This window comes from Archocentrus centrarchus, unplaced genomic scaffold (assembly GCF_007364275.1).
Source record: "Archocentrus centrarchus isolate MPI-CPG fArcCen1 unplaced genomic scaffold, fArcCen1 scaffold_26_ctg1, whole genome shotgun sequence".
In the NCBI taxonomy this organism is placed as follows: domain Eukaryota; kingdom Metazoa; phylum Chordata; class Actinopteri; order Cichliformes; family Cichlidae; genus Archocentrus; species Archocentrus centrarchus.
The window spans coordinates 2,610,900-2,755,078 of record NW_022060256.1 but is presented as its reverse complement, the minus strand read 5'-3'; the positions used below and the strand labels follow the sequence as shown (position 1 = coordinate 2,755,078).

Sequence of the window (144,179 nt, the reverse complement as noted above, 5' to 3'; positions counted from 1 at the left end):
CTGTGTTTCAAGATAATTTAACATATTTTATAAAAGATGTTTGACCATCACTTGCTTTCTTATTCTGTTATACAGTGGCGGTTCCTAATATGGGCGACATGGGCAGCCGCCCAAGGCGGCTTTTCATCTAGGGCGGCTTGACCACCCCCCTCCCCCCAACTCATTGCGATCGCCACATCAGTGCCTACCGCACTACTCCACTTGTGGGGTAATGGGCGTCCTCTGCCTGCTGTGTGGTGCATGTAGCTTTCTGCCATGGGGTCCAGCGAGGATGCTCGCCCAGGGCCTAGGACCGCCACTGCTATTATACATTCAGGTATTTGGGGAAAATACTGAAAAATTTACAGATCACTCTCATTTCTATGGTACCAAATGCTGCCACTTTATAAAAGTTACTTCTGTCTCAGAGACACCCAAGGTGTCCTTTGGCCTGGGTGCTGTGATGTCACAGTTGTGGCTATATGGAAATGATCTTCTTCCCAACCTGTCACATACAGACTGTCTCCTCAAGCACTTTTAGCATTCATGGGTAATTAAAAAAAAACCCTCAACATTACCTCTTTGGCAACTGCTACGTTGGTTTTATGGATGTGACCGTATTTCAACAAAAGCAGAGTACCAAGTTATTATGTAGCTAACAAGGTTAGCAAGCTGCATCCACTTTATCATGGGAGTCTATAAAGAGTGACTCCCTTTTGGAGACAGCCATGAAGTGGCGAGGAAGAGGAATAGCAGCTATAGCTGTTCTCACACTGAAAGATAAAGTAGACTGAGATTCCCAGTAACCCTTTTGCAGGTTCCCCAGCATATTAAAAAATAACTTTTAGTTCAGGCATGAGCTTTTCACCAAAGTTCAGTCCTCTCTCCTCACAAAGCATGAACATTCACAGCACTAAGCTTATCTGAACCAAGACATCTGATGTGAGTTTATCCTCTTACCTTCAGTGTCTTGCACTTCAAGCATGCAATAGGCTGTCACTCTGTGTGCAGCTAAAACCCTTCACTGATGCTCTTTACTGATAGCATCCTCTCTGCTGATCCTGCCTTACCCCGCAGTTGCTGCCCTTTTCACAGCTTGTTCACCGGCTGGCCCTCGCCACCCAAATGATCGCATCTTACCCATCAGAGAAGAGTGAAAGGCTTGGATATTGGAGAGGGATTAACCTTTCATTAATGGACCCTGCATCAGATGTCTTTACATACAACACACACACTGTGAAACACACACAGCTATAACTCAAGCTGCCTGAGTGGTGTCAAGATTAAAGAGCAATTACATGCTACTCCAGAAATGATAGATTGGAACTGGAGTCAATGTGATGGTGACCTACTTTGTAGAAAGAAGGAGAAGAGGGCGAGAAGAAGAGGGGAAAGGGAGAAGGGGAGCGCAGAAAAAAAAAAAAACAGAAAGGTATATATATTTTTTTAATTTGTCTTGTGGTCACAGAGGATAAACATACATGTATGAAATATACTATGTAAGGATAAGAAAAGAGGAAAAGAGAATAAAGAAAGTATAAAGATATTTGATGGAAGCATGCACTGTGCTTTTTGTCTCTATGTTTATTAAGCAGAAAGTTTAAAAGTTTTCACAGAAGTTGAAGCATCTCACTTCATCTTTGCATCAGTGTTTTGACACTCCAGGTAAACTGATATCTTATTGCAGGCATTTTCAATGCCGGTATGTGCAGCTGGAGCACTTTGAAATGGGTTGCAGGTTTTGTCAGAACATGGGATACTTGATTAGAGATTCAGGATTACACAACCACTGTCCATGGATGAAACAGAGAACATCTGTGAATACATCAGGAAGATGGTCCCCCAGGGTGAACTGCTTCAAGAGTGCGAAGACAAGATGATGATGAGGAAGAGAAAATATCATGAATGACTAAGCCCCTCCATGGGATCTACTGATGACTAGGGTTTAATCCCGGGACCCGGGATTCCCGGGAAATGCGATCAGAATCATTTCCGTTTCCCGGGAAAAATTAAGACGGGAAACCGGGAAAAAAGTCGCATTATATAGCCTATAAAATGTGCCTGCCCTGAACAATAAAGAAATATCTGTTTAACTTCGAGTGTTTCTTTTCCTCGTTTGCAGCCGCTTACTAACAATCATGACTTAGGATACGGGCCTAATGTGTGAAGAAATTATCATGAAATAGATTGCTTTAACATATTTTGCTTTTAAAATGGAGTTGAGTAAAATGTATACTTTTTTAGGCTATAAGGATTGGCCAGTTTTTCAAAAGACGATTCACAACGAACCTACTTTAACTCTTAGACACGGCGTTATAAATTTGCTGTTGCCAGAATGGCAATGACCAAGTCGTAGTGCATTACTCAAGGCCCTGTGTTATGTCATATTATAGTGTAGTACGGTAGTTAACTTTTCAATGACTATTACAGCGTTCCACTGGTGGAATGGTGTGCACAACAGCGCAAGTGGCTGAGCCTTTATCAATGCTGTGTGGCGATGAACCGTATTGTTTTGCACCAGCAATTGTAAAATAGCTTGGTATAATTCCATGTACAATGCAGGAATATTCGAATTATATTTGTTAAGGGAGTGTTGAGGAACGATACAACACCACATAGCTCGAGCACTCGAATGCCGAGATGTAGGTTTAATTGCATTAATCAAGTCAATGTTGCCCCCTACTGGGCATAACAGGACATAGCTGGAAAGCTACCTCTACAATATCAAAATAGGTTAAGCCCGACACAGGCTACAGAAGGCCTAATTAATTAAAATTAAAATTAAAATTAAAAAAAAAAAAAAAAAACTTTTCCCGGGATTTGATTCATGTCATTTTCGGGAAAAATATTAAACCCGACTGATGACAGGTCCCTTGGGACAGTCCAGCTTATAGTAGCAGGACGTTAGATGCAAGGTGGGACAGCAAACGACAGGCACAACCATATGGTCACTATAGAGGAACATCATGAGCTGGAAATCAGTTAGTGCAGGTAGGACTGTTCAAACAGACAAGCAGCTGCTGTCTAACCAACCAGATGTCAGGGGTGAGTGGTGTGGCTCTGTGTCTCCTTTTTCTCTCTCCGTAGGCTGGACAGCTGGGTCCTCTTTTGCTGGGCGGAGCTGGGGGCTGTGTCCTGTAGGCTGCCGCACCGGATGCTCATCTATCGGTGATTACATCTATTATAAGGACCAGCTCGAGCCTCCAGTCTTCGCCGGAGTGTTTGCTAACCAACCTGATGTCTGATGGCGCCTCCATGATTTTCCCAGCCTCCCAGCCCTCCCGGACCTGTTTGTACCACAACGCTCACCTCTTCCTCCTTGGGACTGTGTCTGCCGATCAATCTGAGTAAGCTAATTCCACTCCTCTCCCATCCCACTTCATTTTTTAGCCTGTTAACTAGCAGCACCAAAATCACCTGAAAAAACGACATAACGCCCTCTGGTTATTATTTGCTCTGGAAAACCCATTTCATAGCCTATCAACTGGCCACATCCTGTGTGGGAATGGGAGGGTCTAGCCTGCCATATAAAATGAACTACAAATGTCCCACAGACGGGACATGGCCAGTTAAGGAGTTAAGGTTCCCATCCCTCTGTTGAGCTGGCTAAAGCTTTATTTCCCTCTCCCTAGACATACTCACCTGTGGTCCTTCGTTCATGAAAGCTGCCTGAGAAATATTCAGCACTTGTCCCTGTAAAGATGCCATCATTTTCAGCAATTGTGTTGAGTGGTTTATTTACAAAATGTTCACAAGTGATTTATGTGACACCTGGTTACCGAGTCTGCTTTTGGGCTCCAACCTGGCTGTGACAAAACACTCCGGCCATTAAAATGGACCCAGCAGACCCAGTACAAGCAGCGCTAGCTAAACAGGGCGCTAGGTTGAGTGAACATGAGCAGGGATTAAAGTTAGGAGCACAGCTTGAAATAAAGCAGTGTTATGAAGAGTCGCTCAGAATGCTTCGTGTTATAGAAGGGAAGTTGTCACCTGTTTCCCCACCCAGTCTGTCTAACCCCACCGCTTCTGTTAACGAGCGAACTAGCGGGGGTCTTCTGGCCAGTGGGAGGCATGAAAATCCCCTCACCAACCCCTGAGTCATTTTAAGGCGACACAGCCTGTGTAAAGGGTTTTCTTTTGCAGTGTTCACTTGCTATCGCTTGTTCTCCAAGTGTGTTCCCCTGTGATGTTTTGAAGCTTTCCTTTTTTTTAAGTTTATTAAGAGGTAAGGCTTTGGCTTGGGCAGAGGCATTTTTTGTTCATAATGATATTTAATACCTATCCCTATGAGTATTTTTTGAGGGAATTTCGTGTGACCTTTGCCCATCCTGCTTCTGAGGGAGATGCAGCCCGGAGGCTGTTAGGGCTCAGGCAGGGAACTAGGAGTGTAGCAGATTTCCAAATCGAGTTTTGTAAGATCGCTGCCGAAACCGTGTGGCCCTCTAACACTTTGCAGGGAGTTTTTTTATCAGGCCTTGAACGACAAAATGAAAGACCAGCTAGCCTCATCATGATGAGCGGTCTTTTTTTGAAGCCTCAGTTTCTTTAGCCTTGCGAATTGATAATCGGCTTCGAGAGCACACAGGCAGTAAAAACTCCACTTCCCAGCAGCCAGTGGGGAGCATTGGCACAGTCGCTCCCTCCCCACCCTTGTTAACATTTCCAGGCTCACTCCGCCGCCTTTTCCAAATGAACTAGGACATGAGCCCATGCAGCTAGGCCATGCCAGACTAAGCATCAGCGACGTTTCTCTGCACGGTTATGCCTATATTGTGGGCAGGGAGGACATTTTGTGGCTAACTGCCCATTTCAGCCAAAAGGGAGAGCCCACTGGTTTTACCTGTCACTATCTGTATGAAACAAGACACATTCACATCCCAGACCTTAATACACTGCACGAAAAGAAGCATATTCGTCCCCGTATAGTGACGCGGTGTCACGGCTCCGCTGTGTAGCGGGCAGGAAGGGGACCCCAAGGCAGATGAGGTAGGTGGAAAAAACAGACTTTATTTGACGTAGTGCAAAAGGAACCAGGAACAAGACCAGCACAGAAAACCAGGACAACAAGGGAAACACTGAGAAACACGGGAGGGACACAGCACGGGAACACTTGACGCAGAAACATCAACGACGCGACAAAGAACGAATGGAAACTGAGGGTTTAAATACACAAGGGGTGAAGCTGGATCTGGTGTACCACGGCTGCTGATGAAATTCCATCACTATCAGTGAACTGTTTTGGCTAGGAGCCGGTATCTGGCTCCACAATGCCCCCACCCTCTCGTCTCCGTCTGCATCCCCTCCTGACCTGACCTCACCTACCGCTGCTATTCTGGCTTTAAATGTGCAAATATGCTTTGCTAAGGTGGTTTTTTTGGACCCTGGTATGGTGCTCTTTTCGAGCACCATACCAGATGACTTTTTTTTTTAACCTAACTACCCCATGATGTGTGTTGTTTTCTTTTTCGGGGAACTGTAAAGGCTGCGCTGCATAACCTCAGAACACCTGTCCCCCCCGTGTTGTGTTTGTGTTTGTTGTATTGTTGGATGGGTGCTTTGTTAATTGCAATTTCCAATGTGTGAACCTGTTCACCCACATGGCAATAAAACCTTCATTCATTCATAAAACCTTCATTCATCAGGGCAAGAGGAAACAGCAGGGAACATCAGGTGAGGCAAATGAAACTAACACAGGGGAAGCAAACTAAACAAAAAGCACAGGGAAAACCAGACTGTCAAATAAAACAGGAAGTGACTAACCAAGGTACATGCAGACTTAACATGGGGAACCGGCATACAGACACAAGACCATAGATACGGGGGGAGACAGGGACAAAGGGAACAAGAATCAAAACATACTGGGGACAAAAACTCAGGAAATATGAAACACAAAACACAAAATGCTGGGCAAACGGCCCAGACCGTGACATGTGGGCGCCGCTAGTAAACGACAGCTTTCGTCAGCATACGGGATGCGCATTTTTGTTTGCCTGAGACGGATATGGTCGTTTACGTACCACCAGAAGCAGTGGGGGGTAAAGGTACGGGGAGCCGGCAGGCGTTGACTACTTTGCCTGGAGTGGTGGCCTAGGGGAGAAGAAGAGGGTTCGTCACTGAGAGGACCCTGGTTCAAATCCTCGGGCTGGCATCACTGTGGGTCCCTGAGCAAGCCCACCCCCCCAGGTTGCTCCCCGGGCGCCCTTTGGCTGCCCCCTGCTCCATGCTGTGCTGTGTGTACTACATACTCCATGTGTGTGATGGGTTAAATGCAGAGAATGAATTTCACTGCATGTAAATGTATGTGACAAATAAAGCTCTTTCTTCTTCTTTACATATGAATAGCAGCGCTGCAAGCTGAAGCAGCAGCAACAGACCCACGTGGCTTCTCTGTCATTGGATGAAAAAAATGCCATCACAATTCAGCACTCACATGTGATTGGCTGGTAGATCTGTTCCCCATTGACCTTTATAAAGACAGGCCTGGGTAAGCCCCTCCCTAATAAATAATAACCCAGTAATAAAAATTATTTTTTATTATTATTTCTGTGATATACCTTGTATGTTATGTTGTATTCATGGTATTCATGCCATGCTAATAACGTCAACTAAAAGGAATTCAATTAAGAGAAACAAATTGTGAGGCACAAGGTTGAAGGTTTTGCTGATATCTCTTATGTACATCCATCCATCCATCCATCCATCCATCCATTTTCTTCCGCTTATCCGGGGCCGGGTCGCGGGGGCAGAAGCCTAAGCAGAGAAGCCCAAGCTTCCCTCTCCCCAGCCACCTCCTCCAGCTCATCCGGAGGGACCCCAAGGCGTTCCCAGGCCAGCCGAGATACACAATCTCTCCAGCGTGTCCTGGGTCTACCACGGGGCCTCCTCCCGGTGGGACATGCCCGGAACACCTCACCCAGGAGGCGGCAGGAGGCATCCTAATCAGATGCCCGAGCCACCTCAACTGGCTCCTTTCAATGTGGAGGAGCAGCGGCTCTACTCTGAGCCCCTCCCGGATGGCCGCACTCCTCACCTTATCTCTAAGGGAGAGGCCAGCCACCCTTCGAAGGAAACTCATTTCTGCCGCTTGTATTCACGATCTTATTCTTTCGGTCACTACCCAAAGCTCGTGACCATAGGTGAGGGTAGGAACGTAGATCGACCGGTAAATCGAGAGCTTCGCTTTTACGCTAAGCTCCCTCTTCACCACAACGGACCGGTGCAGCGTCCGCATCACTGCAGAAGCAGCCCCGATCCGCCTGTCGATCTCCCGTTCCCTTCGCCCATCACTCGTGAACAAGACCCCGAGATACTTAAACTCCTCCACTTGAGGCAAGAACTCGTTCCTGAGCCGGAAGATGGCACTCCACCCTTTTCCGGCTGAGGACCATGGGCCTCAGACTTAAGAGGTGCTGATTCCCATGCCAGCCGCTTCACACTCGCTGCGAACCGTTCCACTGCGAGCTGGAGGCCCCCCCCTGATGAAGCCAACAGAACCGCATCATCTGCAAAAAGCAGAGATGAGACTCTGAGGCCACCAAGGAAGAAGCCTTCCGCCACCTGGCTACGCCTAGAAATTCTGTCCATAAAAATTATGAACAGAATCGGTGACAAAGGGCAGCCCTGACGGAGTCCAACACCCACAGAACAAATCCGACTTATTACCGGCTATACGACCAAGCTCTCACTGTGGTTTACAAGGACTGAATGGCCCGCAACAATGGGCCAGACACCCCATACTCCCGCGAACCTCCCAAAGAACACCCCGAGGAACACGGTCGAATGCCTTCTCCAAGTCCACAAAGCACATGTAGACTGGTTGGGCAAAACTCCCACGCACACTCGAATATCCTTGAGAGGATAAAGAGCTGGTCCAGCGTTCCACGACCAGGACGAAAACCCGCATTGTTCCTCCTGAATCCGAGGTTCGACTAACGGACGCACCCTCCCTTTCCAGCACACTGGCATAGACCTTACCGGGGAGGCTGAGGAGTGTGATCCCCCGAAAGTTGGAGCACACCCTCCGGTCTCCCTTCTTAAAGATGGGGACCACCACCCCGGTCTGCCAGCCAATGGCACTGCCCCAGATCTCCACGCGATGTTGCAGAGGCGTGTCAACCAAGACAGCCCTACAACATCCAGAGCCTTCAGGAACTCAGGGCGAATCTCGTCCACCCCAGGGGCTCTGCCACCAAGGAGTTGTTTAACTACCTCAGTGACCTCACCCCCAGTGATGGTCAAGTCATCCCCCTCATCCCCAGACTCTGCTTCCACTACAGAAAGGCGTGTCAGTGGGATTCAGAAGGTCCTCGAAGTATTCCTTCCACCGTCCGACTATAGCCTCAGTTGAAGTCAGCAGCACCCCCCCCCGCACTATAAACAGTGTGAGTGAAGCACTGCTTTCCCCTCCTGAGTCGCCTGACGGTTTGCCCAGAATCGCTTCGATGCCGTCCGAAAGTCTTTTTCCATAGCCCACAACCAACTCCTCCCACACCCCTAGTTTTTGCTTTGGCCACTACCCGAGCTGCATTCCGCTTGGCCTGTCGATACCTGTCAGCTGCCTCCGGAGTCCCACAGGCTAACCAAGCCCGATAGGACTCTTTCTTCAGCTTGATGGCTCCCTTCACCTCCGGTGACCACCATCTGGTTCGGGGGTTACCACCACGACAGGCACCACCCACCTGGCAGCCACAGCTCTGAGCAGCAGCCGCAACAATGGAGGTGCGGAACATGGGGCCATTCGGACTCAATGTCCTCAGCCTCCCTCGGAATGCTGTCGAAGTTCTGCCGGAGGTGGGAGTTGAAGATCTCCCGGACTGGGGCTTCTGCCAGGCGTTCCCAGCCTCACAATACGTTTAGGTGTGCCATCCATGTACACCTAAACACCTTATGTAGATCCATGTATAGCAAATTAAAAGTTTATATGTTATATGTTTTTCTTCTTACATCTGCCTTGGTAGTCTTTAATTGTCATTAATGCATGTGAACATTCACTGAACGTTTATGGCAGCGGTTCATGGATGTTGTCTGAATGTTCAATGCTAGCTGGGAAGCCACTGCACAGAAGAGGATGATGGTGTGGCAGACTTTTTGTTACAGTGAATTAGACTGAAAACCGAGTATGCTTTTCAATTAAAATAATGCTTGTAGTGTCACCAAAATCAAGTTATAGCCTTTGTTTATCTCCCTCAGTCCACTAAAGTTTAGGGTTCACAAAAAACTCCATGACAAAGGCTCACAAGACAGAAGCTCACAGACAGAAGCTCACAGACAGAAGCTCACAGACAGAAGCTCACAGCCTTATTGGTAAAAGGAACAAAAGCTGAAAACGTCCAAAAGTATATTTCCAACTAGATAATACTAATTTATAAAATAGAATGATTTCTTGTGAGTTTAGTCTTGTTTGAAATGTTTCGCTGTATAATATTGATGTGTAGTCAGATTGTAATGGAAAAAGGCTTAAAAGATGATAATGTAAATTTGATTATATATATCTCAAATAAAAATATGTTGGTTACAACTGTTGGGAGGGGTAGACCACTGGGTGAGTACTGGTGACCACTGGTGAGTACTTGATTTGCATTTGTATGACTCACAGAAACCTCCTTTACATATGAAAGCCTGCCCTAAGACCTGAGGAGAGGGGGGCGCTGAGGGAGCACTGACACAGAGAGTCCACGGCAGTTTTCCCTACAGTTTATTGTTCTGGGCCAAAGCCTCCTGCTGAGAGCCCTAAAGCTCAAGGCGCGCGGCAATATTCCATACAAGAAACTGTCAAAAAACCCACTTTTCATGCAGTGATAGATTCCAGTGCCGAGCAGAATTTGTTAGACAAAGGATCTGCTGAACAGCTAGGGGAAGCTTGGGGGAGATCGATACCCCCCTTTCCACTCAGGTATCGGTCTCGGCCTTAAATGGCGAACCACTTGCCACATAACCCATCAGACTGAGCCCCTGCTTCTGGTTAGTTTCTGGTAATCACCAGGAATATGTCAGGTCTTTTTGTTTTTGACACTTCAAGCACCCCCAATAATTTTAAGGTCATACTTGGCTGCGCACCCATAACCCACACATTGATTGGGCTGAGGGGACGGGTAGTGAGCTGGAGCCTCTTCTGTTTAGCAAATTACATGCGCTCCAGTGTTCTGCGGGGCGGTCCTCCGAACCCCCTTCTAGAATAGAAGTCCCGGATTTGTCCTCCATCCCATCAAGTATCATGACCTACAGTTGGGTGGTTCAGTAAGGAAAAGGCTCTGTCCCTTCTGCAGCACAGACCCTATGACTGCACCATTGACCTGAACTATTTTTCACACAAGATGGCGGCGCGCATAGTCGCAGCGGCTCAGTGCTCTCCTTTTCGGTGCTCTGTGAAATTGTGTATGTGGTTATGTGTGCTTCAACTGTGGCTCAACACATCACCATTATTGTCGGGCGGACATTAATAACATACAGACGGCACGAACTCCTACATATAGGAGCACAAAGTGAGCAGGCAGTTATGGCTGAACTTCCTCCACTCTCACAACATCCCGGTGGACATCGCCAGACCACCTGGCTCTTGTGGTTCATCATCCCTGTGAGGGGGGGTCGCAGACGGAGACGCGCAGAGAAAGGAGGCAGAAAAGAGGCGGCAGAGCTGGCGTTTTGGAGAGGCTACTAAACGGCCTCAGAGACCTCCGTTACCCAGTGTTTTCCTCGCCAATGTAGATCACTACCCCGAGATAAAATGGATGAGTTGAGACTGCTGTGGCTACACAACAGGACCGGTGAAGGACTGCTGCTTTTGCTCTTCACTGAGACCTGGCTTCATTCATCCATTCCTGATGCAGCCATCGAGCTAGCCGGCAGGACAACGCACCGGCATGACAGAATGCGGACCTCCGGTAAGGAGCAGAGGAGGGGTGTGTGCTTGTATGTAAACAACAGCTGGTGTACAGACAGTATGACTGTGAACACCACTGCTCTCCGGACCTGGAGTACATGACTGTTTAAATGCAGGCCCATCTATCTGCCCCCGTGAGTTTACAGCTGTTTTGATCACTGTTGTTTATCTTCCCCTGATGCAATGCTAACTCGGCTGTTAGTCTCTTACATGACACGGTTTGCAGTCAACAGAGCAGATATCCTGAGGCTGTACACATCATTGCAGGAGACTTTAACCATGTCGATTTAAAGACTGTTCTACCCAAGTTCCATCAGCATGTTAAAATGCCCTACAAGAGGGAACAGCACACTGGATAAAGTCTACTCTAACATCAAGCTGGTTTCAGGGCTGTGCCACTGCCACATCTGGGCCAGTCAGACCATCTGTCCCTGCTTATGATTCCAGCATACACCCCCCTCAGCAAAACTGCTCTTTCTACATCTAAGACTGTTCAGACCTGGCCTGAAGGTGCCTCTCAACAGCTGCAGGACTGCTTTGAAACAACTGACTGGGACGTATTCAAGCACCAGGCCCTGGAGCAGTATACCGCGGCTGTTCTGGACTACATCAAGTTCCTGCACCGACACTGTAACTGTGGACAAGAATATCCGGGTTTTTCCAAATAGAAAGCCATGGATGAATGGAAAGGTGCAGAGCTTACTCAGAGAGAGGAACATCGCCTTCAGAGCTGGTGATGGGGCGCTTACAGCGCTGCCAGAGCCAACCTGAAGAGGGGCATCAGGGAGGCCAAGGCTGTGTATAAGAGGACGATTGAGGACTGTTTCCAGAGCCACGACTTCAGGCAGGTGTGGCAAGGGGTTCGGCATATTTTGAACTACAAACCCAGCCTGTTAGTTGATCAGCGTAACATCAATCTGGCAGAGGAGCTTGAACAGCTTCTTTGCACGCTTGAGGTACAGCAACCAGAGACAGCCATCCAACATCCCTCAGCAGGGCAGCAGCAGCATCCTCAGGCTGCAAGAGCAAGAGGTGAGGCGTATGCTGGAAAACTGTGAACCCCAGGAAAGCTGTGGGGGCCCGATGGTGTCTCTGGACGGATACTGAAGGTCTGTGCGGCTCAGCTGGCTGGTATTTTTACCAGCATTTTAACCAGTCCCTGAGCCAGGCTGCTGGTCCCTTCCTGCCTGAAGTCCTCCATTATCGTCCCCCATCCCCAAGAAGAACACTATCAGAGGTTTGAATGACTACATGGCCAGTAGCACTCACACCAATTGTTATGAAGTGCTTTGAAAAGCTTGTCCGGGCTCACGTCATCTCCAGTCTCTCCCCCAGCCTAGACCCCCACCAGTTTGCCTACAGAGCCAACCGGTCCACAGAGGACGCCATTGCCCACGGCCCTCTCCACTCTGCCTTCTCTCACCTGGAGCAGGGGGGGAACTACGCTCGGCTGCTCTTTGTGGACTTCAGCTCGGCGTTTAACACCATCCTTCCTGGCAGACTGGTGACTAAAACTGTCAGATCTGGGGATACCACGCTCCACCTGTCTTTGATCAAGGACTTCCTGACAGACCGTTCCCAGAGGGTAAGAGTAGGTCCCCAACCTCTCTTCAGCCATCAGCCTCAGCACCGGCTCTCCACAGGGCTGTGTGCTGAGTCCCCTACTCTTCACCCTCTACACACATGACTGCACCTCATACATGCCAGTAACTGCATCATTAAGTTGCGGATGACACCACTGTGGTGGGGCTCATATCAGGCGGGGATGAGTCAGCATACCGGGACGAGGTGCAGCGGCTGTCAAGGGTGGTGCAGTGAGAATAACTTGATCCTGAACACCACTAAGACAAAGGAGATGGTAGTAGACTTTAGGAGAACAAACACATGTCATTCAAACCTCTGTTCATCGAGGGGATGAAGTGGAGCTGGTTTCAGATTTTAGGTTCCTGGGAGTACATCTGCAGGAATGATTTGACCTGGAGTATCAATACGACCAGCATTGTCAGGAAGGCCCAACAGAGACTAGCATTTCCTGAGGGTTCTTAGGAGCAACCATCTGACCCAGAATCTGCTGGTGTCCTTCTACCGTTGCTGTGTAGAGAGCATCCTGACCCTACTGTCTGTGCGTGTGGTTCAACAGCTGCACAGCAGCAGACAGGAAAACACTCCAGCGAATCATCAACCACGGCTCAAAAGATCATAGGCTGTCCCCTGCCCTCCCTCCAGGAACTGTTCAATGCCCGCTGCCAGAGGAGGGCACAGAACATCCTCCAGGACCCCTCACACCCTGGACACTCCTTGTTTCAGCTACTGCCATCAGGCAGACGTTTCAGGACAATGAAGGCCAGAACAAACAGACTGAGGAACAGCTTTTGTGCCAGGGCTATCATTGAACTGAACTCTGTGTGGTTTGGACAGTGATGTGGGGTGGTAGTGCTGACTGTGTGCGTGCGTTGGTGTGTATTGGGGCTAGATTCGTCTGTTAATTTACTATTGTGCACTGTATTTTAGTAATCATTTTATCACTCATATTTTTTTTTTTTTTAATTATTTTATTATTTAATTATTTATTGTCTGAGGCACCTAGAAAGGAATGCATTTTAAATTTCGTTGTGCAACTTCCTGTGTACAATGACATAAAGATTCTGATTCTGATTCTGCTTCCCTTTTACCATCTAGTCGACTTTACAATGTGTCTGGGCCTGAGAAGGAGGCCATAGAGATGTACAACAGGGAGTCCTTAGCTGCAGGGATAATTCGTCCCTCTTTCTCTCCAGTGGGGGCGGGTTTCTTTTTTTGTGTCTAAGAAAGATGGTGACCATAGGCCCTGCATAGATTTTAGAGGGTTAAACCAGATTACAGTGAAGAACAAGTACGCCCTGCCTCTCATTGGTTCAGTATTTGAGCCCTTACAGAAAGCCTCTGTTTTCACAAAATAGATTTGCATAACGCCTACCACCATGAGTGGAAGACGGCTATCATTTGGTCATTTCGAGTATTTGGTCATGCCTTCTGGTCTGACAAACGCTCCACCTGTGTTCCAAGCATTAGTGAACGATGTCTCGAGAGACTTTTGAACATCTTTGTGTTTGTCTACTTAGATGACATCCGAATTTTTTTCTAAGTCCCTATCAGACTCAGTGTTCATGTACGCTGTGTACTGCAAAGGCTGCTGAAGAACCACCTCTTCATCAAAGCTGAGAAATGTGAGTTTCTTTCTTCCTCTGTGACCTTCCTGGGATACATCATAAAAGGAGGCCAGGTGAAGACGGATTCAGTGAAGGTTAAGGTGGTTCTTGACTGGGAGACGTCCACCTCCAGAAAACGGCTCCAGCAGTCCTTGGGCTTCGCCAACTTTTATCGCCGTTTCATTCATAACTACAGCCAGGTAGCAGCACCTCACACTCATCCACCTCTGTTAAAAGACCTTTTATCTGGACCTCTGAGGCAGAGGCCACATTCAGACACCTTAAGAAACTGTGTTCCACGGCACCCAGTCTGGTCCACTCTGACACTGCTCGACAATTTATTGTTGAAGTGGATGTCTCAGAATCTGGGGTAGGGGCAGTACTGTCACAAAGATCTGAACATGATAACAAACTGAGGCCATGTGCATTCTATTCCAGGCAGTTCATGCCAGCCGAACGAAACTATGATGTAGGAGATCGTGAACTTCTGGGAATAAAATCAGCCTTAGAGGAATGGCGGCATCTGTTGGAATGGGCTACAAAACCTTTTGTTATTCTGACTGACCATAAAAACCTGACCTATTTGCAACAGGCTAAGAGACTAAATTCCAGACAAGCCCGATGGTCCTTGTTTTTTAGTCGTTTTGATTTTCCTCTTGCCTATTGACCAGGGTCCAAGAATGTTAAGGCTGACGCCTTGTCACATCAGTTTTCCACGACACAGACTCTGCTGAGCCAGAGCGCCTTCTTCCCCAGACCTGCAGAACTGGTGCGATCACCTGGGAATTGGAAGAGGCATTCTGGTTCTTACACTGAACCAGACCCTGGCACAGGACCCACTCACCTACGGCTCGTGCCCACTCCAGCTCGCGCTGCTGTCCTCCATTGGGCGCACACTGCCAGGTTTTCTTGTCACCTGGGGGGTGAGTAGAACACAAAACTTTCTCAGATGTTACTTTTGGTGGCCCATCTTAGACCAGGATGTAAGAGAATATATTGCAGCATGTTCAGTATGCGCCCGAAAAAAAACAGGGAATCAGACCCCCCCCCGGGTTTTTTGCAGCCTCTCACAGTTCCTCACAGGCCCTGGATCACACATTGCACTGGACTTCGTAACAGGCCTACCCCTCTCTAATGGCAAGACTGTGATTCTGACTATAGGCCTTTACACAACGGATGCGTAAATTCTGTGCGAAAGTTTTGTGTGTTAAAAATATTTTTTGGACTCACCTGTGTCATGATAACGTTCAAGCCGGACCCAAAGAGCGGACTCCAACTACTTTTAACAACTTTGTAATGTTTATTTTGAAAACAACGACCAGCAACAAAACACACAGAATCCTGTCAAGCAGACTGGCCAGCGACTAAGGAGCGTACTGCAGCTCTGCCAAGAAAAGAAAGAATATTAGTGCTAAGACGTAATAAACGTGGGGCATACTTGTAGCGCCTATCACAAATACTGCAACCTCTTACTTGCTAGAGTGTAGGGCTAGGAGCACAAGGAACCGTCAGCAGACCGAAAAGACGTAGGAAGAAGGCAGGCAGAGGACCGACGAGTAATGAGCCTTTTTCCGTTTACGCTGCTGGAGGAGAGCAGGCAGGCAGAAGTCCGACGAGTGACGAATCCCTCTCCGAAGACAAACCCCTCTCAGGCTGAGGTCGCAGAAGGAGACAAAACAAACTGGCAAGGAATCACCGCCCTCCTCGCCCCTTAACTGCTGGCCACTCCACCAGCTGATTAGAAACAGGTGCCAACAACGCCAGGCTCCACCCTGTAAGGGAATGAACACATAACCCTCGCTCCACCCCATTGTACTGGGGAAGAGAAAAAAAAAAGAAACAAACCCCACAAACCCTCAGGCCATGACAACCTGTTCTTAATGCAGCCATTCACAACAACCGCGTCATTTCACAGGACCAATTTGTGGCATTTTTTTTTCGGCTCAAGTTCTGACTTTCGCAAGTGAACAAACAGATTTGACCAATCAGAGCACTGCATTTAGCAACATGTGAGGTCATAGCTCAAAATGCGCACTGATGTACTGAATATACACTGATGTGGGAACAATAAAATCATACTATTTTACCTCAGACACACAGCTATAACGCTGCTCCGGGTCAGTTGGCTCTCTGAAATTATTCTCTGCCGCCTTGCATGTTATCCCAACTCTGCCAATAATAGCTCAAACTGCCCCCTGATATTCTGAAACATGAAAGTGGCCATGATGCAGCTTCAACTTCGGGATCAAACCATAAAACTCTCCCTGCTGCCACTTTCTTATGAGTTGGATGAACCCAGAATCTCTGTTTCTTCCTTCTGTTGTTTAGAAACATCACAACCTCATTACATAATCATTTGATGCTGACTTTATTTCCTTCACAGTGTGTTTTATGAGGACGATTTATTCACAAAAACGCAATGTGTCTGGTATGTATGTAGGTTACACGACAAATTCGTATCTGACAGATTCGGAATTTCATGTCAGTGTGAAACGGCCTCATAGTAGACCGCTTCTCTAAAGCCGCTCATTTTGTTGCCCTGAAAAAGTTACCCATAGCCGCCGAAACCACTGACCTCTTAATAGAACATGTTTTCTTTCTTCATGGCATCCCCACAGAAATAGTGTCTGACCGAGGTCCACAGTTTGTCTCCCGAGTCTGGAGAGCTTTTTGTTCAGGATTAGGGGCTAAAGTCTGTATGAGTTTTGGATTTCACCCCCAAACAAATGGCCAAATGGAGAGACTTGATCAGGAGCTAGAAGCCACTCTCTGCTGTGCCGTCTCAAGCAATCCCTCATCCTGGAGTTTGCATTTACCCTGGATTGAACACGCACACAACTGTCATACTTCATCAGCTACTAACCTTTCACCCTTCGAGGTTTCCCTAGGCTACCACCCTCCGTTGTTTCCAGAGCTGGACAGGAACTTGGAGGTTCCCTCAGTCCTGCATCATCTTCAGCAGTCAGCAGGTTTGGGCACATGCCAGGCAGGCTCTCTTGCACAACCTGGAGCGGACTCATCAATACGAGGAACTGCGAAGAACCCCTGCTCCCCACTACACCCAAGGACAAAGAGTTTGGCTCTCTGTCAAGGACATTCCCCTGAGATCACTGTCTCGGAAGCTGGCGCCTTGGTTCATCGGTCCATATGAGATCAGCCCTGTGACAGTCCAGTTGAAGCTACCTGCACCTTTTAGAATTCATTCTGTCTTTCATGTCTCTCAGGTGAAGCCAGTTTGTGCTAGCCTGCTATGACCTCTGGACGTTCCCCCACCTCCCACCCGGCTGGTGGATGGCGGTCCGGTGTATTCATTATGCCAGCTGATGGATGCTCGCCGTGGGGGTTGGCAGTACTTGGTGGATTTGGGTTCCAACCTCAGTGATTCCCCTGGCTGTGACACCAGATACAGTGATGGTTGACAACAAGCAGAAGAAGTCAATGTATCAATCCCAGCTGGCAGTAACAACAGCAAAAAGCAGAGTGGGAAGTTATGTAAAATGTGTAAATGTGTCATGGACAGTGGAAGCTGACCATGTGGAGCGTGGCGGTAAGGACCCAAATGCAGGATGAGTGGAAGTAAACAGGGTTTCAACAGAAAGTGAGTCGTTTGTTGTACTTAAGGCAAAGAATACAAAAGGAAATGCAGAAACCAAGTAGAACTAGGAACTACCATAAGTAATGTTGGGAAACTCTGAGGGCTATAAACTATAGAAACAAAACACTAGGCAACACGGGAGCATGAAAGCAGATACATGAACACAGGTAAATATACTAACAGGAAAAAATATAAGGAAACAATATATATACATATGACAAAACAGGAATCTCATGAAATATAAAGAAAACCTTGAGTCCAAAACTCAAAACACTGAGTACCAAACCTAGGATCATGACATAATGTAACAGGCGCTGAAGGAACTGTCATGGTGAGCTTGGTGGCAGGAAAGGTTGGACCTGGTATGCAGGTGTTGGGACTTGTTTTTACTCAAATAATAATTCAGCAGCTGGCTCAAAACACTAAAGGGCAGAGGGGAATTAAAAACTATTATTTGACTTAAATAATGATTGAACTAAATAACTATGCAGTGTCTGAAGCAGTGGGCTAAAGAATTCAAATAAAGAGACAGAGACACGGAGAGCAGAGAAAATGTAAAATCAGAGGTCAGAGTGTTCTCACTCAGCTATAAAAAGATGCATTAATCTCAGTGTTCAGCCAAGCCATCACGGCTCAAATATGTCCTGTACAAGAACCTTGGTAAATTCAGACTTCAGTGATGCACTAATCTTATTGCCCAGCTGTCGTGGCTGGGAAAATATGCTTGGTACGTAAAATCCCTGATCAAATCGCTAAAACACTACACGTATTAAAGTGAGAGGTGAACAGTAAACGTCACCCCCTCCCACTGCTTCAGGAAAATGCAAAATAGCCACGTTCCGAGAGCATGGTCTGCTGTGTAGGTGTTTTCCTTCCTGTTTAGGGTTTCTGGGCTGCCGATTGGATGTGCCAAGAGGCTGGGACCAGCCTGTGCACCCACGAAGGGGCGGGCTAAAAGGTTAAACCACAGCCCACCCCCACCTGTTTTGTGCTGCCGATTGGACAAGCCGTGCCAAGGGGCTGGGACCAGCTCAGGGCACCAGCAAGGGAAGGCAAGGGTCTAAACCAAAGCCCGCCCCCACCTTTTTGAACCAATAGGGTTGTGAGTAGTAGTGAAATAAATGTTAGGTTAGCTTAGAGGAAGTCGTCTTCTCAGTAAGGTTGGTTGCAGGTAACTGCTTGCAGACTGCGATTTTCTGAGCTGAGAGAATCCATGTACATGTGGTTTTTCTGATTCTTCAATATATATATAAAATCTCTTGCATGAAATCTAAAGTGTTTATGACTCATTCCTTCACAAGCAAAAAACACACACTAACACAGGACTCTTGAGGCAGGACTGAACTTAATGTGATTTATTTGGAAAATGACAGGAAATAATAACAATAAAAACAGGGGCTGGATGGGTGCCAGAACTAAACAAGACCTAAGGAGCAGGGTGACAAACAGTGGAGTAACATAGACTACGACATGACAAGGGACTGGGGAAAACACAGACAATATATACACAAACTAACAAGGGAACAGGCAACAGGTGGGAAGCACTGGGGCAGGGAATCACAAAAAAGACCAGGAAGTAAAACTAAGAACAGCATAATCGACAAGGACTGACAAAGTAAAACAGGAAACACATAAGCACAGGGACAGAGACGTAGACTCATCACAACATTGGGAAGAAAACACACGGGACAAGAGGAATGAAACATAGGGACCAAACAGACACTGGAGCACAGAGACACAGGGATGTCAAGAAATACAAAGGGAAACAGGAGTAATATATAAATAACTATAACTAAAAACAGGACTAGAAACTATAATGAACAAAGAATCAAAACCAAATGCAAACTGGGAAACAGTTTATGGCCCAAGACCATGACAGGAACAACTGAAACAGAAGTGGAAGTCCACAGTGGTGCAAGTGACAACAGAAGCATCAGAGGGTTTGCTTATAACATATATCTGACAAAAATTTATTGAAAATATGTTTTGCTGAACCTTTTGTTCTCTTCCTTTCCAACACATCACAGACCGAATTAAATCCACCCTACACAGATCATGAAATGGTCTCTGTGGGATTCTGAAAATTTGATCTCATTACATTTATTTTCTTTCCATATTAATTACTTCCATTGCATCAAGGGAGGAAGAAAGAAACAGCCAATGGCTGTGGTGTGTGATTGCAAAGACGCCTGTGTAATAGGGTTTGAGGTAAATGCTCATTGCCTCCTCTGAGTCCTTGTATCTGAAATTCCCTGCAGGACTCAGGTCCAGTTTTATGCTTTAATTCTTTTTGGGTTGTTTGTAGCCTATCGTGTCTGGCAGTTTTTGCAATCAGAATCATGATCCAAATGCACTGTTGTACCAAACATATTGCTTTTACAAGAAGAGCTCTATAAGTTCTCTATAGGCTACTCTTGTTAATGTTTGTCTTTTTCTTTTATTTATTTATTCATTTTGATCATTGTTCATAGAATATGACAGCCAGGTCTGACAGGCAGGAAGGAAAGAGTAAGAGAAGATGAGAGAAAAGAGGAGAGAAAACAGAAGTAATATGGGGACAGAGCTAGATACACAAACATAAACATATTCACACATATACACATACACATACAATCTTGCTGTGTGATGCTGTAATGTATGTGTGTGCGTGTCTTTAATTCTTTAATTTTGCAGAAAACACAACGAAACTGTGGTATAAGCAGGCATATATATGAAGAAAACTGACCTCAAAGAGATGCTTATTTTTTTAATTGTCAAATACAAAATGAATGAACAATAGGCTATAGTATGCAAACCAACTAACAGACCAGAAGAAGGAAGGAAGCAGGTGGATAACAAGGAACAGTTGGTCTGTCAACCCAAGATGAGACACTCGCTGTCGTTATTGGATCTCCATAAGCACCTCATTGAATAAAAAATCAGGTTGTAAATGAAAACATCTAGCAATGACTCAAGCCTTTTCTTAATGTACGTACAGTAGAATTCACCTTAGTGGGATTCAAATGTCCCATGGAATTTTATCCGACTTGTAAAAAAATCCATCTTAAGTGTAAGTCGGATAAAATCCAATTCTTCCAAATATCCGACAGTTTGGGGTCTAATATTTAATTTTGCTGCTTCTACTTCATCCCTGGATTTGCTTCCGCAAATTTTATAATTCTTATTTTTGCTCGTAAGTGCGAGTTTGTAGCTTACGCTTGCCTCCTGTGCTTGTCATGATTGTCTCCGGTGAAATTAACTGATTAGCCCAATGCAGCCAATCCAGACATCATGTGACTGTATAAGCACTCAAGCAATCTCTGGGCATTGTTAGTGTGTGTATTTGTGCATGAGTGAGCTAAACTCATTCGACTTATGCGATCACACTTAATTGGAAATGCATTACAATGGGAGTCGATTTTTTCATCCGAGGTAGGCAAAATCCAACTTGTATGCTCTGATTTAGGTGATGATTTTTATTGGAATTAATTTTAGGAACAATCTGAACCTGCAGAAGCCATCCAGCTAGAGCGAAAATCCAATTTGTGTGACTTCAACTTAGGTGATTTCTACTGTAGTTTAAGTTCTGAAAACTTAGGGAAGATCACTGTTGTGAATAAGATGTTTAAAACACTTTTTTTCCCTTTTGGTCTTCTGTTTTGCTTAGCCTTTGGTACTGAAAAGGTTGCTTTAAGGATATGTTATGTGAAAAGGCCAGCATGCACACCTGCTTACCATTAACTCATCACCTTTTGAGAATAAAAGGCCAGCTGAAACCTTCACTTCTTGCTAGATTGTTGTTGCCTTTGTGGTGGAAACCAGGCTCAACTCCAGTGAGTATCTTACCTTGCTGTCTTCCAGCTGACTTCTGGGGCCTATTCCAGGAAGCATTTTCAACAAACTCTGAGTTTAAAAACATACTCTGAGTTGATCAACTCTGAGTTTCCTGTTCCAGAACAGCTGATCAGAGTTAGTTCAATCAACTCTGAGTATGATCATCCTGATTTAGTGTGTGCGTGAGTAAGGAAAGAAAGCCATCATCATCATCATCATCATCATCTGATACCAGGATTCACCATGGCAATGGGCGGAGCCTCCATTTTAATCCGGTGGATGGAGGATCGCACGTGTCAGTGTGGAGCATGACGAGTCACACAGCCTGACCCACTCTGTCAGCATTATAGGCAGAATAAAAATTTGTTATAAAATATATAATTTCTTTTATAATCTCTGCTGTCATGATTTACACAACTTGAATCTCCATCAGATGAAGCTGAATCCTAATTTCACATTTAATTTATAAAATCTAATTATTCAGCTGCAGCCTAACAGACAAACTGCAGGAGACAGAAAGTGAAGATAAAACTGTGGAGAAACAGCTCAGACTGAGTTTACTGACCAACAGTTCAGTTTATGGCCATTTACTTGTTTAAATAATTATTCAGTAAAAATGGAATCTATTGATGGAATAGAAACCTCACTTTATTTATTCTTTTAATGGAGAATTTCATTATTTCTGCCATTACTGGATAAAAAAGAGATTTAGATAAAAACTACTTTAATGTTTCCAGTTTAACCTTTTTTAATCTGATATGAGATCAGCTTCACTGATAGATGATGGCTCTCTGACAGCCAAGGCAGAGATGTTTCACTGAGTTACTGTTAAAGGTCAGGGGTCAGTCACAGTTTCATGTTCTCAGAAATGTCTCAACTTTAAGTTTTAAAGATTTCAGTACATTTTGGGAGGATGAGACATTTTAATTAAAGAATGCCGATTGTGTCTGGAAAATGAATCCATTATGAACGGATCCAGACTGGATGAGCTGGGAAATGACTGGAGCCTGAACTGGATCTGGACCTTATCCGGTCTGAACCCATGATCCTGATCCATTTGGATCCTCCTGCTGTGCAGGTGGACTCGGACACGGTTTGCTGATCCGTTACAGCAGAACTTTCCAAATGTTGATTTCAGTCACTTTAAATACATTTATTTCAGTTTTGAAATCTTAAAATCATTTCAGCCTCATCTTCACTCAAACATTCCCATCATCTCCAGGATCAGACATTTTTCCATCAGTGAGCTTTTCCAACATGACCAATGATCGATCATTGATCATTGATCAGTGTGTTCTGTGTCTAAAGCTTCATCCACATCAATGTGATGGAACCTGAACAAATCTGTGATGTGAGAAGACTCTTAAGGAGTAAGAACCTGTACGTTGGTGTTGGCTCTCACTGCGGTATTGTATCACTTCCTGTTTCGGAGCACAGTGTATTGCTGTCTGTTATATCTGTATAACTGGATTTATGTGGATAATAACAGATTTTAGTGTAATCTTCACCTACTTTAAATAGCATACTCTTTGCTGAATCACCTGTATTCACATTATTCCCTTTATTTGTTTTTAGAAATTCGCTAGCTTAGCTCAGCTAGTAGCTTAGCCCTTAGCCGACTCACTACCAGCATGGCTTCTTCTCCTGTCTCTCCTGCACTTTCCTGCTCTGGGTGTCACATGTTTAGTTACTCCTCGGCCTCCTTTAGCAGTAACGGTACTTGTAATAAATGTAGTCTGTTTGTAGCTCTGGAGGCCAGGCTTTCTGAATTGGAGACTCGGCTCCGCACCCTGGAAAATCCTGTATCTAGCCAGGCCCCTGTAGCAGGTGCGGACCATGGTACCTTAGCCGCCGTTAGCCCTCCCCCCAGCAGATCCCGAGCAGCAGGGAAAACAGGCCGGCTGGGTGACTGTGAGGAGGAAGCGTAGTCCTAAGCAGAAGCCCCGGGTACACCACCAACCTGTTCACGTCTCTAACCAGTTTTCTCCACTCGGCGACACACCCGCCGAGGAACAAACTCTGGTTATTGGCGACTTTGTTTTGAGAAACGTGAAGCTAGAGACACTGGCGACCATAGTCAAATGTCTTCCAGGGGCCAGAGCAGGCGACATTCATGGAAATTTGAAACTGCTGGCTAAGGCTAATCGTAGATTTGGTAAGATCGTTATTCACGGCGGCAGCAGTGGTGGACAAAGTACTCAACTCTCATACTTAAGTAAAAGTACTGATACTCGTAGTCAAATCTTACTCAACTACAAGTAAAAGTTGCTCAGTCAAAAGTTTACTCAAGTTAAAGTACTGAAGTACTTACTTTTGAAAATACTCAAGTATTCAAAAGTACATGCATTTAAAAATACTCAAGTATCCAAAAGTACAAATCGTATTTTCTAATATCAGTACATTGGGGTATTGTTTTCAGTGCATTTACAAAACCTTGTAACTTGCTGAAACCACCTGATGGTGTATTGACATGTAGAACCACTCTGCAACAAAAAGTCTGCACCATCTGTAAAACTTTAGCATGAAAATGCAATTAAAAATAAAAAAGACAACTCTTGTCATTTTTTTTTTATTTTGCCCCCCCCCCCCCCAAAAAAAACAAACAAACAAACAAACAAACAAACAAATGAAACAAAAAACAAAACAGGAGACTTTTCTCCCCACAAACAGTAACACTGGTAATTAAGAACTACCATAGAAGCATAGAAGCTTACAAAACAGTGAAAGCTCCACACAGATTAATCTAGATTAATACCTGAATCAACAACTTTTCCAGCAAGACAAACTCAATAAAATTAATCCAATTAAAGGACAACAATATTTTATTTCTCACTAAAACAACATCTAACCAGTTTTTATAAGATGAATGTAGTTCATTTCTGTAGATATCAGCCTGGTCAAACTATTCAAATTTGAAGAAGTCCTTATTCAACTTCAGTAGAAGCTGGTTTTCAAAGTTGTGTGAATCTATTCTTCCCCTTCTTGGGCTGAAGATCAATCCAGCTACACTGAAAAGCCTTTCACAGGCAGCAGAGGCTGGTAGGGCAGTGTTTAACTTGAGTGACAGGCTGGATACAGCTGGGTAAGATGTTAAAATGGTCATACCTTCAGCTGTACATGCCAGGCATGTGTCAAGCTGTTTGGTTGTTTCCTGGGTGTGTACATGTCTCAAGCTGAAGAAAAAGTCCTCTTCATCAGAAGCGCTTGAGGAGTCAGTTTGCCACAGAGGAGGCTTGCCGTGTTCAGGGAGATGCTTCTTGATGTAACTGAGACCTAAATCAAACAGTCTATCATCAGGCTATACATTATACCATTTTTTCAAAAATCATTGCATTGTCTGCCTGTTAGTTTATAAAAGTCTTAATAACCTTATTTGTCAAATTAACTTTTAAAAGGAAAGAACCAGCTAGATTCCTCAAGTCTTCTGAGTCTAAATAAGATTTTTAATTGATTTAACAAAAAATAAAATAAATAAAGTCAAAATAGGAACATGACTGAAAAATATTTAATGCTAGATGTTTTCTTACCTAATTTGAGGACCCCTCCATCAGCAGTCCAGGATTTCTTGAATTTTGGATGTAGAATGGCTGCAGCAACCAGCTCTGGGTCAGACATCATTTCCCCAAACCGTTTCTTCAAACCTTCTTGCAGGGCATCAATCAGTGGCTTACAGAATTTCAGCAACGCTCTGGTTTTGTCAAGCTTGGAGATGAGGGCGTTGATTGTAGGGAGCAGCCATCCCATCTGAATATTGGATTCTTCCTGAAGTATGTTTATTGCCTTTGCAACTGGACCCATGGTGTTGGCATATTCACCCAAAAAGGCGATGTCAGCTGGACTGTACCTAATGCACACAAAAACAAATATGTTTAAGTGAATGTAATACATACTGTAAATTGCTTTGGATAAAAGGTGCTATAGAAGAAAATTTACCATTTAAAAAAAGTAACCATTACTTTTCTGCAAGGCTTCTGACAAATTCCAAGATTTACTAGGAATAATTTCTATAGGTTTAGTATAGGGTAATCATCAAGTATTAAGTATTAGTGTGGGTACTGAAACACCCAAACAAATATTCACTACTTACATTGGAACATCAAGGGCAGCACAGACAGCTCTCACAGCTCCCTCTCCTTGTACTTTGAGGATTCTCAGGATCCGCTCTACAGCCAAGTAAAAGGAGTTCCACCTTGTTGCATTAGGTTGTATCAGCTGAAGTTTGCAGTGTTCTTCAACGACCCCTGCAGCAGTAGTAGACCTTGCAGTCTTGTTCCAGAAAGCCTGACATTTGGAGAAGGCAGGCCTTGACAATTTCTTGTAGACCTCTACCTTGTTTGCATTATTTGCATCCACCGTAGAAACCAGATTCAACAAATGGCAAGCACACCGATGATGCTTTGGAAGTTGGTATTGGAGACCATCATCTTCAGTTATAATGCTGCCAATGTCAATGAATTCCACCTCCTCATCCTGATCATCATGTGTTGGATCTTCATCAATTACCTCCTCAGTGTTAACATTGTTGTTTTCATCTTCTCCAAACACTCTGAATGCTTTAATGAAGTTTGAACCATTATCAGTTGTGGTTCTGATGATCTTCTCACTGATTTCATATTCTGAGTGTATGTCATTCATAGCACTTGCCAAGACATCAAATGTGAGAGTGCCCTTTAACTGCCTGCATGCAAGACCAACAGAATGCCTCTCAAAGCTGCTTGGATCCAGCCAATGCGCAGTAACGCCAATGAAACTCCTCCTCTTTGCAGTCCAGCAATCAGTTGTTGTAGCTATGTATGGCACCTTCCTCATTGCTTCCTTCACCTGCTCCTTCATCGCTAATGTGGCTTTATCAAGCTTGCGCCGCACAGAAGTTCGAGATATGATGGAGCAGTTTGGCTGCAGATCTTGGACAAGGCTCTGAAATGCTGGCTGCTCAACAAGAGAGAATGGCTGGAGACCATGAACTATAAAGTTGAGTACTGCCTTGTCAACACTCTTCTGAGAGACTTGCTTTGTTTCTTCTAGCTTCTTCTGTTTGAGATTCGTGGAAGACGTCTCACCCTCAGATTTTCTCTTGCAGGCTGCTGTAGTCAGTTCACTATATTTCTCAAGCTGTCTTGTATGCTTCCTCTATCAAATATAGAACTTCAGTTAAAAATAGCTATCTCAAATTGTCGTCAAAAGGATAACACACATTGATAGTGAAAACTCAGTCAATATACTCACCCCTGTGCAGATGTGTGGATGAAGTTCTTCAGTTCACGAAACACTGCAGTCTCAGCAGAATACAACCTTGCAGCCAAAGCCAGTTTTCTGCTGAGACTCCAGGAGATATTCACCTATCCACAGATCAGCAAAGGGTGAGTTTTTCACAATACAGTATGGTGAACTATACTTCTATGAGGTTTATTTCTATATGCACACATTTCTTTCAGGAATTTTCTTTCCACTTCATTGTGCCTAATCACCAAATATAGAACATTAGTAGTGGGGTATAAGATTAGCATCATGTATATTTCTTTAATCGCCAAAGAAACATCTAATGCAGGGCTCTTCAACTCCAGGCCTCGAGAAATCAGATGGCTGAATTACCTCCTCAGTATGCAGTCAAGTTCTCCAGAGTCCTGCTAATGACTTCTATATTTGACTCAGGTGTGTTGAAGCAGAGACACATCTAAAACCTGCAGGACACCGGCTCTCGAGGCCTGGAGTTACCCACCCCTGCATTGAGTAGTCTCCTTCTCATTTGCCAGCGCAGGTGTTCTGACGATCTGTGCTACCTCATCAGATTTTCCTACCGTAGTGCATCTAGATAGCTATGTCTAACTCTTGGTGCTACCTTTCGAAAACTGCTTCCGACATGTTTACATACAGAACACCGGCCGCTCAGTTACCAGTGCCAGCCTCTTAATCAGATCAGTAGCTGGCTTCAGAATGGATATAGCCTTCTGCGACAAGAAAGTAGCCACCACTGGGTGTGCAATATTTGTAATTTTGGCGCTGAAACCGCACCATAGTTTCCCTCTCACTTGTCGCCAAGCTTACCACATTAATGGTCGGCTTTATTTCAATCATCGGTCATGGCATTAAACTGCAACCACGTAAATCTCAGTCAACGTCATTTGAAGTTTTTATCTAAATTTTTAAAAAAAAGTTTGCTTACATACCTCAATGTGCTTTCTCAGGTTGGATGGCGAGTTCTTAAATGCAGAAATATAGTTTGTTTGCGGTAAACACAGCAGACATTTAAACTGATACGAAGAATTTTTTAGTCCTGAAATCTCAAACATTAAGCTGAGATATGGCCATGGATGCGACAGTTTCTCCGCTTGACTTTCTCCAACTGTCTCCATTGCTGATTTCTGTTTGAATGAAAGCGGGAGCTCAGCTCAAGTCAACGATGGCGTAATTCCAAATCCCAGGTGGGAGCGGAGACTGTGATTGGTTTCCCTTCTTGTGAAGATCATAGCGTGTGGCCAATTGCATTTCAGTAAAGAAAAATAGCAACAGCGGACTACAAAGCTATGCTGAGCCAAAAGGAACGAGTAACGACAACCTTTTTAGAAATGTAGTGGAGTCGAAAGTACAATATTTGTCTTTGAAATGTAGTGGAGTGGAAGTCATAAGTTCACCAAAAAACAAATACTCAAGTAAAGTAAAAATACTCAAAAAATGTACTTAAGTACAGTACTCAAGTAAATTTACTCCGCTACTGTCCACCACTGGTCGGCAGTAATGACACCCGGTTACGCCAATCGGAGGTCACTAAAATTAATATTGACTCCGTGTGTAACTTTGCAAAAACAATGTCGGACTCTGTAGTTTTCTCTGGGCCCCTCCCCAATCAGACCAGGAGCATGTGGCTAAAAATGTCGCTCCTGCAGTGGTTTGAATCATATTTATCTCATAGATTCCAATTTGTTCATGTAAATGGGGAGTCTTCTTCAGACAGTAAGGTTAATTATGGATTTCCACAGGGTTCTGTGCTAGTACCAATTGTATTTACATTATACATGCTTCCCTTAGGCAGTATTATTAGAAAGCATTGCATCAATTTTCATTGTTATGCAGATGATACTCAGCTTTACCTATCAATGAAGCCAGATGACACACATCAATTAATTAAACTGCAGGAATGTCTTAAAGACATTAAGGCCTGGATGACCTCTAATTTCCTGCTTCTAAATTCAGATAAAACTGAAATTCTTGTACTCGGCCCCACAAATCTTAGAAACATGGTGTCTAACCAGATACTTACTCTGGATGGCACTACTATAGCCTCCAGTAACACTGTGAGAAATCTTGGAGTCATTTTTGACCAGGATATGTCCTTCAATGCACATATTAAACAAATATGTAGGACCGCTTTTTTGCATTTGCGCAATATTTCTAAAATTAGAAACATCCTTTCTCAGAGTGATGCTGAAAAGCTAGACTATTGTAATTCATTATTATCAGGCTGTCCTAAAAGCTCCCTGAAAAGCCTTCAGCTGATCCAAAATGCTGCAGCTAGAGTACTGACAGGGACTAGAAAGAGAGAGCATATTTCTCCCATATTGGCTTCTCTTCATTGGCTCCCTGTTAAATCTAGAATAGAATTTAAAATTCTTCTCCTCACCTACAAGGTCTTGAATAATCAGGCACCATCTTATCTTAAAGACCTCATAGTACCATATCACCCCAATAGAGCACTTCGCTCTCAGACTGCTGGCTTCCTTGTGGTTCCTAGGATACTTAAGAGTAGAATGGGAGGCAGAGCCTTCAGCTTTCAGGCCCCTCTTCTGTGGAACCAGCTCCCAGCTTGGATTCAGGAGACAGACACCCTCTCTATTTTTAAGATTAGGCTTAAAACTTTTCTTTATGATAAAGCTTATAGTTAGGGCTGGATCAGGTGACCCTGAACCATCCCTTAGTTATGCTGCTATAGGCCTAGTCTGCTGGGGGGTTCACATAATGCACCGTTTCTTCTCATTCACCTTATTTACTTTGTTTATACTCCACTCTGCATTTAATCATTAATTGATATTATTCTCTGCCTCTCTTCCACAGCATGTCTTTTCTCTCCCCTCAGCCCAACCGGTCGCGGCAGATGACTGCCCCTCCCTGAGCCTGGTTCTGATGGAGGTTTCTTCCTGTTAAAAGGGAGTTTTTCCTTTCCACTGTCACCAAGTGCTGCTCATAGGGGGTCGTTTTGACTGTTGGGTTTTCTCTGTATTATTGTAGGGTCTTTACCCACAATACAAAGCGCCTTGAGGCGACTGTTTGTTTTTATTTGGCGCTATATAAATAAAATTGAATTGAATTGAATAAAATAGGAAGAATTAACCCAAAGCTTACTTGCCTACCCACTGTCCACTGTTGTCATCTTCAGGAACCTTTGCCTCCCTCCCCCACCTGCAAACGCACACAGTAACACAGAATCAAGGTAGGCATCAATTCAGAACAAGTAATCCTGATGTTGTCTTGGAAGCCTGTAACTAACAAGTAAAAATTATTTATTTTTCAATTTTTTAGGATAGCCTGGCCTCAACATGTGTGCCTATACATGATCTTAGGGAGTTATAAACTCATAGAGTATAAGCGTCATGGAAGAAAATACTGTTAAATCCCACGATGAGACCCAATATTTCCAAGATATGCTGCAAAATATTCAGTTTTGCTCTATCATAATAGTAAAAAAATCCTCCCAAAAATTCCTAGATCCAGATCGAGCCATAAACTGGTCCAAACCCTACTTTTAGGAATATTTTTATTCAAATCAGTCCACAGCTTCTTCAGCAATCCTGCATTAAAAAGGCAAACTGAACTAATCATATAACCGCCTTGGTGGAGGTAATAAGACCGTCCCTTCATCAGTAATTGGGCCACTGCCCAATCTCACCAGTACCACTGCCACACTGCTGTCATAGATTCATCTATAACTAAAAAGACTGTGACTGCAGTGATTAATGTAAGGATAGTAATGACAAAGGCGTGTTTGACAAGCTCAAGTGCCATCTGAAGTCCAGCCTAATATGTGAGCTGTGCCCATTCTTCCATGAAGCTAGATGTAGGTCAGAGTGATGAGTTCATTTTCTCTGCAGCTCGCTCAGCTCTGATCAAAAGAGCACGCCTTTCTCATCTCAACACCAAATAATCTCTCACAGCATCGGCCTCAAACTGAGCCATGTTGACACTACACAAGCCAGGTGTAATGGAATTGACCTCCATCGCCAATCCGCTGCCATTTCACAGATAGACACATCAATAACATCCGCGGCACTGGGCCAGTGCTGCATGAACTGTAAACTCAGCAGACTGTAAATAAAGGTTGGACTTATGCAGCACCACCTCTCTTTCAAGACGACTTCAGAGCTGATTTAAAAAAAAAAAAAAAAAAAAAAAAAAAAGGACTTTCTAAGTCTCTACATCAGAGATAAAATGTAGATTTTTTTGTAACATTTGTTTATTTGTACTTCTTCATTTTATGGCAGTAATGTATACCTCAATGTTAAGGGTAGAGCATTGCTTCCTGATTGACTTAAAGAAATACTTTAATATTTTGGAAAAATGATCAATACTACTCTCTATTGTTTGCCTTGGAAATAAAACTGATAAGCAATCATTATTGGTTCTGGGACAAAGTCTTTTTTTCTGTTTCTCACTTCCAGAGTCTCTGATTAATGGCAGGGATTAATCATCACACCTTGACAGCTCTGACACTTCATATTAGAAAGTAACATGACAAAAGACTCCCGCACTGACACCACCGTGCTGCACCAACACATGACTAGAACATGAATGAGGAGATTAATGACTGGACGGAAATACAGAGCTGCAATTTAGACTGAAGTGAGTCAAAGAAGTCATTAACCCCTTAACTGGCAGCAAAAAAATCACCTGACAAAAACTACATAACACCTTCTGGTTATTATTGGCTCTGAAAAACCCATTTCATAGCCTGTAGTGACAATCCAACCACCAAAAGGCCACTTGAGGGAACTAGAAGCCATTTCCAACGCGGTGAGGTGAAAAGACTGAGGTCTGCGATGTCTTCTACTTTCTATACTTTATTTATCATTTAAAGCTTTAAAAACAGCTACAAAACTGGAGTGCATAATGACAATATCAAAAGGTAAGCCGCAAAAACAGTGCAAAAAGGGATTAAAACAGGGCATAACCCTCAGACCCAACCACACACGGTTGAAAAACTGTGTGGCTTCCTCCTGACCCTAATTCCCTTCACCTGTGCCCCTAAAGACTTCCTTATATAGAGCACACATGAAATCTAAACACTATACCCCCTAGTGCCCAAATGACACCACTACATACCAAATTGGCTACAACATAGCCTATTAACTGACCGCGTCTGGTCCGCCCGCCGGCTGAATGAAGTGCATTTTATATGGCAGGCTAGACCCTCCCATTTTGATTGACACCTCATTCGGCCAATCATGTAACTGGCTGCACCAAATCACCTGACAAAGCTACGTGACACCATCTGAGTATCACTGGCTCTAGCAAACCCATTTCTTAACATGATTGGCCGAATGAGGTGTCAGTCAAAATGGGAGGGTCTAGCCTGCCATATAAAAGGGACTACAAACGGCCTGTCAGCGGGCCCTGGCCAGTTAAGGGGCTACAGAAGAAATGATCTAATTATATTAGTCACCTCTGCGTAATACAGTGAACTTTTAAACTTCCCTTGCCTACATACTGAGACACAATGAGCATAAAATGGTCTTTTGTGTTTGCTTCACACTCACTACTTTTAACTACACAGATGCAGACTAGAACATCCTTGAGTGACCATTAGCTGCAAAGTGATGGGCAATGAGCTGGACGGGGCTTTAGGCTTCAGAGTGCTGATGGTGATGCTATATTTCTCCTTGGACTGAAGAATGTTGCATGTGGAGTGTACATGCAATTAGACTTTTCACAGACTTCTCTAAACATATGAGAACAGAGCCCGACTGATATAGTATTTTTAAGGCTGAAACTGATACCAATATGTGATGATTTAAAAATCAGATATATTGCCTGATATTTCTTTCTTTCAAACACCTGAAACACAAACAGATTTCTCTAACATCTGTTAGAGTATAATAGTATAAGAGTTATTATATTAGACTTAGTCCTAAGATAATATGGCAAAACAGTTTAAAAGTAATCTTGTTTTCACTGTTACAGTGAGTTGACACTTTGCTCAGAAACTGTTGCAGGTGTGACATAATGCTTCTGCACACTATAGTATGCAACATAGTGTGCAAACTAGTTTGCACTGCTGCTGACTTGTGACATAACAAACAGAACAATATAGAACTGAATCAAATAGACCCCCCCCCCCCCACACACACACACACACACACACACACACTGACTCCAGCTGTTAAAAAGCTGTTGTCTGTTCTCAACCTGTAAATAATCTGCTTCAAAATTTCTCTGGTCACATTTATAAACTGGTCACTGATCTCTGGGTCCTACTTTTGAGTCCAAAAACATTAATATTATGACAATTATACAGTACACTTTAAATGTTTAAACCAAAACCTAAAGCTTTGCAATAAATTAAACATATTGCTACATCAAAGTCCTGAGAGGGCTCATGTTTTGAGTTTTAATCCATTTAAATAAAGTTATTTTTACAACAACAAGCATGTGTCGCATTGTAAAGCCATAATTATTTCCATTTGTTGTGCAGGTGTTACTCATTTCTTGAGTAACACCTCAGTTCATCATCACTTCAGACACTAATGGTGCTGATAGTGAAAGTACCCTGAGGAATACTGTATATCTATAGCACTATGTGTCACTGCTCATCTCGTCACCTGCTGTAAAACTGCTGAACATCACCTGAGGCCTGCTTACTCCTCAAGTGACCTTTTTTTTTGTGATTGCAACCAGTCTTATTGGGACTCAGTCACTGTTTTGTCCAGCATTTTGGACAAAACAGTTCGTTTGTTGTGACAAATGGTGGAGTGCTAAGTTATTAGCTAACATTAGCATTTTGGACAGCAAGGTTCATCTACAAACTATATGGGTGCAAACCCAATTAAACTGTGCTAAGTAAAAGTATTTTTAAGTATTCTAAAAGAAAGAAAACAGAAAAATGGTATTTTAACTTTGGGTCTTTGAGGACACTAAGCTGTCACCCAAAGACCTGCAGTTTTTGGGAATGCTGATGCATTTTCTCAGTTTTGGCTTTCTTCATCTGCCTGTAGAGATGTCTTAGAGGCTCAAAACCGACTTAAGTTTTGTCATAAATTTGTAGCTGTGTTTCAGGTAAGTTTCTACAGGGTACTGAATTCATAACAGGGCCATTACCCATTGCAAAAGGGTCTCAAAGTGAGTCATTTAGTGCCCTTCTGGAATACTCAGCAATTCGAATGAATGAATGAAGGTTTTATTGCCATGTGGGTGAACAAGTTCACACATTGGAAATTGCAGTTAACAGAGCACCCATCCAAGAATATAACAAACACAAACACGGGGGGACAGGTGTCCTGAGGTCATGCAGCTGACTTGCAGCGCTACCTTTAGCAGGAGGTACAGAAAGAGATACACTGGGATAGTTAGGTTCAAAAAAATCATCTCGTACTATATTCATTAAAAACACCGTACGAGGTTCCAAAAAACACCTCAGCAAAAGCATATTTGCACATTTAAAGCCAGGATAGCAATATGGTGGGTAAGGTCAGGTCAGGAGGGGATGCAGACGGAGACGAGAGGGTGGGGGCATTGTGGAGCCCAGATGCCAGCTCCTAGCCAAAACAGTTCGCTGATAGTGATGGAAATTCATCAGCGGCCGTGGTACACCAGATCCAGCTTCACAAATCACAGAGGGGGCAGAGGGGAGAGTGACCGTCACACATAGCCCTGGAGAGATATGATTACCAGCCCAAGGCCGGCTAGGGAGCCGAATTCCTGATAATGCAGATGTTGTTTTGGAACAGGCTGCTTGTTTTTTTTCCCAACAGCCTTCAGTCTCACTGGGGAACCCATTCAGTAAATCCAATATTCCAAATTCATTAGTTACCGTCCTCGCCGTGCAGAACCGAACCTTATCTCCAGATCGAACCCCTCTCGCCTGCGAGCACGTTCTACTCACCAACTCTACGGCTCAGGTCCAACGGGCTTTGAGTCTGAGTTTGTACGGCTCTGGACAGCCCGTCCACCTGGGTCTGCAGCCTCTGCAGATGTCGAACTGCCGCCCAGATTTTCTTGATTTCCCGGTAAATCAGGTATCCTCCGAGCCCAAACAGAAAAGATACCGCTACCAAATGGCCAAATATGTAGGCGTCTTCCATGTCTTCAATCTCGAGGGCCGAGAAGCACACAGGTCTCCACGAGCTCCAAGAATCGATGATGTATCCAACCAGGTCTGTTCCACTCGGACACGCAGGCTCCCCTTTCTCCGATCTCATAGTGGAAAAAATTCGATCAAAGGTGGTGAAGGCCCAGTTTGCCAGATCATGTTGCTCTCAATCTTATTCTTATTCGGACAGTGTGTAAGAGACGCTCTCACAGCAAGCAGCAAGCGGAGAGATGGAGAGGACAGGGAGAGAGGTAGAATGCGACCGTCTCTGTCAAGAGCAGGAAGAGAAAGAAATAGGCCAAGAGGCTCAGTGGTAGCCTCTTGGAATCTCTTTTAAAATCTGCATAAATGTGTTTTCTTTAACAGGTAATTGCACTACGTTTGCATGAGTCACCAGATAGCTTACTCTGTGCTCATGTTCCACAAGTATAAATATATGTAAAATTCTTGCGCCATCTCTCTTTCCTTTATATTTTGTTAAGAAAAGTGAAGATAGGCACAGCAATTTATTGAAATATGTGCAAACATAAATGGAAATACAATAACAGAGTTTGTACAAACTTGAAAAATCAATATTTGACATGACCACATTTATTTTTCAGCACAGCTGAAACTCTTTCACAAGTTTTCTTTTTTTGGCCACAGTGGCTTTGTTGACAGTGGCGGAGAGCACAGGCCAGGACTCAAGCCTGCGTCGACAGCTTTTGCCTCACAGCATGTATGTGGTTGCCTGCTCTACCACTGAGCCACCCCAGCGCCCCTTCTCTCACAAGCTTTCTTGTCATTGCTTTACAATTTATGCCCTCAGGAAAAGTTTTCCTGGCTTCTTGAAGGACAACGCTCTTTCCTGGATGTTGGCTGCTGTAGGTGTTGGATGTTTTGTTCTGTTCTCTGTCAGGATTATCCCACACTGCTTAAATAATGTTGAGGTCCAGGCTCCAGGGAGGCCAATCCATGACTGATGGTGTTCCACTGTGTGTTTTTCTCTCCAGGTATGCTTTTACTGTGCTGGCAGTGTGTTTTTGGAATCACTGTCATGCTGAAACATAAAGCTGTTGCCAATCAGATGCTATCCAGATGGTATTGCATGGTGGCTCAAAATTTGACTGTACTTTTCTGTGTTCATAATTCCCACACCACTGGATTAAATGTAGTCCAAAGCTATGACAGAGCCACCACTGTGTTTTACAGATGGCTGTAGACACTGTTGTACCTCTCCCACCTTCTCTGTACATAGTGACAATGATTTGAACCAAAAATCTCAAATTTGGATTCATCACTCCAGCAGACCTGCTGCCAATGATTTTCAGCCCAGAACAATAACTCAGTTGTAACATGGCATACCTTGGCCTCCCCCTTCTTAAATAGTGAATGGACTAGTTTTTATATAGCGCTTTTCGCTGAGCACTCAAAGCACTTTACACATCTTTAGGCACTTCTTTGCCAAGATGTCCATTATGTGTCAATGTAACACTTAAGTTAGGTGCCTTTTTTATGCTTGGATGAGTCATAGATCAGGTTTAAGTGGTTCAACAAACAAATAAAAAAACATTCAGTTCCTCTTGGCCTATTTTTGCTTTCTGGGGTTATATTATTTGATATTTGCATGTGAATTGATTTATCAGATTTGTGGAGAAACCTGCCCAGGGTGCCTCTTGCCCTGTGGATCCTGGAACAGGATGAATTCATGGACTTGTTTTATACCACACCCTCTTAGTAAACTGTTACTGTGGATCAAGTAAACTTTTACTCAGAACTGACAATTTCAACTGTATCCACATCCATGCTGACATGGCCTAAGTCATGTTTTTGTTTTTGTTTTTTTAGAGAAATGTAATAAAGTGTGGTCATAACAGGGTCTTTGAAAGAAGGTGTGTCCGTCAGCAGGCTTCTTTGATCTGACAGGGTTTATTAAATGGAGGTGATGAGCTGCAAACCCAGACAGCAGGGGCTGCGATGGCAGCCACCAGTCCTGTCAAAGCTGATTAAGCTATACAAGTTTCATGTCTGGTTGACTTATAAGAGATGAGACAGCGAATAGTCTGAGGACAACAATATTCCAGACTCAGTAATATCTCAATAGTGGCATGTGAATGCTCAGATGGGGATGACAAGATGGGGAGAGGAAAGAAGGGAAAGGGGTTCTGGAGGATGAGACAAAGAGAGGTGCCTCTCTTGGAAAATGACTTTGGATGAGTGTCAAAAACTGAGGGGAGGGTAGCAGGTCTGGAGATTCCTGGGATTTGATGGTTCATTTTGTGTCACGGTCCTGGGCCAGTGGCCCAGTATTTTGAGTTTCCTTTTGTATAGTTCTGCTTTGTTGTATTCTTCGGGTTGTGTTTTCTTAATTTTTCTCACTGTTTAGGTTTTCAGTTGGTTATTGCTTTGTGTTCTGTTTTCCTTGGCCCCGGTCTTCCTGTGTCTCTGTGCTCCTGTGTTTGTTTCCTCTCGTGACCTTGTCTTCCCTGTGTCTTGACCCTTTTTGTGTTTAGTCTTCTTTCAGGTGGCTCCTTGTGTAGTGTTTAGGTTCCCTCTGTGTTTTCTAGTCCTCATATTCTGTTAAGTCTGCATGTGCATCGTGGTGAGTCACTTCCTGTTTTATTTTGACAGTCTCGTGTTCCCTGCTTTGTGTTTAGTTTTGCTTCTTCTGTGTTATTAGTTTCATTTGTTTCACCTGTTGTTCCCAGTTGTTTCCACTCTCCCTGATTTCCTTGTGTGTATTTAAGCCCTCAGTTATTCTCTGTTCTTCATTTGTGGTGGTGTCAGTGTTTCCCCTAGCTGTGTGTATTCAGTTTAATGTTTTGTTTTCTTCTTTCTGCCAGGCTTCGTGTTTGATTTTTATCATGGTTGAGATTTCGGGGTTTTGTGCTTTTATTTGTTTGTTTTTTTGCATTATTTAAGTCACCCGCAAACAGCCCCAACTGTGACATTTTGTTTATTTTGTTTTAGACTCTTTTTAGTCATTAGGTTGTGTGTGTTTCAAGATGGCGCCGGTATCCTTGGCTTGCCGTCTGTCGCTACCTACCCTGCTTGCGCTGGTGCTGCTATCGATGCTTATTACCCAAAATATCTACGTCGATACCTTACTAGTTTATGATCATCAGACGCTTCTGGATTTCCGGCTTCTAGCAGAAGTGAAGTCTTTTTATGATGACCACAAAATCTTACCTCCGTTCCTGTCAGAGATCCCGGACTACCTTTGCCAAGCGCGGACTCTGCTTCCCTGTAGGAGGCGCCGCCGCTCCCGCAGGAGACGCAGCAGTAGACTGGTATGGCTAAAGGCATCCTTAACACATCTTGCGGGGCCCGTTGGAGGAACTGTATCTCGTCCCACGTATGGAGTGACTTATGGTCGTTTTCCTCTCTGCTGCTCACGGGATCCTCCTTACACCTGGTTGGTACCTGTTGCTGGCCCAGAGGGTCTGTTCCAGCTTTCGTGGCCTTGTCGCCTCCTCTCTCTTCGTTCCAGGCAGACTGGAGTAAATCAGGGGAACCTACGGACTCTTCGTCGGGACGTCTGCAGTGTCGGCGCCCCGGCTCCAGCGGCTCCTACCAGGTTTGGTCTGGTGAATGCTAGATCCCTCTCGAACAAAACTTTTATTCTTAAGGACTTCTTTACTTCCAAGGTACTGGACTTCCTCTGTATGACTGAGACCTGGGTGAACGCTGGTGAGTCCAGCATTTTTTCTGAGCTTTTACCGCCTGGCTGTGGCTATTTTAACTCTCCACGGACATCAAGCCGTGGAGGAGGAATAGCGGCTCTCTTTCAGAATATGTATAAATGTAAGCCACTGTCTCCTTCATCTTTGTATTCCAGCTTTGAACTGAGTTTATTTGAGCTGGGTCGCTCTCATCCGGTACTGTGCGTTGTCATCTACAGGCCACTCAAATACAACAAGGATTTTATAAATGATTTTTCTGAATTGCTGTCTGAATTTATGCCTAAATATGACCAAGCCCTTTTTATAGGGGATTTTAATATACATGTGTGCTGTCCCAACAAGCCGATGGTTAAGGACTTTTTAAATTTAGTGGACTCTTTTAGCTTTATCCAGTGGGTGTCAGGCCCCCCACAAGCACGTGGACACACACTGGACCTTGTTTTATCGTATGGTTTATTGATTTCTAACCTGTCAATTTGTGATGCAGTGTTTTCAGACCATAAGCCTGTGTTATTTGACCTTGCTTTGCCCTGTAACAGTGTTAAACCTCACGCTCCCGCGTTTTTAACTCGTCCACTGCAGCACATTTTTCCGCTCTCTTTAATTTAAACTCTGACATTCCTGAGTCTCCTAATACAGAGCTGCTCACCTCCTGCTTTTACTCCACCTGCCAGTCTTTTTTGGATATGGTGGCTCCAGTAAAATCCAGGCGGCCTAGGACTAAATTTGAGCCCTGGCTGAATGACTCTACTCGTGCTGTCAGATGTGAATGCCGAAAGGCTGAATGGAAGTGGAAAAAGGACAAGCTGCAGGTGTCTTTTGAAATATTAAAGGACTGTTGGCGTTGCTATCAGGCAACTGTGAAAGAGGCCAAACGAGTGTACCTGTCGAGTATTATTGTGGGAAATAGTCACAAGCCTCATGTACTGTTTGAGGGGCATTCAAAACAGTATTTATAGTATCAATCTACTGGCATCGAGCCATCAACTGAGGCTTGTGAGAAATTTCGTGATTTCTTTGTGGCAAAAGTAGAAAATGTTAGGGCTCTCATATCACCTCCTTTTTCTGACCCCTCAGTCTCTGTTCCCTGCTCTGCTGCTGCTTTTCACCAGTTTGTGCAGATCAATTGATATTAATCTCTGGCTCTCTTCCACAGCATGTCTTTCTCTCCCCTCAGCCCAACCAGTCGCGGCAGATGACTGCCCCTCCCTGAGCCTGGTTCTGCTGGAGGTTTCTTCCTGTTAAAGGGAGTTTTTCCTTTCCACTGTCGCCAAGTGCTGCTCATAGGGGGTCGTTTTGACTGTTGGGTTTTCTCTGTATTATTGTAGGGTCTTTACCCGAAATACAAAGCGCCTTGAAGCGACTGTTTGTTGTGATTTGGCACTGTATAAATAAACGTTTTCTGTTGGCCTAAACAATTTTAGATCATCCTGTGCCTCAGGGCTCCATACTTGGACCACTACTGTTCTCTCTGTATTTGCTCCCCCTTGGTTCCATCCTTAGGAAGCATAAAATTGCTTTCCACTGCTATGCAGATGACACCCAGATTTACATGCCCCTAAAACAAAGTGATGCGAACGCCGTCCATACTCTAACGAAATGTCTCAATGACATCAAAGCTTGGATGGCTTCAAATTTTCTGAATTTTAATGATAAAAAGACAGAGGTCATCGTTTTTGGTCCGGGCATCATGGGGAGGGTCACTCCTGTGGATCTGGGTTCTCTATCTCAATATGCTAAGCCCACGGTCACAAATCTGGGTGTCCAAATGGATGAAAACCTTAAGTTGGAGGGTCAGATTAATGCTGTAGTTAAATCTAGTTTCTTTCATTTGAGACAGCTTGCCAAGATAAAAAATATCTTGTCGAAAGATCACTTTAATACAGTGATCCACGCCTTTGTTACAACCAGGTTGGATTACTGTAATTCTTTGTAATTTGGTGTTAATCAATCCTCACTGTCTCGTCTTCAACTTGTACAAAATGCTGCTGCACGGCTATTGACTGGAACACGTAAGAAGGAACACATCACTCCGGTTTTATCTTCTCTGCACTGGCTTCCTGTTTATTTTAGAGTTCATTTTAAAATTCTTTTATTTGTTTTTAAGTCCTTAAATGGCCTTGCACCACCCTACCTCGCAGACTTGCTGCATCTACACTCCCCTTTCCGACTGCTCAGATCTGCTGACCAACTGCTTTTGGTCATACCGAGGACTAAGCGTAGGCTCAGGGGGGACAGAGCATTTGCCGTGGCAGCTCCCAGGTTGTGGAACACTCTGCCTATGCACATCAAACAGGCCTCTTCACTAGCTATTTTTAAATCTTCTCTTAAGACCCACCTTTTTCACCAGGCGTTCAAACAAGCTTGAGATGTTTGTATCGCAGTGTATTTATTCCTTATATATTTATTTATTTTTTAGTCTAATTTTATCCTGACTTTTGATTGTGTATTTTTATTTTATTGTTGCTCTTTTATTTTTATCTGTTACTGATGCTCTTATTTATTGTTATATTTTATTGATGCTCTTATTTTTGGGTGTTGACTTTTATGTTTGTCTTTTGTTGTTTTATTCTTCCTTGTTCAGCACTTTGGTCAGTGCTTGCTGTTTTAAAGTGCTCTATAAATAAATTGGCTTGGCTTGTCGGGTGAATTACAGATCTGGGCCCTATTCCAGGAAGCAGGTTTAACAAACTCTGAGTTTAAAAACATACCCTGAGTTGATCAACTCTGAGATCGGCAACTCTGAGTTTCCCATTCCAGAACAGTATGATCACCCTGAGTTAGAATAGAATAGAATAGAATGCCTTTATTGTCATTATACAGGATGTACAATGAGATTGGAGGGCCACTCCTGTTCAGTGCCATGTAACAGAAAATCAAACTCTCTCAAATGAAAATAAAAATATTATAATCTAGTATAATCAATATGATCAAGAGATATACAGAAAATAAGCAATGTGTAAAATATACAAAAAATAGAATGTATAAAAATATATACATACATACCTACATTGGTGCATCTGTACATTGTAAAAAAGTAAATGCGTGTATACATATAATAATGAAGATGATGAATATTGCACTTGGTGAATGAATATTGCACTAGTGAATGAATACTGGATATTACACAATATAGGAGTGATAGATATTGTTCAGTATGAATAATATAATATTGCACAGAGATGTGGGTGTTGCACAGTTACAGTGGGTGAGTGTGTGAGTTCAGGGTGGTGATTGCTCTGGCGAAGAAACTGTTCTTGAGTCTGTTTGTTCTGGCTTTGATGCACCTGTAGCGCCTGCCAGAGGGCAGCAGGTCAAACAGGTCAAAGCCAGGGTGTGAGCTGTCCTTGATGATGTTCCTGGAGTTAGCACGTGAGTAAGGAAAGAAACTGACTGACCTGTGTGTTAGAGAGTGAGACAGCATCAGACCCCAGGGGGAGCTGACCGCAGGTCAGTTTATTTAATAAAAACTGCTTTTGTTGCAGTTTATGGTTATTTGTTTAAATAATTATACAATAAAAAAGGAATCTATTGATGGAATAGCAACTTCACTTTATTCATTCTTTTAATAGAGAATTCAGGTGGACACGGATTGCGGATCCGTTATAGATCCTAGGATCACCGATTTAGGTGATTTTCAATGGAAAATATGTTGAGATTCATATTCTGAATTACAGACATCTTCAATCAAACATTCACATCTTCTGATCCAGACATTTTTCCATCCACAGTGTGTTCTGTGTCAGCAGCTTCATCCAGATCAGTGTGATGTAACAGTGATGCTACAGTAACTACAGTAAATGTTTCAGAGGAACTGACTGACAGTCTGACAGCTGCAGCTGCCTCATTATAAATCCATGACATCGTCGCTGTCTCTGTCCTCACAGCCTGTTGAAGAGTGAATGACTGAAAAAGCTTCATGTTACGTACAAAAATAACAAACGTCTAACTGGGATTTCAGTGCTTGTAGAAACATAAAGGTCTGCAGATGAATTCGCTCCTCTGACGCTCTGACAGCCACTTTATGCAGGAGGAAATGAATGGGTGTGTCGACAGGTGGTTCAGGTGCAGCAGGAGGGGAGGAGTCAGAGAGACACTCAGAGGTTGTTGGATAAAACCTGCCAGGTTAGGGCCACAGAGTCTGTTACCATAGTAACTGACTCAGAGTTGGAGTTAGCTCTTTCTGAAAACCCTAATTTCCCTCATTTTAGGGTTAACTCACCCAGAGTTATTAGCAAAACCTGCTGCCTGGAATAGGCCCCTGTTGTGGTGGTGTTGGAAATTGTGATCTGGTTTTGTGATCTGTGATATTTATTCAAAGTGTGCCTATTATATTTATACATTGGTTAGAAATAGCAGTTTGGTGGTCTATGATTATTTGCGAACTTTATTTTAGCAGTTTATTTCTTTTATTTATTTTCAGCTAATATATTTTTATTTTAATCTCTTGTTTGGGGATCTATGAGATTTTGGTTGGTGTCTGATGTTTTTGATTTGATCATTTGTTTAAAATTACTTTGTATTGGGTGTAGTTAAATGGTCCCTACCATCTATGGTATTTTGGTCATTAAGTTTTAAGCCATGATGTTGCCAACATGTATCTTCACTTTTGTGGATATTTAAAGTGCTTGAAGTTGATTGTCTCAACAGCTATTAATATAGTTGTTGAAACAACTAAAATATAATTGGAATCAAGCATTTGGTTTAAAAGTTACACAAATAAACACACCTCCAACTTTCACTTCTTGGTGGCATGATAAGAGCAAACATGAATGGGCAAAGTGCTATCTATCCCTGTGAGCACATGCTGCTGTCCAGGAGCAAAACACTCAGAAGGGTTTGTACACTAAATGTGTGTTGGCAGGATTTAGACATAGCAGCGACACAGACTAGACAGTGGTTGTGTACTTATCCTTTCATCACAGACTTCAGGCTGCTACATAAGATGATCAATGAGTGAAGCATTCCAAAAGTCAATACTGTAGGTAGCTGAAGGGAAAACAAGCAGAATCAGTAACATTTCATCAATGAGACTACATGATGAATTCTTTCTGTGCTCATCAGTGATTCACTGATTTCACAAAGTCACTTCTTTCTGAGCAGCAGTGTCCTAAAAATGCCCCAGCATAGCAAAAGAAGCTTAGCAGGGTTAAGAGGCTGTACAGCATGTTTACCTCCAGTTTTATATGGCAGCTAGCATGCAAAATAATCTCCAACTGCAGTTTTTGCAACAGACAAGTGCTTTCTAAGTGTTCAGTAGCAAAGTTAAAATAACACTTATATTTGATCATCTGAGAAGGCATAACAAAAATAAAATTGCGATGCTCCTAATTTGTCATGTTTCAGTTTATAAAGATGTGTGGCAACTCAAATGTTCCACCACATGTTAGTAAAATAAGTTGACTTAATCTATAGTCTGGAGTAATGAGTTAAGCCATAAAATCCACAGTTACATAACCGTCTGGTTCCCAATAAAGGTCCTTTTTCTATGTTACTCTTAAAACATTGCTCTGTGACTTACATGTTCCATTTTCATCGGTCCAAAATATTAATATGCAAGCACTGCAGGGCGGAAGTTTCCAACCTGTGGATCAGCAACCTCAAAGCAATCACCTGATAATTAAAGGCATTAGAAAGTAGAAAATGACACTAAAAAATACCACATGGGCTACAACACACAGCAGCAGAGTCCTGGTCAGCTCCCTTTGTTAATATTTTACTGACAATATGTTCCATAAAATAAGATCATTCACAGGAAATTATTGGAAGATATAAAATAAAATAAATTATCAGCACCTAGTACATGTATACACATGTGGGTCCTGAGTGTTGGTTGGTTAATGTTGGGTTGCCTGAGTAAGCGGTGATTTGACTTGCGTGTCTTCTGATTTGCTCACAACCACATCACTATGTGGTCACTGGCAGCTCTCAGTTGCTAAGCTACATTTGAATGCAGACTATCCCCTCTTTCATTAAATGTTTCTTTTAGAAAGAGTAAAAGGGGGCTTTTATGTCAGCCACTCGCTTCATCCTTCACTTCCTTTGTGCTGTCTCGATTGGTTTGCTTGATTGTAACGTGACTAACCAGGGACAAGATAAAAGCCGCAATGAACAGCCTGCAAGGACAGATGATCTATTCATAAAAACATGTAGAATACTGGCTCTACATGCCAGAATAGTTGAGGTATACATTGTATAGGATGAAAATTTCTATCCATGAACCCAGATGAGACACACCAATTAGTTAACCTGCAGGAATGTCTTAAAGACATTAAGGCCTGGATGACCTCTAACTTCCTGCTTCTAAATTCAGATAAAACTTGTTCTTGTTCTCGGCCCCACAAATCTTAGAAACATGGTGTCAAACCAGATACTTACTCTGGATGGCATTACTTTGGCCTCCAGTAACACTGTGAGAAATCTTGGAGTCATTTTTGAACAGGATATGTCCTTCAATGCACATATTAAACAAATATGTAGGACCGCTTTTTTTTTTTTTTGCATTTGTGCAATATTTCTAAAATTAGAAACATCCTTTCTCAGAGTGATGCTGAAAAACTAATTCGTCAGTCAGAATCAAACAGTATGAAATATGAAAAATTAAATTCCACTTCATTCATATGCTGACCTTTGACCTTTAACATGTGACCTGTTCATGTGTGATTGGAAAGCTGAGTGTTTCAATAAAATAACTTTGTTGACATTTTTTCATGTTTAATTCCTACAAAGCAGAAATCATCAGATCGGTACTCAGCAGTCAATCGATTCTCCTCATTGATCTGCAGTTTGAAGTGTTTTTGTTTCCTTCATATTGATTGTAATTCCTCCAGGTAACGACAGACACAAGTGGCTCTCTCTACTGATGCAGTTTATTGAATCGGTTTGATCAGGATTCATAAACACACCGTGAAAACTAAAAACACAGACAAGACAATGATTAGCTTGGTTAAAATAAAGACAATTGGCGAATAAACTACTTCCAAAACATAAAACGAACAAAATACCTCGTTGGCTGAGTACCACATGAGGAATTAAGCTTTCTTCTTGGTTTGCTTCTTCTTTCCTTAAACTTCTGCGTCTATAGCCTTTCTTTCTGCTTTCTGAAATCGCCTTTTCCTTGTTTCCCTTCCGGGATCTCTTCTTCTACTTATCTATACTTCTAACGTCACAGCACCCCCTAGTGGCGCTACACCTAATTAACATAGAAATACACAAATGTAGAAATAGAAATGTGACAGTTACATTGATCACAGCTGTATATCCATCAATCAGCAGCTTTGATAAATGTATAAAAATAAAAATGGGAGCTGTGGGGATTTTCAGCTCTCAGCAGCATCTGTAGGTGTTTAATGGACTCTAACCCTCATGCCTTTTATTTTGAAGGATTCACTGACATTTCAGCAGAGAAGGTTGAGCAGCTGTCAGCTGATATAAAGTCACTGAAGCACACATGTTCCTGGACTCTGCTGAGATTAGAGTCTGAGTCGCACATTCTTAAAGTTTTTTAGATTTTAATGTGAGTTTGAAATGAAAATAATTCACTTCTGCTTCTCTTTTAATTTTGAAATATTTTGTTGTTTCATCACTGCAGGCAGTAAAGTGTTAGTGTTTCACCTGGAGGACAGGTGATGCTCATTACCAGCCTCAGGTGGGGTCAGTCATTGATTCAGTATCTGGTCTGAGCTTAGGTGACTCTTCTGTAGCTCACCTTTATCACACAAACAGGTGAGCCACACCTGGGATTTCTTTTATTATCCAGCTTCACCGACAGCCAACAAACACGCTGAGGGTCATGTGATGGTGCTCATCAGCTCTGTAAGTCAGCACAGGTACCTTCACCTGGGTGTTAAAGGTGGTGAAGGAGAAGCTTGGAGGACACACGCTGCTAATGATGCAATGCTGGGTCGTCTTTATGTGAGTCTAAAACTAAAATGTCCTGAAGATGGACTACAAACAGATCACCTGAGCTATTTCATCAGCCTGTGTTTAAATAAACAGAAACAAACAGCCTGCAAAGGTGAAATGTTTGTTGCATCAGTTTCTGCTGCACAGCTGATCCTAGTGATGGGCAAAGTGAGGCTTTGTGAAACACTGAAGCAAGTATTTCTGCCAGAAATGTATGGGGGCTTCGAAACAATCTGAAACCATCTCCACAGTGACACCTGCTGGCCAATTTGATTATTGTCACATGTTACACTGTTCTATGAAACAAGAAGAAGAAGAAGAAACAGCCTTTATTGTCCCACAGAGGGGAAATTTGGGTGTAACAGCAGCCGCAGTTATTATAAATATAAATAAAGATATAATAATTCACACTATTAAGAAAAGAATATATATAAAATCAACAAACAATATTAACCTTTATACTACTAATAATAACACTATATACAATGTACATGTACAATGACACAGACAAGTCCAAACAAAGCTAATGATTATACCTGACTATCAGTAAATATGATCAACACATGTTCTGGAGAAATAAGGAGAGTGTTAAAGACAGCAAACTGTGATTACTGTGCACAGAGAGCTTCAACAAACACTATTTTCTCTCTGTTAACATTCGTGAGGCTGTTTTAGTTGCTTAGTAATTCAGTGGAACACACAATAAACCAATTTATACAATAAAATATGCTGAGAAAAGATGCTGTGTTTATTGTGATAACCACACAACTGTCTTTGAGCTCTGTCTGGTTTGTTTCTTGCCAGCCTTGGAAAAAATGAATAAAAGTCTGGATGTTTTTGGTTGACTTTTAATCTTTTTGGGAGTTTGTGTCTTCAGGTTTGTTCTACACATTGTCAAAAAAAGCTAGAAGCTGGTATGGCATTTGGCTTTACTTTCTATTCATTGAAAAATAAATGCTTAAGAAAAACACTAAATCTTTTCCTTCTTTAAAATAAAGGCTAAAATTAAGTTTTCCTGGGCTCATTGTGACCAGTCGCAACAATCAGTCTCATATCTTCACACTGACCAACACCTTTATAAATCCGAGTAAACATGGCATCTTCCACGGCATCTGAACCATGAAGAAGCTTCCTTTATGTTATTTGCGACCTATAGTGATGTGGATGTCACATCTTGTGACGTGACCGTGATGTTTTACTCAGTCTGAGGCTTTGAACCTGCAGCGTTTTTCATGCTGTTTGAGATCTTTACACCAGAAGCCTCAGTGAGGATCAAGAAGGAAAAAAAAAAACTCATTTGTCATGAGAATTGTTAAGAAATAGTTCGCCTGGGCATGGTTTCTCTCTCTCTCTCTCTCTCTCTCTCTATATATATATATATATATATATATATATATATATTTTTTATTTTTTTTTAAATGTATTTATTTACAGTAGGAAACTGCTGTGCAGTTTGTGGATCACACAGGTTGCACCATAATGGACCTCGCGAACACGGACTCATACAGTGGCACTCGCCTGGTGCTGGGGGGACCAGCGTTTTTTAACGGTCCCTGGCGACGCCACGCACCTCCTTCACATAAACCACAGGCACTTCGCAATGGTGGAATATTTTACATGTAATACATCCATTCTATGATCCTACTACTACTGCTAATCATAATAGTAATGATAACACAAACTTCTCCTTTCTCATCATCATGTGTTTTTCAGTAATGATATAAAATTTGGAGCTTCAATTCCAAGGAGTTCTGTGTTCCATTTATTTGTTTTTATTATTGTGCTTTTGTACAACCAAGTGACAGACAATTAAAGAGGATAAAATATCAAATATTGCATAGATCTTTTATTATCATTTTATTATTGTTATATTAGCTGCAGAAGTCAGTAGAAATGGCAAATTCTAAAACTTGGAACAATATGAGAACACATTGTTGAAAAAACCTGACACCCAAAAAGAGACTTATTGGTAGTAAAAAGGGTGAGCTGGCAGGAAGGCTGATGACACTTATGGGACAAATAGAGAGAAAGAGACCTTTGATCTTTAACCTGCCCCTTGATACAGCTGTTAGAAAAGATAAGTAAGTAATAAGTTAATCAAAAAGAGTACCCAGTGACATCCTGAACAAGAATATTGGGGAGTTTGTAATTTGGAAAGTAATAACTTCAAAATACTGCAGTCAAAAAACTTGAAAATGCTCTCAGAGGCACCTGAGAACATGTTTAATGAGGATATGGTGGTGCTTACAGAAAACAATTTGATTTCAATTTTTTACATATTTTTGAATATCTGCTTAAACATTGGTGTATGAGGGTAATCTTGTGATTTCAGAGTGTCATAATTTCACATTCCTACAGCTGTATGACTTAAAAATGGACTCAGATGTAGTGGAGGACATATTTAATGAGTATATGGTGGTGTTTGCAGAAAACAATTTGATTTGAATTTTTTTTATGTATTTTTGAATATCTACTGATGCAGCAGTGATTGCGTCCATATTTCTATTTCTACGCTGCAAAATTTTAAAATGTCTACAGCTATTTCACTTGAGATTGACTAAGGATGTACTTGAGGATTGGGTGAACAGGAATTTTAAGTTAATTGTTGATAACAGTTTGATTAGATCTTTTTCACAAAGTTACAACCATGTACCTATGTTACTGAATCTAGGTATCATAATGCATTTGACTTATCTGATAACTATCTAATAGTAGCTAAATGTTGCATTAACCATTTGGAACTTGCCTTTTCACAAATAAAGTATGAGTATGAACATGGTGCTATATGCTTGTAACAACCTGATTATGATATTCTTGGAGATCTGCAAATATGCCTGTATAGGGTTGTTTATGTTGTGTATCACTTTAGTTTGTATAGAATATGCAAACTATTACAAAATTGCACTAAATTATATTATTCAAGTCTGTTAAAGTATAGATAGCTAAATTTACGAGGTGCACCTAAAGGCCCCACGGGTTGAACAGCATGTACTGATGTAAATGCGCAAATTTTTTTCAAGAGCGGATGGCGTGACTCCGGTAATATTTTGGCTCCGGCTGCTCGCTCACCTGCCACTCCGCTCACTGGCTCCCCCCTTCTTCAGCAGTCGATGCAGCCATGGAGGAAGAGGAGTCCCCAGCGGCAGCAGTGTGACTCATCCCCGGAGCCGTGCGGTATAAGGCCATGGATTTCCACACCACGGGTTTCCATGCCAGCCACGAAGGAAGAAGACTTCCCGGAGGAAGCAAACAGACATTTCCCCCGAGCCCACGCCCGGGTTGACTCCGGAGGAATCGTTTTTCCGGTTCCTGATACACAGGGGCCTCTGGCCTCCTAGCGCTTCCGCTTCGCCGCTGCCACGGCCTGCTTCTGAGTGAGGGAGGCCAACCTCCCGGCAGCAAGAATCAAGAATGCCTTTATTAGTCCCACAAATGGGGAAATTGCAGTTAACAGAACATCCATCCAAAACAAAAACATAACACAGACAGGGGGGGACAGATGTCTGAGGTCATGCAACCGTTTCACAACGGCGCTACCTTTAGCAGAGAGACAGAAAGAGATACACTGGGATAGTTAGGTTCAAAAAAATCATCTCATACTGTGTTCATAAAGAACACCTTACGAGGTTCCAAAAAACACCTCAGCAAAAAGCATATTGCACATATAAAGCCGGGATAGCAGTATGGTGGGTAGGGTCAGGGTCAGGAGGGGACGCAGACGGAGACGAGAGGGTGGGGGCATTGTGGAGCCCAGATGCCAGCTCCCAGGCAAACAGTTTGCTGATAGTGATGGAAGTTCATCAGCAGCCTTGGTACACCAGATCCAGCTTCACAAATCACAGAGAGGGCTGAGGGGGATAGCGGCCTTCACACATAGTTCTGGGGAGATATGATTGCCAGCCAAGGCCGGCTAGGGAGCCGAATTCTGATAATGCAGGTGTTGTTTTGGAACAGGCTGCTTGTTTTTTCAACAGCCTTCAGTCTCACTGGGAAACCATTCAATAAATCCAATAATCCAAATTCATTAGTTACCGTCCTCACTGAGCAGAACCGTACCTTATCTCCAGATCGAACCCCTCTCACCTGCTACTCCCCAAGTCTACGGCTCAGGTTCATCAGGCTTTGAGTCTGAGTCTGTACCATTCTGGTCAGCCCATCCACCTGGGTCGGCAGCCTCTGCAGATGTCGAACTGCCGTCCAGGTTTTCTTGATTTCACGGTAAATCAGGTATCCTCCAAGCCCAAACAGAAAAGATACCGCTACCAGATAGCCAAATATGTAAGCGTCTTCCACGTCTTCCACCTCTAGGGCCGAGAAGCACACAGGTCTCCACGAGCTCCAAGAGTCGATGACGTATCCAACCGGGTCTGTTCCACTCGGACACGCAGGCTCCCCTTTCCCAGATCTCATAGTGGAAAAAATTCGATCCATGGTCTTGAAGGCCCAGTTTGCCAAAATCCATATTGCTCTCAATCTTATTCTTATTCGAACAGTGTGCAAGAGACGCTCTCACAGCAAGCAGCAAGCAGGAAAGATAGGGAGGGCAGGGAGAGAGATAGAATGCGACCGTCCCCGTCAGAGGCTGGAGCAAGAAAAACCGGAGAGAATCTCCTCAGGAGCCGAGCGGTATAACGCCACGGATTCCATTATCGCTTCACACACAATCCACCGCTTCTGTGAGTAAAACTGGCTTTCATGTTTCTGTCTACTTCCGGCGCCGCGCGAGCAGGCAGCCAGTTTCAGCAGCTCCGCACTAATTCCGTGTTTTTTTGTCATTTTGTTTAGTATTAGATGTGTTTTTGTGTTTCTGTATCTTCTGCTCTTTTTCCTCATGATGGAGCAGACTTTTTTCTGGAAAACTTTGTTTTTATTTACCCTTTTTATGGTGTTTATGTTTGGAGACTGCGAGAGTGGCCACGCTCCTATTGTTTACTCTCGGGACCAGCTGATCTCCATCGGGCGCTCCGCTGTGCCTACTCCTGCTGAACGACTCGATATTCCCCGCGAACTGAGAAGGAAGAGACGTGGGAGACGTGCGGGCATAGGTCGTCGTTGCCAGGGGAGAAGGTACAGACCCGTCATCCCGTCCATCATCATGGGAAACGTGAGATCTCTTCCCAACAAAGTGGACGAGCTAACGGCGCTAACGCGACATCAAAGGAGCTACCGGGAGAGCAGCCTCATGTGCCTGACGGAGACGTGGCTAACCGAGCTAACCCCGGACTCACACATAAACATGGACGGCTTTCATTTGATCCGTGCCGACAGAACCAAGGAGAGTGGTAAGAAGAGGGGCGGGGGTCTGGCTGTGTTTGTAAACGATAGATGGTGCAACTCCAGACATCTAACCATCAAAGAGACGCTCTGCAGTAAGGACATTGAACTGCTCGCTGTTGGTATGAGACCGCACTATCTTCCTCGGGAGTTTTCACATGTTATTGTGATAACTGTGTATGTGCCGCCCTCTGCTAACGCTGCTGCAGCATGCGATGTCCTCCATGCTACTACCAGCAGACTCCAAACACAGCACCCACAGGCCCTCTTTCTGATCTCAGGGGACTTTAACCACGTCTCCCTGTCCTCCACTCTCCCCACCTTCACCCAGTATGTCACCTGCCACACCAGGAATACCAACACACTGGATCTACTGTATGCCAACATCAAGGAGGCATACAGCTCATCACCTCTGCCTCCCCTGGGGGGCTCAGATCACAACCTGGTTCATCTCCAGCCTGTGTACAAACCCTTGGTACACAGAGAACCAGTTGTGACACACACAGTGAAGAAATGGTCTGAGGAGACTGAAGAAGCTCTGAGAGACTGCTTTAGCTCCACTGTGTGGGAAGAGCTTTGTGCCCCTCATGGGGAGGACATCGACAGCATCACGGACTGCATCACTGATTACATCAATTTCTGCGTGGAAAACACTGTGCCCACCAGGAGGGTACGGTGTTTTTCAAACAACAAACCCTGGATCAACTCTGAAATAAAGGCTCTCCTGAAGGAGAAGAAGAGAGCCTTTAGATCAGGAAATAAGGAGGAGCTGAGAGCCGTGCAGAAGGATCTGAGAAGGAAAATCAGGGATGGAAAAAACATCTACAGGAAGAAGATGGAGGACCAGCTACAGCAGAGCAACATCAGTGGGGTTTGGAGGAGTTTGAACTCAATTTCAGGCCACAAACCAAGCCCTAGGGTTGTGGGAGACTTAGAGTGGGTTAACAACCTGAACCAGTTCTTTAACAGGTTTGACCAGCAACCCACCCCTCCCCCAGCCCAGTCCCCCCTGCTGTCAGCCCCACCATCTTTAATGACTGCCAACCTTTCTTCTTCTTGGGACCTCACACCTCTCAGCTCTCAGCCATCACCCACCCCCTTCACTTCTGAGGACTCCATCTCACAACCCCCATCCCCCACCTCCATCTTGTCCCTCTCAACTCATCATGTGAGGAAGGAGCTACGTAAGATCAAGGTGCGAAAGGCTGCTGGTCCAGACGGCATCAGCTCCAGGCTCCTGAGGTGCTGCGCAGATCAGCTGTGTGGCATCATGGGATACATGTTCAACCTGAGCTTGAAGCTGGGGAAAGTACCACAACTGTGGAAGACCTCCTGTGTGGTACCGGTACCAAAGACCAAACATCCAAAGGATCTTAGCAGCTACAGGCCGGTAGCCCTGACATCGCATCTAATGAAGACCCTCGAGAGGCTGGTCCTCAACCATCTACGCCTCATGGTGTCGTCTTCGTTGGACCCGCTGCAGTTCGCCTACCGGCCTGGCATCGGGGTGGATGACGCCATCATCTACCTCCTGCACCGAGCTCTGACCCACCTGGAGAAGCCTGGAAGCACTGTGAGGATCATGTTCTTTGATTTCTCCAGTGCTTTTAACACCATCCAGCCAGGACTTCTGAGAGACAAGCTGGAACTGGCAGGAGTGGACCACCACATCTCCGAGTGGATACTGGACTACCTCACTGACCGCCCACAGTACGTGAGGACACAGGGCTGTGTCTCTGACAGGCTGGTCTGCAGTACGGGGGCCCCACAGGGAACTGTGCTGGCACCGTTCCTCTTCACCCTCTACACTGCAGACTTCTCCATAAACTCCCCACGCTGCCATCTGCAGAAGTTCTCTGACGACTCTGCCATAGTTGGCCTCATCACAGGTGAGGATGACTCAGAGTACAGACAGTGGACTCAGGACTTTGTGGACTGGTGCCAGCGGAACCACCTCCTGATCAACGCCGCTAAAACCAAGGAGCTGGTGGTGGATTTCCGCAGGCGCAGACCCACCACACGGACACCGGTGAACATCCAGGGAGTGGACATTGAGATAGTGGACTCTTATAAGTACCTGGGTGTTCACCTAAACAATAAACTGGACTGGACTCATAACACTGATGCGCTCTACAGGAAGGGTCAGAGCAGACTCTACCTGCTGAGAAGGCTGAGGTCTTTTGGAGTGCAGGGGACACTCCTGAAGACCTTCTATGACTCTGTGGTGGCATCAGCCATCTTCTATGCAGCAGTATGTTGGAGCAGCAGCTTGTCTACAGCTGAGAGGAAGAGGATAGACAAGCTCATCAGGAAAGCCAGCTCTGTCCTAGGATGTCCTCTCGACTCAGTGCAGGTGGTGGGAGACAGAAGGACTCTGACCAAAATAACATCACTGATGGACAAGGTCTCCTATCCCATGCATGAAACTGTTGCTGAGCTGGAGAGCTCCTTCAGTGACAGACTGCTGCATCCTAAATGCACAAAGGAGCGTTACCGCAGATCCTTCCTCCCAGCAGCTGTAAGACTTTATAATCATCACTGCTCCCAACAAAAACCACAATAGCCTACACAATGTAGGATAATACATAATATACTGTAAATAGTCCAGCACATCATGCACATTGTATATAGTGTTATTATTATTAGTAGTATTAAGGTTAATATTGTTTGTTGATTTTATATATATTCTTTTCTTAATAGTGTGAATTATTATATTATTATATCTTTATTTATATTTATAATAACTGCGGCTGCTGTTACACCCAAATTTCCCCTCTGTGGGACAATAAAGGCTGTTTCTTCTTCTTCTTCTTCTTCTTCTTCTTCTGTACCAGAGAACAAGGATTTTTTTTAGCACGACTGTCATGCAGCCGGATCTCTCTTGGTTAAATGATGATGTGGAGGTCCTCGATTCTCCTCTTGTGGTAGAAGCTTATGAGGCAGGAACTAATGCCTATCGGTCCAGCAGAACTATGAAGCCCATATGTAAAGACAATTATTCAAGTAATGCTTTCAAGGCAGAGTGTCGTTATGATTTAACATTTAAAGTACCCGCACCCAAGTGTGTAAGAAACTCTGTAAATCCTATTTTAAAGACTATGACCAGTGACACCAATATTGATTCCCCGGGAGCCAGTTCATATCGCCAGGCTATGCCCTGCTGCTCTCTCCCTCCCTGAGGAGGCGAGGCAGGCAATCATTAACATGGTAGATTCTTTGTGTTTGAAGCTACTGTCTGACCCATGTAAGGAAGAACAGAAAGCTATCCCGGCCAAGCTTCAAGGTCTAGTAGTTGATTTTGCTTGGCTGTTTCCTTATCACCACATTACACCTTCTGCCTCCCATGGTTCCCAATAAATCAGCCTCAGAAAAGACTGTGGTAATAGAGACAATGGACACATTTAACCCTGAGCCTGCCCCTGCACCTGTTCCCATTCCTCGGGTGGGAGCAGTCAGCTCCAAGCCTCTGCTGCCACAGCCCACGCTGGCTGCAGCAGCCTCCAAGCAACCTCAGTCTCTGTTTCAGTCGGCTGCAGCTTTCCGTCAGCCTCAGTCAGAGCCCCAGTCAGCATTATCATCAGCTTCCTCACCCATGTCTCCATCTATGCCATCTCCACCACCTGCACCCACCCAATCCCCAAAGCAGCTCCAGCTGCCCGGGGAGACAGCTGTGTGCTCTGCACTGCAGCCCCAGCCTGCGCATTTGGGGTCTCGCTTTGAAGGTCCCGCTCAGCCAGGGGGTCCCGCTCAGTCCGAGCCACCAAGGATCAAGAATCCAACTTTCGCCAGGTCTCCTCTGGGTCCTCATTGACGCCGCTGATGGGACTGCGGTTGGCCTCCTGTCTCGTCTCCTCCTCGACGCCACCGATGGGAACGCGGTCGGCCTCCTGTCTCGTCTCCTCATCGCCGCCGGCGCTGGGAGTGCGGTCGGCCCCCTGTCTCGTCTCGCCGCCGCTGCTGGGAGCATGGTCGGCCCCCGGTCTCGTCACGTCGCCCTATGTTAGTCTTGTCTGTTCTCCTCTGGATGGTTGTTCTGAACTTAATTTCATTGTATGACTTGATGTATGACAATAAATTCTTCCCTTCAATAAATAGAAAATAAATAGAGGTAATTTCAGCTGGTGCAGCTACTTTTAAAGCTTGAAAATTACAAAAAAAAAAAAATGGAGGATTGAGGATTTTCAGCACTCACAGTCAGCTGTCACAGTGTGTGGAGAATTCGTTGATCCATTTTTGCTCCAAAAGAAAATGCTTCTCCTGTTTGTGAATGGATCGACCAATAAATGTCCTGGTTCAGTTAGAGCTGGTGTTTAAACAGTCGTTCATGATGAGGACGACTGTTTAAACACCAGCTCTAACTGAACCAGGACATTTATTGGTCGATTCGAGGATCAAACACCTGTTGTGAATTTTGCTGTTAAGCTCCTCGTTAGAGAACAGCAACTTGTGCAAAAAGTTCTGAAACATTTAACAGTTGGACATGTGCATGAATTTAATGACGACTTTACTGTAGCAAAATTAATATAAATGAATAGAAAAATCAAATACTTTTAATTTAACAATATTTTTTGCTTGTGTGTTGACTGCAGCTTTGCTTCTAAAAAATTGCAACTGCACAAGGAAGAGATGATGAAACAATCTATAACACTCGGTCTATTAAGTTATCAAAGTGTTACAATCTTTAGCTTATGTATTTTTATTTTTTTTTTACATGAAAACAAATAATTAGCACCTTCTTGGAACCAGTAATTAGTGCTGCTGTAATTTGATTTTTATAAATTACTGTCAGAGCTGATTGTCATGCCTTATGATACGAGAATTTGTGTATTTTATTATATCTATACTATATAACATACAAGTCATTTTGTGACACAAAGTAATGAGAAACAAAATAATTATATTATTAATATTAGTACTCCTGGTTACACTTGGATAGGTCGTCTATATTTTCAACACCCCAGAAGCTCCCCGTGAAAGCGGGCCTCTCTACCGGCCAGCTTCAACCAGCCCCGCTGCAGACGAGAAGACACTGCTGGCTGCAATGAGTGGGTTATCTCCTGTTTTTTCGCAACTTAAAGACAAGATGGCGTCTATTGTGTAGAGACTCGATGCTCTGGACTCTAACAAAGAAAAGACGGCAGCACAATCCAAAAACTGCGGTAAGACTTGGTCGTTTCTAAAACAAAAATCCTAAGAGTGGCGGAATGGTCACAGTAAGCTGACAGACGTATTGTGATTTGGTTTCTTATTTTTATTTGGTTTCATCTTATAGGAAGCAGTTCCTGCACAACTCTGAATCCAATAAAAGCCGGTATGATCCTCTGCAGAGGTAAGAATCAGAAACAAAGCAGCAGTATGTGTGGAGGAGAGAAGAACTCAAAATGTTTTTACTCTTATTTATTTTCACCTTTATTTTCCACAGACTGTGTTCGCCTCACAACGCGAGTGTGAGTGTTCCTAATGCGTGGACCGTGATATAATTGTGTGTAAGTATCTATTGGTGGTGTTTGTTTGTGTATTTTTTGCCTGGATATGTTTATGTATACACTGTGTTTATGCTCTTTATTTACAATGTACAAAAATGTTTTCCAGCTTCTTGTAAAACCTACAGACGGTCCGCCGCAGCTTCTGCTACAGTCAGCCTCACGTTCAGGAAAAGGCGGCAGCCATTAAAAATCCTGCCCGGTGACGTGCAAGAAGGAAGCCGGTAAGACGTGTTGGATTGTATTGTTGGTCTGCTGTATTTGTGTAGTTAGCTTGGAAATGCAGTTTTATTTTTGGGAAATATTACTTATTGTTTCTTTTAACTTTATATAAAATCTGGCTTCTTTTGAACAACCCAAAATGTATATGAAAAGGTGATTCAGTGAAGGTGAAAATAATTAACATTGAATGTTTATAGTTTCAGCAGCTGTAACATTTTGGGACCTAAAAGATAAAAAATGTATAATCAGTTTAAAGGTGCCTCAAGGGTTAATGACCTAAATCACTGAAGTACTTTTATCAATGTTAAATGTTTTCAAAGTACTTGTTCATTTGTCTTTTTTTCACAGGATGCACAGGACTTTGTCACATAACCATTGTTTTTGATGATAAGATGGGCTGATTAATTTTTTATTTTTTTTATTTTTTTTTTGCACTCAGGGTCTTATCTGCTATGTGTGCATTCAAAGTCAAGAGACTCAAACTTTCAGTGTAGTTTCCAGATTTTTCACAATATTTCATTTAGTTTCATAATTACTTAATGTGTGCTCTGTGTCAACAGCTGCTGGCGAGTGTCCTGGCAGTGAAGGAGGTTGCCTTCTAGGATGGTGTCACCACTGACCTCATGTTGGATGAGGAGGATGGCGTCTCAGAGGGCGTATCAGGCTGGATTAAGACCCCCAAGCTTCTGCAGCCAGGAGCTCAGTGACCTCTGAGCCAAACTCCAAGACAGACTAGAAGCTCACCCTAAATACAACGATGCACCATAAGTGTTTGTATGCTGGACCATGCTCTGAGAGAAAGCCACCACCACATGGCCCAGAAGTAGCAAAGCATTATATGTCAGAATGTTTTTGTTTTCTTTATATATATATATATGTCATGTCCTGGGCCGTTGGCCCAGCGTTTTGTGTTAGTTTATTTCCTGAGTGTGTCCTCCCAGTAGGTTGATGTCTTGTGTTTCCTAGTGTTGTGATATGTCTGCGTCTCTGTCCTGAGTCTGTGCCTGTTCCCCGTGTTTAGTCAGTATGTTCCTTGGTTTGTCACTTCCTGTTTATTTTGACAGTCTGGTTTTCCTGTGCTTTGTGTTCAGCTTTGCTTCCCCTGTGTAATTAGTTTCATTTGCCTCACCTGTTGTTCCCTGCTGTTTCCTCTTGCCCTGATTACCCAGTGTGTATTTAAGCCCTCAGTTTCCATGTGTTCCTTGTCGCGTCGTTGATGTTGTGTGCCCGTGTGTTCCTGTGCTCCCTGTGGTTCCCCTTCGTCTCCCTTCTGAACGGTTTTTGTATTGTTTTTCCCTACTTTAATAAATGCCTTTAAGTTATGCCCATCTCCGGAGTCCTGCATGTTTGTCCTTCCTCGTCCGTTTCCTCCCCGGCCATGACAATATATATATATATATATATATATATATATATATATATATATATATATATATATATATATATATATATATATATGGATTATATGATGTGTGTATGTGCATATTGCTTTGTAAATAAAAAAGAAAAGAAATTCAAACTTGTGCCTCACAATTTGTTTCTCTTAATTGAATTTCTTTTAGTTGAGGTTATAAGCATGGCATGAATACAACATAACATACAAGGTATATCACAGAAATAATAATTAAAAATAATTTTTATTACTGGGTTATTATTTATTAGGGAGGGGCTTACCCAGGCCTGTCTTTATAAAGGCCAATGAGGGACAGATCTACCAGCCAATCCCATGTGAGTGCTGAATTGTGATGGCATTTTTTTCATCCAATGACAGAGAAGCCACGTGGGTCTGTTGCCGCTGCTTCAGCTTGCAGCGCTGCTATTCCTATGTACTAGTCGTTAACGCCTGCCGGCTCCCCCGTACCTTTACCCCCCGCTGCTTCTGGTGGTACGTAAACGACCATATCCGTCTCAGGCGAATGAAAATGCACATGCCCGTATGCTGACGAACGCTGCCGTTTACTAGCGGCGCCCGCGTCAGTATACGGGGACGAATATGCTTGTTTTCGTTCAGTGAATGGTGGAACAGGTTTTGAAAATCTAAAATAGATTGATAAATTTTTAGTCAGTATGATCTTACACAAATTTCCACTGCAAATCACTAAACATTCTTTTGATCAATTTATTTTTGTGAATCTAAAAAATAAGTAAATAAATAGTTTTGTTTGTTTGTTTGTTTGTTTTTTAAAGTAGCGCTAAACTGAGCAATCTAAGCTTTGTCCCTTTTCAGTCTCCTGTTAGAAGTTCTGCATGAAGTTCCACTTTTATCAATTATAAAATTGTTTTAAAAGCTACCTACTAGCTTGGGTGGGGTTACCGGGCCCCACCCTGGAGCCAGGCCTGGGGACGGAGCTCAAGGGAGAGCGTCTGGTGGCTGGGCATTAGCCCGTGGTGCTCGGCCGGGCACAGCCCAAAGAGGTTACATGGGCCCGCCCTCCTGTAGGCCCACCACCCACAGGAGGTGTCGTAGGGGTCGGGTGCAGTGTGTGTCGGGCGGTGGCCAAGGGCGGAGGCCCTGGCAGACTGATCCCCGGCTATCGAGACTGGCTATTGGGACATGGAATGTCACCTCTCTGGTGGGGAAGGAGCTTGAGCTAGTGCATGAGGTTGAGAGATACCAGCTAGATATAGTTGGGCTCATAGTTGGCCTGGGCTCTGGAGCTAGTCTCTTGGAGAAGGGCTGGACTCTGTTCCAGTCTGGAGTTGCCCTCGGTGAGAGGCGGCAAGCTGGGGTGGGTATTCTTGTATCCCCGCAGCTTGCTGCCTGTACGTCGGAGTTTTCACCGGTGGACAAGAGGGTTGTTTCCCTGCCCCTTCAGGCCGGAGAACGGGTCCTGACTGTTGTTTGCACTTATGCGCCAAATGACAGTTCAGAGCACCCACCCTTTTTGGAGTAGCTGGGCAGGGTGCTGGAGAATGCTCCATCTGGTGACTCCATAGTCTTGCTGGGAGACTTCAATGCTCACGTGGGCAATGACAGTGAGACCTGGAGGGGCGTGATTGGGAGGAACGGCCTGCCCAATCTGAACCCGAATGGCGTTTTGTTATTGGACTTCTGTGCAAACCACAGTTTGAACACCATGTTCGAACATAAGGATGTCCATAAGTGCACAAGGCAACAGGACACCCTAGGTCACAGGTCGATGATCGATTTTGCAATCGTATCATCAGATCTGCAGCCGTATGTTCTGGACACTCGGGTGAAGAGAGGAGCTAAGCTGTCAACTGATCACCACCTGGTGGTGAGTTGGATCAGGTGGCAGGGGAAGATGCTGGACAGACCTGGCGCGCACCTAAACGTATTGTGGGGGTGCGCTGGGAATGCCTGGCAGAAGCCCCTGTCCGGGAGATCTTCAACTCCCACTTTCGCCAGAACTTCGACAGCATTCAGAGGGAGGCTGAGGACATTGAGTCCGAATGGACCATGTTCCGCACCTCCATTGTTGAGGCTGCTGCTCAGAGCTGTGGCTGCAAGGTGGTTGGTGCCTGTCATGGTGGTAACCCCTGAACCAGATGGTGGTCACCGGAGGTGAAGGGAGCCATCAAGCTGAAGAAAGAGTCCTATCGGGCTTGGTTAGCCTGTGGGACTCCGCAGGCAGCTGACAGGTATCAGCAGGCTAAGTGGAATGCAGCTCGGGCAGTGGCCGAAGCAAAAACTCGGGTGTGGGAGGAGTTCGGTGAGGCCATGGAAAAAGACTTTCGGACGGCATCGAAGCGATTCTGGCAAACCGTCAGGTGACTCAGGAGGGGAAAGCAGTTTATAGTGCGGGGGGGGTGCTGCTGACTTCAACTGAGGCTATAGTCAGACAGTGGAAGGAATACTTCGAGGACCTCCTGAATCCCACTGACACACCTTCGGTAGTGGAAGCAGAGTCTGGGGACAAGGGAGATGACTTGACCATCACTGGGGGTGAGGTCATTGTGGCGGTTAAACAACTCCTTGGTGGCAGGGCCCCTGGGGTGGACGAGATTCGCCCTGAGTTCCTGAAGGCTCTGGATGTTTTAGAGCTGTCTTGGTTGACACGCCTCTGCAACATCGCGTGGAGATCTGGGGCAGTGACATTGTATCGGGAGACCGGGGTGGTGGTCCCCATCTTTAAGAAGGGAGGCCGGAGGGTGTGCTCCAACTTTCGGGGGATCACACTCCTCAGCCTCCCCGGTAAGGTCTATGCCAAGGTGCTGGAAAGGAGGGTACGTCCATTAGTCGAACCTCGGATCCAGGAGGAACAATGCGGTTTTCGTCCTGGTTGAGGAACGCTGGACCAGCTCTTTATCCTCTCAAGGATATTCGAGTGTGCGTGGGAGTTTGCCCAACCAGTCTACATGTGTTTTGTGGACTTGGAGAACGCATTCAACCATGTCCCTCGGGGTATCCTTTGGGAGGTCCTGCGGGAGTATGGGGTGACTGGCCCGTTGTTGCGGGCCATTCAGTCTCTGTACAACCGCAGTGAGAGCTTGGTCCATATAGCGGGCAAAAAGTAGGATTCGTTTCCTGTGGGTGTTGGACTCCATCAGGGCTGCACTTTGTCACAGATTCTGTTCATAATTTTTATGGACAGAATTTCTAGGCATAGCCAGGTGGCGGAAGGCTTCTTCCTTGGTGGCCTCAGAGTCTCATCTCTGCTCTTTGCAGATGATGCGATCCTGTTGGCTTCATCAGGTGGTCGCCTCCAGCTCGCAGTGGAACGGTTCGCAGCCGAGTGTGAAGCAGCTGGCATGAGAATCAGCACCTCTAAGTCCGAGGCCATGGTCCTCAGCCGGAAAAGGGTGGAGTGCCCTTTCCGGCTCAGGCACGAATTCCTGCCCCAAGTGGAGGAGTTCAAGTATCTCAGGGTCTTGTTCACGAGTGACGGGAGAAGGGAGCAGGAGATCGACAGACGGATCGGGGCTGCTTCTGCAGTGATGCGGACGCTGCACTGGTCTGCCGTGGTGAAGAGGGAGCTTAGTGTAAAAGCAAAGCTCTCGATTTACCGGTCAATCTACATTCCTACCCTCACCTATGGTCACGAGCTTTGGGTAGTGACCGAAAGAATAAGATCACGAATACAAGTGGCAGAAATGAGTTTCCTCCGAAGGGTGCTCTCCCTTAGAGATAAGGTGAGGAGTGTGGCCATCCGGGAGGGGCTCAGAGTAGAGCCGCTGCTCCTCCACATTGAAAGGAGCCAGTTGAGGTGGCTCGGGCATCTGATTAGGATGCCTCCTGTGCCCCTCTTGGGTGAGGTGTTCCGGGCATGTCCCACCAGGAGGAGGCCCCGTGGTAGACCCAGGACACGCTGGGGAGATTATATCTCTCGGCTGGCCTGGGAACACCTTGGGGTCCCTCCGGATGAGCTGGAGGAGGTGGCTGGGGAGAGGGAAGCCTGGGCTTCTCTGCTTAGGCTCCTGCCCCCCGCGACCCAGCCCCGGCTAAGCGGAAGACAATGGATGTGTTGGATGGATGGGTGTGCTGGGAAGTAGATGTGCCCAGAAGAAGAAGGGGGACGTCCAGCCGGCTGAGAGCAGCAATTTTAAGTGGCTGCGTCTGTAAGAACTGATTCAGATAAATTTTTAAAGGAATCCTAAGTAAGTGGAATAAAGTTTATTTTAGTAATAATAACTGGTAAAATCAAACTGGTTATGGAGGTCTTTTGCTGTCAACTTTTTTGAAATGACTAAAACAAGAATTATTTTTCCCCAGCTTCAATCCACTTGGCTCTGGATGTAACAAAGGCACCCTGAGCTCTTTGAAGGCACAGATCATCTCATTTGGACTTTAGTTCCATCAATACCCAACTGTTTTGATCAGACGAGTTTCAATGACTCATTTCCCGAACAGATTGTTTTGATATTGCTTTCCTTTCTACTGAGTTCTTTGCAAAATTTGATAGCAGCTATTCTAATCTTATATTTAAGATTTCAGATTAGAGATCAACAGGTATGATATCACTACAGTCTACTGACCAATCAAGTCTCTGGAAAATAGCATCAGCAATCCTGGAAGCTCCCTCAGATCTCTGTGCACAGATAATACAATTAGATAGATAGACTTTTTTTTTTATTATTTATTCCATTTATTGTCAGAATATAGTCAGTTTTCCATGGTGGCAATGACAGAGCTGTCTCATATAGTTGACCGGGTCGATATTTCTAAGTTTAGCTCACCCATAGATGCATCTTGGGCATCCGGTTGCAATGCATGAGTAGACGCACGCTTGGACTGCTGCTGCATTAGAGCTTTTTATACTTTTTATCCTTAGTAAGGTCCTACGTATTTTGTTTTCTGAACTGAATACCCCTCATATATTAATTCTGTCATGCCCAAGGCCGAAGGACCTAAAAAGGAAAAGGAAATGCCACCGACTACTGCTAGTATAACAATGGCGAACATTAGCTCGCTCCTGAGAGAGCATAAGGAGGCCCTGTCTACGGAGTTTAAGTTGTCTTTTGAGTCTCTGAACTCGACACTGGACAGCATCAACTCTACTATGACAGACCACGGACAGCATATTGGCTCTTTGGAAGATAATGCAGCTGCCCTTGATACATGTTTGCTACAGGTGGAGAAGATGTGTGCTAATCTTCAAAAAGATAATGAGTTGTTAAGAGCTAAAGTAGTGGACCTGGAGGGGTGCAGCAGGTGCCAAAGCATTTGCATTGTTGGCTTACCAGAAGGCATAGAAGGTCCCTGTCCGTCTTCATTTTTTCTCAGCTTTTGACTGAAGTTTTCGGTCAAGACACACTCCCTTCCCCTCCTGAGATAGATCAAGCCCACCGGACCCTCACTTTCAAACCTGCTCCGGGACCCCGTCCTCGCCCTGTTATCCTGCACTGTCATTGCTTTCATTATTCCCGAAGCATGCATGAGAGGTGTGCTGTCTTATCAGGGACATAAGATCTGCTTCTATGATAACTACAGTCTGGAGGTTGTAAAGCAGTGCAGCAAGTACCCGAGTGTCATGACTGAACTGTACAAGCGGGGATATAAGCCGGCGTTGCTCTTCCCTGTGAGACTTGCATCACACTCCCAAACGAAGATAAGAAGTGGCTCCCATTGGCCACAGATGTGGCTAAATTCATGTAGGACTTGGGTCAGGATCAGTTAGAAAAAAAAAAAAAAAGAAATCCGGGTTTTGTTCGTAGATATCTTGAAATCTAACAGTTTTTCTTTTTTTTTCTTCTTCTTTTTTCCCTCTTTTTCAATAATGTTTAATTACATTTTAGACATTGAGGGCCTTGGGGGGGCAGTGTGGATGGGCGCTGTTATTCAGTGCTCATATTACATCTGTCCCTCCAATTTTAATAGCACCATAGCTTTCACACAGTCATAAACATTCTTCTCATTACATACACTCACATCACCCCCCCACACGTTGGCTGGGAGGAGGGGGTGGGCAGGTCTTCTCACACCCCAGTTTCTTTCTTTTAGAAGATATTCCATGGCCTCAGACTTAGAGGTGCTGATTCTCATGCCAGCGTCTTCATACTCAGCTGTGAACCATTTCAATGCGAGCTAGAGGCCACCACCTGATGAAGCCAACAGGACTGCATCATCTGCAAAACGCAGAGATGAGATTCTGAGGCCACCAAGGCGGAAGCCGTCCACCACTTGGCTACGCCTAGAAATTCTGTCCATAAAAATTATGAATAGAATCAGTGACAAAGGGCAGCCCTGACACAGTCCAGCACCCACAGGAAACGAGTCTGACTTATTGCCATTAATATGGACCAAACTGTTGCTGCGGTGGTACAAGGACTGAATGGCCCACAACAACAGGCCAGACACCCTGTACTCCTGTACCCTGTGCTCCAACCCCCACAGGATACCCTGAGGGATATGGTAGAAAGCCTTCTTTAAGTACACAAAACACATGTAGACCAAATGGGCAAACTCCCACGCAAACTTGCATATCTTCGAGAGGATGAAGAGCTGGTCCAGTGTTCCGTGACCAGGTCAAAAACCGCATTGTTCTTCTTGAATCCGAGGTTTGACTAACAGACAGACCCTCCTTTCCAGCACCTTGGCATAGCCCTTACCAGGGAGACTGAGGAGTGTGATCCCCCGATAGCTGGAGCACACCCTCCGGCCTCCCTTCTTAAAGATGGGGACCACCACCCCAGTCTGCCAATGCAGTGGCACTACCCCACATGATGTTGCAAAGGCATGTCAACTGTTAGGATCTGTTTTCCAATCCTACTTTAAGAAACTTTACTTTATTTAAAACTTCCAATTTAGTGATCCCACCCAGGTTTGTTGATGGTGAAAAGAAACACAGATCATGCAAATACTCATGTCATAATATAAACATTTATTCAAGCATTAATTAACAGAATATATGACATAAAACATATTTAATCAGATATCTGAGAGACCGGATGAGACCTTACCTCCCCGTCCCTCTGCCCCATCCAGTCTAACCTTCTCACCGTCAGTCCTCTGCTTATATGCCCCATCCTCCACTTCTTCTAAAGAATTTACCCTTTGACCTTTTTTACAATTCCTACACTGGTTTCTATGACAACACACCTAAGGAATGACCAGCCTGCACCCTAAGAAAGAAAACCTCTATTCCAGACCACTCATAAGTAGGGATGCGCCGATCTGATATTCAGTATCGGTATCGGTCCGATACTGGCCTAAATTACTGGATCGGATATCGGAAAGAAATAAAAAAATGTAATCTGATACATTAAATAACGTTTCGCTCACATTAGCTGCATTACAGGGCTCAGTCGTCTTCTTCTTCTTGTGGGTTTGCGGTTGACCAAACCAGCTTAGAGCTGCATTACCGCCACCTACTGGAATGGAGTGGGGGATCAGGAGTTAGAAAACAACCCCCTCAGATCCTCCGTCGCTGCGACGGATTCCCTTTGACACTGAGCGATCATCGCTGACATGTTTTTCCGCCTCCACCGCTCTCTGCCTTGTTTGTGTGTTGTGCTCACTGTGCTGAGAATCAGCTGTTATTTTTTTTCTCTACTTCAGCTCCCGGACATACTGCTAGCGAGTGCAGCTATTAGCACTAGTGACCGTCCGGTAGCGGAAGAACCCCTTCCCCGTCAAAATATTTTTGATACTTTAATCCCTGATTTGTGACTAAATATAGACCTGCAGTAGAAACGTATTTAGGAGAATGCTTGTAAATATAAAGCATTACAAGATTGCGCTCACGCAGCCCCCAGTTTTTCATGTGAACACTGATGATGCAACAGCAGCAGTCAGCTGATTTACGTGCAGTCTGTCTGCACAAGCGGAAAGAGGCGGAGCCTGTGAGCTCAGATGGAGCAGAAGGAAATGTTTTTCTATTGTCCAAAAGAAGCCTTTTTGTCCCTCCATTAAACCTTTACTGGGAAACAGCTGGAGGTCCTTCATCAACCACCTGATCAGTAAGTGAAGAAAAGAGAACTTTGTAGCTGCTCCATCCACCCTGTTTGTTTCACACAGGGAAAAACTGCAGTACGGAAGTTAAAATATGCAGATGAACTGTTAATATGAAAAAAGTATTTCTTATCCAGTTACTTGGGTAATCAATATAAATAGAATAAGCAATTGCTAAAATAATCGATAGTTGCAGCCCTAATGAAATTTGCAACATGCCATAAGCATCACCTTCTCACACAGAAGCAACAGGATTCAGGTGATAGTTATTGTTGTAAGTAAAGTTTATTTATATAGCGTTTTTCACAGACAGAAAAGCACTGTACAATAATTAAAACACAATATCACCCCCCACCCCCAGAAAACACTATGTTAAAAACATAACATTACCATATTAAAAGAAAAAGAATAAAAATAAAGTCAGAAACCAGAAAGCCTGGTTAAACAGAAAAGTTTTCAACTATTTTTTTAAATGATGCCACAGAGTCAGCTAAATGGAGCTGGAGTGGTAAACAGTTCCAGAGCTTTGGTGCCACTGCCTAAAAAGCTCTGCCCACCCTGGTCCTTAGTCTTGGATGTGGAAAAACTAAAAGACTTTGATTTTGTTGTGTGAGAGACTGTTGACTTCTTTTATTTTATTTTTTTATGTTTTTAAATGCCTGGATCAATTTTAAATATCGGATTTATATCGGTATCGGCCGGTATCCAAATGTAAAATATCGGTATCTGTATCGGACATAAAAAAGTGGTATCGTGCCATCCCTACTCATAAGTATATACTGCTAAATGAAAATAATACTAACAAATATAAATCATACAAATAATTGCTAGCAAATGTAACTAATACACATAATGCTAAATAGTTTATCTCCCCACACAACCAAGACAGGCTTACAACATCAAGAGCCTTCAGAAACTCAGGCTGAATCTCATCCACCCCAGGGGCCCTGCCACCAAGGAGCTGTTCAACCACCTCAAGACATAGCTTTTTCATTTGGCCTTTGACTAATAGGAGCTAGTGTTTTATTTTGTTTTTATTTTACTTATTTATTTTTTAGGATAAACTGTGTATTTTATTGTTTTTATTTATTTATTTTATTCTATTTATTTATACATTTATTTATTTTTAATTACCTTTTTTAATTTTATCTTGTCCTGATATGTTTTATGTACAGCACTTTGGTCAGTGGTTACTGTTTTTAAAGTGCTTTATAAATAAACTTGGCTTGGCTCAGTGACCTCACCCCCAGTGTTGGCGAGTCATCCCCAGACTCTGCTTCCACTACAGAAGGCGTGTCAGTGGGATCAAGGAGGTCCTTGAAGTATTCCTTCCATTACCTGACTATAGCCTCAGTTGAAGTCAGCAGGTCCCCACCCGCACTATAGACCATGTGAGTAGAGCACCGCTTTCCCCTCCTGAGTCACCTGATGGTTTGCCAGAATCGCTTTGAAGCCATCTGAAAATCTTTTTCCATAGCCTCACCGAACTCCTCCCGCACCCAAGTGTTTGCTTCAGCCACTGCCCGAGCCATGTTCCGCTTGGCCTGCCACTACCCGTCAGCTGCCTCTGGAGTGCCACAGTCTAACCAAGCCTGATAGGACTCCTTTTTTGGCTAGATGGCTACCTTCACACCACGGCTGTGGCCTGGGGGTGGCTTGGGCCTCTTTGGCATGTGGGGGGGCTCTGCCGGGTGTCGGGCGGTTGGGGCCTTGGGGGCTGTGGGCTCGGCTTGTGCTGGGGTTGCCGGCCTGCAGGGTGGGGGTGGGGGGGCTGCTCGTCACCTCTGGCTCTCTGGACTCTTGCCCTTTGACCGTGGGGGCTCCGTCTGTGGTCTTCCTCCTTCCGCCTCTGGGGTGTGTACGCGGTTGCCATCAGGATGTGTGGCCTCAGGTCTTCTGAGCTCCTGGGCTGTGGATGGCCTGGGTCCCCTGAGTCCTTCCCTATTGGCCTCTGGATCGCGGGGGCATGGTTGCAGTTTCTTGCCCTCATTATTGAGTAAATTGCATGACAGAGGTGCGTACACACACATTACTGCAAACAATAAAATTGCGTGTGTGTATATGTATGTGCGTGTGTGTGTGCGCGTGTGTGTGTATGGATGTGTGAGTATATCAATGTTTCTTTGATTTTTTTTTTTCCTTTCTTCCTTTTGTCGCCCCCCCCCCCTTGTTCTTGCCCCTTCCTTGTTTCCTGTCAGACTTGGCATAAATAACTAAATAAAAAGATAAATAAATAAAAATACAAACATTAACAAGAATAGCCTATGGAAAACTTATATAGCTGTTCTTGTAAAAGCAAATATGTTTGGTACATCAGTGCATTCGGCTCATCATTCCGATTGCGAAAAATGCCAGACATGACAGGCTTAAAAAAAAAACAAAAAAACAGAAAGTTCATGAACTAGTCCCAGCTGAGGACCCAAAGATGCAAGTAAATGACATGAAAGAGAACCAGCCCCAGGTGCACGTACATCATTGTTTGTTGTGATGTCATCAGATCACTCAGTCTGAAGGGTGATAATGATGGTGTTGTGATGATGTCATCATCAGTTGTCCTCCTGCTGAGCTCCATGCTCAGTTGCTGCTACAGAGCCAGAAGAGCAGGGAGGCTGGACACAAGATGGTGGCTGACCAGCGGAAGAGGAACGTGTGCAGGTGAGACAGAGGTCAGGTGACCAGGGTTGGATTTTTTTTTTTTTTAATCAATGGAAAGTGAAAATAAAATTGCTGTTCACTGATACAAAATCAATTAATTGAACTGTAGTCATCATCTGCTGCCATCTGACAGGTGAGGAGGTGTCTCACTGAAGATGAGGAGGAAGAGCAGCAGGCATACAGATGGACACTGAATGAGTACTGTGTTTATTTTGTCACATTGATGTGAGGTGAAGACGTCATCCTGTCACCATGGCAGCCAGAAAAGTTGGTTTAGTTTAAGACTTTTACTTTGAAAGAGTGATTTCCTGTACATTTGGTATAATGATGATGATGATGAAGATAATTTATTTTTAAAGTGAAATAAGTTTCAGTTTTATTTTGTAGCTCAGATTTTACTTCCTATTTGTGAACTGCAAGATGTCAAAGTGACAGGAAATAAAAATAAATGTTTGTATGTTTATTTATTTATTTATTTTTAAGAGGTTTGTCTCTTTACATGAGGAGTCAGAGAGATGAGTCAGGACAATGCTCACTGTCAGCATGTGATTGGTGTAGAGTCCTCAGGGTTTGAGGCGGAGCCAAACACTGTGGTCTAAATGTCTGAAAGCAAAGATGTTTCAAACCATTTAAATCTGATCTGAGATGTTCTCTTTAGACTCTGAGCTTAGTTTGAGTCTTTGAAATGATCATTGGATGGGTTTTAAGAGTCAAACTTGCTGAGGAAGACTTCTAACTTCCTCAAGCCTCTGTAGCCAAGGAGATTGAATCTTTTAAATAAAGAAAGGCACTCAGTGCTTCCTTTAGTACCTCCTTTAGCAGAAGAGACACTGGAGCATCCTCTATGAGAGGAGATAATTCCATCCCATAATTTAGACAGTCCATGAAAACCATCATAACTAACAATGCGCCTTAGATCGTGGAAATGTTCATTAGAAGTGTGTTCTCCTTTTCCAAAACCTGCTGATAGGTTTGAACCCACAGGAGTAAAATCTGATTCTTCTTGTGGTGTGAACTCCTTAAATCCACATTAGGATTTAATTACACAGAGCTGAATTACTCAGACCATGTCTGAAACATCAGTGTTTCAGACATGGTCTGTGTAATTCAGTTGCATCAGTGATGTCTGCTGTTGTGTTGCAGCCTTTAGGATTATCATGGATTCATTTTTACTTTGGGTCAGCTGAGATCATTGATGGATGGGAGGAATTTTATTTGATCACAGAAATCCAAATGAGGAGGTTGAGGAAAAGAGCTCCTCTGTATCAGCTCCAATCTCATTGTACATCCTGTGTAATGACAATAAAGGCATTCTATTCTATTCTCTGCAACAGAAGCATAGAAGAAAATCAGCTATGTGCTCATCTTCCTTAAAACTCTAGGCTTTGTAATGAAGTGATGTTTTTCTCATGTTTGAGCTGCTGAAATGAGCCAGTAAGAACACACTGAGGTGAAGTAAGATAGAGGTAAGCGTTTTTGCAGTCCACCTGCTGGGTGCTGAAGTTCAAACACAGCAAGTGTCTTAGAGCAGGAGGATTCTCTGAGCTCTAAACTTCTCGTTATGTGCTCATAAATTCTCCTTCCCCTCATGTTTTCCACCGAGGTCCAAGAGATGGAGGCGTTAGGATGTCAAAGGTCATTTTCGGACTATTCAATCAAGACACAAAACTGAAACAATCATGGCTGCATTGACCCCTCACCCTCTGTTTGCAGTCAGCTGTCTCCCTCCAGTGGTTTATCTGGGTATTACTGTGGGTGAGTGTTAAATCACTTTATCTTTCTCATATTACAGAAGCTGTCACATACCTTACTGTGTTCATGTTTAGTGTGTTTGTGCAGCTGATCGCAGCCCACTCAAACCTGTACCTTCCCCATCCAATCAAAAGTAAAAATGATTGTTTTTTTCTGTCCAGCCAATGAAAACCCAGCATGTGACACGTGTGATTATTTTCAGACGGTTTCTGTTTAAACAAATTTTTTTATTGATTAAGAATGAAGAGAAAAGAAGGTAATGCAGACATGACGTCATGAAACTCACAGGAAGTCCGATGGTTCATTTTATTTTGTTTTGAGAGTAGAGCGCCCCCTGCTGGTTGGCAAACATCTACATCAGCTCTGTGACGTCACCTGCAGGTAATATCGTCACGCTCTGCTTTGAGTGTGCAAAGAGGTAGGGCGGAGCTACGACTACGCATGCTCACTACTCTCACGATCAGCATCTCCTCGCTGATGACAAAGGGTCCTCCAGGGGACGCGCCGCGCGTGACTGCGTCCTCTGCTGGTACTGCTGCAGACACAGTCAGTCATACAGGTGGAGGTGAGACGGACGTACGGGGTGTGTGTGTGTGTGTCGGTGTGTTGGAGGATGCGAGCGGAGGGCTGCAGTAGTTCGTGGTGATCGTCGGTAACGAGAGGAGGAGGGGCGCGAGGAAGAGGAGAAATAAAAAGAGCCATGAGCTGCAACTGGGGAACCGAACTGTGGGTACGTTCACCTGCTTGCACCTGAGAACTCCTAACCGGTGTCCTGTAACCAGCATCCGGTAACTTGCCGGTAACCGTGTGTGTGTGTGTGTGTGTGTGTGTGTGTGTGTGTGTGTGTGTGTGTGTGTGTGTTTGCGGCCTCGTGCTCCTGTCTGCTCTGCCATAGCAACACGGTGAGTGACGACAGCGGCGCGCTGCATCGTCCATGATGCTGCAGCGCGCGATCCTGAGAGGGCCGACCCCCTACGCAAACACACACGCGCACTGGCGCGCACACCCACACAAACACGCACACAGATACACACACACACACACACACACACATAATAGATGTGAATCAGATAAAACCTATAGAACTATTTGTGTGTATGGTTGAAGTGAGCTCAGGTTCTGATCCAGGAGCAGCTGAAACTGAGCTTAACCCTGAGATGAAACTCCAGAAAGAGTCAGTTACCGTGGTAACAGACTGTTCCCTCTGAATCCCAAGATTCAGTCAATAAATGATGTCAAACAACATTTTAAATGTTCAGAGTCTGAAAAATCATCTAAGTCAGTCTGAGCAGGTCGACCAGAATTAGATCCACCCAAAGGAATCATAGGCTCCAGAACTGATCAGCAAGCCAGATCCACTCGCACAGCAGGACAGATCCAAATCAGATCAGGCTCACCAATTCAGACTGGATCAGGTCCACATTCACTTTCTGGCTCTTCTCATTCTGATCCATTCAGAACGGCTTATCCTGTTCCCCCTCGATCTGCGTTCCTGATTTCAAACATCTCATCATCTCAAAATGATCCTGAAATGTGTCCGATGTGTTTGAGCAGCACTGTAACAGCTGACATGTTTCTGCTGACATCATTCATTTCTGACCTCTGACCTTTAACAGGAACTCAGAGAGCCATCTATCAGTGATGCTGACATTAGAACATGAGAAATGCTCACAGTGGAACATGAAAGCAGAGTTTATCCAGTAATGGCAGAAATAATGAAATCCTGGATAAAGTGAGGCTTTTTCAGCCCATCAGGACATTCAGAGTTACTGAATCATTATTGAAAAATGAAATGCTCATAAACTGCTGCACAGACAGTTTTTACTGGATCAAACTGACCTGGAGTCTGCTGCTATCTCAGTCTTTGATATCAGTGTCCATCAGTAAACAAAGTCTGAGCCATCCTGTCCTGTCAGCTCACTGATGAATCATTCAATTTAACATCAAATTCAGCTTTATCCAATCAGAGTCCAGCTGCTGAATGACGACCACAAAAAGAATCAATTTTATTCAGTTTGAGACAATGACAGAGCAACTGAGCTGCTTAAAAAGACTCCCTCCCATCCTGTCTCTAAGATCAGGATCACAGTGTTCTTGTATCCTGGTATCCGAGCTCCACTGATGATGGCTTTCTGTCATTAAATCAGGGTGAACATACTCAGAGCTGATTGAACGAACTCTGATCAGCTTTTCTGGAACAGCAAGCTCAGTTTGTTAAAGCTGCTTCCTGGAATCGGGTCCACTGCGCCACTCCCGCGGGAGTGGCGCAGTGGACACCACTTAGGGCACACCACTTGTTGTTAATTGTTCTGTGGTTCAGGTGTGTGTCAGAGGTTATGCTGACATCAGTCTGCTGTTCCAGGATCAGTTTCATAATCTCCCGCGGGAGTGGCACAGTGGGTAGGCGCTTGCCTTGCAGCCGGAAGGTTGTAGGTTCGAGCCCCTGTCCCTGCGCTGCGTGGTGTCCTTGGGCAAGACACTTAACGGTAGCGCCGGTCTCTGGCTGCATGACCGCAGATGCTCGTCTCTGGATGAGTGATCTGGAACCATCATTTCGTTGTGTGCCTTGTGCGCACAATGACAATGAGTTGAATCTAACATCTAATGTGTGTTTGTTTCTTTGTTAGTTTCTGCAGCCTGTGAGGCCAAACTTAGGGTACACCACTTGCTGTTAATTGTTCTGTGGTTCAGGTGTGTGTCAGAGGTTATGCTGATATCAATCTGCTGTTCCAGGATCAGTTTGATAATCTGGAGAAACACACAAGCTGGGGGATCGACTTCCTGGAGAGATACACAAAGTTTGTTAAAGAGCGCGCTGACATTGAGCTGAGCTACGCCAAACAGATCAGGTACACTGCACACCCAGCTTTTTAAAAATTATATTATTTTATTTATGATTATATAAATAACATACACACATAACATAAACATGTTAACATAAGGTATAAAAATTGCCTGTTAAACTCCAGTCCCCTGTCACCCACCCCGTCCAAAGAAGAGAAAAAAAAATTCAGTGCATAGCATAAAAATAGGAACTAAATGTTTAGAACAAGAGATGCATGTAAATCATCTTCAATCTTGCTAAGCAATGGAATGTAATTCTATTTATACAGGTTTTTAAGGTTACTATCGACAGTTATTCCAAGGTATTTTAAACCATTTGTTAACCATCTAAAGGGATTAGTCAGTTGGAATGTGGAATAATCAAAATTTGTTAGTGGAATTAATTTTATATCCTGATCTTGTCAAATGGCTTCAGCTAAGGGTTGCTAAAGCAAAGAGCCTTGGAGACAGGGGACATCCCTGTCGACTTGATCTACCTAAGGGGAATATGGATGAAATCAGAATCAGAATCAGAATCAGAATACTTTATTGATCCCAAAGGGAAATTACTATTGTTACAGCTGCAACCGTTTCATTTAAACAAGTAAACCTAAAACATAATAACATACACTAAAGGCATAAAAGTATAAAGACTAAAGAGATATTTTGACTATATACACATCTAAATCTATACACATATGAAAATTGTGAGTGCAAAAATTTTTAAATAGGTGTCATTATATATATATGCACAGTCCTTTTTTGTACAATGTACAATGTATATAGTGTATGTACAATGTATATGGAAATTTAAACAATTTTATGTGCAATTGAATACTGATAAGTGAATGACACTGATGAACCACAATGTCACCTATTAAGGGAGGAGTTATAGAGTCTGATGGCCACAGGTAGAAATGACCTCCTGTGGCGCTCTGTGGTGCATTTTGGTGGGATGAGTCTTGCACTGAATGTGCTCCTGTGTCCCATCACTGTGTTGTAGAGTGGGTGGGAGCCATTGTTCATAATGGCCTGCAGCTTAGACAGCATCCTCCTCTCCGACACTGCCATAAGCGAATCCAGCTCCACTCCCACCACATCACTGGCTTTGTGGATCAGTTTATTGAGTCTGTTGGCGTCTGCCGCCCTCAGTCTGCTGCCCCAGCATGCAACAGCATAGAGGATGGCACTCGCCACCACAGACTCATAGAAGATCCTGAGCATAGTCCGGCAGATGTTGAAGGACCTCAGGCGTCTCAGAAAATAGAGGCGACTTTGGCCCTTCCTGTATAGGGCATCAGTGTTCTTAGCCCAGTCCAGTTTGTTGTCAATGTGTACTCCCAGATATTTGTAGTCCTCAACGGTGTCCACACTGACCCCGTTGAGTGTGGACACCGTTGAGGACTACAAATATCTGGGAGTACACATTGACAACAAACTGGACTGGGCTAAGAACACTGATCTAAGAAACACTGGGCTAAGAAATCTGTCCATTGGTACTAACTTTTGCCTGGGGTTTATACTAGAGAGTTTTAACCCAATTAATAAAGAATGGGCCAAAGCCAAATTTGGCTAATACTTTAAATAAATAGGGCCATTCTAGCCTATCAAAAGCTTTTTCAGCATCTAAGGCCACTGTTATACTGGGTTCCACTTCGGATTTTGTTAAATGAATGATATTAAAAAGTCTACATGAACTGTAGGCCGAAGAGTGGTTTTAAATAAATCCACTCTGATCTGAGTTTATTAACCAGGGTAGGTATTGATCGAGTCTATTAGCCAAAACTTTGGAGATCAGTTTATAATAAGTATTTAACAAAGAAATTGGATGATATGAAGAACATTTTAATGGATCTCTATTCTTTTTGTAGATCACAGTAATTATGGCAGCATAAAATGAGTCAGGGAGAGTTTGAGTCCTGGAGGCTAGATTAATAACATCCATAAGAAGTGGCAAAAGTAGATCCTTAAATTCCTTGTAAAATTCAGGAGGAAACCCATCCTCTCCTGGTGATTTGTTAACCTGCAATGAGCCCAAGGCTTTCTCAATTTCCTTTTGTGTGAAAGGAATTTCAAGACATTTTTGGTCATCTTATTCAAGTTCAGGCAATTCAACCCCAGACAAAAAGACATCAATTTAACTCAGGTCATTTGGTGGTTCTGATGAATATAAATGTGTATAAAACTCTTTAAAAGTGTCATTTATCTCGTTTGGATTATAATATACAGAACCTGTTTTTGTTTGTATTGAGTTAATTGTTCTGGAGCTTTCTTCTTTTTTGAGTTGCCAGGACAGAATTCTGTGTGCTTTTTCACACAGTTTGTAATATCTTTGTTTAGATCTCAAGATGTTTTTTTTCAGTTTTATAAGTACACAATGTGTTATATTTTAGCTTTTTATTAATGAGTGTTTGATGTATATCGTTAGACTTTGATTGTTGGAACTCGTTTTCTAATTTCAGAATATCTATTTCTAAGTCTTCTAATTCTGCATTGTATTTCTTTTTATACCTTTTGCATAGGCAATGATTTATCCTAAGCTTTAAGTGTATCCTATAAAATAAAAATGTTAGGAGAAGAAACACAGTTTGTTTCACAGAATAATTTAATTTGATCTCTTATAAATTTACAGAAATCTGGTTTTTGAAGGAAAGTAGGGTTTAGACACCATCTATATACATTGTTAACTCTATCTGGCATATAAATTGAAAGAATTGAAGGTGAATGGTCTGATAATATCCTGGACAAGTATTCAGATTCTACTGCTCTATGAATTACCTGTGTCAATAATAGAAAAAAATCAGTCCATGTAAATGAATTATGGCGACCTGAGTAAAAGGAATAATCCCGCACCTGAGGGTGCATTAGTCTCCATACCTCTGTTAAATTAAGTTCTTTCATAAAGTCTATAGTACTTTTTGCTGCCTTGGTTTTAGATACCGATGAGGTGGACTTATCTAAAAGTGGATCCAGGCAGAAATTGAAATAACCTCCTATAAGAATATTATGCTGTCCTCCTTACACCTTCAGAAATATATCCTGGATAAATGAATCATCATCATCATAATTGGGGGCATATAAATTTAAGAGAGTCCAAGGTTATGAATAAATCTGGCAGTTTACTACAATATATCTCCCCGATGCATCAACAATGATCTCACCAATCGTTACAAGGGTATTCTTATTTATTAAAATTGCCACTCCTCTTGCTTTAGAATTAAAGGATGATGATATTACATGTCCTACCCAATCCCTCTTCAGTTTCTCATGCTCCAGAGGTGTCAAATGGGTCTCTTGTCTGAAAGCAATATCTATTTTTAACTTTTTTAAATGAGTTAAGACTCTTCCATTTGACCGGCCCATTTAAACCATTCACAATAAAGCTTACAAATTTTACTATTCTATTCATCAACAATGTGTCTTTTTAAGAAAAGCAGCAGTCTCCATAATGGGAAAATAATACATGGTGCACTGACACACAAACACACAAAAACAACCAACAAACAAAAAAGGTAAGTGCCTACTCTTAACATTAAACATTCAGCACCATCTAACCCATCATGCTGGGATGCACATGTTGCACCTATTAAATTAACCATAACACCATTCTAGCCATCCAGGGTTCTATTAGAAATCTATATAATTGTAGGGGTAATGAAAATACTGCAAATGAACAACATACCCCTTTACAAAAGCAAAACTGCCGTAATATAAACTTAGTCAACTTTGTCTGAAATCCGCCTCGGTCATGTGAAAGATAAATGTAAACATTAGTGTGGATACTGTCATAATTTACCTAATCCATGTAGCTTTTTATCAGAACAATAGACAGTACAACACCAGTGCTCTTACTAACTGAAGCCGATTATCTGATTTTCCTCTGATCAATCAGTCACCTGAAGAGTCATTTAGGAAGACCGCAGCTTCCTTCAGTGTTTTGAAGAGTCTCCTTTTCCCGTTGGGAAGCGTAATCCTCAGGGTTGCAGGATGAAGTAGAGCAATCGGGATCTCCCTAGTGTTACGCACTGGTCTAGGGGCTAGAGCGTAACACCAAAAGTTGGACAGGCAGCCCCCTTGCCTCAGTCCCAAAAGCACCACAAACCACAAGTGGGTCAGACAGCACAATGTAACAGTTTATTGAATGTGCGAGAACATAAACTCCGGGGTGGGCCAAGGCCCAAACAACAAACAAAACCAGCTAACCCAGGGGGAAGAAACTAACTAAACCCTACCCAAAAACAAACAAATGACAAATGACAGTTGCTACTCCTTACTCCCTAACCAGAAAACAGGAAAAAAGGTCACCAAAAGAAAACGGTAGCTCACCCCTTCCACCTTGCACCTGAAACACATGGAAAATGAACACAACACTCTGCACTGTAAATGGGTGGATGAGGCAAGGTCTGACACACAATATGCTCAGCTCGGGCCGCCCTCCTGGGTGCCGGCTGCAACGAGCCTTTGAGCTGTCAGCTGGCTATCAGCTGGTACCCGGAGCCAATGGCCCGTCGCCAGATGAAGTGCCAAACCCTCAGGACGTCCAATCGCCAGCGAAGGAGGCAGGGCCGCCGAGAACATCCACCTCCTGCGGAAACAGACACTTGAAACACAGACATGTACACAAACAGTTACACACACAACTGACATTTCGGCCAGGGCCGTAACACTAGAATGAAGCTCTTTATTCACTTGATCGTAATCCTTCCTCCGCTTCACCAAGGTGGAACTTAGGTCCGGGATAAACATTACCGATTTTGAGGCGATGCGAAGGATTTTATCCCAGTCCTGAAATTTGAGCAGCCGAATCAGAACGGGCTGTGGCTTCTGGTTGGCAAGCGGCCGGGGTGTTGGGGTGCGATGTGCTTGTTCAATTATCAATGGCTCCCTGAAGTGCTCTGATCCGAGGGTAGCTGGTATCCAGTTGACAAAAAAATTGACAGGACCATTTCCCTCGCAGTCCTCTCGTAGATTAATAAGATGGATATTATTACGTCAGCTATAGTTCTCCAGCTGGTTAATTTTTTTCCTTTAGGAATTCATTCTCCTCCATTATGCTAACGCGTTCCTCGGCTTCAATGATATAGAAGTTTAATCCATCCAGCATGGTTTTAAGTCCCGAAATGGATTGTTCTGCTGTTTTTGAATCAATCTTGTTAGATAGCGCCTCGTTGCCATTTCTGATTTCCTAGAGGAGAATATGTAGATCCCCGCTGCTCATGCGAACTTGAGCTGTGGACACCATCATGCCGGCTTCCTCGTGGATACCTTTGGAGACCCTCTCGGCATTCTGCAAATTCCATTTTTGAGTATAGGGTTTGTTCCTAGATCTCAAGTCCATATTACAGTGTACTGACCAAGTTTTAAATTGAATTAAGTGGATTTAGTCGTATTAAAACGGGTTTGTTCACAGAGCCCCTGGACACACATCTCTCTAGCTTTGTCGCATACAGGACACGCCCCCTTGCACACCCAGCTTCACACACAGAAGCAACATCTGTAACATCTGGAATATCTCAAATTTGTGCCTCATTTTTAGTAAAGTCAGACTGTGAGGAGGTGAAGAGAGAGACAACTCTTCAAACTCCTGCAAATGCAAAAGTTTTCTGCTATGATCAATAATTCAGTTTATCATCAGTACCTGGATTTACTGACACCTGTAGTGCTGATGTAACCTTAATGTGCTGTAGTAGCCCTCAGGTGTATGTGGGAAACACTTTCACTGTCTCATTACAGTAAAACCTGAAAAGCAAAAAGTCTGCCTGTCTCTACCTGTCTGTCTGTCCAGCTCTAACCTGTCTGTGTCTCTAAACTGTCTGCTTGTCTCTACCTGTCTATCTGCAGGAGTCTGTCAAAGAAGTACCACCCTAAGAGAAACAGAGAAGATGAGAGCAGGTGAGTCAGCAGTCTTTACCTGTGTTTCAGGTGTTTTTGGGGACAGAGCCACCATGTACACCCCTGTACATTAATATAGTATAGTTTGTATAATTTTTTTACCTCCATTGTATCTATTTATTGTGCGTATTAAGCTGCTGGATGCCCTAATTTCCTTCAGGATAAATAAAGTATCTATCTATCTATGTTTCATTCATTAACAGACACTGTTGTTTTAAATCTTACATTGTTTACAATGTTACATTGTTACATGATTTCATTTATTAAGGAAAAAAGGGTAAAAAAAATAAGGCTTTTTATATTTACTTAGGTTATCTTTGTCTAATATTAAAATTTGTTTGATGAATGTTAGCATGACAAATATGAAAAACTAAGAAATTAGGAAGGGGGAAACTAATTTTTCACAGCACTGTTTACACAGATCACACTGCTTACTCAGTGAAAATCAAACAAGTCCGATTTTTTCTAGTAGACTCCCAAAATCTACAACAGACACCAGGTGTTTAAGAGTACAGTTGAATAAATATTAACACCACATAATTTCATGATTTCTGGAGACAGCTTAAGCATCAGTCTTCTGCATCTCTATGAACAGCATCAACAAGCTGGTCCACATGTTTCTGTTCACAGTGAAAAGTCTGTCACTTTCCCGTATGTGTTCTGGAAGTATTGTTCCATTGATGTGGGCTGTGTGGTCCCTGGAGAACTGCAGTGAGCTTGGTCCATACTGCTGGCAGGAAGTTGGACTCAGTCCCAGTGGGTGTTAAACTCTCTGGGATTCTGTTTGGAACTTAATAGATAGAATTTTTAGACCCTTGGCCAAGGGGTGTAGATTTTGGTGGTCTCAGGAGCTCATCTCTGCTTTTTGCAGATGATGTTGGTGTCACCAGTCTGTGACCTCCATTTCACACTAGGGCAGTTCGTAGCTGAGTATGAAGCAGTCAGAATAAGACTGAGCACCTCCAAGTCTGAGGAAATGGTTCTCAGTCAGAAAAGGGTGGAGCTATTACTCTGTATCAGGTATGTGTTGCTGCCCTGAGCGGAGGAGTTTAAGTATCTCAAGGTCTTGTTCATCTGTGAAGGCAGAAGGGTGGTGTGCTTATCTGTTGTAGTGAAAAGAGAGCAGAGCATGAAGCATAGATCTACATTCCTGCCCTAATTTATGGCCACGAGCTCTGGGTGGTGACTGAAAGATTGAGCTTGTGGATATATATTGTGTTTCCTCTGAAGGGTGTCTGAGCTCAGCTTTCCATCTGGTTGTTTCAGGTACAGCTGGTGTTTGGCATTTGCAGCGACCCTCCAGCAGCTGAACGAACTTTCCGTTCAGAGAGAAGATCTCGCTGAAAACATGAACACACAGATCGTCTGTGAGCTGACGCGATACACTCAGGAGCTGAAGGCTGAGAGGAAGTCTGTGAGTTCGCACACACACACACACACACACACACACACACACACACACACATACACACAGGTCACATGTTCTGCTGGTCATAAGCATTCAAGAAGTGAACAAACAGCTGCCAGCCAATCAGAATAGCTTCAGTGCCTATAAATAATTTCTTATATCTCATAAAATACAACAAAAAGTAAGTGGGTCACTGACACACACACACACACACACACTCCAGTGTTCAGAGCTTCTAGGTGGAAGTAATGTGGAAACTGAAGACTGTGTGTGTACTTGTGTTTCGGTGTGTACATATTGATGGTCATGTGACCTGCGTTTGTAATTTCCATCAGAACATTAAAAGTAACTAAAATAAACTAACTAAAATGTATTTCTATAGATCTTTTAAGTTCAATTCAATTTTATTTATATAGCGCCAAATCACAACATCAGTCACCTCACTTGGTCTTTATATTGTAGGTAAAGACCCTACAATAATACAGAGAAAACACAACAGTCAAAACGACCCCCTGTGAGCAGCACTTGGTGACAGTGGGAAGGAAAAACTCCCTTTAACAGGAAGAAACCTCCATCAGAACCAGGCTCAGGGAGGGGCAGTCATCTGCTGTGAGGGGGCTGAGGGGAGACAGACAGGACAAAAGACATGCTGTGGAAGAGAGACAGAGATTAATAATAACTAATGATTGAATGCAGAGTGGGGTATAAATAGAGTAAAAGGAGAAATACTCAGTATTTCTCTACTGAGTATACACTGAGTATACTCTATGCTCTACAGCAGGGGTCGCAAACTTAAATGACCTGGTGGCCACTGCTGGGGGCCCTCTCAGTGGAGGGCCACTGTTTGTGTTTATATATAAAATATATATATATATACACACAGTGATGTCAGTAACGCGTTACTCTAATCTGACTACTTTTTTTCGGTAACGAGTAATTTAGAATAGAATAGAATAGAACTTTGTCATTATACATACAACGAAATTAATCATTATACAACAAATTATATAACGACATTCCATCATAATATAATGAAATTGCGTTCGGAACAACCATCCAGAGAAGAACAGACAAGACTAACATAGGGGAGATGGGTGTCTTTTTTCACTGGCGCCGCCGCTACAATCAGTCCCCAGAAAAAGGAAACAAACACACATCATGGGGTAGTTAGGTTAAAAAAAAAGATGAGCACCATACCAGGGTCCAAAAAACCCACCTTAGCAAAGCATATTTGCACATTTAAAGCCAGGATAGCAATATGGTGGGTAAGGGCGGGGGCAGGAGGGGATGCAGACAGAGACGAGAGGGTCAGGGCATTGCGGAGCCAGATGCCAGCTCCTAGCCAAAACGGTTCGCTGATAGTGATGGAAGTTCATCAGTGGCCGTGGTACACCAGATCGAGCTTCACAAATCACAGAGGGGGCAGAGGGGAAGAGCGACCATCACACATTGTCCTGGAGAGATATGATTACCAGCTCAAGGCCGGCTAGGGAGCCGAATTCCTGATAATGCAGATGTTGTTTTGGAACAGGCTGCTTGTTTTTTTCCAACAGCCTTCAGTCTCACTGGGGAACCCATTCAGTAATCCAATAATCCAGCTTGATTAGTTACCGTCCTCACCGTGCAGAACCGAACCTTATCTCCAGATCGAACCCCTCTCACCTGCAAGCACGTTCTTACGGCTCAGGTCCACCAGGCTTTGAGTCTGAGTCTGTACGACTCTGCACAGCCCATCCATCTGGGTCTGCAGCCTCGGCAGATGTTGAACTGCTGTCCAGATTTTCTTAATTTCCCGGGAAATCAGGTATCCTCCGAGCCCAAACAGAAGAGATACCGTTACCAAATAGCCGAATATGTAGACGTCTTCCACGTCCTCGACCTCCAAACCTGAGGGCACACAGGTCTCCACGAGCTCCAAGAATCAATGACGTATCCAATGGGGTCTGTTCCACTAGGACACGCAGGCTCCCCTTTCCCCGATCTCATAGTGGAGAAAATTCGATCAATGGTGTTCAGGGCCCAGTTTGCCGGATCCATGATGCTCTTAATCTTATTCTTATTTGGTCAGTGTGTAAGAGAAGCTCTTACAGCAAGCAGCAAGCAGGAGAGATGGGGAGGGCAGGGAGAGAGATAGAATGCGACCGTCTCTGTCAGAGAGCAGGAGGGAAGGAGATTAAAGTTACTTATCCAAGTCACTGTGCATTACTATTTTTGTCATTTTCCTCAGTACAAAGATATATTTTTGCTTTCTTCTTGCCAGGGTTATAATAGTTTTGGATTTTACATTATCGTTTAGTTTTAATTAGTTTTCAGAGTGATTTTACTCGTTTTTATTAGTTTTTATTTTTGATTTATTGCTTAGTTTTAGTTTAGTTTCGTTAGTTTCAGTATTAGTTTTAGTTTTTCATACTTTGTCAGGTGCAAGATTCAAGGTACAAGAGTAACTCCTGTGTAATAAAAACTCAACAAAAGATACCATAAAGAAATATATTCAACAACCAACTGTTCACAAGACAAAAGCACTACATGTTGAATGTGTGTAATATTAAGGACACACATGAACATCAACAGGGAGAAACAAAGAAAAACATGAACTCCAAACTCAATAAGTTCTACAATAAATTCCTAATAAAGTTCAGCCTCACTGCAGCAGATTAACAACAGCTTCTGTTTTGGAGCTAGCTTGGTTAGATGCTGCATATGTGGCCGACCTCATGTCGCATTTCTGCTTGTGTAGCTGGATTGTGTGTGTTCATTACCTTACGGTCGTGTACTGGTGTTTTATATGCAGTGCCGGCTGGGACTTCTTTTGGTCCTCGCTCTTTGTGCTCAGTTTTTTGGCTGCAAACATATTTGTCCCTGTTTTTTCACTTTCTTCATTCTCTCGCGTCCATTCCAACAGTTTTAGCTGTCTCCCTCCAGGAATTTGCTGACATTTGTGAGTCCTTGTATTGATTGTTCCAGATTATTATTCTCTCACTGATAAAGTGGCCGAAAACGCACAAGGACGGAACAGATTCGTCACAATGTTGCGGCTGCGTGGCAGCAACGAGTAGTCATATTTCTCCGGAGGTGAACGCCAGATTAAGTCGGTTCAGAGCGGTTTCCGAAGCTGCCTTGTGTGCGCTTCTCAGCTGGACTTTGATGTTGGTGTTTTTTCCTCACTGAGATGTGTTCCATACATTTTTCATCCTTCACAACAAGACGCTCTTCTATCTGTATTATTGGACTTAAAGAAACTCCAAATGGGACTCTGCCGCTGTCTCGGCAGACCGCTGCCATTACTTTTCGGACCAGGGCGGTGAACGCACGCACGCACACAGCTGCCCGACGGCGCTCCCAGCTTAAACTCTGAGAGCGGAAAATGATCAATCCGCAAGGCTTTTAAATAAAATGACAAACAAGAAAAGGAAGGTCATTTATCTATAATTTTAGTTAGTTTTAGTTACTTTTTTTAACTCACAATTCAGTTTTAATTAGTTATCGTTTTTTCCTTTTAATTTTAGTTTTTATTTATTTCAGTTAACGACAATGTTTTTTCAATTTCAGTTTTCGTTATTTCGTTCGTTTTCGTTAACTATAATATCCCTGCTTCTTGCGTCTCGGGGAGTGACGTCTGGCAGATGCGACAATTCAGCATGAGGACAATAACAGCACAGTGACACAAATGTAAACAATGGAGGGAGGAGAGAGTTGCGTGTTTTCTAGATGAAATACAGGAACTATTGTGAGTTTGTGTCAGCTAAAGATGACAATGTCAAGGTTAGTTGTGCACTCTGGCCACTTTGAGGATAATGGAGGAGCCACAGTGTCTGCTGACCGGGGGTGGGCTAACAACCTGAATCTGTTTTTCAATAGATTTGACTCTGGGTCGTTGACCACCTCCCCCACCCCTCAGCTCCCATCTGCCCCCCTCTGTATGCTGACCCCCCCCTCTCTCCTGGTGTAGTGCTATCAATGCCTGCACTCTCCTCACCCTCACCCACAGTGGAGCCAGCCCCATCACCCACCCCAACCCAGCCTCACATCCACCTCACAGCTGATCAAGTGAGAAGTCAGCTCAGGAAGACAAAGATCAGGAAGGCAGCGGGTCCGGATGGAATTAGCTCCAGACTGCTCAGGGACTGTGCAGACCAGCTCTGTCAATTCAATTCAATTCAATTTTATTTATATAGTGCCAAATCACAACAAACTGTCGCCTCAAGGCGCTTTGTATTGTGGGTAAAGACCCTACAATAATACAGAGAAAACCCAACAGTCAAAACGACCCCCTATGAGCAGCACTTGGCGACAGTGGAAAGGAAAAACTCCCTTTTAACAGGAAGAAACCTCCAGCAGAACCAGGCTCAGGGAGGGGCAGTCATCTGCCGCGACCGGTTGGGCTGAGGGGAGAGAAAGACATGCTGTGGAAGAGAGCCAGAGATTAATATCAATTAATGATTAAATGCAGAGTGGAGTATAAACAAAGTAAATAAGGTGAATGAGAAGAAACAGTGCATTATGTGAACCCCCCAGCAGACTAGGCCTATAGCAGCATAACTAAGGGATGGTTCAGGGTCACCTGATCCAGCCCTAACTATAAGCTTTATCATAAAGGAAAGTTTTAAGCCTAATATTAAAAATAGAGAGGGTGTCTGTCTCCTGAATCCAAGCTGGAAGCTGGTTCCACAGAAGAGGCGCCTGAAAGCTGAAGGCTCTGCCTCCCATTCTACTCTTAAGTATCCTAGGAACCACAAGTAAGCCAGCAGTCTGAGAGCGAAGTGCTCTGTTGGGGTGATATGGTACTATGAGGTCTTTGAGATAAGATGGTGCCTGATTATTCAGACCTTGTATGTGAGGAGAAGAATTTTAAATTCTATTCTAGATTTAACAGGGAGCCAATGAAGAGAAGCCAATATGGGAGAAATATGCTCTCTCTTTCTAGTCCCTGTCAGTACTCTAGCTGCAGCATTTTGGATCAGCTGAAGGCTTTTCAGGGAGCTTTTAGGACAGCCTGATAATAATGAATTACAATAGTCCAGCCTAGAAGTAAAAAATGCATGAATGAGCTTTTCAGCATCACTCTGAGAAAGGATGTTTCTAATTTTAGAAATATTGCGCAAATGCAAAAAAGCGGTCCTACATATTTGTTTAATATGTGCATTGAAGGACATATCCTGGTCAAAAATGACTCCAAGATTTCTCACAGTGTTACTGGAGGCCAAAGTAATGCCATCCAGAGTAAGTATCTGGTTAGACACCATGTTTCTAAGATTTGTGGGGCCGAGAACAAGAATTTCAGTTTTATCTGAATTTAGAAGCACGAAATTAGAGGTCATCCAGGCCTTAATATCTTTAAGACATTCCTGCAGTTTGACTAATTGATGTGTGTCATCTGGCTTCATTGATAGGTAAAGCTGAGTATCATCTGCATAACTATGAAAATTGATGCAGTGCTTTCTAATAATACTGCCTAAGGGAAGCATGTATAATGTAAATAGAATTGGTCCTAGCACAGAACCCTGCGGAACTCCATAATTAACCTTAGTGTGTGAAGAAGACTCCCCATTTATATGAACAAATTGGAGTCTATGAGATAGGTCAGGTGGTCCTGCACATCTTCAACCTGAGTCTGAATCTGGAGAGGGTTCCTGAACTGTGGAAGACTTCCTGCATAGTTCCAGTGCACATCCCAGGGAGTCCAACCACTACAGACCTTTGGCCCTGACTTCTCACCTGATGAAGACCATGGAGAGGCTCATCCTGCACCACCTCCGCCCACTGGTGAGCTCAGTGCTGGACCCCCTGCAGTTCGCCTACCAGCCCGGCTTCGGGGTGGACGATGACGTCATCTACCTGCTGCACAGATCCCTCTCTCACCTAGAGCAGGCAGGGAACACTGTGAGGGTCATGTTCTTTGACTTCTCCAGTGCTTTCAACACCATCCAGCCTGCACTGTTGAGAGGGAAGCTGGAGGGAGCCGGAGTGGATAGGCAGCTGATGGCATGGACCATCAACTACCTCACCAACAGACCACAGTATGTGAGGTGCCATGACTGTGTGTCTGATGTGGTAGTCTGCAGCACGGGGGCGCCACAGGGCACGGTCCTGTCACCCTTTCTGTTCAGTCTGTACACCTGAGACTTCAGGTACTACTCAGATCACTGCCACCTACAAAAGTTTTCAGATGATACGGCCATCATCGGATGTTTATTAGATGGGAACGACAAGGAATGCAGGGGGGTCATCAGTGACTTTGTCGGCTGGTGTGAGAACAGTGCACTCCAAATCAACGCCAGCAAGATGAAGGAGATGATCATAGACTTCAGGAGGAAGCCACCCCGTACAGCACCAATGAACATCCAGGGAAAGGACATCGAGACAGTGGTCTCTTACAAGTACCTGGGTGTTCACCTCAACAACAAGCTGGAATAGACTACAAACACAGATGTCCTGTATAAGAAGGGCCAGAGTCGACTACACCTGCTGAGGAGACTGAGGACCTACGGTGTCTGCAGGACTCTGTTAAAGACCTTTTATGACTCAGTGGTAGCATCTGCCCTTTTTTATGCAGTGGCCTTCTGGGGGGGTGGATGCACCGAAAGGGACCGGAGCAGGATCGACAAACTGGTGCGGGAGTCTAGCTCTGTGCTGGGATGTCCTCTGGAGTCTGTGATGGTGGTGGGTGAGAGGAAGATGTTAGCAAAGCTGACATCCATTATGGACATGTGTCTTGAAGGCAGAAGTTCTTCCAAGTCAAAGACAAGGAAACAGGACCACTGTATATGAGGCTAGGGTCATTGTAAACAAGTCAGAGAACTACATCCCCCATGGCAGCGAGAATACTTCGTCAAACTGCTTTTCTAGCTTGCTAAGAGTTTTCCGACTGCAGATATTATTGATTTACAAAGGAAAAACTATATATACAGTTCCAAACAAAAGTCTGGACACACTCAACCATTCATATGTGAGTCTGCTCAAACTTTTGACTGGCACTGCATATTGGAATCTATAGTGCGATTAAATATTAATTTAAAAATCAGGACTTTCTGAGTCCAGCGATGCCTCACCTGTAAATAGCCAGCCACACTACAGTTTAGCCTACCAGCTAATGCTGTTTACTTTAGATATTAGTATTTATCTAAATCTGACATCCCGATATAACCAGAGTAGATAAATAACTTTACCTGATATAAAATGGGCGCTTCAAATGCGAGCATTTCTCATTGTGTCCGCAGTCCAATTTTTATCAATACATTTGATGGCTTGCAACCACAGACGCCTCCGTTTTCTCTCAAACGACCGTGATCCCGTGGGGTTTTGGTACAACTTCAGTCCACTTTTGGTAGAGGAGAAATTGTGACAGCCAAACACACAACAGCCAGACATTTTGATGCTGATATTGCTTTTAAATCATGTTTAAACGCTGTGCAGTCTCCTTGTTCTTATTAATTTGAATGGAGTAGCAGTTCACTTCCATTTCCAAAATGCGCGCCCATCCTTTGATGACGTAGGCTGTAAAAGGGTCTATGAAGAGAAGCTAGGGATGCGCCAATCCGATATTCAGTATCGGTATCGGTCCGATCCTGGCCTAAATTACTGGATTGGATATCGGACAGCAATAAAAAATGCAATCCGATCCGATCTGACCTACATTAGCTGCATTACAGTGCTCCGTCTTCTTCTGCTTCTTGTATTTTTGTGGTTGACCAAACCAGCTTAGAGCTGCATTACCACCACCTACTGGAGTGGAGATCAGGAAATAACCCCTTCAGTTCTCCGTCGCTGCGACGTATTCCCTTTAACACTGAGCAATCATCGCTGACATGTTTTTCCACGCCTCCACCGCTCTCTGCATGTTCGTGTGTTGTGCTCCCTGTGCTGAGAATTTCAGCTGTTATTTTTTTTTCTCTACTTGAGCTCCCGGACATACTGCTAGCGAGCGCCGCATCCGGTACAGGAAAGACCTCTTCCCCATCAAAATATATTTTTGATAATTTAATCCCCGTTTAGTGACTAAATATAGACCTGCAGTAGAAATGTGTTTAGGAGAATGCTTGTGACTATAAAGCATTACAAGATTACCCTCACGCAGCCCCCAGTTTTTCAACATAAACGCTGATAACACAAAAACAGCAATCAGCTGATTTACGTGCAGTCTGTCTGCACAAGCGCAAAGAGGCGGATCCGGTGAGCTCAGATGGAGCGGAAGAAAGCTTTTCTCCCTGTAACCTCCATTAAACCTTTACTGGGAAACAGCTGGAGATCCTTCATCAACCACCTGGTCAGTAAGTGAAGAAAAGAGAACTTTGTAGCTGCTCCATCCACCCTGTTTGTTTCACACAGGGAAAAACTGCAGTACGGAAGTTAAAATATGCAGATGAACTGTTAATACGAAAAAAGTATTTCTTATCCAGTTACTCGGGTAATTGATGGAATAATTGATAGAATACTAAATTACTAAATTAAGCGATAGTTGCAGCCCTACTGAAATTTGTAACATACCATAAGCCAATGCATCACCTTCTCACATAGGAGCAAAAGGATTCAGGTGATAGAGCGATTGTTGTAAGTAAGTAAAGTTTATTTATTTAGTGCTTTCCACAAACAGAAAGGTGCTTTACAATAATTAAAACACAATATCAAAAACCCAGATAAAACACCATGTTAAAAACATATTAACATTACCATATTAAAAGAAAAAGAATTACTTGTAACTACATGTCACAGTACGTGGGTGCAGGCTGTGTGGTGGGTGAAGGTGGAGAGGACCCAAAAGCAGGACGCAGGAGTAGGTGGCTAAAGATGAACCAAAATGAGCCTTAATTACAGCAGCGAGATGTGAAGGACAAAAATAGACCAAGGCAAAAATGAAACGAAAATAAACTTAAACTGAGGAAAAAAGCTAAGGAGCACTGGAGATCTGAAAAGCATGGAACAACACAGCCACTTAAGACGACAAGACTCTGACATCTGACAAGGGGGAAACTAAGACAATAAAGACACAGAGGGAACAAGTGGAAACAGCTCGGGCAAACAGTTGAACAGAATGACACTAATGAGACTCAGGTAGGGCTGCGACTATCGATTATTTTAGTAACTGAGTATTCTATCGATTATTCCATCGATTACTCGAGTAATCAGATAAATACTTTTTTCGTATTAACAGTTCATCTGCATATTTTAACTTCTGTACTGCAGTTTTTCTCTGTGTGAAACAAACAGGGTGGATGGAGCAGCTACAAAGTTCTCTTTTCTTCACTGGTGGCTGACGAAGGGCCTCCAGCTGTTTCCAGTCAGTGTTAATTTCCTTGATGAACTATTTTCATCATAGTTTTCGTCAACAACCCTTTTTTTTCATGAAAAAAACAAGACGATAACTAGATAAAAACTACCTAAAAGGATAAAACTGATGACTAAATTAATTGACACTTCCTTCAACGAATGAAAATGAGACGAAAATGCTTGGCGGGGACGACATCCAATCAGAAATGATTTAATTTTTTGACAGAGCGGGACAAGTTAGGAAAACATCCAATCAAACGCACAGTTGCACAAATTTGATCTAAACCCGGGAAGGCCACACTAGCCTGTGAATTTTTCAGGCACAGCAGACCTACTCATCAATATTTTATTGTTATGCTCAATAAACAAGGTCAGGTAAATAAATATGTTGTTTGTTCAATATGTTTGTGTGTGTATTGTTCTTTCAAGCATTAATAATATTCCATAACTTTTAATGAATGTTTAATTTCATGTAAGTGTATAATGACTAATTCAAGGGAACTGAAGAAAAAGCATTTACATTTTACACCCTTTATATTTTAGTCGACTGAATTGACTGGAGATTTAGTCGACTATATTCTTACTATAATTAGTCAACTAAAACTAGATTAAAACTATTCAGATGACTAAATTATGACTAAAACTAAATTACATTTTTGTCAAAAGACTAAGACTAAAACTAAATCAAAATTTGCTGTCAAAATTAACACTGTTCCCAGTAAAGGTTTAATGATGGCTACAGAGGAGAAAAAAGCTTCTTTTGGATGCTAGAAAAATGTTTACTTTCGCTCCACCTGAGCTCACCGTCTCTATAAAGGCTCTGGCTCTTTGTACTTGTGTAGACAGACTGCAGGTAAAACAGCTGCCTGCTGCTGTTGTGTTATCAGTGTTTTTGTTGAAAAACTGGGGGCTGCAAGAGTGTAATGTTGTAATGCTTTGTTTTCACAAGCATTCTCCTAAATACGTTTCTACTGCAGGTCTATTTTTAGTCACTAATCAGTTATTAAAGTATAAAAAATATTTTGACGGGGAAGGGGTCCTTCCGGTACCGAATGATCGCTAGTGCTAATAGCAGCGGTCGCTATCAGTATGTCTATGGTTATAGCGATCCATTCTGGGAGCTGAGGTAGAGAAAAAATAACAGCTGAAATTCTCAGCACAGCGAGTACAACACAAAAACACCGCAGAGAGTGGTGGAGGCGTGGAAAAACATGTCAGCGATGATCCACTTAGTGTTAAAGGGAATCCTTCGCAGCGACGGAGAACTTTTTAGAACCCAAGAGGGGTTTTTTTTCTATCTTCTGATCCACTCTCCAGTCCAGTAGGTAGCAGTAATGCAGCTATAAGCAGGTTTGCCCATCGCCATTAAACCCACAAAAAAAAGATGACGGAGAACTGTAATGCTGCTAATGTGGGTGAAACGAGACACCTGAGCCCTGCAGAGTTCAAATGAAACATCAAAGCAACAAATTTGCTTCGTAAATTTTTTTTTATAATCGAATTACTCAAGTTACTCGAGGAATCGCTGCAGCCCTAGACTCAGAACTAAATCAAAACGCAAAGCACAAGAGACAAGGGGATGTCAAATTAAAACAGGACAGAGAAGACTGATACACAAATGCAAACTTGACACCACACAAAGTGGATACAGACTAGACACAACACAGAGAGACAGACACTGTGAAAACGTATCTGATCTTTTCAAATGTGACCTGTGTCTGTACAGCCAGGTCGCATTCATCCAACCTGCACATCAGTGATACTCGACAAACGTCACTATTCTGCATCCTGCTACGCGGAAACGGGAAGAAAAACAAACTTACTTCCACAAACTCTGAGCACGCTCACTACATGTGACATTATTGCGTCTGCTACTGTGCATGCGGGACACTTTTAGGTTCCTATGCAGTTCACACAGGAGATCACATACAAGTTGCTTATATTTGTAAATGTGAACGACCACGCAAAAAAAATTGGATTTCACAAAAAATCGGAATTGAGCGTTAAGGCCTGCAGTGTGAATGTAGCTTTAGTCCTCAGGCAGCGGTAACGCTGGCCTGATGGGAGCAGGGAGAAGAGAGAGTGTCTGGGGTGGCTGGGCTGTTTAAGGATCTTCAGAGCCCACAACCTGCACTGCTTGGTGTAAATGTCCTGCAGGGTGGTTCTGATGGTCCGTTCAGCTGAACAAACCACCCTTTTTAGGGCCATGAAGTCCTGCTTAGTGCAGTTTCCCATCCAGGTGATGATGCTCCCACACATGATGCTCTCGATGGTGCAGGTGTAAAAGTTCCTGAGCACCTTGATTGGGAGCTTGAAGTATCTCAGCCGCCTGAGGAGGTAGAGACGCTGTCTGGCGTTCTTCATAGTTATGTTAATGTGATGAGTCCAGGACAGGTCCCGAGAGATGGGCACTCCCAGGTATTTGAAAGTGTCCACTCTTTCCACCACCACCACTGATTAGAAGTGGATGGTAGTCCCTCTGCTGCATCCTGCTGAAGTTCCTTTGTCTTGTGACATTAAGCAGAAGGTGGTTCTCTCAGCACCAGTTCTCCAGGCGGGAGACCTCCTTCCTGTAGGGTGTCTCTTCATTGTGGGAGATTAGTGTCGTCAGCAAACTTTATGATGAAGTTGGACTCTGATGTGGCCTCGCACACACTCATGAACTGTAGTGGGTCAAGGGTGGTGGGCAGTGAGGAGGTGATGAACATCTTAATGATTCTCTCAAAACATTTCATCACCACAGAGGTGAGCGCTATGGGCCTGAAGTCATTGGGGCTGCTGGGGTGTGGTTTCTTGGGGCCTAAATTGACTTTTTTAAAGCAGGTGGGAATCACACACAGTTTCAGTGAGAGGTTGAATATCACTGTAAACACAGGTGCCAGCTGGTCAGCGCAGGTCTTAAGGACAGGTCCGCTAATACCGCTTTCCTGGTGTTTACACTTCTAAACAACCTTTTCCAGTCATGCTCTTTCACAGTGAGTCTCCTTGCCCCTCCGGCTGGCAGCGCAGGGGGCTGTCGGCTTCCCGACTCAAAGCATGCAAAGAAGTTGTTAAGTTCATCAGCCAGAGAAGCATCAGCACTCACCGGGGGTGTGTGTGGTGCTTTGTGGTCCGTGATGGTGCGTAGTCCTTGACACAGTCCCCTGGAGTCAGACTGTTGTAACTGTTGATCCAGTCTGCAGCCACAGTGATGTTTAGCCTGTTTCACCACTCTACGGACATTGTATGATGCAGCCTTGGAGTCCTCCATGTTCCCAGAGGTAAGGCCGGAGTTGTAGGCAGCTGTGCGGGACCTCAGAGCATCGCGGACAGATTTATCCACCCACGGCTTCTGGTTAAAAAACGTCCCGATGGTCCTCTGAAGCGATGTGTCATCGACAACTTTCCCAATAAATCCCACAACTGTTTCTGTAAACTCCTCAATGTCTCCATCCATGCTGCTGTGAAACATGTCCCAGTCAGCTGAATCCAATGCACCCTGCAGAGCAGCCTCTGTTTGATCAATCCAGTGTGTCACTTCTCTCACAGCAGGGGGTTCCTGCCTGAGCCTTTGTTTGTATTTTGGCATGAGAAGGACAGAGGTGTGCACTGACCTCCCAAAGGGCAGAAGAGGCTTTGCTTTATAGCCATCTTTGAATGGAGAGTAGCAGTGGTCTAGAGTCCCCTCTCCTCTGGTGGGGCAATGTGCTGAGTAAACTCCGGTATCATGTCCACCTGGGGTGGAATATAGATGGTGCTGAAGATGACTGAAGTGAACTCGTGGGGCAGGTAGTGGGGCCAACATTTCAGGGTTAGGAACTCCAGGTTAGGCAAACAGGATTGTTTCAGAGGAACAACATTCCTACTGTCACACCAGTTGTTATTAATCATTAGGCACACACCTCCTCCTCTTGATTTCCCAGACTCACTCATTCTGTCCATGTGATGCACACTGATGAACTCTGCCAGTTGTATGGCGTGGTCCAGTATGAGGGGGGGTCAGCCATAATTCCATGAGACAAATGATGTTGCAGTCCCGTATGTCCCTCTGGAACTGTATCCTGGCCCTGAGTTCGTCCAGCTTGTTATCCAGTGACTGGACGTTAGCCAGCAGGATGCTCGGCAGTGGCGTTTGCTGCGCTCTACGCCTCAGCCTCTCTCTAAGGGGAAAACATGAAACAATATAACAAAATAAAACAAAGCAGTAACAATAAAGGTAACATAACTACAAAAGACCATAATCTAGGAAACAAGGGGTCGCAGACCCAGGACCATGACACTACAGGTAGGGTCACTGCAGCCTGCAACGGTCGATTCCTCGTGTGCATTTCCAGTTAGTTTTACGCTGCAGTTTTTATCAGTGAGAGAATAACAATCATAATCTCAGTATAAGGAATAATAATCATAGCATTAATATAAGGACTCACAAATGCCAGCATATTCCTGGTGGGAGATCGCTGAAACTACCAATCAGAATGGACGTAAGGGAATGAAGAAAGAAGTGGAAAAACAAGAGGGACAAATATGTTTGCACCTGAAAAAGCTGACCATAAAGAGCAAGGACCAAGTAGGGAAAAGAGTCCTGGCATTTTATTTGTTTCTGTCTGCACCGTAGGTAAAACATGAGACATGACAGCACTATGATTGACATGGATGGAGACAGATTTGCTGCACAGTGGGATGCACCTGGGCAGCACGGTGGCGTAGTGGTTAGCACTGCTGCCTCACAGTTAGAATACCATCTGGAAGGCCTGGGTTTGATTCCACCTTGGCCCAGGCCTCTTCCTCTCTCTGTGTGGAGTTTGCATGTTCTCCCCGTGCTTGCGTGGGTTTCCTCCGGGTACTCCGGTTTCCTCCCACATTCCAAAGACATGCACTTACTGGGGTTAGGTTAATTGGCTAATCTAAATTGCCCATAGGTGTGAATGAGAGCATGAATGTGAGTGTGAAAGGTCGTCTGTCCCTCTGTGTTGGCCCTGCCACAGGCTGGCGACTTGTTCAGGGTGTACCCTGCCTCTCGCCCTATGACAGCTGGGATAGGCTCCAGCCCCCCCGCGACCCTTAACAGGATGTGCGGAAGCGAATGGATGGATGGATGGATGGGATCTGCACCATCCGCAACATGACCTGATCTGTTCAACCACCACAGCCCTGCCAGTATAACCAGTATTTGTTGTGTTGGCCTGAATAGTTCTGATTTAGCCTGTGGTTGAACATGTTTTCTGTTTGCTCTGGGTTTAATGGGCAGGACTCCATGTTCTTGGATTGAGTTACTGACTGGAATTAATTGAGCAAAAATTTTGCATACGTGTACAGGATCTGTCAATATGTTGTGGCAGTCACTAACGTGAGTAAATTTATTTTGGTCTAAATACCTTGGTCCTATTTCTTCTTAGTATTATTAGTAATTTTAACTGGTATTACCTTTCTGCTTACAATAAAGCCTCGACATATGAGTTCAATTAATTCTGTGACCTAGCTCTTAACTTAATTTGATTATATGTCAAATCAAATTCTCTCACAGAAATGAATTGAAATGTCATTAATCTGTTCTTGCCCTCAAAAAGGGCCACAAATTTTTTTGACATATTTATGAATAAGACAAATGTACACAACTTTATAAACAGCAAATAATGTATAAAAAAATACTGTATACAGTATAGCAAAAGAGAATGTAACGAAATAAAATGGTTTTATTAAGTGTATTCACCTTTAAAGTCAGATGAAGATGTTCATGGAGATGGAGGTGGAGGAGATCACTAAACTTAAATGCTCCCTTTTTTTCACTTAATCTTCTCCTTCTTCACTGACTTTTGCCTTTTTCGGCACACTTTCCTTGCTTTCTCTTGCAGGCTGTTTCAAGAAAAACCTGTCCAAGGAAGTTTGTTTGTTTCTCCATTTCAAAATGTTCCAAAAATGAGTGAGGCAAGTGTGGTTACACAGCGCCCAGGCACGACCTGTTGCAAGTTTTTCAGCGTGTTTTTTTTTTTTTTTCTTCAATGAACTCTGTAATTTCCTCCCAACGTTTCCTTAATGTCACTTGTACCATTAACAATCTCCTCCTCTGGCTCCTCCGCATTAATGCCCTGCAAAACCTCTGGATGCTGATGCTGCTGTAGCTCCTTTAATTCCTCCATCGTCAGTTCTTCATTGTGCTTCTCAGCAAGGTTGTCAACATCTTCATTCACTTCCAGGCCCGCGGACTTTCTGAGGGACACAATCTCCTCCACCACTAACATTTCTGACTCAAACCTGAGGCAGGTTATGATGTTATAATGTTTCTTCCAGAACTCTTGAAGGGTGAGGTTTGTGCTCTCTGTAACCTCAAAGCAGCACTTGAACAGGTGCTAGAATAGCTTTTTGAAAGTGGAAATTACCTGCTGGTCCACAGGCTGCAAGATGGGGGGGGGGGGGGGGACAGTTATTTTCCACTGAACAAAGAACTCCATGGTGACTCACACCTTTGGGTTTGCCCTCCACATAACCTGCAGTTTTTCTTTAATAATCTAATGAGATTTAAAGGCTCTGGGGTTTTCCAAGTGATGTGTGAATAGTGGCTTGATTTTGCAATCGCCACTCACATTTGCGCACAGTGCAAGGGTGAACCTATCCTTCATAGGTTTGTGACCTGGAATGCTCTTCTTCTTCCATTATATACGTCCTCCTTGGCATCTTCTTACAGAAGAGCCTTCTCTTCACAGCTGAAAACTTGCTCCGGGATGTATCCTTCGGCTTCTACCAGGTTGGCATTGCAATAAAATCCCTGCCTTCACATCTGAGCTTGCTGCTTCACCATGCCTAAGAATGGAGAGAATGCCAGTCCTGTCTTTCAATTTGTCAAACCATCCCCGACTGGCTTTGAATGACTCTTCCGATGCTTTGTTCATTGGTATTCCCTCCATCTGCTTCACCAAATCCTCGTAAATGTCTTCTCACAGATGATGCTCTCGGTCACGCTCTCGGTCATCTCCTGTGAGCTACTTCTCCCTAAACTACAACTTCTCCATCTCTTCATGGGCAGAAGGCCACAGCTTCGACATGATCGAAACACCCTTGGCTGGCATTATAGTCTTTACAGACTCCTTCTGTTTCAAAATCATATAGATCGTAGAAGTACTACAATCGTATGCCCTCGCCAAGTCAGCAACACACCTTGCTCATCTTTTCCAATGATTGCAACAGATCGTATCTCAAACTCATTAGTTAGGACATTCGTAAATCAAGGTACCACTGTATTTATCTATTTATTTATTATTTGTGTTTAATTTATAATGTATTCATTTACATAGTCATTTATTTATATAGTTTTAATAATGTTTTTAATATATTCTGTATTTTATTTAAATTTAGTAGTTATTTTCACGAGATTGTAGAAGTGAACTAAATTTCAAGGTATTCACTGTTCTTTACTGTTCTCAGACAGACAAGAAAACAATACATTACAATAATCTAAAAACAAATCCAGGGTGTGTTGTCTGTGTTAAGCTTCAAAAAGTTATTTGCTGTCGAACCTTTAACTCCATTAAGACAATCAATTCAAATGGATAATTTATCCAGTTCATGAGGTTTAAAAGAGATGTACAGTTGAATGCCGTCAGCATAAAAATGATAAGAAATAGTTTTAAAACTACTAATAATGTGACCTATCCTTGTGGAATGCTGCATGACAGCACAGCAAAATCTGACCACTGAGACCAAAAATCTTCTATGAGCTAGGTATGAAGTGAAGCAATCACTACCATACTGTGTGGCTGAATCTGTGGTCTAAGATCTGATGATCAGCAGTATTGAAAGCTGAACTAAGGTCCAACAAAATAGCGATTGAATTGTCAAGCTTATCTGCAGCCATCAAGAGGTTGTTTGAGACTTTAAGGAGAGGAGCGTCAGTGGAGTGAAACGTTCTAAAACCAGACTAAAAGTTATCAAGAATAGTGTGCTAACTACTAAAAATAATTAAATAAATAAGGTAAAATATCTTCATTCTGAAATACAAAAGGAAATCAGTGACAGGAGGTGGATCTGAAGGAATACCTGAACTGGTTCTAAAGGGCATATCATTCAGACTGTTTTCTGCTTATGAAAAAGTCCAGCAGGGGGTGCTCCTGACCAGGGAGATTATCAAGATTGTTATTAAATTACTAATTTATCCCTAACCGGTCACAACAGATGACTGCCCCTCCCTGAGCCTGGTTCTGCTGGAGGTTTCTTCCTGTTAAAAGGGAGTTTTTCCTTCCCACTGTCACCAAGTGCTGCTCATAGGGGGTCGTTTTGACTGTTGGGTTTTCTCTGTATTATTGTAGGGTCTTTACCTACAATATAAAGCACCTTGAGGCGAATGTTTGTTGTGATTTGGTGCTATATAAATAAAATTGAATTGAATTTATTATTGCACTGTGGCAGAGTGGCATCAGGTCCACACTCAGCAGGATTAACCTTGCCCCCACTGCAGCTCAGCTTGAAAACTTGCAGAATATGACAATTCATGGTCTGTTGCTTGTCTCACCCTCTTGCACTGTGATTGGACGGCTGGGTGACATGGAGCATATTACCCAAAGCTGGACATCATTTGACCCTTGTGACCTCACAGACACATCTGAGGCTTATCTGCTCAGTTACCCAGCTGCCAGCTGTTCGGTCAGATGTGGCCCAAACATCACTATACATCTCACATCTGGCCATGTACAGTTGGTATGTGGCCGAGCTGTGTGTGGCACTGCCATTACACAAACAATTAAAGATAAAGTTACCACGGTAACTTCGGCACAGGACAAACACAACTGATTGATGAAGTTCTTTTCACAATAAAAGACCTAAGGCCTGCACTATGGGTTTTCTGTTCTGTTTGAAAAGGTGTAAAATTTCCCTGATGAGCATCAGTTATAAAATTTAGTCCAACTTTATCCCTTGATTCCCCCAGATTTTTAACTCCACCAAAGCTGCAGCTGAGAGAATAAAAACTAAAACTGTATTTAACATTAATTTAATGAAGTACTTGATTGTAATCCATTAGATTCTCCCATGTCTTAATGATAAGGCCGTGACATTGATCATTCTGTTAGCTTACACTGTCACCATTTTACTAACTTATTTCCCCAGATTGAAACAGGCGATGAATGAACGAGCAGATTCGCTGGCCTCTTGCTACAGCATGAGTGAAATTACTGTAATAACCACATGTTGGCTTTGATGCTTAATTTGTCAGCTTTCAGAAACCCTTTGAATTTTTCTGATAGGAATAACCATCCTGTTTTTATGGTAATGCAAAATGCGCTTGTGCAAACATGTTGTCATGATACGCTGTGTGTTAAAGGGTTAACTTGGCGAGTTGATGATCTGCTTTATGTGACCATTTATCCTGATTGCCACTGTTAGGGTAAATCCAGATAACAGACATCCAAACTGGATCTGTTGAACTCACTGTGTAGTGCAGGGCCCAGTTCATTCTCAGTCACTGGTCAGTCACCAGTCTGACCAGTTTGTTTTACTGTTGCAGCATTTCCAAGATGGCCGTCGTGCCCAGCAGCACATTGAGAGCTCCTGGAAGCAGCTGGAGTCTGTAAGTGACCCCATTGACCACGCTCACTGACCCCACCCACCAGTGGACTGTCTCTGCCTACCAACTCTTCTGCCTCTTTCTCTAAAGTAAAATTAATAGGCTGAATTCTGCAGTGTTGCTTGGACTGATTTATTTTTGTCTGTTTTTTGTTTGTTTGTTTGTTTGTTTGTTTTTAGAGTAAGCGGCGGTTTGAACGTGACTGTAAGGAGGCGGAGCGAGCTCAGCATGTTTCCGACAGAATCGATCTCGACAATAAGACCGATGGAGAGAAGGTCAGAATGTTAAGTTTATTTCATGAGGAGTGTAGGTGGAGCTTGAATACCCCTGCATTAATGTGATTGGATGTTATCAGCTATGAGTCAGTGATTGCTACACCTGAATAAAACAGCTGATTGTGACAGTTTTAATCTGACATCATATTTAAGTCCTGTTTGTCTCTCTGTCTGTCTGTCTGTCTGTCCATCACAGCGCTGCTCGCTGAAGGTGCGTCACTACTGTACTGAGCACTATATTCTGTGAGTTATTTCCCATTTGCACTCCTTGGTGTGAAACCTTTCTGTTTTCAGGCTCGTCAGACGGCTCAGCAGAAACAACAAGCTGCTGAAGAGTCCAGGAAAGACTATGTGACCAGTTTAAACCAGTTTAACCAGGACCAGCACCAGCATTACCACACACTGGTACCAGTGATTTATCAGGTAAGAGTTCCTGTTGTGCAGTGATGTCATCAGTGGGTGTGGTGGCATGTACTTAAGTGTGTGCCTTTGCCCTGTAGCGTATCCAGGACATGGAGGAACGGCGGATTGAGAGAATTGGGGAAGCAATGCGTTCGTTGGCGGAGGCTGATAGAAAAGTTCTTCCTGTTGTGAGCCGCTGTCTGGATGCCATGATGGATGCTGCTGAGAGCATCCAGCCCAGAAAGGTGAGAGTTCCATGAATCCACCCACAGAAACCAAAATCCTGATTTAATTTTGGCTGATTTCCCTTAAAGGTCATTTCCATGTGCACATCTGGATCTTTAGTTCGCTCTCTGGAAGTCCTGATCTGACCATGTAGACATCTTTCAGTCCGTCGACCCTTCAGACTGAATGTAGTAAAGAGAGTAAACTCACAGGAGATACATCGGACGAATACAGCAGATGGAGAGGGAAGATTGTGATGCTATAAAAGTCCTGAAGAAGAAGAAGACTTTTTCATTATATGTAAACATAAAATGAAATTTGCATTCCAGAACATCCATCTAAGAAACGACAAACAAAGAATCATCTCATATTTTGTATACATACACATACACTTACACAGTATAAGGTTACAAAAACCACTGCAATAGCGTGCTGAGTTAAGGCAAGGGAGGGCAAGGGAGGGGCGGGGCGGGAAGCCGGTGGTGACGAGTAGGCAGGTTTACTGTCGAGCTGACCCAGCTCTCTCTTGACTAAACAGTCCTGATAGAGATGGAATGTTCATCAGCACGGTCGCGAGGCGCATCAGTTCACACAGATCACAAGACAGGACAAGCAGGAAGGGCGTAGAGCACCTGTTTACATAACATCTCCAGGAGACGATTTAGATACACGGCCATCCATCCAAGGCCATCTGGGAGCCAATTCCAAATACAACAGTTGTTTTGTACAGGCTGTCATAACTGATTGCTGACAGACCTTACAGTTTTTCTGGTTACCTCTCAGTGGTGAAAAATCCATTCATCTGAATTTTTGGCTCTACTCCGCCGCACAGTAACAGACACTCAAACACTCCTCCAGATCTAATCGATCTGGAATTCGATTCAGCTCTACTGAGTAGAAATCAGAACGGAACTTGAAGCAAAGGGAATAGTTCAGATGTTCTCAAGGAGATAAAGTTAAAGGGAATATTAGTCCAATTTCAAACAGGCTTGTTTTCTATTTTTAAATATGGAGTCAAAGAAAGTTTTTGATGTCAGCTTGCAGTCTTAATAAATGCTTTTCACACTTTAGCAGTGTCAGTCAGAGTCAGAGCCAGCTGTTTCCAACATGAAACAGCTGAATAAAACAGTTCCCCACATCTGCATGGTTCTCTTCGGGTACTCCAGCTTCCTCCCACAGTCCAACAACATGCAGTTAGTGGGGTTAGGTTAATTGGTGAATCTAAATTGCCCATAGGTGTGAGTTTGAGGGCAAATGGTTCTCTCTCTCTCTCTCTCTGTGTTAGCTCTGTGTTAGCTGTGATAGACCTGGCTCCAGCCCCCCCACAACACCGACTTGGATAAGTGAAAGTAAATGGGTGGATAAACCAAAATGCAAAAGCAGGGTGTAATCCAGCAGCGTTTGGAACCTCCTTTAGCAGCAATAAGTTGCAGTGATGGTTTCCTGTGTAACTTTGTCAGTCTCTCACTTCACTGTGGAGGAGTTTAGGTCCACTCTTTTTCACAGCATAGCTTCAGCTCAGTGAGGTTTGCAGCATTCATTTATGCACAGCTCTCTGAAGGTACTACCACAGCATTTAATCAGGCTGATGTTGAAGCACCTTCTGCAGCCATTCTGTTGAACATTTGCTGCTATGTTTTGGATCATTGTCCTGTTGATGACCCAGTTTGGTTCAAGCTTTAGCTGTGGGACACATCGCCTCACATGTGACTCTAGAATACTTTGGTATACAGAGGAATTCACGGTCCACTCAGTGACTGCAAGAAGCCCAAATCCTCCTCCCTCCACCACCGTACTGACAGTTGGTCTGAGGTGTTTGTACTGATGTGCTGAGTTTGGTTTCCTCCAAATGTCCTACTGTGCATGATGGACAAACATCTCCACTTTCTCCTGCAGCCCTTCCAAACAAGCCATACATGTTCAGTATTTTTCTAATTCTACTGTCATGACCTTTAACCCTATAACACAGAACGGGTCGTCTGTGACACAGCATACTTCAAATGTCCCGCTGTTCGCGGCCTTCCGGCAACAATTACCTTAACCCATTCTAACTGAGGCCTGCATAGTGTGGAAGGATGTGCAGTCCAATCAGTGAAACAGCAGACATGTTTTACAGGCCATGTCATGAAGGAGCTCCAAACCGGGACTTGAATTGTTTGTTACAGCCTGAATGATTTGTGATGAAAAGCTTCAGAAACACACCTTTATGTGCTCTCACCTTTTTTTTTGTCTCCTCCAGGCATCAGTGTGGAATGTAAAGGTTAAAAGTCAGATATAATACTTTGCATTGAATGTGTTTTCAGGACACCCTTCAGGTGGTGGAGGTGTATAAATCAGGGTTTGACCCTCCAGGTGATGTTGAATTTGAAGACTATAGCGCCACCATGCGGCGGAGCATCTCTGAATCCAGTTACCTGGATAACCGGACAGAGGGACGGAGACACAGCAGGAAGCTGTGGCCCTTTATCCGAAAAAACAAGGTACATACATGGCACAGGTAAGACATACCTGGAGGAATCACCTGGCTGTACTCATGTCCTTCTCTCCCTCTTTCAGTTGCTGACCCTCCTATCCTCCCCCCGGCAGCCTCCACCCCCACCCCCAACCTCACCTTCCCCTGGGGGTGTGGTCAACAGTCCCCAGTCCCCATCTACAGGCACCAGAGAACCCATCACACAACGGCTGAATGACCTGATGACCTCTGGTTCCAGAACCAGGAAGCAGTGTCTGCGCAGCCTCAAGAGAGGGGTACAAAAATATATTGCATATACTATACTACATGCAATACTACATTATATACTAAATATGTCAAAGTACAGCTGTGTGACAGGCCAAATAGAACCCAAATGGATGATTCAAAAATGCAGCTTTAATGCTGATGTCTCTTACAAAAGTACAAAACAAGGCTGGGCTGGAGCCAAAACCTGAGATATTGAAGAAGCACACAGCATAAGAGGAGGACGCAAAAAAGAATTGAGGAAAACTGAGGGCTTAAATATACGCACAAGGTAATTAGAGAGTGGAGACAGCTGAGGAGAACAAGTCAACAGAACCTAACTAATGAATCAAGGAAAGCAAAACTAAACACAATGTAAAATAAAACTAGTAAAGACTAGTAAAATAAAAGAGGAAGTACCTAAACATGGGACAGAGAACGTGGACTTGACACAGAGAACACAGGGAAAGCATAATAATTGAAACAAGGAATCAAACAAAAGAACAGAACCTATACAACAACACTAAAGAAGGCATGAGGAAATGGATAAAGAAACCAACCAGGTATAACTGCAAAAAGGTACAAAACTGCAAAAACTACAATAAACTAAGCATCAACAGAGCTGTAAGATAAGAGAAATTGAATATCTATAACACAAAATACTGGGTGTTTTCTTGTTTTTATGACAGATGCTCTAATACATTTTTTTAGGCATTTGTATGCTACATACTATGCTATATACCAGTGGTCACTAATAGGCGGACCTCGGTCTGGATACGGACCAAAATTATCTCTCATGTGGACCTGAATCTAATACAAAAACAGAACCATGTGATACCACCAAGCCGGTTCCAGCCAGAGGTTACCCAGGAAAAGACAAAAATAGAAAGAAACTTAGTGACACATAGCAAGAGATACAGCCGGGCAAGACAGAGGAAAGGATAAACTGGTACTTGAGATGGAGAAGGGGGGAGAAACGGGTGAGTTAAATGGACACAAGTAGAAAAAGAACAAATGGCGGCGTGTAAAAAATTTAAAGTGGACAGTGAAAATAGAGCATTTAATCTGGAATGGACAGTCATTTCTCTTTATACTTCCCACTGCTGGTACTAAACCAGTGAGTCTGATATGTTCAGAAACTGTGGGTGTTATTAAAAGTGGGTAAAAGTGGAAATGTGAAATGCCATTATGAGACAAAACATAAAGGTTTTGAACAAACAGACACTCAAATCAGAACTAAGGTCAGAGAAAATACACAGTCTCAAAGCCCAATATGACCAGTCTACCAGGATCCTGAGCAAGACATTCACTGCTCAGCAACAAGCTCATGGGCATTCCCTCAGAGCTGCTTGGATTGTGGGTCAGCACAAAAAGCCATTTACTGATGGAAAGGTTGTCAAAGAATGCATGACTACAGTTGCTCAAACACTTCTTGAAGGAAAAGAAAAACAGGAACTTTGTGAGAAAATAAAGCAAATCCCCATGTCAGCATCATCTGCTACAAAGAAAGTGAAATTTTGACTCAGGATGTGTTAGCCCAGCTTGATGAAGCCATGAAAAAGGCCCCATGTGTAGGCTTAGCTGTGAATGAGTCCACTGACATGTGTGACGATTAGGGCTCCAACGATTCATCGACCTAATCGATGACGTCGACTACAAAAATTTGTCGACGTAGAATTTCATCGTTGAAGTGTCGTACTTTTAAACCCATCCATCTATTTTGTTCCACTTATCGTGTTATTTTGTAATTGCAATACACTAGAGGAAGATATGGGGCAGTATTGCCTCCACTGTCTGCCAACAACAACAGTACCATGTAGAAGAAAGTAACAGAACAGCGTAACGCTAGTGGAATGGAGAGGAGGGTGGAGAAAATTAAAGAAAATGGGGACAGACTGTAAAAGTTGTGGGAGCATTTGACAGAAAACAAAAATAAAGCTGAATGCAGACTGTGCAGAGCAGAGGTTTCCTTCCACGGCAGCATTACTGCGGTACTGAGCATTTAAAACGCCGCACCCTGGAGCTGTGACGGCAGCTCTGGATGGGTACGTTAGTTTGTCGTAGATACCTGTTAATGTTTGTACAGTAATGTTTCTGTTAGTTTACCTGTCGGAAACAAGCTCTCATGAATAATGTTTGCTAAGCGCCACCATTTCAGTGATGTTAGCTAACGAGTGAAGGACAATAGGAGCAGCTATGTTGGCTACTATTTTTTTCCTCATATTAATGTCAGCGTTCATCCTGAATAGTAAACCTCTGTATGAACTGAATCGTCTATAAACTTTTCAGCTGTTTTGGACGGAAAAATTTGATTTAATTTGAAGCCTTATTTGCACTTTTGGACAGAGGCCATTTTTAATTATTTGCACATTATATTTTCATTTAAAAATAAAAATTGCTTTTACTTTAATATGCATTTTTTATTTGATATTTATTGTGATGGTCACATTAATGTTAAAAATACATCTGATTAGTTTCAAACTCGTATTTTTATGGGTCATTATTTTAATTGTGAGAAGAGAACAAGGTGATGTTAACAGGTGGGCAGGCTTGAACAGGTGAGTTAAGATTAAAATAATCGTTGACTAATCTATAACAAAAATTGCAGATTATTCGACTACCAAAATAATCTTTAGTTGCAGCCCTAGTGACGATGCTCAGCTGTTAGTTTATGTTAGATTTTATAACACAGACCAGAAAGCATTCTATGAAGACCTCCTGGGCATCGCTCCTCTTCAGACCAGTACAACAGGAGAAGACATCCACCTGGCCTTTAAGGGGATATTAGAAAAGAGGAATAGAGCCCAAAAAAGTGATCTCAGTCACCACAGATGGAGCTCCTGCTATGATCCATTAGGAGGGAAATAGCATCTTTTTCTAGAAAATGAGAAACAGCAGGACAATGTGGCCTTTTTGGTTCACATTACTTCACATCTATGAACTGAACTTGAGGCGACAGGACAAGGACAATTCAATTTGTGAACTAATGACAGCTGTCCATGCCTTTCAGAGGAAACTTGAGATGATAAAGGAAGACCGGCAGGAAGACTGTCCACTTCCCAGCAGTGCAGGAACAGGTTCAGGGACAGCGAGATGTGGCTTCTTTTGTTGAGTTTATTGAGAAGCACATTGTAAACTTCAGCAGTCGTTTTGACAGCTTCAGTGTTGGACAGCAGCTCACCATGTTCATTCAGAACCCATTTGTCAAATATCGTTCCAGGCTCACCAATGAGCACCTCCGCACGTGCATGACAATGGCTCTGACTCCATTCAAGTCCAGGTTTAAAATTCTGGCAGGACAAGCAAGAGCTCACTTCTCTCACTGAGCACAAAAGAAATAAGTTATTGTCTAAAAATGTTCAGTTATTAAATGAGTTCAGATTTAAATTCTTTAAATAATTTGAGACGGTTGAGTCCAGATCTGAAACATAAAAAATGTAAATCAAGCTTTTCCTACATTTCTTTTTTCTGAAGTTAGTCATTGTGAACATGCACAGCTGTCATGTTTTACTTAGGTTCTTATTTTGACATGTCATCCTACTTTTACTCAGTAAATGAGAGAACATTAAACATCAGAAATCAGACATACATGTTCAGCCCTTTGTTTCATGACAAATATTGTCAAAAGGTACGTAAATAAGACTGAATTCATTTCATTTGATAGGCAAATCAATGCATGCAGATGTTGATACAACTACTTAGCTACTATATATATATACACAGGTGCTGGTCATAAAATCAGATTGGAGTCGATCAGTCTGTGGCACTGCTCAGGTGTTATGAGAGCCCAGGTTGCTCTGATATTGGCCTTCAGCTCTTCTGAATTGTTGGGTCTGTATCGCATCTTCCTCTTCACAATAGCCCATAGATTTTATATGGGGTTAAGGTCAGGCGAGTTTGCTGGCCAATTAAGAACAGGGATACCATGGTCCTTAAAGCAGGTACTGGTAGCTTTGGCACTGTGTGCAGGTGCCAAGTCCTGTTGGAAAATGAAATCTGTATCTCCATAAAGTTGGTCAGCAGCAGGAAGCATTAAGTGCTCTAAAACTTCCTGGTAGACGGCCGCGTTGACCTTGGACCTCAGAAAACACAGTGGACCAACAGCAGCAGATGACATGGCACCCCAAACCATCACTGACTGTGGAAACTTTACACTGGACCTCAGCCAGCGTGGACTCTGTGCCTCTCCTTTCTTCCTCCAGACTCTGTGACCTTGATTTCCAAAAGAAATGTAAAATTTACTTTAATCAGAGAACATAGCATATTTTTCGCACTATAAGGCGCACTTAAAATCCTTACATTTTCTCAATTTAAGGCAGTGCACCTTATACTCCGGTGCGCCTTATGTATGAATTCTTGTTTTGCTTACTGACCTTGAACCAATTTTAGGTGGTACACTCAAAAATCTGTCAAAATGTTTTAGTGCAACTTTGGTAAGGGGTGCTTAACAGATATCGACATACAAAGTGTACGATGGGGGGGTAACACCCAGCATATGCTTTTCAAATAGTTGAGCGCTGCCGTCAGACTACCGATGGCCAAGGCATCCACACCACTGTATCATTGTGTGGTCTGCAGCGATATGGCCTCCGGTCTGGCGGATCAGTTCAAAGGCCTCATTGAATTCTCTAAAATAGTCCATCATCGATTCACAAAATGACTCTACTGACGATATTAGACAGGAACAAGCTGTGAGTGCGGCGCAGCAGGTGTGGAAAGCAGCCAAAGCTGCCGGAAAAGCTGCCGGAGATAAATTCAACAAGAACTGGAAGCATCGTTCCAAAAATGGAAACCGTACACATTAAACCGCAGAAAATGATAATGGATTTTATTCTACACGTTCCTGGCCTATTTTCATCTATGCTGGCCCGTATATTTGTGCGTAATCTGGCGATTGGCGGCCGGCACTGTTGCCAACTTTTGTGCAACAAAACTCGCTGTTGGCTGTCTCAAAAATCGCTAAAGGACGAATCGAGGTCCGGGGACGTGTGTGCTGTCCCCCTTGGTGCCGAAGAGAGGTCCGGGGCGATGCCACAGCGCACGCAGTATGAGCGCTGTATGTACACAAAACACGTAAGCAAAAATAAATGTTTTATTTTTGCTTATATAAGTAAATATACTGGTTCGCAGGATTTGTGAAGGGCTTATATATAAAATGAAGAAATTACTTGTTCTTACCCTCATTAATAAAGAATACATTATAACGTCTGTTAAGACGTTGAAGAAGATGGGGAGAGATTGCCAGCAAAAGTTGCCCTTTTATTAACAATTAAATGGTTGCTGTGTGCCGCAACCAAAACAAAACAGTAACAAAAACGACACTGACTCGGATAATGACGAGAGGGAACCCGGCATGCTTGATGCCAAAATTGCCCAACTGTTCAACTCAGACACTAAAGATGAGGAATTTGATGGATTTGTGGCAGATGAATGATTTAAAATGTGAGAGTATTTTTCTGTATTTGTTACAACTGAACAATATTCCGAGTTACTGTGAATCAGTTGAATAAAGTTCGACTTACCTGACGCTTTTGTTTCGCTCTACATTTGTTTTATCATGCGCCTTATAACCCGGTGCGCCTTATGTATGATATTGATTGATATTGCGCCTCATTGATATTGTGCCTTATAGTCCAAAATATGGTAACTTTGGAGCACTCAGCAGCAGTCCAGTCCTTTTTGTCTTTAGTCCAGGCGAGATGCTTCTGACACCGTCTCTTGTTCAAGAGTGGCTGACATGAGGACTGTGACAGCTGAAACCCATGTCTGCATACGTCTATGCGTGGTGGTTCTTGAAGCACTGACTCCAGCTGCAGTCCACTCTTTGTGAATCTTCCCACATTTTTGAATGGCTTTTGTTCCACAATCCTCTCCAGGGTGCAGTTATCCCTATTGCTTGTACACTTTTTTTCTACCACACCTTTTCCTTCCCTTCTCCTCTCTATTAATGTGCTTGGACACAGAGCTCTGTGAACAGCCAGCCTCTTTAGCAATGACCTTTTGTGTCTTGCCTTCCTTGTGCAAGGTGTCAAAGGTCATCTTTTGGACAACTGCCAAGTCAGCAGTCTTCCCCATGATTGTGTAGCCTACAGAACTAGCCTGAGAGACCATTTAAAGGCCTTTGTAGGTGTTTGGAGTTAATTAGCTGATTAGAGTGTGGCACCAGGTGTCTTCAATATTGAACCTTTTCACAATATTCTAATTTTCTGAGATACTGAATTTGGGGTTTTCATTAGTTGTCAGTTATAATCATCAAAATTAAAGGAAATAAACATTTGAAATATATCAGTCTGTGTGTAATGAATGAATATAAATATACAAGTTTCCCTTTTTGAATGGAATTACTGAAATAAATCAACTTTTTCATGATATTCTAATTTTATGACCAGCACGTGTGTGTGTGTGTGTGTGTATATGTATATATGTGTGTGTGTGTGTATATATATATATATATATATATATATATATATATATATATATATATAAAAGCTAAGTAGTTGTATCAACATCTGCATGCAATTTTAATTGAATACCCCTGCTATATACCATACTAAATACTTTACTACATGTTATTTTAATATTGCATTACACATACTGTATTTGTACCTGCACATTCACATGTATGCTGATGTTGATGAATCATTGCTGAGCTGAAACAGGTTGATGAAGATCTGTTACCAGCATGTCAGCCACATTAATGATGTTTGTTGTTCTCCTTCATGCTCTCCTCTTTGACTGGACAGTTATCACTCAAGCTGGTTAGTATCCCACCTGTCAGTAACATCCAGGTGTGTTTGAGCACACAATGTTTGCTGGTGTTTAATGAACGTGTTGATGCTACAGGGCTCCAGTCCGGCAGACTGCAGCCACCTTCCTCCTGAACAGAGACGTAAGAAACTTCAGAGCCGAATCAACAACATCAACCAGGAGATCCAGAGAGAGCGGGAGCAGCGGTAACACACACACACACACACACACACACACAAATAAACACCAATAGGGGCCCTGATCCAGGAAGCAGCTTCAGACTTCGAGTTTAAAATAAACAGCCAATCAAAATTTTATCCAATTAGCATTGTATCCAGAGCAGCAGCAATACAAACAGTTGTCAGTGCTGACCATATTTGGCTTTTGTCCTGTCTCTCTCCCCTCAACCCCAACGGTCACAGCAGATAGGGTGACTGCCCCTCCCTGAGCCTGGTTCTGCTGGAAGTTTCTTCCTGTTAAAAGGGAGTTTTTCCTTTCCACTGTCACCAAGTACTTGCTCATAGGGGTCATTTTAATTGTTAAGTTTTCTCTAGGGTTTTTACCTTACAATATAAAGTGCCTAGAGGCAACTGTTTGTTGTGATTTGGTGCTATATAAATAAAATTGAATTGATTTGAATATCATTTATCTTAGAAACAGGAGGGAAGAAAAGAGTAATTTTAATTAGCTCAGTCCGCTCTGTCATCATCACACACTAAATAAAGTTGATTCTGGCTGTGGTCGTCATTTAGCCAGCCGGAACATTGATTCAATGAAGATGAATTTGATAATAAATCTAATGATTCAGCTGTAACCTGACAGTTATTGCACATAGACTGATCATTCAGTTCAGTTTTATTTATAATATAGCACCAAATCACAACAAACAGTTGTGGCGCTTTATATTCTAAGGTAAAAACCCTACAATAATTCAGATGGATCCATTCATAGCATCTTAATCTACAATCCTTATCCAATTTGGATCCATCCTGCTGTGTGAGTGGACTCCGACCCCGACCCAGTTTGTTGATCCATTATGGAAACTATGATTCCTTCGGGTGAATCCAGTTCTGGTCGACCCACTGAGACTGATCCGAAAATGTTGTTTGACCTCAGTTAATGACTGAATCTCAGTCTTTGAACACATGTGAACATGAAATGTAACCAGATTACAATCAGACTGTCTGTGGCTGCTTTTAAAAAGTCACTTTAAATCCATTTAGTTCAGTTTGAGAGTCTGAAATTCATTTCAGTTTCATCTTCACTAAGTACACCTCATATCCAAGATACAGCTGTGGCATACATTTATCTATCAGTGCAACCGATGATCAATAATTGGTCAATGTGACTGACTGAGCGATCCTTGATCAGTGTGTTACACAGATCAGTGTAAAGTAAACAGTGATTCTACAGTAAATGTTTCAGAAAAGCTGACTGACAGTCTGACTGTCCACAGAGTCTCACAGACTAGAGATCTGATTGTGAATTGATAATCAATCACTGAATCGCTGTCTCCATCCTTGTATACTGATGACTGATTGATTATTAAAGCGCCCATGTAGCAAACATCTAACTGGGATTTTAGTGTTTGTAAAAACTCTTGCATATGAATTCTTTCCACTTGGAGCTCTGACAGCAACTTTTTGAATGAGGAAATAAAACCAAGTGTCATTCAGCTGGTTCAGGGGCAGCAGGACAGGGAGGAGTCAGAGGGAACACCTGTCAGCCAGATCACAGAGTCTGTTACCACAATAACTGACTGAGAATTTAAATTAACCCTTTTTTTTGGAGTTTCTCCTCAGAGATTCAGCTGAACCTGCTTCCTGGTTCAGGACCTGTAACTGTGCATTTTGATTGTGGTCAGATTGTTTGTTTTTAGTCCTGTCATGAAGGTCTGAAGTAGATCTATGGTGTAAATGAAGTGCATTAAAATTTCTGTACTGTGGCCTCCACGGAGGAGGGGAGCCTCAACACAGGTCCTGTTTTTAGAGGTGCCATCTGACTGGATAACTTACAGGAGGAGTATGTTCAGAGGAGCAATCAGTTCTGAAGCTGATCCAGGTTTCTGTCTTCAAAATAGTGAGACAGGTGTTGGTCCTAGTGGAGGACTGTGTGTGTGTGTGTGTGTGCGTGTGTGTGTGTGTGTGTGTGTGTGTGTGTGTGTGTGTGTGTGTGTGTGTGTTTATCTTATAGGATGTTTGTTGTTTCAGGGATGCTTTGCTGAAGATGAGGGAAGTTTATGAACGAAGTCCTCAGATGGGCGATGCCAACAGTTTGGAGCCTCGACTGGAAGAAGTGAAGCAGAACCTACAGAGGCTGGAGGAGGAGCTAAGAAAGAACCAGGTCCACACCTGTTCTCTAAACATGCTGGATACACATAGCTGAAACACACTGTAAATACACACATTATGACTCAGACTCATCTTGAAACAGATTTCAAGACAGTGGGTGAAATACCTATCAGACTGGGACCTCACCAGTTCAATTCAAGTTTACTTATATAGCACCAGATCACAACAACAGTCACAGGAGATACTTTAAATTGCAATCTAAAGAGCCTACAATAATACAGAGAAAGGCAGAAGGGAAAGAAAAGGAATACTCACATGTAAAGGAAGCTCTTAGAACATGTAATTATCCTAACTGGGCCTTTATCAAATCAGTGAAGATCCACAGGAAAGAAGGTCAGACTCCAACTAGGGAGAAACAGAATGACAGACTTTCCCTTTGGATCAAGAACACAGATGGTTTGAAAGAGGAGTAAAGGAGGTCATTTATATCTACTGAAGCTGAGAAATTGCGCTTCAGATCCAACATAGGGTTATTACAGTAATTGTTGGAAGTCTGGAAACAGCGGGACATTTGAAGTATGTTTTGTCGCTGATGACAGGTTCAGTATTAAAGGGTTAAGCTACACAAGAATCCACAAAAAGATTTTAAAAAAAAGCTTGTTGTAATTTTATTAAAGTAAAACTGAACTTTCACAGTAGCAGCAGTTATATGGAATTATATTTAGGTCAAAAGTCGCGCGTGAGCAAAAACACAATCCGCGCAAATAATTTTATTTCACAGGCGCAGGAATGCATTCACATTCGCTCAATGAATTTCCGCGCACGTAGAACTTAGTAGCCATGCGAAAAAAGAATTCAATTCAATTCAATTCAATTTTATTTATATAGCGCCAAATCACAACAAACTGTCGCCTCAAGGTGCTTTGTATTGTGGGTAAAGACCCTACAATAATACAGAGAAAACCCAACAGTCAACACGACTCCCTATGAGCAGCACTTGGCGACAGTGGAAAGGAAAAACTCCCTTTAACAGGAAGAAACCTCCAGCAGAACCAGGCTCAGGGAGGGGCAGTCATCTGCCGCGACCGGTTGGGCTGAGGGGAGAGAAAGACATGCTGTGGAAGAGAGCCAGAGATTAATATCAATTAATGAAGAAACAGTGCATTATGTGAACCCCCCAGCAGACTAGGCCTATAGCAGCATAACTAAGGGATGGTTCAGGGTCACCTGATCCAGCCCTAACTATAAGCTTTATCATAAAGAAAAGTTTTATGCCTAATATTAAAAATAGAGAGGGTGTCTGTCTCCCGAATCCAAGCTGGAAGCTGGTTCCACAGAAGAGGCGCCTGAAAGCTGAAGGCTCTGCCTCCCATTCTACTCTTAAGTATCCTAGGAACCACAAGTAAGCCAGCAGTCTGAGAGCGAAGTGCTCTATTGGGGTGATATGGTACTATGAGGTCTTTGAGATAAGATGGGGCCTGATTATTCAAGACCTTGTATGTGAGGAGAAGAATTTTAAATTCTATTCTAGATTTAACAGGGAGCCAATGAAGAGAAGCCAATATGGGAGAAATATGCTCTCTCTTTCTAGTCCCTGTCAGTACTCTAGCTGCAGCATTTTGGATCAGCTGAAGGTTTTTCAGGGAGCTTTTAGGACAGCCTGATAATAATGAATTACAATAGTCCAGCCTAGAAGTAATAACTGCATGAATTAACTTTTCAGCATCAATCTGAGAAAGGATGTTTCTAATTTTAGAAATATTGTGCAAATGCAAGAAAGCAGTCCTACATATTTGGCCAAAGTAATGCCATCCAGAGTAAGTATCTGGTTAGACACCATGTTTCTAAGATTTGTGGGGCCGAGAACAAGAATTTCAGTTTTATCTGAATTTAGAAGCAGGAAATTAGAGGTCATCCAGGCCTTAATATCTTTAAGACATTCCTGCAGTTTAACTAATTGATGTGTGTCATCTGGCTTCATTGATAGGTAAAGCTGAGTATCATCTGCATAACAATGAAAATTGATGCAGTGCTTTCTAATAATACTGCCTAAGGGTAGCATGTATAATGTAAATAAAATTGGTCCTAGCACAGAACCCTGTGGAACTCCATAATTAACCTTAGTGTGTGAAGAAGACTCCCCATTTACATGAACAAATTGGAGTCTGAGATAAATATGATTCGAACCACTGCAGTGCAGTACCTTTAATACCTATAGCAAGCTCTAATCTCTGTAATAAAATGTTATGGTCAACAGTATCAAAAGCTGCACTGAGGTCCAACAGGACAAGTACAGAGATGAGTCCACTGTCAGAGGCTCTAAGAAGATCATTTGTAACCTTCACTAATGCTGTTTCTGTACTGATGAATTCTGAAACCTGACTGAAACTCTTCAAATAAACCGTTCCTCTGCAGATGATCAGTTAGCTGTTTTACAACTACTCTTTCAAGAATCTTTGAGAGAAAAGGAAGGTTGGAGATTGGCCTATAATTAGCTAAGACAGCTGGGTCAAGTGATGGCTTTTTAAGTAGAGGTTTAATTACAGCCACCTTGAAGGTCTGTGGTACATAGCCAACTAATAAAGACTGATTGATCATTTTTAAGATTGAAGCATCAATAATTGAATCATCAGTAATAAGAAGCCAGTGCGCAGGCGAGAGTGTCTGCTGTGCGCGCGCTGCAGGAGTTTCACGCACCTCCGTGTGACTCTAAGCGCGGAACAGAATTCTATGTGCGGAACAAATTTCTACACGAGTGAAGAAACTTTTGACCATCTGGGGCGGAGCCCAAAGGATTCACAAGACCTCACATGATTGGTCACTTTTAAGTCGATCACGCCCACAAGGCGAGGGCCTTAACCTCGCCTTGATTGACAGCAGTTGTTAGGTAACATTGCACAACTGTTTCTTCAATACCATTTGTGAATGTTATAGAGGCCTGTAGTCAAAAGTACTTACTTCATTAAATCTTATTTTTCTAACCAAGGTGATATTGCTAGCAGTGGATACTCATTACCTTATGGCAGTATTCCAACTAAATATAATTCCATACAGTTACACCATCATGTCTTCTCTAGAAAAGATTCTTCAAGCATGGCTCATCTCTCATCTGGAGGTTTAACCTGTTCCTTGTGGCTGACACATTCCATTAAAACCAAGGTGGACAAAGACCAGCCATTTTCAGGTCTCTCCACAGGTGCTCTGCTGTGTTCATATGGTTATGAATAAAATTTTCTCTGTTTAAATTTTCTGTCGGGTGGTGGCCAAAGGCGGAGGCCCTGGTAGACCGATGCCCAGGTAGCAAGACTGGCTAATGGGACATGGAAGGTCACTTCTCTGGTGGGGACGGAGCTTGAGCTAGTGTGTCGCATGGCCTGGGCTCTGGAGCCAGTCTCCTGGAGAGGGGCTGGATTCTGTTCCAGGCTGGAGTTGCCCTCAGTGAGAGACAGCAAGCTTGGGTGAATATTCTTGTATCCCTTTGGATTGCTGCCTCAGTGGATGAGAGGGTTGCTTCCCTGCACCATCAGGCCGGGGAATGGGTCCTGACTGTTTGTGCTTATGCGACAAATGGCAGTTCAGAGTACGTACCCTTTTTGGAGTCGCTGGACGGGGTGCTCAAGGGTTCTCCATTCGGTGACACTATTGTCTTACTGCGAGACGTCAATGCTCACGTGGGCAATGACAGTGAGACCTGGGAGGGGCGTGACTGGGAGGAATGGCCTGCCTGATCTGAACCCGATTGGTATCTTGTTATTGGACTTCTGTGCAAACCACAGTTTGTCCATAATAAACACCATGTTTGAACATAAGGATGTCCGTAAGTGCATGTGGCACCAGGACACCCTAGGTCAGAGGTCAATGATTGATTTTATAATCATATCATCAGATCTGCAGTCATATGTTCTGGACACTCGGGTGAAGAGAGGAGCTTAGCTGTGAACTGATCACCACATGGTGGTGAGTTGGATCAGGTAGGTGGGGGAGGTCTGTGAGATCTTTAACTCCCACCTCTGGCAGAACTTCAGCAGCATTCCAAGGGAGGCTGAGGACTTTGAGTGGATTATGTTCCGCACCTCCATTGTTGAGGCTGCTGCGCAGAGCTGTGGCTGCAAGGTGGTTGGTGCCATCAAGCTAAGGAAGGAGTCCTAGTGGGCTTGGTTGGCCTGTGTGACTCTGGTAGCAGCTGAAGAGTACCAGCAGGCCAATCAGAACGCAGCTCGGGCGGTGACACCCAAGCAAAAACTTGGGTGTGAGAGGAGTTCGGTGAGGCCGTGGAAAAAGACTTTTGGATGGCCTCAAAGTGATTCTGGCAAGCCATCAAGTGACTCAGGAGAGGAAAGTGGTGCTCTACTCACATGGTTTATAGCAGGGGTATTCAACTGGCAGCCCAAGGGCCAGAACTGGCCCATCAGTCATTTTGGACCGGCCCACTGCCCATTTACTTATATTATTAAATAAAAATTTTAAAAGAAGCTGTGACTAAACTGTAAGCACGGCATGTAGTTCACACTCCTTACAGGTGGTGGCGGTAATGCACCATAGATTACCAACTGCCATTAAACTCAAGAAGAAAAAAAAGAAGAAGAACGGCATTTTATCAGTGTTGCTGGCGACTGTCACTAGAGCTAGCGGCTTTTCAGACCCCCCTAGCGAGTTTTTCCCTTAAAGCAACTAGCGACAAATTTAGCGAGTTTTCTCGGTGATGTCGGCGACTTTTGGAGAGTTTTTGTGTTAACCTGAAATCCTCCACTATCGCCGTGTTTTGTGTACATACAGCCTTCGTACTGCGTCCGTTCAGACGCTTTGGCATCGCCCGGACCCCCAAGAGTACCGAACTGTTGGTATGTACCATAAGTCACGTGACCTTAATAGCAGAAGTGAGTCTGATCGTGTCCTCGTGAACCAGCCAGAGGATACGACGCCACATTGAGCAGGTGAGAGCGTTGCTGTGATACATCAGCATATATGTCTATGGATTCACAAATCCTGCTGACTGAAGGATGGAAGTTTGTTCATTCAGTCTGTTTACATGTTTGTTATCTTACACAGAAGGAAACACTGTGGTGAAGTCTGCTTCACTGCAAACTGGCTTTTTAAAGAATCAGTCAGCCTTTTACAATTTTTGCTCTGTATCTTTTCTGTTTACATTTTAATAGCACAGCTGCGAGTCTTTTGTTATGGAGAAAAAAGCATTAATTTTTGGGGGGAGCATCATTATTTAAATAAGCCAGTGGTTTATTTTTGAGCAATTTCTCATGTACGTCTACAGCTGAATGTTAATAAAAGTGTCTGTGTGACATTTGGGACATGTAGCTTTGACTCAGAAGGGCCTTTTTGTTTATACCTTTGGGAAGAAAAAAATATCAAGATATATTTCGTATATCACCTTTCAGGTAAAAAAAATCGAGATATTATTTTGGTCCATATTCCCCAGCCCTAGTAGTTCTAAACATATTTAGGGTGTTTTTTCTTCACTTTTTGTCTCTCCAAAGATGTTGTTCCTCTCTCCTACAGCCTCGATTGCAACTAAATGCAAATAACCAATTACGCAAATTAGGTGATGATGTCATATAGCGACTTCTAGCGACGTTTAGGACATCCAATAGCTACTTTCCTTGCTGAGGAGTTGGTGGGAGGCCAGACAGTAGTTTCTAATGAAAACATGTTGCATTCAAAAGAGAAGAGACGTAAGGTGGACAGCGAAAATAGAAAATTTAACGACAACTGGACCAATAAGTATGCACAAGAGTAAGTGTCCCGAGAAATGTGTGGCCCACTGGCAAATAGCCTCATGACAATTTGGCCCATAGAAAAATGTAGTTGAATACCCCTGGTTTATAGTGTGGGAGGAGCGCTGCTGATTTCAACTGAGGCTATAATTGGGCGGTGCAAGGAATACTTAAAGGACCTCCTTAATCCCCTTCTGTAGTAAAAGCAGAGTCTGGGGACAAGGGGGACGACTCACCCATCACTGGGGGTGAGGTCACTGAGGTGGTTAAACAGCTCCTTGGTGGCAGGACCCCTGGGGTGGATGAGAGTCTCTGTGGTTTCCTGAAGGCTCTGGATGTTGTAGGGCTGTCTTGGTTGACATGCCTCTGCACCGTCGCATGTAGATCTGAGGCGGTGCCATGACAGACTAGGGTGGTGGTCCGCATCTTTAGGAAGGGGGAACAGAGGGTATGCTCCAACTATCGGGGGGATCCCACTCCTCAGCCTTCCCGGTAAGATCTATGCCAGGGTGTTGGAAAGGAGGGTATGTCCGTTAGTCGAATCTCAGATTCAAGAGGAACAATGTGGTTTTTGTCCTTAGCTTATCCAGTCTACTTTTGTTTTGTGGACTTGGAGAATACATTCGCTCACATTCTTTGGGGTATCCTGTGGGGTTGCTGTGGGAGTATGGGAGGTGCCTGGCCCATTGTTGCAGGCCAGTCAGTCCCTGTACAACCTCAGCGAGAGCTTGGTCCATACTGTTGGCCATAAGTCGGACTAGTTTCCAGTCGGCGTTGGACTTTGCCAGTGTTGCCCTTTGTCATCGATTCTGTTCATAATTGTTATGGACAGAATTTCTAGATGAAGCCAAGTGGCGGAAAGCTTCTGAAAGGAGCCAGCTGAGGTGATTCGGACATCTGACTATGGATGTCTCTTGGGCGCTTCTTGGGGGAGGTGTTCTGGGCATGTCCTACTGTGAGGAGGCCCCCAGGGCAGACCCAGAACACGCTGGAGAGAACACCTTGGGACTATTCTTGGGCTATTCATAACAGTGAGACTCTGAGCAAAACTGAAAAGTTTAGCTATTTGAAGGATCCACCGGACCCATCCTTCAAATCTGGGCAAAAGGACACATTCCTCGACCGCATTTGGAGGAATCTTCGAATTTGGACAGCCTTCGTCGCCTCGCTGTGACGTAATCGGCCTACAAATGTGGCCTTCGAAGGATGCGGCCCCTGAATTTGGACACAGCTAATGTGAGCACCACCAAGAGAAAATAATTTGGATGACCATAGGACCTAAAAACATCCAAAGTTGAACTTTGAATTTCAGAATATTTCTGTGGTGAAGAGCTTTCATGAATTTCTAGTAGGGATGTGCCGATCCGATATTCAGTATCGGTATTGGGTCCTGGCCTAAATTACTGGATCGGATATCGGAAAGAAATAAAAAATAAATCCGATCAGACCCACATTAGCTCCATTACAGTTCTCTGGTGTCGTCTTCTTCTTGTGGGTCTGCAGTTGAACAAACCAGCTTAGAACTGCATTACCGCCACCTACTGGAATGGAGTGGGGGATCAGGAGTTAGAAAAAAAACCCCTCCTCAGATTCTATAAAGTTCTCCGTCGCTGCGACGGATTCCCTTTGACACAGTGATCATCGCTGACATGTTTTTCCATGCCTCCACCACTCTCTGTGTGTGTGTTGTGTGCGCTGTGCTGAGAATTTCAGCTGTTATTTTTTTTCTCTACTTCAGCTCCCACACCCTGCTAGCAAGCGCAGCTATTAGCACTAGTGACCATCCAGTACGGGAAGGATCCCTTCCCTGTCAAAATATTTTTTATACTTTAATTCCTGATTAGTGACTAAATATAGACGTGCAGTAGAAACGTATTTAGGAGAATGCTTGTGAATATAAAGCATTACAAGATAACGCTCACGCAGCCCCCAGTTTTTCAACATAAGCACTGGTCGTTCACATTTCCAAATATATGCGACTTGGATGTGATCTGTGTGTGAACAGCAGACAAACCTGAAAGTGTCCCGCATGCGTAGTAGAGGATGCAATAACGTCACATGTAGCAAGCGCACTGAATGTTTGCAGAAGTCGCACGTTTTCCTTCCCGCGTCCGCGTAACGGGACGCAGAATAGTGACATTTGTAGAGTATCAATGACGTGCAGGTCGGATAAATGCGACCTGGCCATACACACTCAGGTCACATTTGAAAAGATCGGATACGTGTCGAATTTAGGACCACATATCCAAGTGGCCTGGGTCGCACTTGAAAAAATCCGATCTGTGTTGTTCAGACTGGCATGAAAAGATCAGAAACAGGTCGCATGAGGGCGAAAAAATCGGATTTGGGTCACTTCAGGCTGCTTTTGTAGCTGCTTCATCCACCCTGTTTGTTTCGCACAGGGAAAAACTGCAGTATGGAAGTTAAAATATGCAGATGAACTGTTAATACGAAAAAAGTATTTCTTATCCAGTTACTCGGGATGGAATAATCGATAGAATACTCGATTGCTAAAATAATCAATAGTTGCAGCCCTTATGAAATTTGCAACATACCATAAGCCAATGCATCACCTTCTCACATAGGAGCAACAGGATTCAGGTGATAGAGCGATTATTGTAAGTAAGTTAAGTTTATTTATATAGTGCATTACACAGACAAAAAGTCACAAAGCGCTGTACAATAATTAAAACACAATATCAACAAAACAAAACAAAACAAAAAAAGAACAGATTAAACACCATGTTAAAACATAACCTTACCATATTAAAAGAAAAAGAATAAAAATAAAGTAATCAGAAAGCCTGGTTAAACAGAAAAGTTTTCAGCTGTTTTTTAAAGGACGCCACAGAGTCAGCTAAACGGAGATGGAGCGGTAAACAGTTCCAGAGCTTTGGTGCCACTGCCTGAAAAGCTCTGTCCCCCCTGGTCCTTAGTCTTGTATGTGGGACAACTAAAAGATTTTGATTTGTTGTGTGAGAGACTGTTGACTCACCTAAAATTGATCCAGGCATTTAAAAACAATTTTTAAAAATAATAATACAAAAAAGATCGGATTTGTATCGGTATCAGCGATATCCAAATGTAAAATATCGGTATCGATATTGGACATAAAAAAAGTGGTATCGTGCCATCCCTAATTTCTAGCATGACAAAACACATGTGAAGAGTTGTGTGATTGAATTTTTTTTTTTATACATTCTGTACTCAACACACACTGTAAACATACTCACTACAAACACACACTGGGTTCAGTTTGATCTACTTTGTGTCATCGTATTTGTAAATGAGTGTTTTTTGCATGTCTGTGTGTGTGCGTGTGTGCATTACTATGTTTCTGTGTGTGCGCACAGGTATGGCTGTCAGAGGCTGACAGCAGGTTGTCTGATCACAGCACCAGGAGACAGAGTGGAGGTTGTGGGTTAAATTCAATGGCAACAACGCCAGGCAGCAGCAGCCTGAAACAGCTGGATAACCGCAGCCCAGCAAGCAGAGAGAGGTACTTTTTGATTATTATTAACCATTATTGACATTTATTATTGGTGTGAATCACTCCAAGTGTTTTTGGTTTTTAGATGTTTTCAGATCTTCCTCTCTTCTCACCTCTCTGTGTCTCCACCTGTCTTTCCTCAGTCCTGATGGCAGTTACACTGAGGATCACAGTGCTGAGCTTCACTTTAAGTCTCGTAGTTCAGAGTTTGATGATGACTTTGATGATGAAGAACCGTTGCCAAGTATTGGAACCTGCAAGTCTCTGTACCCATTTCAAGGTACTACTATATTTCCTCCGGCAACATTTAAATAACAGCAGCCATCACTTTACATTGAAATGTAAATTCTGACAAATTTCATCAACTGTAAACCCAGCCAGTGGTTTGAGATAAAAAAAAATAATCTTAAAGCATAAAGAAAACTCCAGCTGAACAAGGCTGAAGAGCAATGAGAGATCAGAGAGAAAAGGAGTAAAGCAAACATTGAGCAGGTAGGTTAGACCAGTAATCACATAACAGGAACAAGTTATACACACAACACAATTGATACAAAGTTAATGACATGTAACATTTTTATATAAACTACCAAAACACCTACAACCTACTGCCAAACTCCTGCAATCCATCACAACACACACAAAGTGTGTGTGCTGATGATCAGTTACTTCCTTTCTTTATTTGGCCCTTTGATTAATTAGTCAGCTCTGATTGGTTCTGAGGTTGCTGGGTCACTCTGGTGGGGTCAGGTGAAACAATTCTGGTTCTCTTTGGTCTCAACATATTGTTATTGATTGTCTTCAGGTCAAAATGAGGGCACTCTGTCAATGGTGGAGGGGGAACTACTTTCTGTGGTGGAAGAAGACAAGGGTGACGGCTGGACCAGAGTGCGCAGGAACCTGGAAGAGGAGGGATACGTGCCAACCTCCTACATCAAAGTCTTCCTGGACAGCAGCGCCAAAGGTGCAATGACCTACATATGATCTCTAAATGACTTTTAAATTACCTCACCTGATGACCTCTGTATGACCTGTATCTGAGACCAGGTCAGGTCAGATGACTTCTGACCTTTGACTTATGAATGTCAGCATGCTGGTTGCTATGATAACCGCAGCCTTCCTCGCTTTGCTCTGCCTGTCTGTGTGCTGAACTCGACCTGCTGCTGTTTCAAACGTCGCACCTGTGTGACACACCTGTACACCTACAAGGCAGGTGTGTCTCCTCTCAGGCTCTGTGCTAATTTACAACAACAATTATCTTAAGGTGCTTTTGGAAACAAATTTATTGTGAAAGTTAAAATCTTAAATTGAGGAAAACAAAATAACTGAAATATTAAATCAATTGCAAGGATCAATACTTCATTATCATACCAGAAGATATAATCTGTAATTGGATTAGTATCTGTCATTTGCAGATTTGAGTTTTTATTGGGGGGGGTGTTGTTTTGTTTTTAATGTTCTGAAGATCATTTCTTAAAGGGGTAAAGTCTGTAGCTGCCTGCTAGCTTAGGTTCTAGCATTACCTCAGCCTTTAGCTCTTAGCAAAGCCTTAGCCACTGCCACTGTAGCAGATTTCCTGAGGTTTGGTGATGGTATGCTTTGTCGAGTGCAAGTCATCAGTTAGAGCAAATTATTAAAGTTTGTCTAACTACTAGATTTTACTGCCACTACAAATAATCTGAAAGCAAATCTATTAGCATTAAATTTAGCTACACACTGGAAGCGATTTGCAACAACATGTGACCAGAGACTGTAGAAAGGGGATGACATTACACAACTTCAAGCGACTATGGTTAAAATAAGTGTCAGCGATGGGAAGTGGACCAAGATAAACCCAAGATAAACTTTTCATTACTTCCAGCTGAGCAAATGAAGTGACTACCAATCAGAGGGAAGAATACCGTTGGCTGATACATGACCTGATAGTCGATACAGTAGAGGTTCACCTGGGCAACCGGAGCCTGGAATTTCTTTATGTGACCAGCTGTCAGCTTCGAAGCGCACACAGCAAGAGTTCAAACTGTTGCGCTTTCATTCAGCCATAATAATTCAGCAATTGAGTTATTGATGATGCCTTAACCCTTTAACACCAGGCGATCTCCGCTGAAGCACCGGTTTCCTGCCCTTAACTAGCCGCAAACAGCTGTTAAGACGTATTGTATCACCGCCGAGTCGGCTGATCTAAGGAACTTTGATCACCTGGCTTTTTACCGTAACTCTGCAACTGTTTGTCCTATTGAAAAAATTCAAACAGTACCTGAAAGCTCAGAAATTGCACTTCACAGTCATATAAAGGTATTACAGTATTTGTTGCTGGAAGTCCACGAATGGCGGCACTTTTGAAATACGGTGTGCCACAGCTGATACATTGGGAGTAATTAAACAATAAATGAACTGAAAATTTACATCACTGATTCAGTGTGTTCTGTTTCTTGGTTTTGTGCCTGCCGAGAGACAGGGAGACATTTAGGGATCACTTCTCCATCATCTGTCACGCTTTCGGTATCTCAGTGACCGTGCAACATATTGACTTCAAACTTGGAGGATAGATTCAAATTCACACCATAGATGGATCTACTAAAAATCTCGGGACAAGTTAAAATCTTGGCCACCTTGGCCTGAAGGTCAAGGTCAAAGGTCAAGTTTTTGTTGCGTTGCCTGCCAAGAGCCTTAAGGATCACTTTTCTGTCTGTCTGTTCATCATGCCTTCAGTATCCCAGTAACCGTGCAACACATTGACTTCAAACTTGGAGGATAGATACATATTGAAGAGTACAACTGCAGAGCACAAGAGCCATAACCCTACCTCCTCTTATACTGGTTTAATCACTGTCATCAATCTTTCCATCATTCATTCGTCTCTCAGCTGTCTCATCTCTGTATTCCATACGTCAAATATCTTTATCAATTTTGAATGAAATGAACTTCATATATAAAATATAGACAATTCTATGCAGCACCTATTGTAATCCATGTGTAAAAATCAACAGCTGAACTCAGCATTTAATCACTTACTTTCATATACATGAATATACTTTCTGACAAGACTTTGAGCAGGCGACATACGTTATTTGGAACATTCTTGTTATTTTCATATTATCATTGACAAAGTTGCCAGAGTTCGTCGTCATTGTTTAATGTGCTGATTATTTTCTCACTTGATCAATGATCTGAAAAATAAAAAACGAGTTATCAAAACAGTGGAGGAGCTTCAGTTGGTTACAGAAACAACAACTATTATTATTGTTATTAAATTATTAACAGGTGTTATTAGTAAGCTGGAGCAGTCTGATAAGTTTAGTTTCAGTGAAGTTCTCAGCAGCAGTCTGACCTCCTGTCTCACTCCTTCTGTTCTAACATATCTACCTGCCTGTCCACCTGTCTTTCTCTCCTCTCTCTCTCTCTCTCTCTCTCTCTGTCTGTCTGTCTTGTAGGCTTTGTGCAGAATAGTCGGCTAGTCTAGCGCAGTTCTCGACCAGTGAGGACGTCTCTCCACAGGAAGTGATGTAAGAGCTCAGAGGAGGTCCGGTAACTGCTTTTCATTGGACAGTTTCACTTTTCAGGATCTCAACCAACCAATCAGCTGGCAGACTGCTTTCTCTCTTTTTTTGACAGATAAAAACCTCAGAAACCAATCAGTGATCAGTGAGAAATCAATCAGATTAGAGATCCATGAGAAACCAGAGGAAGAAAAATCAGAGTTCATCAGTGAAAATTGGTACAATGAGAGACAATTGTGAAACCATTTAGAAATGATTCAGCGCTCCAAACAGTCCATTTATCATGAATGAACTGAACACTGACTCGTGCTTGTGATCAGTGATTGAAAAATTAATTCTCATCTTCAGATAAATTTTATGTAACTGTTCATATGAAGACTGAATGGACAGTTTGGTGTGTTGGGCTCACCGTGATCATTGTGACATCACTGTGGACGTGGTCTCTGTAAAGTGTGACGTTTAAACAGACAAGTCGACTGCATGTAAATACAAACTGTAGCTGCAGGTGTAGCCCTGCTCCCTGTGGACCTGTTGATATTAGCTCTACCCCAACCTGTATCAACCCTGCCCCTTCCATTAGCCTGCTTGTTATTGACTGTGTAAAATGTGAAACTTTTTTATTTTATAGTGAATTATTGATCAATTATTACTATTTTTTCTTTTTTTATTGAGACGTGAGACTGCTGATCACGCTCTTTTCAACCTCCTGTATGTTAAACTTTCAAAATAAAGTACACTCAGAATCAATATGGTGTCTGTCTTCATTTATACTGCTAAGAGTCACACCGACCACCTTCTACTTGTGATCTCTGATCCCTGTGAATTATGACCTGGACACTGAGACTCACCTGGATCATAAAGGACTCAGCTTGGACAAAGTATGTATTTTTATCCTTTTCCTTAAGTTGGAGTTAATCTGCTAGCAAATAAAGGGAAACAGAAAATGATTCAAACCAAGAAGTAAAATTACATCTGATCACATCAGCAGATGCTTTAATAAGCTGCCAAACAGCACTTCCTCTCCTTGGATAAACCTGTCAGTGTTCCTCAGGTAAAGATAAATATTTTAGAGGTTTACAGACCCTTTTATCCAACCACCAAGGTCCATGGGATCTTGCATGAATGGTGACACTGTTTTCCAGAAATCTGATTGGACAGCAGGCAGTGTTTTTATACCTATTATCTAAAACACAAGCTGCTCTGGTGTAGATGAAACCTTTTTGATTGAGAAATGTTTATGACATGAGACAAAACTCGGGGCCAGGCTATGGTGTGCAGTGAGAGTGAATGAAAATGAACAAAAAACTAAACTTTGTTCCAGGTGATGGAAAAGCAAAATACAGAGTCCACGAGGAGATTATAACCCAAGACGAAGGAAGGAAATATAATTCAAACATTTACTCCGACAATGACTAATGGAAAGTTGTCACTGCAATTACACAAGGGTAATCAAGGAACAAGGAAAGATGGAAGAGTTCAAAATTTCTGCAGTTCCACTGCAGGCAGGACCTTTGAATTCAAACCCACCAGTGAGAGTGATCAATTTCAAATGTCATCATTTAAGCAGCACTTGAAGTTACCGTGCTAAGTCAAGTCTTTGTAACTGACTGTAAAAAAAACTTCTTTTAGGGGCTTGGCACTTGCAAAATGGTTTATAGAATCAAACTCATAAATCATATTCACCTGCTTTAAAGTCCATGAGCATCCCAAGAAGTTGTTCTACAGACATCTTTTGTGTTCTTAGTCTTAAAAATTTGGTGAGGGGAGCAATATAAAGAGGTTGTTTCTGCTTTCCTCCAAAAGTCCTTGATGAAAATACTATACTATATTAGGCAGTCACATGGCGCTTCTCTCACTCAAATGCTCCCATATCAAATTGTGTTTATCTGCTTGATGTGAGAAGACTTGTTTGAAAGCAGATTAATTTTCCTATGATTTAATGGTAAAATATGGTCTTTTTCAATTGAGCCAGTCATTTCAGAGTTTGAACTGTGTTTCTACTAGGGATGGCACGATACCACTTTTTTATGTCCGATACCGATACCGATATTTTACATTTGGATATCAGCCGATACCGATATAAATCTGATATTTAAAATTGATCCAGGCATTTAAAAACATTAACTAAAAAAAAAAAAAAAGAAGTCAACAGTCTCTCACACAACAAAATCAAAGTCTTATAGTTGTTCCACATACAAGACTAAGGACCAGGGTGGGCAGAGATTTTTAGGCAGTGGCACCAAAGCTCTGGAACTGTTTACCACTCCAGCTCCATTTAGCTGACTCTGTGGCGTCATTTAAAAAATAGTTGAAAACTTTTCTGTTTAACCAGGCTTTCCGGTTTCCGACTTTATTTTTATTCGTTTTCTTTTAATATGGTAAAGTTATGTTTTTAACATAGTGTTTTCTGGGGGTGGGGGGTGATATTGTGTTTTAATTATTGTACAGCGCTTTTCTGTCTGTGAAAAAGGCTATATAAATAAACTTTACTTACAACAATAACTATCACCTGAATCCTGTTGCTTCTGTGTGAGAAGGTGATGCTTATGGCATGTTGCAAATTTCATTAGGGCTGCAACTATCGATTATTTTAGCAATTGCTTATTCTATTTATATTGATTACCCAAGTAACTGGATAAGAAATACTTTTTTTTTTCGTATTAACAGTTCATCTGCATATTTTAACTTCCGTACTGCAGTTTTTCCCTGTGTGAAACAAACAGGGTGGATGGAGCAGCTACAAAGTTCTTTTTTCTTCACTTACTCATCAGGTGGTTGATGAAGGACCTTCAGCTGTTTCCCAGTAAAGGTTACAGGGGGTTACAGGGACGAAAAGGCTTCTTTTGGACACTAGAAAAACATTTCCTTCTGCTCCATCTGAGCGTGCCGGCTCCGCCTTTTTCCGCTTGTGCAGACAGACTGCACGTAAATCAGCTGCTGTTGCATCATCAGTGTTTATGTTGAAAAACTAGGGGCTGCGTGAGCGCAATCTTGTAATACTTTATATTCTCAAGCATTCTCCTAAATACGTTTCTACTGCAGGTCTATATTTAGTCACTAATCAGGGATTAAAGTACAAAAAATATTTTGACGGGGACGGGGTCCTTCCGGTACCGGACGGTCACCAGTGCTAATAGCTGCGCTTGCTAGCAGTATGTCCGGGAGCTGAAGTAGAGAAAAAAATAACAGCTGATTCTCAGCACAGCGAGCACAACACACAAACAAGGCAGAGAGCGGTGGAGGCGGAAAAACATGTCAGCGATGATCGCTCAGTGTCCAATGGAATCCGTCGCAGCGACGGAGAATCTGAGGGGGTTGTTTTCTAACTCCTGATCCCCCACTCCATTCCAGTAGGTGGTGGTAATGCAGCTCTAAGCTGGTTTGGTCAACCACAAACCCACAAGAAGAAGAAGATGACGGAGCCCTGTAATGCAGCTAATGTGACCGAAACGTTATTTAATGTATTGGATTACATTTTTAAAATTTCTTTCCGATATCCGATCCAGTAGTTTAGGCCAGTATCGGACCGATACCGATACTGAATATCAGATCGGCGCATCCCTAGTTTCTACGGCAAACCGTACAAAATGTTTGGAAAACTTTTTTGTGTATGACGTAATTCAATAAGGAGTGATCATAGGAAGGAATTTAAAATGCCATCACTGACCCAGATATCTTAGTTAATTATCGGCCAATCTCCAACCTTCCTTTTCTCTCAAAAATTCTTGAAAGAGTAGTTGTAAAACAGCTAACTGATCATCTGCAGAGGAACGGTTTATTTGAAGAGTTTCAGTCAGGTTTCAGAATTCATCACAGTACAGAAACAGCATTAATGAAGGTTACCAATGATCTTACAGCCTCTGACAGTGGACTCATCTCTGTTCTTGTCCTGTTGGACCTCAGTGCAGCTTTTGATACTGTTAACCATAACATTTTATTACAGAGATTAGAGCATACTATAGGTATTAAAGGTACTGCACTCCAGTGGTTTGAATCATATTTATCTAATCGACTCCAATTTGTTCATGTAAATGGGGAGTCTTCTTCACACACTAAGGATAATTATGGAGTTCCACAGGGTTCTGTGCTAGGACCAATTCTATTTACATTATACATATAAATTTTCATTGTTATGCAGATGATACTCAGCTTTATCTATCGATAAAGCCAGATGACACACATCAATTAGTTAAACTGCAGGAATGTCTTAAAGATATTAAGGCCTGGATGACCTCTAATTTCCTGCTTCTAAATTCAGATAAAACTGAAATTCTTGTTCTCGGCCCCACAAATCTTAGAAACATGGTGTCTAACCAGATACTTACTCTGGATGGCATTACTTTGGCCTCCAGTAACACTGTGAGAAATCTTGGAGCCATTTTTGACCAGGATATGTCCTTCAATGCACATATTAAACAAATATGTAGGACTGCTTTCTTGCATTTGCACAATATTTCTAAAATTAGAAACATCCTTTCTCAGATTGATGCTGAAAAGCTAATTCATGCAGTTATTACTTCTAGGCATGACTATTGTAATTCATTATTATCTGGCTGTCCTAAAAGCTCCCTGAAAAACCTTCAGCTGATCCAAAATGCTGCAGCTAGAGTACTGACAGGGACTAGAAAGAGAGAGCATATTTCTCCCATATTGGCTTCTCTTCATTGGCTCCCTGTTAAATCTAGAATAGAATTTAAAATTCTTCTCCTCACCTACAAGGTCTTGAATAATCAGGCCCCATCTTATCTCAAAGACCTCATAGTACCATATCACCCCAATAGAGCACTTCACTCTCAGACTGCTGGCTTACTTGTGGTTCCTACTTAAGAGTAGAATGGGAGGCAGAGCCTTCAGCTTTCAGGCGCCTCTTCTGTGGAACCAGCTCCCAGCTTGGATTCAGGAGACAGACACCCTCTCTATTTTTAAGATTAGGCTCAAAACTTTCCTTTATGATCAAGCTTATAGTTAGGGCTGAACCATCCCTTAGTTATGCTGCTATAGGCCTAGGCTGCTGGGGGGGGGGGGGGGTTCCCATAATGCACTGTTTCTTTTCATTCATCTTATTTAAACAATAGGGTTAGGGTTAGGGTTAACCCTAACCTTAACACCTCCCGCTGGCCGGCAACCCCCGTACCTTTACCCCCCGCTGATTCTGGTGGTACGTAAACGACTATATCCGTCTCAGGCGAACTAAAATGCGGATCCCCGTATGCTGACGAAAGCTGCCGTTTACTAGCGGCGCCCGCGTCAGTATACGGGGACGAATATGCTTCTTTTCGTGCAGTGTGTTGTGCTTTCTTGACCAGTGAGTTTGTGTTTATTGTCCATGTGAGGTCTTCAGTGATGTGTGTGCTCAAGAACCTGAAGCTGGAGACTTGCTCCACTCTGTCCCCATTTATGAGAAGTGGCTGATGTTCGTACTGTTGTTTCCTGAAGTCGATGATCATTTCTACTGTCTTTTTGGTGTTCACTGTCAGGTTGTTACCTGAACACCAGTCAGTCAGTCTCTGAACCTCCTCTCTGTAGGCGGTCTCATCACTGTCAATGATCAGCCCTACCACTGTGGTGTCATCTGCAAATTTAATAATTGCGTTGGTGCTGTGGCCTGGTACACAGTCATGTGTGTACAGAGAGAAGAGAAAGGGGCTCAGCACACAGCCCTGAGGGGCTCCAGTGCTGAGCGACAGGGTGGTGGAGTGATGGGGTCCCATCCTGACTGACTGTGACCGGTCTGTGAGGAAGTCCTGAATCCATAGGCAGATGTTGTGCTGGAGGCCGAGATTGGACATCTTGGAAAACAGTCTGCTAGGGAGGATGGTATTAAAAGCAGAACTGTAGTCCACAAACAGCAGCCTGGCATATGATCGTCACCATTCTAGGTGTAGCAAGGTGGTGTGGAGTGCAGTGCAGGTGGCATCATCTGTTGACCTATTTGCCCTGTAGGCATATTGGTGAGTGTCCAGGCTGGGTGGGAGAGCTGCCTTGATGTGACTCAGAACTAGTTTTTTCCGGTGTCGGAGCCACCGGCCTGTAGTCATTAAGACAGGTGGCCTCCTGCTCTCTGATGGAGACGGTCGCATTCTATCTCTCTCCCTGCCCTCCCTATCGCTCCTGCTTGCTGCTTGCTGTAAGAGCGTCTCTTACACACTGTCCGAATAAGAATAAGATTAAGAGCATCATGGATCTGGCAAACTGGGCCCTGAACACCATTGATCGAATTTTCTCCACTATGAGATTGGGGAAAGGGGAGCCTGCGTGTCCGAGTGGAACAGACCCAGTCGGATATGTCATCGATTCTTGGAGTTCGTGGAGACCTGTGTGCCTCTCAGCTCTGGAGATCGAGGACGTTGAAGACGTCTACATATTCAGCTATTTGATAGCAGTATCTCTTCTGTTTGGGCTCGGAGGATACCTGATTTACCAGGAAATTAAAAGAAGATCTGGGCAGCGGTTCGACATCAGCCGAGGCTGCAGTCCCAGGTGGATGGGCTGTGCAGGGCCGTACAAACTCAGACTCAAAGCCTGTTGGACCTGAGCCATAAAGCAGACGGGTAGTCCAGCTGAGAACGTGCTCGCAGGCGAGAGGGGTTCGATCTGGAGATAAGGTTCGGTTCTGCACGGTGAGGACGGTAACAAATGAATTTGGAATATTGGATTTACTGAATGGGTTCCCCAGTGAGACTGAAGGTTGTTGGAAAAAAACATGCAGCCTGTTCCAAAACAACATCTGCATTATCAGGAATTCGGCTCCCTAGCCGGCCTTGGGCTGGCAATCATATCTCTCCAGGACAATATGTGATGGTTGCTCTTCCCCTCTGCCCTCTCTCTGATTTTTGAAGCTGGATCTGGTGTACCATGGCCGCTGATGAACTTCCATCACTATCAGTGAACTGTTTTGGCTAGGAGCTGGCATCTGGCTCCACAATGCCCTGACCCTCTCGTCTCCGTCTGCATCCCCTCCTGCCCCCCTCCTCCCCCACCATATTGCTATCCTGGCTTTAAATGTGCAAATATGCTTTGCTAAGGTGGTTTTTTGGATCCTGGTATGGTGCTCATCTTGAGCACCGTACCAGATGACTTTTTTTTTAACCTAACTACCCCATGATGTGTGTTTGTTTCCTTTTTCTGGGGACTGATTGTAGCGGTGGCGTCAGTGATGGCAGCAGCTGCGGACACCCATCTCCCCTATGTTAGTCTTGTCTGTTCTTCTCTGGATGGTTGTTCCAAATGAAATTTCGTTATATCATGATGGAATGTCATTATATAATTCGTTGTATAATGATTAATTTCGTTGTGTATAATGACAATAAAGTTCTATTCTATTCTATTCTATTCTATTCTATTCTATTCTATTCTATTCTAAAGATGTCAGTGAGAACTCCAGACAGTTCCCCTGCACAGTCCTTGAGTACCCTACCAGGCACGCCACGCTGGCTGTCAGTGAGAGGCACTGGTGTGGTAATTGGTGCCATCTGTGGTCTCTGCTCCTCATGGCGACTGAAGAAGTGGTTCAGCTGCTCTACCAGTGTGGAGTTACTATTGCTGGTGGTTGGGATGATGTCACTGCTTTGGCCGGTGATGTGACGTATTCCCCCGCCAAGCCCGATGTGGGTCTGAGTTCTCAAAATAACTTTCAATGTTTTGCTTGTAGGCAGTTTTGGCCTCCTTAATGCCCCGCTTGAGGTTTGACCTGGCTGTGCTGTACTGTGTGGTGTCAGCGGAATGAAAAGCTGCATCACATGCCTTCAGCAGCACACGGACATCCTTGGTCATCCATGGCTTGTTGTTAGAGAAAATACGGACTTGCCTTGTTGTGGTCACATTGTCCATGCAGCTTTTAATGTAGAACAGCACAGATGAGGTGTAGGTGTCGATGTTATTGTCCTCAAACACAGTCCAGTCGGTGCTACTGAAGCAGTCCTGGAGCTGCTCAGAAGCACCATCTGGCCACATCTGAATATTCCTGACAGTTGGCCTGACCCTATTAATAAGTGGCCTGTATGCTGGTGTTAAGTACAGGGAGTTGTGGTCAGACTGGCCCAGGTGAGGGAGAACTGCTGTTTTGTATCCATGCTCGATGTTGCTGTACACATGGTCAAGGGTATTTTTGCATCTTGTGGGACACTGGACATGCTGCTGGAATTTGGGGAGCACAGTTTTTAGGTTGGCTTGGTTGAAATCTCTTGCTATCACAAACACGCCATGTGGATGGGCCTTTTGTTGTTTGCTAACAGCGGTTAGCAAGAGGCTCATGGCTGTGTTAGCATTGGTGTCTGGAGGTATGTAAACAGCGGCAATAACAACAACTGTAAATTCCCTTGGCAAGTAGAAGGGACAGCATCTTACTATCATATATTCCACGTCAGGAGAGCAGTGGGTTTCAGTGATGTTAGCGTTCGTGCACCAAATATTGTTCATGTAAACACACAGTCCACCACCTCTGCTCTTACCGGAATTAGTATTCCTGTCGGCCCAGTGCGCTGTGCGACCTACTAGCTGGGTAGCCTCCGGTGGAATCACTGGATTTAGCCATGTCTCCGTGATGATCATAACACAACAGTCTCTGATGGTTTTCTGCATGGAGATGGTAAGTTCCAGCTCCCCCATTTTGTTGGAGAGTGACCTTGCATTGGAGACGAAGAGGCTTGGCATCGGAGGTTTATGCGGGTTTTGGCTAGCCGGACCCCTGCGCCGCCTCTGCAGCCTCACTGGTGTTTCCTCTCTCTCTCTCTGCCGTCTGCGTCACCATCTGGGAAGGACAGTAATCCAGGAAGCCCCCGGTAGTCTAGCGAGCTCGACTGGGATATCATAGTTGGCCTGTTCATTGTTAAAGGCACATTTACCAAGCACAGAACCAATATTTATCAGTTGGTCCCGGGTATATCTGACAGTCTTCTCAGCATATATTACACTGAGTGAAAAGTGCAGTGGCAAAATATTAATAAAAGAGCATTGTTCTAAAGAGCACAGAGTCGCAGCGTGTGCAAGCGCTGCCATTTTTTTTTTTTACTACTGTTGTTCTTTTAGTACTGTTATTGTAATTTTTTAGTAGTAAAACACTCATTACTGCTGTTAATATATTTTGTAGTAGTAATCCTCTCACTGCTGTTGCTACTGTAATTTGCAGTAACAGTATTGTGAGTACTGCTGTTACTGTAGTTTGTAGTAGTAACTGAAGTGTTTGTTACTGTAATTTGCAATAATAATAATACTGTGAGGCAGCACTGATGAAGATCTTTTCATGTATCAGGCAGGTGAAGACTCACCCATTATATCGAACATCAAACCAAACGTATGGCAGCAAGAAGCTGACAGTTAACGAGATGCACGTGAGACACATTTTAAGTTATTGTTATGTTATTTGTGATTTTTTGCTATTCATCGTTTTTTTTGTTATTGATCAGCTGTTATATTATTAGCAATTGTTTATTTGTGAATGTTATTGCCCTCTTTGACCTGTGACACCCACATTCACACTCTTGACTTCACACTCCACATTCTTGACTGCAAGCTGATCTCTTAAGCTCCATCCACACTTGCAGTGATTTGCTCACCGCACATCCATTTGAAGCCCATGGCTGGTTGCTTTCAGATTTTCCAGGCTGCAGTTGTCTAGGTGACTGTCTGATGTATTTACTCCCAGGTCATGTGTCACTCAAGAGTATTCTGCACTCTGATTGGTAGTTCCGTCAGTCGCTCAACTTGGGAAAAGTTGATCTTGGGTTCCGTTCACTTTCCATCACCAGTGGTTATTTCACCCGTAGTCACTTGAAATCATCCAATGTCTTTGGAATTCTGTGGTCTCTGTTGGGCCCTCACTGTGAATCTCTTCCATTGTGTGTGTGTGTAGGTTTACAGGCACAAGAACATGTCTTAAGCTACTTACACACAAGAAGTGATTTGCTTGTTACACATAGCTTTGAAGCCAATGGCTGGAGATATTCCAGGCTCCAGTTGCCTAGGTATCTCTAATGTATGTATTCCAGGTCACATGTCAATCAGCGGTATCCTGCACTCACTGGTAGTCACTTCAATTGCTCATCTCAAAGTTGAGAAAAGTTTATCTCAGGACCATCCAGTTCCTGTCAACTGCGGGAAGTCACCCTTGCAATCCGGTCACTAGGTGCTTGCTGCAAATGGCTTCCAGTGTGGATGCAGCTTTACTCTTGTTTTTGTTTGTTGTCCTGTTTATTTTATCTAACATGGTGAGCTACAGATATGAATAGATATCCTTCTATTTCCACATTTTAAACTGCATTATTCAGACCTTCACACCAATAAATTAAATTGAAATTAACTGAGCTTAACAGACAGAGACAGAAGCCCTCCGAAAATAAATCAAAAAATAATAAAACCAGTTCGTATGAAAAATGTTGATGTGTTTAATTCTCTGACAAAGAAGCAGTTTGAATAAAATCTGAAATAAAATCAGAAATACACTGAAGATGATGGAAACAGAAGTGGTGAAGTAGTGTGATACATGTCGGTGCTTATGTAAGTAAAGGTTAGTTAAACATCTCTGTGTTTTTCAGACTTGCTTTAAAGCAACATCCTGTCAGTTTTCGGAGGCGATGCTGCACAGTGGGATGTTTCGGAATCACGGTTTCAACATGTCTGTGGATGGGAGCACACAGTGACGGTTTCCATAGAAACCCAACACAGGAGAGCCAACTTCCATCACTTGTATCACTATGGAAACCACAGCAGTGAATATGATGGGAGCAGCAAGTAAATAATCAGCTGACCTCATGAAACCAGTGCTGATCAAATCCGAACAGTTATTGATTATCCACAGCATGGGAACACTGAAGCAGCAAACTGAGGCGATTAATAATCCTGATATCAGGATATCTCAGAGTTTAAAACTGAGCTGAAAAAGAAAAAAGATTCTTTATTCATGTGTAGCACTCATCATGAGAGACTCACTGAAATAATAAATAATAATAAAATAATTATCACAGTGACAGCTAACGATTGCTGATGGAAACCAGATTTTTAAAAGGAACCTCGACTCTTTCAACCTGTAAGTCTTGGCGACCAGTAAATGCCCATGCTATGAAACACTGACATATTTTATTGTTTTAAAAATGTTTCATATACATTTTGAAAACCACCATTACATGTGCAGTGCATTATGGGTCAGTGACAAACTGGTGTCCCTCAATAGATGTCGTTTTTATTTGTAACAGATCAGAGTTTACAAAGTGTTTTTGGTTATAATTCAGGGGAATATGAAGGAGGTGGAGGAATAATCTTCATGGAAAGACAACTTCCAACATGTGTTTCATATTTATTTAGTCTACTGAATGAGTCACACTGTTATGAGGCGTGAGCCGTAATTGGAGAGGAGGACTCAAATACAGCCCAACCCTGCAACTCCAGAAACTCCACACACCAGCACAAGCCATGACAGACAGATGCTTCTGGCAACAACAGTTTTCTTCCAAAAAGAGTCCTAATGCCTTCAAATAGCCAACTTCTTCCATTCATCCTTTTCAGGGTCACAGTGCCTGGAGCCTATCCCAGCTGTCATAGGGCAGGAGGCAGGAGGCAGTGCTAACCACCATGCCACCATGCTGCCCATGCCTTCAAACAGCGAGTGAAATTGCTTTAAGAGACAAAGTCGAGAAATATTAGATGCTGGCTGTAAACCGTCTGCTCTGAAAATGAACCAAAGGTTGCAACCCTGATCAAACAGGAAATGACAGCCAGCTGGTTCACACTGATGCTATGGACAATATGATGGCTGATGCCAATCTGTGTCATCACTGTCAGTGGAAATATCCAATATGTTTTCCTCCTCAGTTACATTGCATTTCAAATGGAAAAGGTTGAACAGAAACCATCACTGCAGGTCTGTGATGTCATTACCCAGACTACACTGTGATGGAAATGGTATTATAAAAACCTTTGTTCCACTTTAGGGTACACAGGATTTTTCTGAACTTGATGGAACAACACACTGTTATTTTGTCTGTGTAGATTCTCAGTCATCCAGGTCATAGTAGTCTCTGGAGCTTGAAAAAGGCGACTGGACTTCTTTTTGTTTCTTGAAGACGTTTCACCTCTCATCCGAAAGGCTTCTTCAGTTCTCAACCAAATGGTGGAGAGACCCAGGTATTTAAACCCCTGTGGGCGTAGTCCCCTGGAGGTGGTTATGACCCTCTATTGATCATGTGCGTGAACACATGTGCCCAGGTGTGAAGGGGGCGTGGGTCATATTTAATCAGTGGTTTCAGTTGAAACCAATTTAGGACTCCGCTCCATTGTTTCCTGTGGCCTATTGAGGTCACTGGAACAAAGGTGTGAATGGGGGTTGAGACGTCTGGGAAGGGAGCTCAGGACAGCACTGTAAGCGGGGGAAAGTTGGTGACGTAATCCACCTCCTCTGTTCAATGATGGTTGTTCACAGTGGACATAGATGGCTTCTTTCACTCCTCTTTCAAACCATCTGTTTTCCCTGTCCAAAATGTGAACATTGGCATCCTCAAAAGAGTGCCCTTTTTCCTTCAGATGCAGATGTACTGCTGAATCTTGTCCTGTCGAGGTGGCTCTTCTATGTTGTGCCATTCGTTTGTGAAGAGGCTGTTTGGTTTCACCAATGTAGAGGTCCGAGCACTCTTCACTGCACTGAACAGCATACACTACATCGCTGATCTTGTGTTTGGCGGGTTTGTCCTTGGGATGAACCAGTTTTTGTCTTAGGGTGTGACTTGGTTTGAAGTATACTGAGATGTCATGCTTGGAGAAAATTCTTCTGAGTTTCTCTGACAAGCCTGACACACATGGGATGACAATGTTTTTCCTCTTGTCCTTCCTATTCTCTGTAGTTTGTGTTTGGCCTTCATTCCTGTGCATCTTAGCTGATTTGATGAAGGCCAAACACAAACTACAGAGAATAGGAAGGACAAGAGGAACAACATTGTCATCCCATATGTGTCAGGCTTGTCAGAGAAACTCAGAAGAATTTTCTCCAAGCATGACATCTCAGTATACTTCAAACCAAGTCACACCCTAAGACAAAAACTGGTTCATCCCAAGGACAAACCCGCCAAACACAAGATCAGCGATGTAGTGTATGCTGTTCAGTGCAGTGAAGAGTGCTCGGACCTCTACATTGGTGAAACCAAACAGCCTCTTCACAAACGAATGGCACAACATAGAAGAGCCACCTCGACAGGACAAGATTCAGCAGTACATCTGCATCTGAAGGAAAAAGGGCACTCTTTTGAGGATGTCAATGTTCACATTTTGGACAGGGAAAACAGATGGTTTGAAAGAGGAGTGAAAGAAGCCATCTATGTCCACTGTGAACAACCATCATTGAACAGAGGAGGTGGATTACGTCACCAACTTTCCCCCGCTTACAGTGCTGTCCTGAGCTCCCTTCCCAGACGTCTCAACCCCCATTCACACCTTTGTTCCAGTGACCTCAATAGGCCACAGGAAACAATGGAGCGGAGTCCTAAATTGGTTTCAACTGAAACCACTGATTAAATATGACCCACGCCCCCTTCACACCTGGGCACATGTGTTTACGCACATGATCAATAGAGGGTCATAACCACCTCCAGGGGACTACGCCCACAGGGGTTTAAATACCTGGGTCTCTTCACCATTTGGTTGAGAACTGAAGAAGCCTTTCGGATGAGAGGTGAAACGTCTTCAAGAAACAAAAAGAAGTCCAGTCGCCTTTTTCAAGCTCCAGAGACACTGTTATTTTGCAATTTTGGGTCATAGAAAAATAAAAATAAATGATTTTTGTCTTGCTGGGAGAGTTCAAAGCTCTTTCAGTGAATTCTGTAACTGAAAAAATGTAATTGTTTTGGACTTTGTATTTTGTGTTATGTTCCTTTTTGTTCTGATTTGCTTCATGTCTGTTCATGTTATATTTGATTTTAGCAACTATGTAATATTTGCTTTCATGGTCAGGTTGAAAAAGAAATTTTAATCTCAAGGGATTCCCTGGTCAATTTTAGGTAAAATAAGTAATAAATCAGAGGTATACTCTTTTAATATTTATTTATTTTAGGAATAAATCAGAAATTTTCTTCTATCATTATCAACAATAACATAATCAGCTGTTTGCTGTTTATGTTGTTGATAACAATAGAAGAAAATTTCTGATTTTGGTTTCATAAAGACGCCTCACCTAATCTTCTCTCACAGAAATGTTGATCTCCGTCCAACGTGTGTGTGTGTGTGTGTGTGTGTGTGTGTGTGTGTGTGTGTGTGTGTGTGTGTGTGTGTGTGTGTGTGTGTGTGTGTGTGTGCGCATGTGTGTGTGTGTGTGTGTGTGTGTGTGTGTGTGTGTGTGTGTGTGTGCGCATGTGTGTGTGTGTGTGTGTGTGTGTGTCAGATGGTGCTCAGCAGGTTTCAACACACACACACACAGAAACACACACAGGAGCCTGCAGATAGAGATGTTGTTTCCATGACAACCTGATGAGGAAGATGATTATTAATTTAAATACGTTTCCTCCTCCTCCATCTGTTTCTTCTTCTCCTGCTGATGGTTTTTATCAGTCCAAAGATCATGAAATAATGTCTGTGCATCAATCTATCATCTGTTACTTGTACATCATGCAGTTTTCATCCATATTTTAAACATTAAAGTCTGATAATAAATGTTTTCCTGCAGCTGAATTAAACATTTTTATGTAATTGTACGTGTGAATGTTTCCTGTGAAGCAGCTGATTCATTTCACACATCGTGTTAATTTTAAAAGAATCCTCTCACTTATCTTCTTCGCCTTCATCTTCTTCATACAGTGTTAACCAAATGTTCACCAGAGCCCTAAAAAACATTAATAAAGTTTAAACCAAACCACTAACCATCAGTAGAGTCCATTCTGACTTTACTGCTAGAGGTTTAAAATGTTTCATTCTGGAGTAAAATTTAATTCAATTTATAAACGTAGCACAAAAAGTAAAGAAATTTGTTTTTGGTGGATTATTTATTTGTTATAACAATGCTTTAAATCTGGATTCAAAGCATTGTAATAAATCTTATACTGTTGGAAAGCCTGTTTATTTTCCCTTAAATGGTGTCATATTTGTAAGGAAAATGCATTTGTGGGTTGAGCAGCAGAGTTGAGCATGAGTCTTCTTGTTAGGGTATGGTTTTTATTGTTCTCCTTATGTATGTTATTTAAATTCCAAGTGGCTTTAGACTTTACTTCTCCCTGTGTTTTTTCCTTAGTGTTCCTCCCTATTGTGTAGAGTCTTTTGTGTCTGTTTTCCTCAGCATGTCTGTCATCCCATGTTGTGTCTAGTCTGTTTGTGTGTCCTCTCATTTCCTGTTTTATTTTGCCATCCCCTGTCCCAAGTGGTTTGTGTTTTGCATTACTTCCCTCAGTCTTGTTAAATGCCATTCTGTTCACCTCTTCTGCCCCAGCTGTATCCACTTCCCTAATCACCCTGCTGTGTATTTATTGTCTCAGTCGTCCCCTTGTCACTTGGTCGAGTCTTGTTGTTGTAGTGGTGGGGTGTTGTCTAGTGTTCTCATGCTCCTGGTGTTCCCTAGATACCTTTCCCACTTTAGGTTTTCTTTAGCTTATTTATCTGACTGGTTTTGTGTTTGTGTAATTATCTGAGTTACCAACCATAATAAAGACTTGCTTTTTGTTACATGCTGTCTGCCTGCCTCTGAGTCCTGCGTTTGGGCCCTCCCTGTTCACACACGCCACACGGTCTGCTTTTTGCACTGTAACTTCTTGGACTCCAAAGCAGAGTATGCAGACAAAAACTGATTTAAAAAAAAACAGAGTTCTTTTTCACATCAGTGTGAAATTGTCAGAGTTCTAAATGCACCTTGGATTCAAAAGGAGCAATGTGGGTCTGTTCTGGCTGTGGGCCAGTGGACCAGATCTTCACCCTGCTTCGTAGACTTAGAGAAGGCTTTCCTGTATCTGTGGTGTGTTATTTGGGAGTATGGGGTTCAAGGTCCATTGTTACAGACCATCAGGTCCTTGTATACCCAAAGTAAGAGCTGTGGCCACATCCTGAGAGCTGTGTCCACATCTGGCTGTGGACACCGGCTTTGTCCACATCCAGTGTCAGGACAGTGTCCTTTTTGTGACTCAGGACACCATCCTTGTTTCTAGCACATGATGTAGTTCTGTCAGCTTTATCAGAGCATGGTCTTCGGCATACACTGGAGCAGTTTGCAGCAAGTCTGGAACGACTGGCATGAGAGTCAGTATATTCGTCTGAGGCCATGGTTCTCTGCTGGAAAACAATAGAGTGCTTCCTCTGGGTTGCGGGAGAGAGGCTGCTTCAAGTGAGGGAGTTCAGGTATCTTGGAATTGTATTCACGAGTGATGGGGAAAGTGGTGCATGAGTTGGACTGGTGGATTGGTGCAGCATTAGCTCTAATGTGGGTTCTGTATGAAACTGTAGTAGTGAAGAGAAAGCTGACGTGAAAGGCAAAGGTTTCAATTTACCAGTCCATCTATATTCCAGCTCCCATCTATGGTCATTAGATCTGGGTAATCACCAAAAAAGTTAGTCCTTGAATTGAAGTGGCCGGAGTTAGGCAACCAGTATCTTCTGAGCATGTCTCCTTATGTATGGAAAGTTGTCCTCATCACCAAAAGTGCAAAAAATCTGTCTGTTATTCAGCATTGTCACCCTGATGAAGTTAACTATTTTAGTTTTAACATCAACAACATGGTTCATTTTTAGCACCTCCTGGTGTGTAACATAATGCAAAAATACCAATTTCAGTTCTGGGTTCATTTCAGCCACTTTATTTTGCAAAAGAAGTCTGACATTTCTCCCTGTCAGATTTGGACAGCCATGAGTTGGAACACCTGTGAGTTTTAGCCCCAGCCTCTCCAATCATGAAGTCCATGTCTTGTTAAAACCTCGACGTCCTGCATCACCCTTTTTTAATGTGTGCTGACATCTTTCAGGGCTAGCAAACTCATATTGTGGATAAAATTTGTTCCAACATATTTACAGTGAAGCTGTATTCACTTATGTATGTACATGTCCACACATATGTGTGTAAATTTTAAATATAGCAGTTATTTTCAAAATAAAAGCAAAATTGTAAACAGTAAGCCATTCTGTCAGAGATGGGGAGTTTATCAAAGTGTGTTTGGTGGCTAAAATGGGTCATACTATTTTACGTTGGAATATGAATTGGCTAGTCAGGGACAATCAACAAACTGCATGAGGCCTGCGGGCCGTACAATGCACAGGCCTGCCCTGGTACATTCAGCTTTTAGTTCTTGACGTACTTCATTTCTAGTTTCTTAGTGTCAATGAAGCCTGTATTTGTGCTTCGTTCTCTCTTCTCTTAGTTCGTTCATCTTTCTGAGTTCTGAGCTCAGTATTCTCTAGGCTCCTCAGATGTTTATCTGAGATATGAGTTTGCTACCCCCTGAAAGATGTTCCAGTGTGAGCTTTTGTCTCCGTGTTTAGTTGAATTCTTCCATCATTTCCTGTTTTACTTTGATAGTTGTTTCTCATGTCTTATTTTGAGTTTCACTGTCTTCTGTGTCTTGATTGACACGATTGTCTACACCTGTATAATCTCCCTCATGTGCGCTCAGTTTTCCAGATTTCTGTAAGTTTCTCTTTGTGGATTTTGTTCTTCAGATCCTGCCTAATACAGATTTTTTTGTTTGTTTGTTTAAGCCCTTTTCCTTTTAAATTTTGATATAAAATGCTGTTACACCTAAATGTCTTTATGTGTAGTCAAGTGAAACAATGTGGGCATGATATCAACATTTGTAAAACAAACAAACCCCCCAAATACTATTACTGCTTATTGAGTTCTTATTTAAATGGTACTTTTTCAGATCTTCTTCTTCATCATCATCTTTTTCATCTTAGTAGTAGTAGTAATTTTTTATTAAATAATTTTTTGTCAAACACAAATTGTATGATATCAGGCTTCAGCATAATCTAAGATTATAATAATGAGCTAACAAGGTTTGACACTCGTGACTCAAATATAGTATGAACCTTTATAGTGTAGGGTGAAATCTATATTTTATTGAAGTTTAATATCTCTACAGTTTTAAGAATATGAGTAATTGTCTCAGCAGTAGAGTAGCAGTCATAGGGGGCTGAGCAGGGAAAGTTCATGTATCACTTACTAAGGCACATTTCAAACATGGACCAGGGCTTGAAGGGAAAAAGGTGTGAGCTGATCTCATGAACCTTATGGGTGATTTCATCCACAAACAGAAAATTCAAAAATAAAGTTTAATCCTCAACACTAAATGTTTCAAATCTAAAACATCATAAAAATATTTTTATATATAATTCTTCAGGTCCGTAAAAATTAAAACAAAACATTTCAGAAAAAGACGACATTTTCTGCCTGAGACCAAATGGCTTCCTGCAGGAGCACACACACTCATTCGGCAGCAGCATGGACAGCTCCTCCTCCTTCTGCTACTCTACAGATCTGTTCACCAGCCAGGCTGTGACATCATCTGTCTCTCTCACGCACACACACACTCACTCAGCCAAGAGCTTTTAGTTCCACTTGGTTGATTTTTCGCATCACATCAGGGAAAAATAAGGAGAGAAGAGGAGGAGCAAAGGGAGAGTCGGGTAGCAGATGAACAGATAACCTGGTTAATCAGCAGCTCCTTAACCAGCTGAATCCAGAGGTAATAACGTGGATGTGCTTGTGGTTTGAAGAGGAAGAGATGGAGTCTGAAGAGAATCTGCTGAATGCTTACCTGCTGCTGCTGCTGCTTGGATCGCACTTCACTCTGGTAACACAATCCTGCTTCTATTTATATTCTGCTGTGTTCAGATCACTCTGCAGCCAGTAACTCTGCTCTGATGTATTCTGATCTGATTTCTCATA

The 144,179-nt window shown here is 43.2% G+C and overlaps 2 protein-coding genes across 3 annotated transcripts in view; both read left to right on the top strand.

Annotated features, from left to right (window-relative positions):
- Nucleotides 1-71,522: 71,522 nt before the first annotated feature.
- LOC115776074 (formin-binding protein 1-like) lies at nucleotides 71,523-126,091 on the top strand. 2 transcript variants are annotated; one of them, XM_030723690.1, is made up of 19 exons: nucleotides 71,523-71,783; nucleotides 73,787-73,902; nucleotides 79,718-79,768; nucleotides 81,035-81,182; nucleotides 99,913-99,975; nucleotides 100,152-100,247; nucleotides 100,444-100,458; nucleotides 100,542-100,670; nucleotides 100,748-100,894; nucleotides 103,178-103,354; nucleotides 103,431-103,622; nucleotides 110,334-110,348; nucleotides 110,434-110,543; nucleotides 112,548-112,680; nucleotides 121,711-121,856; nucleotides 121,991-122,127; nucleotides 122,650-122,808; nucleotides 125,279-125,350; nucleotides 125,460-126,091. In XM_030723690.1, the coding sequence occupies exons 1-18, from the start codon at nucleotides 71,754-71,756 to the stop codon at nucleotides 125,305-125,307; spliced, it is 1,893 nt and encodes a 630-aa protein (XP_030579550.1). In that variant the 5' UTR covers nucleotides 71,523-71,753; the 3' UTR covers nucleotides 125,308-125,350; nucleotides 125,460-126,091. The 2 variants fall into 2 exon arrangements, with proteins under 2 accessions (XP_030579550.1, XP_030579549.1); XM_030723689.1 differs by having other exon boundaries at nucleotides 125,279-126,091.
- A 17,774-nt stretch (nucleotides 126,092-143,865) lies between these two features.
- Nucleotides 143,866-144,179, top strand: part of LOC115776050 (noelin-like) — a 20,503-nt gene continuing 20,189 nt past the window's right edge. Inside the window, exon 1 of the mRNA XM_030723654.1 lies at nucleotides 143,866-144,084. Coding sequence (XP_030579514.1) covers nucleotides 143,989-144,084 — 96 coding nt within the window. The 5' untranslated portion in view covers nucleotides 143,866-143,988. The remainder of the gene's footprint in view (nucleotides 144,085-144,179) is intronic.

Bases quoted from the DNA above. Each gene is read 5' to 3' on its own strand.
- LOC115776074 (XM_030723690.1), top strand. From the start codon at position 71,754: ATGAGCTGCAACTGGGGAACCGAACTGTGG. The intron at 110,544-112,547 runs GTAACACACACA...TTGTTGTTTCAG, and splicing joins CAGAGAGAGCGGGAGCAGCG to GGATGCTTTGCTGAAGATGA. The intron at 112,681-121,710 runs GTCCACACCTGT...GTGTGCGCACAG, and splicing joins AGGAGCTAAGAAAGAACCAG to GTATGGCTGTCAGAGGCTGA.